At 43.6% G+C, this 144179-nt stretch overlaps 2 protein-coding genes across 3 annotated transcripts; both read left to right on the top strand.

The window, feature by feature from the left end:
* The first annotated feature begins 31509 nt into the window (after positions 1-31509).
* On the top strand, positions 31510-34051 carry LOC311112152 (ATP synthase F(0) complex subunit C3, mitochondrial-like). Of its 2 annotated transcripts, none has more exons than XM_084155128.1 (5): positions 31510-31543; positions 31754-31850; positions 32695-32772; positions 33049-33239; positions 33499-34051. In XM_084155128.1, the coding sequence occupies exons 2-5, from the start codon at positions 31812-31814 to the stop codon at positions 33611-33613; spliced, it is 423 nt and encodes a 140-aa protein (XP_084011254.1). In that variant the 5' UTR covers positions 31510-31543; positions 31754-31811; the 3' UTR covers positions 33614-34051. The 2 variants fall into 2 exon arrangements, with proteins under 2 accessions (XP_084011254.1, XP_084011253.1); XM_084155127.1 differs by having other exon boundaries at positions 31530-31646.
* Positions 34052-35093: 1042 nt separating this feature from the next.
* Positions 35094-88594, top strand: LOC311112038 (N-chimaerin). The gene is made up of 14 exons (XM_084155008.1): positions 35094-35144; positions 35487-35560; positions 37329-37367; positions 37452-37507; positions 45375-45406; positions 45513-45626; positions 50806-51094; positions 70542-70619; positions 71776-71860; positions 81920-82093; positions 82317-82394; positions 82785-82922; positions 83040-83145; positions 86344-88594. The coding sequence occupies exons 2-14, from the start codon at positions 35542-35544 to the stop codon at positions 86513-86515; spliced, it is 1380 nt and encodes a 459-aa protein (XP_084011134.1). The 5' UTR covers positions 35094-35144; positions 35487-35541; the 3' UTR covers positions 86516-88594.
* The last annotated feature ends 55585 nt before the right edge of the window (positions 88595-144179 follow it).

Here is a 144179-nt window from a genome sequence, read left to right as displayed (position 1 = left end):
AGCTAAAGGGTGTGAATGTCAAAAGCCAGACTACATTCAAAACCATGTCTGAAGATTTATAAATTTTCCAAACAACACTTGACAAGCACTCTTCCAAAGGAGACTACCTCGAAAACCATTCGAGGCGCAATAACATTTTAATCGATGGTATTGAAGACGTAAAAACTGAATCTTGGCATAACACAGAAGTCAAGGCAAGAAACTCCTGGCAGATCAACTCAAACTGGACACTAAACTCCTCGAGATGGAGAGGGCGCACAGGAATGGCACTTTGTTCCCCGATGGACGGCCCAGATCTATAGTGGTGAAACTGCTCAGGTTCAAAGACAAGGAGGAGATTCTCAGGAGAGCCAAGTGCCTGAAGGCAACCAAAATCTTCATCAATGAAGACTTCTCCAAAAAGGTATGCCTCAAAAGAAAGGAACTGCTGCCATGACTAAGTAAATAATGAAAGAAAGGCAACATCGCATAAATGTCATAACCCGCTGAAGTCTTCAGTGGTGTTATGTGGACAGTGTCAGTGTGCATTCCATAGGAAGTGCACCCCTATTGATAAAACTAACACACATGTATGGTTGTATTGGACATGTGAGGCATGCACTTCTGTGTTTCCGTTCCATTCTCTGGATGATTACGACTGCGTATCTCTTTTAGTTGGGCAGGATATCAACCCTGATAACATGGTCTTTAACCCATTAGATATTAATGAAGCGAACAATAAATATGACTGTTGATTCAAATTTCCTGAGATTTACAAGAGATGAGTCTACCACTTGTGATTACTATAATGTTAAGCCATTTAACAACCTGTATAGCAGCTCATTTTCAACATTTCATTTGAACGTTTGCAGTGTTCCTAAAAATCATGACCACCTTGTTCATTATCTGTCTTCTCTCAATCATGAATTTTCCATTGTTTCCCTTTCAGAAACATGGTTGACTGAAGAGACAACCATGCTTCATGACATGTCTCCTTATAACGCTATTCACCACTGTAGAACCTCAAGAGTGGGAGGATGAGTGTCCATTTTTGTTCATAAACATGTTCAATTCTTTGTAAGAGAGGATTTTTTTTGTTCATTTTTTTTATTGGTAAAAAAGTGGTAATTGGATGCATCTATCGGCCATTGATATCCTTGTATCAACCTTGGATTTGATTAATAATGAATATAAAATGTGTTTTCTATTGGGTGATTACAACAAACTTATATAAAGTGAGAACCATTCACTGACATCAGACTTTTTGAATACTTTATACTCCAGCTATCTGTATCCCCTCATCTTTAAGCCCACAAGAGTGACCAGTTCATCTGCCACCCTTATTGATAATATTTGTACAAATTCTTTGAATAATGTGGCTAATACAGGTATACTGACATTTCTGACCACTTTCCAATTTTCCACTTCTCTTTGGCAGCTGGAAATGAACAGATGGGAATGATTAGTAGCAAAGTCATTGTGAGCGCTTTAAAATGTTGATTGATGATATTTAATGGGAAAATTTAGATAATCAGGCCGATGTGGAGTCTGCTGTCCAGAAAGCAGTGGTGAATTCTGTATTTCACCACTGCTTTCCCTTAGTTAAACCACATAAGAGAGCAGCAGATGGCTTCTGGAAACCTTGGTTTACAACCAGTCTACAAAAATTCTCAGTTTAAAAAAGAAAAGTTGTATAAAAAGTTTCTCACAAATCCCTCTCCCCTGAATTCTGCAAATTACAAAAAGTACAAGAAACTATTTACTCACCTACTTCGAATATCTCAAAATAGATTTTACTAACAAATTCCAAGAATCCTTAAATAATATAAAGTCAACTTGGAAAATGATCAGTCAACTGTTGAAAAATACGGCACTAATGGCACTACTATGGTACTTTCACTTATACCATGGTATAGTCTGAATCATGGTATAAGTGAAAGTACCATAGTAGTGCCATGGTATGAATGAAAGTACCATAGTAGTACCATGGTACATTTTTGTAAGGGTAGATCATTATCCACTAGTTAGCGGAATGCTAACTTTAGCTAGTTACTAGCTGAACCATATACACTGAGTGTACAAAACATTACATAGACTGACCAGGTGAATCCAGGTGAAAGCTATGATCCCGTATTGATGTCACTTGTTAAATCCACTTCAATCAGTGTAGATGAAGGGGAGGAGACAGGTTAAATAATTATTTTTAAGCCTTGAGACAGTTGAGACATGGATTGTGTCTGTGTGCCATTCAGGGGGTGAATGGGCAAGACAAAAGTTTGAAGTGCCTTTGAACGGATTATGGTATGGTAGTAGGTGCCAGGCGCATCAGTTTGTGTCATGAACTGCAATGTTGCTGTGTTTTTCACGCTCAACAGTTTCCAGTGTGGTCCTCTGTAGCTCAGCTGGTAGAGCACGGCGCTTGTAACGCCAGGGTAGTGGGTTCGATCCCCGGGACCACCCATACACAAAAAATGTATGCACGCATGACTGTAAGTCGCTTTGGATAAAAGCGTCTGCAAAGTGGCATTTTTTTAACGTATGGGTGGTCCTGGGGATCGAACCCACTACCCTGGCGTTACAAGCGCCGTGCTCTACCAATTGAGCTACAGAGGACCACACCTACAGTAATACTTTACTGTAGGTGTCCTTATGCATGCATTCATAATGCCTTTGTAATAGCTATATAACACTATCACATTTGGTATAAGTTGTCATGACTTAGTAACCCCATACAATGTTATAAAACTAGTTATAATTGGTCTTCTAGATGACTGTTCATACTGTTGTCATATGCTCTAATGTCAGCTGTTAATAACAACTGCTATTACAAAGTCTGCATGAGTACTTTTGTAATGTTATTACATGCTACATAAGTCTACATGCAAGATGTTATAACAGGGTATTATTTAATTTACCAAACTTGCACATTATTACATTGAATGGGATGATGGGCGTTATAACCATGTCATATGCCCTTCTAGTGTGCACAGACGCCTTAAATAAAGTGACATTCATTTTAGATGTTATAAAACAGTTATGAATGTGCTTATATCACAGGATGAGTTGATAGTATCACAACACTTAACCATTCAAAGGATCTCCAAGAAACATGGGCAAAGGGGATGTACAGTACTAATGATTTTTATTTATTTTGGCAGCAAGATAAACTGCTCTGAGTTGTACAAATTGGACCATGTCCAGATATAAAGAATATACGTTATAATAATAACAACAAAAAAACACACATTTTCAAACTAAATGGAAGCAAATAGAATTTAACAATCTATGTTTCTGGGACAAAACAGGATTAGTGACAGCTGTGAAAAAAAGGAAGATGTGCTGGCTACAGTACTAATGACAGCTACATAAAAAAGTGAGTTAGTCAGGTCACTACATAGTTGATGTTGCAATTGTAACATTGTGTCGATTCCCAGTGTTGAGCTCTTTGGTGAGGAGAATACTTCCCGCCGGGTTGATGGAATGTGGCAGCACTAGAAACATGAAGAGAACTCAGGTAAGTGTAAAATGGGTACCGGGGTTAATGCCACACAGACATGGAGGTGTGGTCATCAATCTGTATCCCTAAAAAGAGTGTACTGCTAACACACACACACACATTATGTCAGATAAGTTCCAATTCATTCCATTCCCCTTAACCATTTCATGACAGCAGATCTGAAAGCTGTAAACGAAATGTTGGATGCTCAACATTAATTCCCAACATAGTTTATCAAGAATACAGTTAAGTATATACATATATGTATGATGGAGTAGGTATGGCTCAGGTGGAGTTTCCACCACATTCCATCAAGTCCATAATTCAGGGAAAATATTGAGAGTTTGTGCCACGGTGCTTAGATGTGAAATATACAAGAATGGATATTGAAATGAAGCGTCTCCAATCATTGCATTAATGAACAATGGATTACTCAAAATCACACAAACACAGCACATTGACATTATACTTGCTGTCTTTGATTCCACAGAGAAGAGGATATCCATTGTAGGATGGACAGAGGATCATATGTGGCTGTCGCCAACACCACGGTCATTCCTGTGAGAGAGGACATCACACAGCCAAGGCAGCAGCAACTCTTCCTGGGGTCCAGCAAAATTAAGGCAGATCTTTTATTTTTACTGGAAACAATAGAATGCTATAAAAAATCTGGGAAACCAGGCCTGCTATTCATAGCAGACTTTGAAAAGGCATTTGATAAAGTATGACTGGAGTTGATATATAAATGCCTGGAGCATTTCAATTTTGGAGAATCTCTTATAAAATGGGTTAAAATCATGTATAGTAACCCTAGGTTTAAAATAGTAAATAATGGTTATTTCTTAAGTTTTAAACTGTCGAGAAGTAAAACAAGGTTGTCCACAATCTGTCAGGGGTGCTGAAGGTGGGTGTGGTGCAGGAATCAAGCGCAGGACGCAGAAACTACGTCCAAAAGACTTTAGTGAAATATTCACGTAGTACACGAGCAAACAAGCCCGGAGGCGAGAATAAAGGCGCACACAGGCGTCAAACAATAGGCGCACTAACATGTACGAAAACCTCTCCAAAACAACGGAGGGAAACACGTAGCTCAGAACACCAAGCAGAAGAGCAATCACACACAACACCTGACACACACAACGAGAACTAAATAGGACACTAATAAGGACTAACTAGACACAGGTGTACAACATCAAGACAAAACCAAACGAACATGAAACATAGATCGGTGGCAGCTAGTACTCCGGGGACGACGACCGCCGAAACCTGCCCAAACAAGGAGGAGGAGCAGCCTCGGCCCGAAACCGTGACACTATCGGCATATCTATTTATTATGGCCATCAAAATGTTAGCTATTAAAATCAGATCCAACAATAATATCAAGGGATTAGAAATCCAGGGCTTAAAAACAAAGGTGTCATTGTACGATGTTTTCTTTTAAATCCACAACTTGAATCCCTCCACAGCCTCATAGAGGATCTAGATACATTTTCTAACCTCTCTGGATTACAACCAAATTATGATAAATGTACTATATTACATATTGGATCACTTTATAATAATATATAATAATATGCCATTTAGCAGACGCTTTTATCCAAAGCGATTTACAGTCATTTGCGCATACATTTTTACGTATTGGTGGTCCCGGGGATCGAACCCACTACACTGGCGTTACAAGCGCCATGCTCTACCAATTGAGGTACAGAGGACCACTTTAAAATGGAATTGGATATACTCGGAATACATATCCCAAATGAAATAAATGATCTCACTCCAATACATTTTAATAGAAAGTTAGCTAAAATAGATAAGATCTTGCTACTATGGAAAGGTACCTGTATTTGTGGAAAAATCACCCTGATTAACACTTTAGTATTATCCCAGTTTACCTATTGGCTTATGGTCTTGCCTAGAGAACAGTTTTTAAATTATATGAGAAAGAAATATTCAATTTTATTTGGAATGGCAAGCCAGACAAAATTAAACGGTCCTATTTATATAATGAATATGAATTCGGAGGACAGAAATGATTAAATATTAAAGCATTTCACCTATCACTAAAAACTTCAGTCATACAAAAGTTCTACTTAAATCCGAACTGTTTCTCTAGCAAATTAGTAAGATTGTCTCACCCCATGTTCAAGAATGGCCTTTTTCCCTTTATTCAGATTACCACCTCTCACTTTCAGGTATATAAAAAGGAAATAATCTCCCAAATATCACTAATTCTAAAACAAGCCATAGAAAGTTGGTTGCAATTTCCAATTTAATCCTCCAGAAACAACAGAATAAATAATGCAACTAATATTGTGGTTAAACCCAAATATACTAATTGATAAAGGAAACCATTATTTTTTTGATTAAAAAAAAGGTATAATCTTCGTAAATTATATCATAGGTAGGACTGGTGGAGTTATGTCGCACATGCAGCTAACAAAAACATATGGAAATGTCAGCTCTACCCAATATTACAACCAAATAATTGCAGCATTACTGCAAAAATGGAAGAGGAAAGTGGAAGGGGGTAAAAGTAAGGAACTTGTCTGTCGGCCCTGCATTAAAGAACATAATTGGTTAAAGAAAATTGTGATAAATAAAAAAGTATACCAGTTTCATTTAAGGACCAAAGAATTGACAGCCGTCCCATATAGATTGCAAAATAGTTGGGAAGAGATTTTTGACGTACCGATTCCATGGCATAGTGTTTATGAACTGATACGCAAAACGATGCCGCATTCAAAACTTATAATTTTTCAATTTCAATTATTATACAGAATTCTTGCTACCAATAGAATGTTATTTAATCACATAAAATCAACTCAAATTTTATTGGCCACATGCGCTGAATACAACAGGTGCAGACATTACAGTGAAATGCTTACTTACAGCCCTTAACCAACAGTGCATTTATTTTTAATAAAAAAAAGTAAAATAAAACAACAACAAAGAAGTGTTGAGAAAAAAAAGAGCAGAAGTAAAATAAAATAATAGTAGGGATGCTATATATACAGGGGGGTACCGGTGCAGAGTCAATGTGCCGGGGCACCGGCTAGTTGAGGTAGTTGAAGTAATATGTACATGTGGGTAGAGTTAAAGTGACTATGCATTAATAATTAACAGAGTAGCAGCAGCGTAAAAAGATGGGGTGGGGGTGGGGGGCAGTGCAAATAGTCTGGGTAGCCATGATTAGCTGTTCAGGAGTCTTATGGCTTGGGGGTAGAAGCTGTTGAGAAGTCTTTTGGACCTAGACTTGGCACTCCGGTACCACTTGCCGTGCGGTAGCAGAGAGAACAGTCTATGACGAGGGTGGCTGGAGTCTTTGACAATTTTTAGGGCCTTCCTCTAACACAGCCTGGTATAGAGGTCCTGGATGGCAGGAAGCGTGGCCCCAGTGATGTACTGGGCCCGTACGCGCTACCCTCTGTAGTGTCATGTGGTCGGAGGCCGAGCAGTTGCCATTCCAGGCGGTGATGCAACCAGTCAGGACGCTCTCGATGGTGCAGCTGTAGAACTTTTTGAGGATCTGGGGACCCATGCCAAATCTTTTCGGTCTCCTGAGGGGTAATAGGCTTTGTCGTGCCCTCTTCACAACTGTTTTGGTGAGTTTGTTGGTGATTTTCCCTCCTCTTATGAATAAAGTTCTCAACAAACTATCATTGTGTTATCATATTAATATATGTTGTTTTGGACAATAATGTCCTCCAGGCTATATGGACATCATATTGTACAATTTGCGTCTTCCCTTTTCATGGTCACAGATCCAGCTTTTGTAATTAACGTCATATTGACATTTTGTAGCAGATTAGGAGAATTTAAACAGCAGGTTAGGATAATTAGGTTAAGGTTAGGAAAAGGGTAAGTATCAGCTAAAATGCAAGAAAATAACGTTTTATATTAATTTGATAAAAGCTGGATCCCTTTTAGCCAGGACCCCTTTTCATAGGCCTAGATTACATGGTTGCATTCAAGACAAGGTTGTTTTTTTATTGATTTGTTGTCAGTGTCAGTAGGGTAGGCCTAGGCTACCATCGTATTAAAGAAGATTCTGCTAATGTCTCCAGTCATATAAAATGTAGTATAATTGCATTAAATGTTTATCAAAGGCCACATTTTTCCAGTGCTAAGGAAAGAAACGTATCTGATATAGCCTATAAATCTATGCCACTACGCACTTATTAATAGCCTAAATTATCACTATCCAATCTACTTGTTGGCTGCATTTCCTTCACTCTGCAGTCCGACTCATCCCAAAACATCTCAATTTGGTTGAGGTCGGGGGATTGTGGAGGCCAAGTCATCTGATGCAGCACTCCATCACTCTCTTTCTTGGTAAAATAGCCCTTACGCAGCCTGGAGGTGTGTTGGGTCATTGATAGTCCCACTAAGCCCAAACCAGATGGGATGGCATATCACTGCAGAATACTGTGATAGCCATGCTGGTTAAGTGTGCCTTGAATTCTAAATAAATCAGACAGTGTCACCAGCAAAGCACCCCACACCATAACACCTCCTCCTCCATGCTTTACGGTGGGAAATACACATGCGTACAGTGGGGGAAAAAAGTATTTAGTCAGCCACCAATTGTGCAAGTTCTCCCACTTAAAAAGATGAGAGAGGCCTGTAATTTTCATCATAGGTACACATCAACTATGACAGACAAATTGAGAAATTTTTTCTCCAGAAAATCACATTGTAGGATTTTTAATGAATTTATTTGCAAATTATGGTGGAAAATAAGTATTTGGTCACCTACAAACATGCAAGATTTCTGGCTCTCACAGACCTGTAACTTCTTCTTTAAGAGGCTCCTCTGTCCTCCACTCATTACCTGTATTAATGGCACCTGTTTGAACTTGTTATCAGTATAAAAGACACCTGTCCTGTCATGGGCCTCTCACTCCACCGGGTTACCACCTTAATTTTCTTCCACTCTGCTCACCACTCTCTCTACTCAGCCTAACTAGCTCCACCTGTCCCTGCTCTGCAAAGCTCACACCCGGAACCTGTTTGCTCGCGCTTCTGGCTCACCCTGGTTTTGTGACCCCGGACCTGCCTGTTTTTTGGATACTCTTCTGCCTCAGGAGATCCAGACCTGCTTCTGCCATTACGACTCCTGACTACTCTTCAATCCCGGTAACTCTGACCAGCCTTCTGCCTTGCTACTACGTATTTTGGATTTCCCATGAACTGCCTTCCACTCTTGATGAAGCCATCGCACTGACTGTCAGGATCGACAGAAGGATACAGACCCGTCGTCGTGAGAGGGGGCGCCAAGGTCCACCTACTACCGGCATTCGGAGAGATCCGACTGGGCTCCTGTCATCTACTGCCACTCACCCAGGTCAGCTTGATCAGTCTGAGCCTATGGAGATTGGGCGAGCCTCCCTCACTCCTGCAGAGCGCCAGCGCCGCTTCACCTCAAACCTCTGCCTCTATTGTGGAGGTGATGGACATCGTGTGGTAACCTGCCCTTTAAAGGGCCGAAGCTCACCGGGCATAGGGGGAGTCCGGTTGAGTTCAATGACCATCCAGTCCTCCGACCGCAAACCCCTGCTGCAAGTTCACCTCCGCCTCTCTGACTCAACTCACACCCTGGCTGCTCTGGTGGATTCTGGCGCCGAAGCCAACATAATGGACATCAAGCTGGCACGCCAACTGGGACTGGAGAACCTCCGTTTGACACCTCCTATTCCTGCCCGGGCACTGGACGGACACTTACTCGGATCGGTCACTCATGTCACGGCCCCGGTCTCGATGGGTCTGTCCGGAAACCATCAAGAAACTATCCAGTTTCACCTGCTCCCCTCTCCAGGCCAACCCCTCATCCTGGGTTACCCATGGCTCCGCCGGCACAACCCTCAGCTCGACTGGGTGACCGGGGTGATCAGGGAGTGGGGAGAGGACTGCCACCGAACCTGCCTGCTTGCTGCCGCACTACCCCCTCGGCCAGTACCTACTAACTCCGCTCCTGACCTCTCCAATGTCCCAGAATGCTACCATGGTCTCAGAGAGGTGTTTAACAAAGCAAGAGCCACATCTCTGCCCCCTCACCGACCGTACGACTGTGCCATCGACCTCCTCCCTGGAACAGCTCCTCCAAAGGGTCGTCTTTATTCGTTGTCTGCTCCTGAAAGAAAGTCCATGGAGGACTACATCAATGGCTCTCTGTCCGCAGGATTAATCCGTTCATCTTCATCTCCTGCTGGTGCTGGCTTCTTCTTTGTGGGGAAGAAGGACGGATCTCTTCGCCCCTGCATCGACTACAGGGGACTCAACGACATCACAGTGAAGAACCGTTACCCTCTGCCTCTGCTCACCTCTGCTTTTGAGTTGCTCCAGGGAGCCACTATTTTTACCAAGTTGGATCTCAGAAACGCTTACCACCTAGTGCGGATCCGGGAGGGAGATGAATGGAAAACCGCATTCAATACACCAACAGGCCACTACGAGTATCTGGTTATGCCTTTTGGCCTCACCAATGCTCCTGCTGTGTTCCAGGCTCTAGTGAATGATGTACTGCGGGACATGTTAAACAAGTTTGTCTTCGTTTACCTGGATGACATCTTAATCTACTCCAGAAACCTGTCTGAACACACCCGCCATGTCCAGCAAGTCCTTCATCGTCTTCTGGAGAATTCCCTCTACGCCAAGGCAGAGAAATGTGAGTTTCACGTCAAGACAGTGGCCTTCCTGGGGTACATAGTGGCAGAGGGAAGTATCCAAATGGATCCTGCCAAAGTATCAGCAGTCACTTCATGGCCAGTTCCGGAGAACAGAAAGAAGCTGCAACAGTTTCTGGGGTTTGCTAACTTCTATAGGAAGTTTATCCGGAACTACAGTACCGTTGCTGCCCCTCTCACTGCTCTAACCAGCACCAAGCAACCCTTCACCTGGACCCCAGCAGCCGACAAGGCCTTCAGTACCCTCAAGGTGAGGTTCACCTCCGCTCCCATCCTCCAGATGCCTGATGTGGACCGGCAATTCATTGTGGAGGTGGACGCCTCGGATGTGGGAGTTGGTGCTGTGATTTCTCAGTGGGCTGCGGAGGATAGGAAGCTCCATCCCTGTGCCTTTTTCTCACGTCGGTTGTCCCCCTCTGAGTGCAATTACGACATAGGGAACCGTGAGCTGCTGGCTGTGAAGCTTGCCTTGGAGGAGTGGCGTCACTGGCTGGAGGGGTCCACCATTCCATTTCTCGTTTGGACCGATCATAAGAACTTGGAGTACATCCGCACGGCCAAACGGTTGAACTCCAGGCAGTCCCGCTGGGCCCTGTTCTTCACCAGGTTTAATTTCACTCTGTCATACCGGCCTGGATCACGCAACACCAAGCCAGACGCCCTCTCCCGTCAATTCCAGAAGGATGACACCCCCTCCAAGGACCCTGTGTCGATTCTGCCAAGTCCCTGCATCGTTGCAGCTCTGACCTGGGCTGTTGAGGAACAGGTGCTGGAGGCTCTCCGTAACCAGCCAGGTCCCAGCACTTGCCCAGCTGACCGCCTTTTTGTCCCCGAAGACCTGAGGTCCCAGGTCGTTCAGTGGGGACATGACTCCCGCCTAGCTTGTCACCCTGGCTCCACCCGCACTTACAACCTGCTCGCCCAGAGGTTCTGGTGGCCCTCTCTGAGGAAGGATGTACGGGAATTCGTCCAAGCCTGCCCCATCTGCAACCAACACAAGTCGTCCTGCCAGCCCCCAGCCGGATTGCTGCAGCCCCTGCCTGTGCCCAGACGTCCCTGGTCTCACATCGCCCTTGACTTTGTCACGGGGCTGCCCCCTTCAAGTGGCATGACCGTCATTCTCACCATCGTTGACCGTTTCAGCAAGATGGCACACTTCATTCCCCTCCCCAAGCTCCCAACCGCCAAGGAGACCGCCCAGGTGGTCCTGGAACACGTCTTCCGGATCCACGGACTGCCAAAGGATGTAGTTTCTGACCGTGGTCCACAATTCTCCTCCGCTTTTTGGAAGGAGTTCTGTCACCTGCTGGGAGCCACAGTCAGTCTGACTTCCGGATTCCATCCCCAATCCAATGGGCAGTCAGAGCGGGCTAATCAGGAGCTCGAGAAGGCACTGCGATGCATGACTTCACGCAACCCCCACTCCTGGTCGCAGCAATTGACATGGGTGGAGTACGCACACAATTCTCTGACCTGCTCTGCCATCGGTATGTCCCCTTTCCAATGTGTTTATGGATACCAGCCTCCTCTATTTGCCAGCCAGGAAGAGGAGGTTACTTGCCCATCTGCACTTGCTTTTGCCCGTCGATGTCGCCGCACCTGGTCACAAGCCCGAGCCACACTCCTCAGATCCGTTGCCAGCTACACTACCGGGGCCAACCGTCGGAGAATTCCTGCTCCCACCTACCATGTTGGTCAGAGGGTGTGGTTGTCATCGAAGAACCTGCCACTCAGGGTGGAGTCGCAGAAGCTGGCACCTCGGTTCATTGGCCCATTCCCTATCATAAGAGTGATTAGCCCAACTGCTGTCCGGCTCCAACTGCCTAATTCCCTGAGGGTGCACCCCACTTTCCATGTGTCTAAGATTAAGCCCATCCATGAGAGTCCGCTGGTCCCTGCTGCGCCTGGTCCTCCTCCTCCACGGCTCGTCGATGGTGGTCTGGTTTACACCGTCCGCCGCCTGCTTCGGTCCAGACGGAGGGGTAGGGGTCTCCAGTACCTCATTGACTGGGAGGGCTATGGACCTGAGGAGAGGACCTGGGTGCCAGCTAGTCGGATTGTGGATAGGACTCTCATCACCGCTTTCCACCAACGGCATCCTGATCAACCTGCAATCCGTAGGGGCCGCCCTAGAGGGGTCCCTAACCGTCCGGCCCGCTCGGCTTCCTGTCCTGTGCCTGATCCTGTCTCGGGACCTGTCCCATCTCCCGACCACGGCCCTCCGGCTTCCTCCGAGGATGAGGACGTTCACTCGGACCGTTCGGAGGAGTTCTAGCCCTCCTCCGGCTCCCCTCCTCCCGCCCGGCGTGGTGTTGCTCTTGGGACTTCTGGGGCCGTCCCTTGGGGGGGGGGGTTCTGTCATGGGCCTCTCACTCCACCGGGTTACCACCTTAATTTTCTTCCACTCTGCTCACCACTCTCTCTACTCAGCCTAACTAGCTCCACCTGTCCCTGCTCTGCAAAGCTCACACCCGGAACCTGTTTGCTCGCGCTTCTGGCTCACCCTGGTTTTGTGACCCCGGACCTGCCTGTTTTTTGGATACTCTTCTGCCTCAGGAGATCCAGACCTGCTTCTGCCATTACGACTCCTGACTACTCTTCAATCCCGGTAACTCTGACCAGCCTTCTGCCTTGCTACTACGTATTTTGGATTTCCCTTGAACTGTACTGCTGCCTGGTTTCATTCCGCCCTGTTGTGTCTGTGTCTCCCCCCCCCAGGACTTCTGGACCACCCACCACCGGCTTCATAGGACGCATCGCTGCCACTGGGGGGGGCACAGACCCAGCGCATTGGACGGGATCCCTGTTACCCCTGGAGCCTTCATTCACTCCCTACTTCCCTTTTCCCTTAAGTTTAATAAACTTTCTGGTGTGACGCAATTGTGGTCCTCTGGTCGTCTGTCTGAACCGTGACATGTCCACAACCTCAAACAGTCACACTCCAAACTCCACTATGGCCAAGACCAAAGAGCTGTCAAAGGACACCAGAAACAAAATTGTAGACCTGCACCAGGCTGGGAAGACTGAATCTGCAATAGGTAAGCAGCTTGGTTTGAAGAAATCAACTGTGGGAGCAATTATTAGGAAATGGAAGACATACAAGACCACTGATAATCTCCCTCGATCTGGGGCTCCACGCAAGATCTCACCCCGTGGGGTCAAAATGATCAAAAGAACGGTGAGCAAAAATCCCAGAACCACACGGGGGGACCTAGTGAATGACCTGCAGAGAGCTGGGACCAAAGTAACAAAGCCTACCATCAGTAACACACTACGCCGCCAGGGACTCAAATCCTGCAGTGCCAGACGTGTCCCCCTGCTTAAGCCAGTACATGTCCAGGCCTGTCTGAAGTTTGCTAGAGTGCATTTGGATGATCCAGAAGAGGATTGGGAGAATGTCATATGGTCAGATGAAACCAAAATATAACTTTTTGGTAAAAACTCAACTCGTCGTGTTTGGAGGACAAAGAATGCTGAGTTGCATCCAAAGAACACCATACCTACTGTGAAGCATGGGGGTGGAGACATCATGCTTTGGGGCTGTTTTTCTGCAAAGGGACCAGGATGACTGATCCGTGTAAAGGAAAGAATGAATGGGGCCATGTATCGTGAGATTTTGAGTGAAAACCTCCTTCCATCAGCAAGGGCATTGAAGATGAAACGTGGCTGGGTCTTTCAGCATGACAATGATCCCAAACACACCGCCAGGGCAACGAAGGAGTGGCTTCATAAGAAGCATTTCAAGTTCCTGGAGTGGCCTAGCCAGTCTCCAGATCTCAACCCCATAGAAAATCTTTGGAGGGAGTTGAAAGTCCGTGTTGCCCAGCGACAGCCCCAAAACATCACTGCTCTAGAGGAGATCTGCATGGAGGAATGGGCCAAAATACCAGCAACAGTGTGTGAAAACCTTGTGAAGACTTACAGAAAACGTTTGACCTGTGTCATTGCCAACAAAGGGTATATAACAAAGTATTGAGAAACTTTTGTTATTGACCAAATACTTATTTTCCACCATAATTTGCAAATAAATTCATTAAAAATCCTACAATGTGATTTTCTGGATTTTTTTTTCTCATTTTGTCTATCATAGTTGACGTGTACCTATGATGAAAATTACAGGCCTCTCTCATCTTTTTAAGTGGGAGAACCTGCACAATTGGTGGCTGACTAAATACTTGTTTTCCCCCACTGTATAATACAGGTGTCAAAACCATGCAACCTCATTTCCATTAATGTACAAAATGAAATTAGTGATTTATCAAAACCTAAAATCATCATAGTGTCAAATGTGCAGCGGTAGGACAGAGTCAGGCGCAGGACACAGAACTGAGTACACAACGTACTTTACTCTGAAAAAACAAACACTAATTTCCACGCAGGGAAAACACACCAGCTCACAAAAGCGTATGACACAACACAACGAACAAACACGCACAAAACCATGTGGGAACCAGAGGGTTAAATAAGGAAATAATCATCATACAATGGGAACCAGGTGTGTACAAACAAGACAAAACAAATGGAAAACAGAAACGTAGATCGGTGGCAGCGAGAAAGCCGGTGACGACGACCGCCGATAGCCGCCCGCTCAAGGAGAGGCACCAACTTCGGCGGAAGTCGTGACATAGAGTATGATGAAAGTCCTATATCCTCCCATTTACAGTTTATCTCCAAACAGACGTTGGCACCTTCCCATCTGTCTGTTTATGAAATATGTATATTGTGCACATTTGTGAATTTCCAAGCATGTGTTTATATATATAAATGTCATATTGATGTGAAGAAAAGGTCAAGCACAATACATTAATGATACAGTGGCTTGCGGAAGTATTCACCTCCCTTAGCATTTTTCCTATTTTGTTGCCTTACAACCTGGAATTACAATGGGTTTTTGGGGGGTTTGTATAATTTGATTTACACAACATGCCTACCACTTTGAAGATGCAACAGAAAACTTGAGCGTGCATAACTATTCACCCCCCCCCCCCCCCCCCCCTGCTGGGGATGATTAGAAGGCCATAATGGTATGAGGGCCAGATTGGGAATTTAGCCAGGCTACATCTACATGTCCTTGAAGACAAAGGCAGAGACCCTGTCTATGAACCAATCATTGCATGTCCGTCCGCCCCTGTCATTCCCTCACATACCCAAATACAGGCATGGACCCAGACACACACAAAGACAGACACCGCTTTAGAGCTGCCGATCATGTTGAGGACAAATCTTTGAGGGAGGTAGAGCATGAAAATAGTAGTTTATAATTATTTCGCTCTCATCTCTCAAAGCCCATTCATTTCATGGACAAGGAATGTCGAGCCAACTATTATTTTAAGCTGGCCATATGTTTGTGTGTGTGTGTGTGTGTGTGTGTGTGTGTGTGTGTGTGTGTGTGTGTGTGTGCACGTGTGCACCTACTTAATACACAGTGGCCCAATCTCAATTTTAATCATAAGACCCTACAGCCTTCAAACTCAACTCTGGACCTCAAAGCCAGTTCGACTGCATTTTTCCATTGTTCCCCTGTGCAGTTTGGAGGTCTGAAAGGACATGGCATAGGTATGGTAATAGCTCCACCTAGGCTTGAGATAGGCTGGTTAGATTTAATGCCATATTGCTAACACCTGTCAAACCTTCTCAGATCTCTGAAGTGCACAGGGCGTTAGGGTTGAGGGTTAACATTGGGATTGGGTCAGTATAGCAGGAATGATAGCTTGCGTAGCTGTCACTACATAACATAGGCCTACACAACAGCCCCCTCTGCTGGACATGGATCATGTTACAACTGAGCTGCTACAAATAGTGCAAACCAAACTACGAATGAATCTTATGGTTTTATAAATTTTTGTTACATTGTAATAGACAAGAGAAAATTTGAAAAAGATGGCACTGGCCATATATGAATACAACAAAAGGCTAAAGAGCAGGAAAACTAGAATTCAAAATGATTATTGGGTTAAAACAAATATGTGGGGTAAAACTGATTCATACATTCCCAGAGAATTAGAAAATAGCAGTTCAACATCATTGGTGAGTTTGCCCTACTATCACCTTGAGTTTGAGTTTATGTATTTTTGTATGTATTTATTTTACTTTTATTTTACTAGTAGGCAAGTCAGTTAAGAACAAATTTGTATTTACAATAAACGGCCTACCAAAAGGCAAAAGGCCTCCTGCGGGGACGTGGGCTGGGATTAAAAATAAAAATGTAGGACAAAACACACATCAGGACAAGAGAGACACCACAACACTACATAAAGAGAGACCTATAATGAGGGAAAAAAGTATTTGATCCCCTGCTGATTTATGAGGGAAAAAAGTATTTGATCCCCTGCTGATTTTGTACGTTTGCCCACTGACAAAGACATGATCAGTCTATAATTTTAATGGTAGGTTTATTTGAACAGTGAGAGACAGAATAACAACAAAAATAATCCAGAAAAACGCATGTCAAAAATGTAATAAATTGATTTGCATTTTAATGAGGGAAATAAGTATTTGACCCCTCTGCAAAACATGACTTAGTACTTGGTGGCAAAACCCTTGTTGGCAATCACAGAGGTCAGACGTTTCTTGTAGTTGGCCACCAGGTTTGCACACATCTCAGGAGGGATTGTGTCCTACTCATGGGCGGTGTGTTCAATAGGGCGATATGGGCGACGCACTGCCAAACGGGAAAAGGAAGGGATTTTTTTTCTAATCAATTATATCACGGCAACAGTAGTTATCAGTGTTCACGTCTGATCTGCCAGCCACTAAATATCAAATCAGGCTAAAGTCGTGCTTCAAATGGCCCCGCCCGTTTTTGGGGCGATTTCAGTCAAGTTGAAAATCGCCCAGAAGTCTCTCATAGCCTGTCATGTAAAATCTATTTTTTTCAAATTTCAAAGCTTTCAATACATTCTCTATGGGTGTCTGTGGGCATGCACTTACGCGCTTTCGTCATACGTGACGTAACCATGAACGTAACTAAGACAATGGCGGCTAGCAGCGTCTCTGTTGTGACCTGGGGCCTGTTGCACAAAACTAGGATAAGGGATTAAGCCAGGATATCTTGGTGATCCTGGCTCAATTGATCCGTAATCCGGTTGCACTAAAGATGGATAGGGGGCAGGAGGATATGTTATGGTATAAATTACCATGGAGATTTATTCTGTGGAGCTAGCCTGCTCCAGACCAGGCTAAATTCCAGGATCTATTTAATCTCATCCCTAATGTCAGTCAGCAGTCACCACAAATGGAAACCAATAGTTATTTCACTGCTCACTATACATTGTTATCACATAACTAGACCCACTGTCATTATTTAAACGTTTGTGATCATTAATTTCAATGATTTTGGATAAAAAATGATTTTTAGATGATGTTGCTATCATTAGATAATTTACAGTTTCCCATAGACTATAAGGCTATATATAAAATGATAGAATATTAGGGCCACAGAGGGGAAAAAAACACAAGTCATAATATTGTAACCAGTTGTTTTAAAGGAGGACAGTTGTTAAAATGACAGATGTGGGGCATTTCGTGAAATTGTACTTCAGTATGGTTTCATAAACAAAGACATGCTGATGTGCCAGAATATTAAGTATCACATTGTCATAAGTATCAAAACTGTAAAAACAATATGTAGCTTTTCTGCAGAAAGAACCAGCCTCATAAATTTATGACTTTATCCTTTTTCTTCAGTGTGGCCCTAGTACTCTGTCATATAAACAAATACACATTCCATATGAATATAAAAACACAATGTGTAACATTATGTTCCTTTATTGAATAAGGACAAAACAAAGCAGGTAAACCATCAGCTCCTTTCGAAACTGAAGTCACAGTGACTCTACATGATGGAAAGCACAGAATCCAAGCATATTATACAAAATGATACATACACATTCAAAGGTCTGTATATAACACACCCTGCATGTCTGCACACTAAAATAAATGCAGGACAAATCCATACACATCAACTGAACAGACAAATGAATGGATGCAGTAGCCTCCCTGCAGCCTTGTATTACACACAGTATACCGCACAAACATCATAAGAGGCCAAATTCGTAAAAAAACGAACCCAAAAAAACCCAAATTCCTCTGCCACCGCAGGACATATTTAACCAAAATTGAAAGCACACATACTAACTAAAATAATTCAACACATATTGGTCCCTCAGCAGCCGACCACTGTCGTCATCAGGGAAGATTGCCGGATTGTCCCAGTCCATGGCTGGTGGCACTCTGGGGGCCCTCTCCTTCCTCAGGCAGGCCACATTGTGGAGGACAGCACAAGCCACAGTAATATCACATGCCCTAACAGGGCTGACCCTTAATTTGTGAAGGCAGTGAAAGCGTGCCTTCAGGAGGCCAAAGGTCATTTCAACTCTGGCCCTGGTCCTGGCATGGGCATGGTTGTAGGCCTGCTGTGCTTCCTGGGGGTCTGTGAAAGGTGTCAGGAGAAAAGGCTGGCAGCCATACCCCCTGTCTCCCAGCAACACACCAGAGAATTCACCTGTCAACACAAAATCTCATCATTACTACCTCATAAACACAGTGATATTCTTGACACAGCCATGATGGTTATAAATAGGGGTTGTGTGGCTTACCTTGTGATAGGCACTGATAGATTTCAGAGGCCCGAAAGATTCTGGAGTCATGGACTGAGCCAGGCCATTTTGCCACAACATTGCTGATCACACAGTCAGCATTGCAGACCATCTGAAATCATAAGATGAGGAATATTACACCAATCAATGCACATCACTGGCAATGCAGAGTGTTCATCAATGGACAATATCAAAAAGTTATGTTCACCTGAACATTAATGCTGTGAAAGGATTTCCTATTCACAAAATCGGCCTCATGGGCACCTGAGGGGGCTTTTATCCTTATGTGTGTGCAGTCCACTGCACCAATGACATTGGGGAAACCTGTCACACAAAGTAATGAGTATCCTACTATGTGTTAACAGTTGTCCTGTAATTTGTAGATCCTCTTACCTGCAATCCTATAGAACTCCTCTTTGATGTCACAGAGTCTTCTGTGGCCAGGGAAGGAGATGAAGACATCTGCTAATGCTTTGATAGCCAGACACACACTCCTTATTGTGCGGCAAATTGTGGCCTTGTTCAGCTGTTCTGCATCCCCCACTGAGTACAGGAAGGCTCCACTAGCAAAAAAGCGCAAGGCCACACAAACCATTTGCTCCACACTCAGTGCATGGCTCCGTGCAGTGCGGTGCTTAATCCTGGGACCCAGTAGTCTGCATAGATACCTGACCATCTGCAGAAAACCTGTATCTTTCATATAGATGGTCATCAGGGAAGGCCAGTGGGTCCAACCGGTCCCTGAAGACCCTTTCTCGCCTGAAGGCTCTCCTCAGCACAAGTGCTTCTTCATCCACCACATCTCGCACGAATGGGCATGCCATTGTCAGAGCAGAAAGGAACACACAATTTTGGGCCTTCATATAGGCTAGTGGCCACACCTGGTGCTGGGGGGGTGGGCAAAAGAGGGCGATGCCTTATAACGATGACTTGGTTGTACTGATTGCTGGGAAAATAAAAAAAACCTTAGAAAGATGCCACCGTCCTGTGTGCTCACAATAAGAGCTCATATGTCATGGCTCACTTGACTTTACGAGAATATACCTAATTTTTATTTTGAGCTGTGTCATCTTCTTGGAGCTGGGGGAGGAAAGAAAAATAATGATTAATACATTTGTGTTACAGTTAGCATACAGTGTACATTGAAGGCATATCTCACCTCCCTCTCAAGTTTTTTTATTTCAAGGTCCAGTTTCCTAATTGTCCTCTTTTTTATTTCGGACTCCAGTGCAAGATTTTCCATCTTTTTCTTCTTGTACTGAATGTCTATGTCTGCCAGTTCTATTTGGCGCCGGAGGTGGTTGCCATACAACTTTCTGATAGCTTGTGAGCTCTGTGAACACAATACAATTAGCGCAGCTGGAATTTGGCAGGATGTGGTGTCCTTTTATTAATACGCACTATGTTGCCAGGCTGGTTTTCCCACTGTATAGCATCTGGGTCCTGTAAAAGAAATTAGATTTTTTGATTTTGATGAGGACTCCTCACCATTGTAGAGTAAATAGTACTTTCACAGTCTTAACATGATACCTCATGCCTTCTGGAATCCAGAGAGATGGTCTCCTCCTCATCATCGTCTCCATCATGTGCTGTTGCTGCTGCACTGGGGCCTTCACCCTATCACATTTAATCGGATTCATATTGAAGCTAGTAGACAAGACATGCCAGGCCTACAGTATGCCTTTGATGGAGTACTCACTGGATCAGCATCGTCTGGTGCTTGTGCTGGTGGCTCTAACAGGAACACAGTGCTGCCAGACACTGCAAGGCAATAGGTAAACCAAAGTCAGACAGTCCAAATTGATTCAATATGAATGTGGTTGTATCCCATGTAGAGATGGAAGGACATACCTTGAATGAAGCGGGTGGCATCTTGGGAGGAACCTATGCTCGTCTCTTTCCCCCCAGGGATCCCCTCTAAGACGGGCCTGCCTTTATTTAGCTCCAAGGCCATGTCCTCTGCTGGGGTAAGGTCAGCCTTTGGTGACCCACCACCCGTGCCTTGTCTGTGGGTATTCTTTTTCACTGCTAAAACAGTACAGACAATGTGTGAGCAGGCACCTTCTGGGTACAATATATGCTTGTGCTTTGTTAAATATTAGTCAGGGACCATACCATTCTGCAGAATGTTCTTGTATTTGATTTTGACCTGCTGCCATGTCCGTTTTGGCCCGTTCATGTTTAATCTACACACACACACACACACACACACACACACACACACACACACACATTTAATGGAGTCACACTGCAAAAAATTACTTGGTATTTTTGTCTTGTTTTCAGTAAAAATATCAAAAAATGTATCATAGCTTTATACAGTGTGATGGAGTTACTTTACACAATTTCACTCATATCTGCAGTGCATTTCAATTAAAAATTTAACCGTTTCATAATTACAGTACAACTGCATTTTTGGAGATGTGAATTAAATATTTGAATTGTAATTGTGATGTTTCAGCGGAGCGGTGAGTGTGTAATTGTGCACTACTTACGCATTCAGGCGGTCTGCAATACTTTGCCACGCTTTTTCTCTTTGCTTTATCACTGTGGCGGTGTTGCCTTTCTTCTTAATTATATATTTTACCTCCTCGTATGCCTCCATGAGGATTTGTGCTTCCGACGGGGAAAAGTACGCGGCTCTAGTTGCCATGGTAAATCAGTTAATCTGTGATCTGTGGCGGGGTCTATTTGAGTGAGCCGTGAGCGCGCACCTATCCAGGATTGGTTTCACCTGGCTTAATGAATCCGTGTCTGCTCATCCTGGCTTGGTCTTTGTGCAACCAATTAAGCCTGGACGCACATGTTTTGGCTTCATTGAGCTCAGCTGAGTCATTTATCCCGGATGTCTTAATTCTACTTTTGTGCAACAGGCCCCTGCAGTGTGGCGTTATTTTATGTTTTTAATTTGTAGACTTAGTTTACAAACATTCTGCAAACATTCTGCTTTGAACTGATCTTTCGGTTTTGGACTGATCTTGTTGATCGTGTACATACCCGCTACGAACGGACTAAATAATGAAAACGCTGCAGGCAGCTGTAATCCCAATACAGCTGGGAGACTTGGCTGGATGACAGAGTCCCGGACAGAGAAGTGGAGCCGGCCACCTTCACCCTGGTCAGAGCGGACCGCGATCCTGGTAAGAGAGCGACTCTGTACCCCGACATTGAACTGCTTTCTGTGTCATTGCGACCTTACTATCAATTCAATTCAATTTAAGGGCTTTATTGGCATGGGAAACGTGTGTTAACATTGCCAAAGCAAGGGAAGTAGATAGTAAACAAAAGTGAAATAAACAATAAATATTAACAGTAAACATTACACTCAGAAGTTTCAAAAGAATAAAGACATTTCAAATGTCATATTATGTATATATACAGTGTTGTTACAATGTGCAAATAGTTAAAGTACAAATGGGAAAATAAATAAACATAAATATGGGTTGTATTTACAATGGTGTTTGTTCTTCACTGGTTGCCCTTTTCTTGTGGCAACAGGTCACAAATCTTGCAGCTGTGATGGCACACTGTGGTTTTTCACCCAGTAGATAAGGGAGTTTATCAAAATTGGGTTTGTTTTCGAATTCTTTGTGGATCGCTGTAATCTGAGGGAAATATGTGTCTCTAATATGGTCATACATTTGGCAGGAGGTTAGGAAGTGCAGCTCAGTTTCCACCTCATTTTGTGGGCAGTGTGCACATAGCCTGTCTTCTCTTGAGAGCCAGGTCTGCCTACGGCGGCCTTTCTCAATAGCAAGGCTATGGTCACTGAGTCTGTACATAGTCAAAGCTTATCTTAAGTTTGGGTCAGTCACAGTGGTCAGGTATTCTGCCACTGTGTACTCTCTGTTTAGGGCCAAATAGCATTCTAGTTTGCTCTGTTTTTTTGTTTGTTCTTTCCAATGTGTCAAGTAATTCTCTTTTTGTTTTCTCATGATTTGGTTGGGTCTAATTGTGTTGTTGTTGTTGTTGTTGTTGTCCTGGGGCTGTGTGGGGTCTGTTTGTGTTTGTGAACAGAGGCCCAGGACAAGCTTACTTAGGGGACTCTTCTCCAAGTTCATCTCTCTGTAGGTGATGGCTTTGTTATGGAAGGTTTGGGAATCGCTTCCTTTTAAGTGGTTACTATCTGCCCCGTGAGTTCCCCCAATTGTTTGTTACCGTTGTGTACTGTTGATAATCACAAGTTTACTGGAGAACTGAGACCAAGTAGAGACTTTGGACAGGGTGGATATGGTATAATAAAGGCAGTTTATTCAGAGGTAAAGATATCTGGAATCGCGTGCACGGACTCGTTCGTGCACGCGAGTAAAGTAAAAGTGTCCTGTCTTAGGTCAGCTAGGATCACCACTCCTTGGCCACCTGCTGACAAGGCTGACAAGATAGGACTCTTTTGTCCATTGTTATAGGATAGGAACAGAAACAAACGCCCAACACAAAATGGGTCATGCACAAGATTTTAGTCAGACCAAGCTATAACATTATATATTTACTACGACAGTACATTCAACCAAAAGCTAATATAACAAAGGCATCAGAGATTATTTATAATCTGTCACAGAAACTGGAATCCATCTCCCCAGATCAGTCAATAAATGCTTCTGGTATTGACTTATATGCTGCCCCTGTCTTCATGTTGTTGCTGGACATATCTTTTTTAAAATGTGTGTAGGTCACCTAAATCATCAGAAAAATTGCCCCTCCTGAGAATTTTTTCAGGAGCCGCCACTGGTCCTACTCCTCTTTGCAGATCTTCTCCAAGTCATTAAGGTTTCGAGCCTGACGTTTGGCAACTCGAACATTCAGCTCCCTCCACATATTTTCTATGGGATTAAGGTCTGGAGACTGGCTAGGCCACTCCAGGACCTTAATGTGCTTCTTCTTGAGCCACTCCTTTGTTGGCTTGGCCGTGTGTTTTGGGTCATTGTCATGCTGGAATCCCCATCCACGACCCATTTTCAATGCCCTGGCTGAGGGAAGGAGGTTCTCACCCAAGATTTGACGGTACATGGCCCCGTCCATCGTCCCTTTGATGCGGTGAAGTTGTCCTGTCCCCTTAGCAGAAAAACACACCCAAAGCATAATGTTTCCACCTCCATGTTTGACAGTGGGGATGGTGTTCTTGGGGTCATAGGCAGCATTCCTCCTCCTCCAAACACGGCGAGTTGAGTTGATGCCAAAGAGCTCCATTTTGGTCTCATCTGACCACAACACTTTCACCCAGTTCTCCTCTGAATCATTCAGATGTTCATTGGCAAACTTCAGACGGGCCTGTATATGTGCTTTCTTGAGCAGTGGGACCTTGCGGGTGCTGCAGGATTTCAGTCTTTCACGGTGTAGTGTGTTACCAATTGTTTTCTTGGTGACTATGGTCCCAGCTGCCTTGAGATCATTGACAAGATCCTCCCGTGTAGTTCTGGGCTGATTCCTCACCATTCTCATGATCATTGCAACTCCACGACTAGAGATCTTGCGTGGAGCCCCAGGCCGAGGGAGATTGACAGTTATTTTGTGTTTCTTCCATTTGCGAATAATCACACCAACTGTTGTCACCTTCTCACCAAACTGCTTGGCGATGGTCTTGTAGCCCATTCCAGCCTTGTGTAGGTCTACAATCTTGTCCCTGACATCCTTGGAGAGCTCTTTGGTCTTGACCATGGTGGAGAGTTTGGAATCTGATTGATTGATTGCTTCTGTGGACAGGTGTCTTTTATACAGGTAACAAGCTGAGATTAGGAGCACTCCCTTTAAGAGTGTGCTCCTAATATCAGCTCATTACCTGTATAAAAGACACCTGTCTAGCAATGGCTAGCTAGTATGCTAACTATTCTAGCTAACTAACTTGCTGAATAAGTTGACGACGGACTCGCTCAAACTGTCGGGTCTAACCCACAACGTTAGACACGGACACGAACGATCTGCTTGGCGTGTTGACACACTGGTGGTTTGTTGTGGCCGAGTATTGGTGCTAAACCGTGTTGTTGGAGTCCGGCATGCTAGCTGGCTGTGGCGTCTTATGACTAGGTGCCCTGGATGATTTTCACGGAAGAATACTGTAAAAAGTTAGCTAGCTGAATAAACTAAGTTAGTCTATTCCTAGAAAACCGCTGTAGTTTACAACAATTATAGTTTCTGAGGTGGAAGTTGGGAGAGTTATATTTGGGTGTTGTGGTGAGGGAGGCCCCACTCTCTCCTTTCCCAGATGTTTAGTTCATTTCATTCCGATCTCCTTTGCATTATTGTAGCCATTTTCTGTAGCCTGTCAACTCTGCCTCTGTCTATCCCTGTTCTCTCCTCTCCGCACAGGCTATACAAACGCCTCACACCGCGTGGCTGCTGCCTCTCTAACCTGGTGGTCCCTGCACGCACCACCCACGTGGAGTTCCAGGTCTCAGGCAGCCTCTGGAGCTGCCGTTCTGCTGCCAACAAGGCAGAGTTCATCTCAGTCTATGCTACCCTCCAGTCCCTCGACTTCTTGGTGCTGACGGAAACATGGATTACCACTGAAAACACTGATACTCCTACTGCTCTCTCCTCGTCTGACCATGTGTTCTCGCATACCCCGATAGCATCTGGTCAGCGGGGTGGTGGCACAGGAATCCTCATCTCTCCCAAGTGGACATTCTCTATTTTTCCCCTGACCCATCTGTCTATCTCCTCATTTGAATTCCATGCTGTCACAGTCACTAGCCCATTAAGCTTAACATCCTTGTCATTTATCGCCCTCCAGGTTCCCTTGGAGAGTTCATCAATGAGCTTGACGCCTTGATAAGTTCCTTTCCTGAGGATGGCTCACCCCTCACAGTTCTGGGGGACTTCAACCTCCCTACGTCTACCTTTGACTAATTTCTCTCTGCCTCCTTCTTTCCACTCCTCTCCTCTTTTGACCTCACCCTCTCACTGTCCCCCCCTACTCACAAGGCAGGCAATACGCTTGACCTCATCTTTACTAGATGCTGTTCTTCTACTAATCTCACTGCAACTCCCCTCCATGTCTCCGACCACTACTTTGTATCCTTTTCTCTCTCGCTCTCCTCCAACACTACTCACTCTGCCCCTACTCAGATGGTAATGCGCCGTCGCAACCTTCGCTCTCTCTCTCCCGCTACTCTCTCCTCTTCCATCCTATCATCTCTTCCCTCTGCTCAATCCTTCTCCCTCCAATCTCCTGATTCTGCCTCCTCAACCCTCCTCTCCTCCCTTTCTGTATCCTTTGACTCTCTATGTCCCCTATCCTCCCGGCTGGCTCGGTCCTCCCCTCCAGCTCCGTGGCTTGATGACTCATTGCGACCTCACAGAACAGGGCTCCGGGCAGCCGAGCGGAAATGGAGGAAAACTAGACTCCCTGCGGACCTGGCATCTTTTCACTCCCTCCTCTCTACATTTTATTAATCTGTTTCTGCTGCTAAGGCCACTTTCTACCACTCTAAATTCCAAGCATCTGCCTCTAACCCTAGGAAGCTCTTTGCCACCTTCTCCTACCTGCTGAATCCTCCCCCCCCCCCCCCCCCCTCCCTCTCTGTGGATGACTTCGTCAACCATTTTGAAAAGAAGGTTGACGACATCCGATCCTCGTTTGTTAAGTCAAATGATACTGCTGGTCCTGCTCACACTGCCCTACCCTATGCTTTGACTTCTTTCTCCCCTCTCTCTCCAGATAAAATCTTGCGACTTGTGACGGCCGGCCGCCCAACAACCTGCCCGCTTGACCCTATTCCCTCCTCTCTTCTCCAGACCATCTCCGGTAACCTTCTTCCTTACCTCACCTCGCTGATCAACTCATCCTTGACCACTGGCTATGTCCCTTCCGTCTTCAAGAGAGCGAGAGTTGCACCCCTTCTCAAAAAACCAACACTCGATCCTTTTGATGTCAACAACTACAGACCAGTATCCCTTCTTTCTTTTCTCTCCAAAACTCTTGAGCGTGCCGTCTTTAGCCAACTCTCTTGCTATCTCTCTCAGAATGACCTTCTTGATCCAAACCAGTCAGGTTTCAAGACTGGTCATTCAACTGAGACTGCTCTTCTCTGTGTCACGGAGGCTCTCCGCACTGCTAAAGCTAACTCTCTCTCCTCTGCTCTTGTCCTTCTAGACCTGTCTGCTGCCTTTGATACTGTGAACCATCAGATCCTCCTCTCCACCCTCTCCGAGCTGGGCATCTCCGGCGCGGCTCACTCTTGTATTGCGTCCTACCTGACCGGTCGCTCCTACAAAGTGGCGTGGCGAGAAGCTGTCTCCGCACCACGTGCTCTCACCACTGGTGTCCCCCAGGGCTCAGTTCTAGGCCCTCTCCTATTCTCGCTATACACCAAGTCACTTGGCTCTGTCATATCCTCACATGGCCTCTCCTATCATTGCTACGCAGACGACACACAACTAATCTTCTCCTTTCCCCCTTCTGATAACCAGGTGGCGAATCGCATCTCTGCATGTCTGGCCGACATATCAGTATGGATGACGGATCACCACCTCAAGCTGAACCTTGGCAAGACGGAGCTGCTCTTCCTCCCGGGGAAGGACTGCCCGTTCCATGATCTCGCCATCACGGTTGACAACTCCGTTGTGTCCTCCTCCCAGAGTGCGAAGAGCCTTGGCGTGACCCTGGACAACACCCTGTCCTTCTCCGCTAACATCAAGGCGGTGACCCGATCCTGTAGGTTCATGCTCTACAACATTCGGAGAGTACGACCCTGCCTTACACAGGAAGCGGCACAGGTCCTAATCCAGGCACTTGTCATCTCCCGTCTGGATTACTGCAACTCGCTGTTGGCTGGGCTCCCTGCCTGTGCCATTAAACCCCTACAACTCATCCAGAATGCTGCAGCCCGTCTGGTGTTCAACTTTCCCAAGTTCTCTCACGTCACCCCGCTCCTCCGCACACTCCACTGGCTTCCAGTTGAAGCTCGCATCTGCTACAAGACCATGGTGCTTGCCTACGGAGCTGTGAGGGGAACGGCACCTCCGTACCTTCAGGCTCTGATCAGTCCCTACACCCAAACGAGGGCATTGCGTTCATCCACCTCTGGCCTGCTGGCTCCCCTACCTCTGCGGAAGCACAGTTCCCGCTCAACCCAGTCAAAACTGTTCGCTGCTCTGGCACCCCAATGGTGGAACAAGCTCCCTCACGACGCCAGGACAGCGGAGTCACTCACCACCTTCCGGAGACATTTGAAACCCCACCTCTTTAAGGAATACCTGGGATAGGATAAAGTAATCCTTCTATCCCCCCCTTACCCCACCCCACCCCCCCCCCAAAAAAAAAAAAAAAAAAAAAAAACATTGTAAAGTGGTCATCCCACTGGCTATAAGGTGAATGCACCAATGTGTAAGTCGCTCTGGATAAGAGCGTCTGCTAAATGACGTAAATGTAAATGTATAAAAGACACCTGGGAGCCAGAAATCTTTCTGATTGAGAGGGGGTCAAATACTTATTTCCCTCATTAAAATGCAAATCAATTTATAACATTTTTGACATGCGTTTTTCTGGATTTTTTTGTTGTTATTCTGTCTCTCACTGTTCAAATAAACCTAACATAAAAATTATAGACGGATCATTTCTTTGTCAGTGGGCAAACGTACAAAATCAGCAGGCGATCAAATACTTTTTTCCCTCACTGTAAGACAACAACATAGCATGGCAGCAACACATGACAACAAAGCATGGTAGCAACACCACATGACAACAACATTGTTGCAACACAACATGGCAGCAGCACAACATGGTAGCAGCACAAAACATGGTACAAACATTATTGGGCACAGGCAATGGCACAAAGGCAAGAAGGTAGAGACAACAATACATCACGAGAAGCAGCCACAACTGTCAGTAAGAGTGTCTTTGAATTAAGAGATGGAGAAAAAACTGTCCAGTTTGAGTGTTTTTTGCAGCTCGTTCCAGTCGATAGCTGCAGCGAACAGAAAAGAGAAGCGGCCCAGGGATGTGTGTGCTTTGGGGACCTTTAACATAATGTGACTGGCAGAACGGGTGTTGTATGTGGAGGATGAGGGCTGCAGTAGGTATCTCAGATAGGGGGGAGTGAGGCCTAAGAGGGTTTTATAAATAAGCATCAAGCAGTGGGTCTTGCGACGGGTATACAGAGATGACCAGGTAACAGAGGAGTATAGAGTGCAGTGATATGTCCTATAAGGAGCATTGGTGGCAAATCCGATGACCGAATGGTAAAGAACATCTAGCCCCTCGAGAGCACCCTTACCTGCCGATCTATAAATTACGTCTCCGTAATCTAGCATGGGTAGGATGGTCCTCTGAATCAGGGTTAGTTTGGCTGCTGGGGTGAAAGAGGCCTAGATTTAACCTTAGCCTGCAGCTTTGATATGTGCTGAGAGAAGGACAGTGTACTGTCTGGCCATACTCCAAAGTACTTGTATGAGGCGACTACCTCAAGCTCTAAACCCTCAGAGGTAGTAATCACACCGGTATGGAGAGGGGCATTCTTCTTACCAAACCACATGACCTTTGTTTTGGAGGTGTTCAGAACAAGGTTAAGGGCAGAGAAAGCTTGTTGGACACTAAGAAAGCTTTGTTGTAGAGCGTTTAACACAAAATCCGGGGAGGTGCCAGCTGAGCATAAGACTATCATCTGCATATAAATGGATGAGAGAGCTTCCTACTACCTGAGCTATGTTGTTGATGTAAATTGAGAAAAGGGTGGGGCATAGGATCTGACTTTATACACTGCACTCTTTGAGAGAGGTGGTTAGCAAACCAGGCCAAAGAACCCTCAGAGATACCAATACTCCTTAGCCAGGCCCACAAGAATGGAATGGTCAATAGAAATAGCAGCACACCATTGCTTAGAATCAAGGGCAATGGTGACATCATTTAGGACCTTTTAAGGTTGCAGTGACACATCCATAACCTGAGCGGAAACCAGATTGCATACCAGAGAGAATACTATAGACATCAAGAAAGCCAGTCAGTTGATTATTGACAAGTTTTTCCAACACTTTTGATAAACACGGCAAAATAGAAATTGGCCTATAACAGTTAGGATCAGCTTGATCTCTCCCTTTAAATAAAGGATGCACCATGGCTGCCTTCCAAGCAATGGGAACCTCCCCAGAGAGGAGACACAGGTTAAAAAGGTCAGAGATAGACTTGGCGATGATAGGTGCTGCAACCTTGAAGAAGAAAGGATCTAAACCATCTGACCCTGGGGGTCAAGTTTAAGGAGCTCCTTTATCACCTCAGACTCAGTGATTGCCTGCAGGGAGAAACTTTATAGCGGGGCAGGGGGCGAAAGGGGAGGAGAATCGGGGCTAGTCGCATTAGAAGGGGTGGGAGATGAGGAAATGTTGGACGGGCAATGATGCATGGCGGAGTTAAATAGGAATCCTGACTTAATGAAGTGGTGATTAAAGAGCTCAGCCATGTGCTCCTTGTCAGTAACAACCACATCATCAACATTAAGGGACATGGGCAGCTGTGAGGAGGAGGATTTATTCTCCAGGTCTTTAACCGTTTTCCAGAACTTCTTGGGGTTAGACCCACAGAGAGAGAACTGCTCCTTAAAGTAACTAACTTTGGACTTCCGGATAGCCTGAGTGCACTTATTTCTCATTTGCCTGAATGAGAGCCAGTCAGCCTGAGTATGCATGTTTTACTTTTTATTTTTTACTTTAGTTTATTTAGTAAATATTTTCTTAACTCTATTTCTTGAACTGCATTGTTGGTTAAGGGCTTGTAAGTAAGCATTTCACGGTAAGGTACCTGTTGTATTCCGCGCATGTGACAATTATTTTTATTTTTATCTTTATTTTAACAGGGGAAAAACAGACTGAGACCTGGATCTCTTTTACGGCTGTGCCCTGTGTAAACATGTTGACATGTACAGTTTTAGACATACAGACAAAAACATTTTAAACATACAAAACAAAAACACAATTCAACAGAAACAATCACAAACAACATCATATTGATCCTCCAGAATATTTTTTAAATGGGCAAGGGACACCAGAGCGTCTAACTTAAGTTGGATCTGCAGTTTGTTCCATAAATAAGGTGCAAAGGAACTGAAGGCAGTCCTACCCAACTCTGTGGAGACCACAGGAGTCTCTAATGTAATCCATATCTGTGATCTGGTTTTAAAATTAGTATATCTAGTGGAAATTAATGATGATATATATGGAGGTAGTTTTAAAATAAGTGCTTTATAAATAAACAAGAGAGCATGTTGCTCTCGCCTCACAGATAGAGAGGCCCAACCCACATGTTGATATAGGATACAGTGATGAGTTTTGTAACTATCACCCGTGATAAACCTGAGTGCACAATGGTAAATAGCATCCAGTGGTTTTAATGTGTTTGCTGATGCATGCATATAGATAATATCACCATAATCTAAAACGGACATAAAAGTAGCCTGCACAATTTGTTTTCTATTTACGGAGGACAGACAAGCCCTGTTTCTGTTTCTATCTTGAATTTGAGTTTTTTTCCCAATTCAGTAACATGTTTTTTAAAAGAAAGCCTATCATCTAACCATAACATTTGATTTGATTTTACTTGCTATTATCACTAGTAGCATGAGTAAAACATGTCACATTTTAATTGAAACGAATACAATCGATTTTTTTATTGATATATAGAAACATAGATGGTTGATAGAAACAACATTGAAAACGCTGTGATTGTACATTTTCCCCCCATTGTTCCAATAAAGGTGCTAACGAATGACGTCTGATGTCGTAAATCCCAGCATCCGGGAATCTTATTAAATACGGCTTCGGGCATGCGCAGTTGTTCCTCAGCGGTTCGACCTCTGCAGCTGGTAAGTGAAGGGGAGGCAAATGGAGGTCTGCGCTGAAACATTTTCACAATCGATTTTCATCTTCTATCTAAAGTCGTTTTGATTCCACACCGACACAAATTATGTAAAGACAGTTGTTTTGCTCATATAATATTTTTGTATGGATTCGCTGTTTCTTTGAATTTGTAGTGAAATTCTCATTGACCTTAGCTGCTGTTCTCTCTTTTTTAGAGAGAAAACCAGGTGACTCGTCTTTAGTTGATTGTATCAGTCAACACATTAAACCAGTATGTACGCCTGTGCGAAATTCGTCTCTACACCTGCACTGGTGAGTTGTGAAAGTAAAGATACATTTAAGTTGTCATAGCATAATGTTAACTAGGTAAGTTAGATGGGCCTGCTGAACTTGTACTGATTTGTGACTTAGGAACTGCTCTAACGTTTCAGTGCATGCAATTGTGCACACTGAATTGCAAGTAAATTGGTTTGAAATGTATTAATTGAAATCAACATAGCTAACTAACGTTTTTATTTTTTTATTTTAAACCTGCTCTTGGAAAATACCTATTTTCACCTAAGTTAGGTAGCTAGTTTTAGCTATGCTTACGTTAGGTTGCTAACCATTGCTCGTTAGCTAGCTAATGAGCCAGTGAGTCTTCTTTGTAATTTCAAGGTCATGCAGAAATGAAGCACCAAAGACTGCATTCTGAAATACGAAGGGCTTCATTTGGCTATGTGCATTTGCTGCTAATGTCAATCCTAGTTGTGCACTTTGCCAGATTGGCGTTTGTGTATTTTGGGCCCTGGCACTCCATCTTGATCCAGTAATGCCCTCTGAGTTGACCATCTAGGACATCTGAAAGGACTTGATGGTTCAGTTGAGGCAGATATTTGGAACTGAACATTGCTGTGCTTCCATGCATTTGTCATGTTTAACAGCACATTCTCCTCTGGGGGATCTCTGTAGCTTGCTAGCAGTTTTGAGCAAGGTAGTTATGTATCATGTGGTACTGCCCACACCTGACCATTGGTCAGTGGTGATGTATGACTGATTGTCCATGTGTCCCCCTGCGACTCAGTTTTCAAATGTATATTTTTTGGGGTGTGTGTTTGTAATCAAATTGATGTTATGGAAGTTACATCACTTAACATTACTGTTTTTCCGTGTACAGGTCCGTGCTGGATCCAGGGCCTTATACAGACCTCTCTCTGCGTCTGTGCTTTCACGGCCGGATGTTAGAACAGGAGAGGTGAGTGTCTACCTGCCCCTTTACCCTTTAGTCCCCTTACCCCAGGAACAACATTAACTTCTATCGGCAACTGATGCTACTTTTCAGTCTAGATTTCTTCCCTAGGTAAAATGTTGCATAAGAAAAAAATAACTCTGCTTTCTTCCAAATGATAATGGGGTCCCTCTGCAATGATCTGAATGTTGTCTTAATCTTAAATGTTTGTAATATTTATCTTCAAGCTGTTTTTATGGTGAATTGGTTCATTTTAGTGACTTTTTTTTGTATTTCTCCCAGGCTAGCACTGCCCTTGTGCCACAGAGTGCCTTTTCCCAGGTAGCACTGAGGGGTTTCCAGACTAGCGCTGTGAGCAGAGACATTGACACAGCAGCCAAGTTCATTGGCGCTGGAGCTGCCACAGTTGGAGTAGCTGGTTCTGGTGCCGGAATCGGGACTGTGTTCGGCAGCCTTATTATCGGATACGCAAGGTAAATATTGCCATTAGTAGATATGGTGCCCTACTTTATTACATTTACATTTTAGTCATTTAGCAGACGCTCTTATCCAGAGCGATTTACAGTTAGTGAGTGCATACATTTATGCCCTCAATTATGTGACTCTTTGTTGATTTTCTGATGTTTTTTTGACACTGTTTGCAAAAATGTTAAACAATTGCTATGGCTGCAAGTCTCTCCCACAGCTTTGGTTCATGGCACTAACAATTATTTTTATTTGTTTCCTCCCTAGGAACCCCTCCCTAAAGCAGCAGCTTTTCTCCTATGCTATCCTGGGATTTGCCCTGTCTGAAGCCATGGGTCTGTTCTGCTTGATGGTTGCTTTCCTGATCCTGTTTGCCATGTAAATATGTCCACTGCAGATGGTGATCATGATTTTGAAACTACAGCTGGGACTACCTATTTTACTTGAGCAATCAAAATTGTTCTGTGTTGGTCATGAAATTGTACATTTTCCAAGTTTTTGTTGAAGGCTGACAAAAGAAAAGGCATGTATTGCAAAAATGTAAGCACTTACAGAATTAAAATGCATGTATTTCACTATTTAAAATGTATGAATTATTTTGTGTATAGCCCCATTTCCCTGCAAAACACTTTCAAAGAAGCACCAGATTATGGATTAACAGATGTATTTCTCTATAGTGTGTGCCCTTGAGTTCAAAACAAAGCATATAGTTATGTTAACTGCAGGTTGGTTGCAATCAAGTGGGTTTAAGTAAATTACACTGTACTTTTGGTTATCAAATGCTTTTCTTAATTGCAATAAATCCTGTAGTAATCTTTTACTAGTGTAATACAATGTCCTCTTGCTGTTCCATGAAGATAAATTGTAAAAAAAAAAATTGGGGGAATATTAATGCAACTGGTTGTATGTGAGTGGATGGGGAGGTGTGCTGCTAAATGGCTCTGGACCTGTCTGATCCTGACCCGTGATGTCACTCTTCATCCCTGTGACTGATGCTGCCTTCCACTGCTCAGCCCATTGACACTACCAAAAAAAAAAAACTGCTTCTGCTCCCATCCTGATTTTTAACTGGTCCTCTGTAGTTCAATTGGTAGAGCATGGCGCTTGTAATGCCAGGGTAGTGGGTTCGATCCCCGGGACCACCCATACGTAAAAATTTATGCACACGTGACTAAGTCGCTTTGGATAAAAGCATCTGCTAAATGGCATATTATATTAACTGTTTTTGTTTGTGCTATGTATGTAATTCAGCGCTTAGCTGCCAAGTACAGCCTACATGTGTAATACAACTACTACTATTATTATGATGCCTGGCACAAGGCCTGGGCTTTATCTGGCTATCCTGCTTCTCATGACTTTGCTCTACAAGATCGAGTTGGTAGCACACACACCTTCCATGATAGAATTGGTAGATCGGTGGCACAGGAACTAGTGCGCTTGCCTCTGCACTGCAGGCTCTATGAATCGATAGCTCAAACATTGCCTACTTGCAGAGCCGAATTTGCTGTTAGATTTCCATTTTGGATGTCCCACTAAAATGAGAATGAAATTACAAGGACGTCTCAATGGTATATTAATCTAATCAGATGTATGGATTCTCTCATCTTCCGCACATGGTGGAATTAAATGAAATTGAGTGGATCTGCCTGGATTGCTGCTGCCCCGGTCCATGCTTTCCGGGATCGTTGGGACTTCCCAACTCTGATGTTACTCCATTGAATTTGAAATGTAAAATGGTACGGGTAGGGTTTTGGGTATGGACATCCCAAGGATTCCGGATAGCACTAACCCTACCCCATCCTTTTCTGAGCAGCATCACATGGTAACCATGGTAATACAACGGCCTAGAATTGAGGCTGATGGTCACGTGATATCACAAGATGGCGAGTTCGTTATGAATACGGCGATGTGGTGTGAGTACAATGTGTTGGGCTCAACTATATTAGCTATGAGCATGCATATGCAACCGGATATATTACATCTTGACTTTATCCTCATTGTAGATAAATGCATGTTTGCATCTACGCCTGTTCCCATTTGGATTTGTTTATTTTTGTCATGAAGTCGACGGCACTACTAGTTGTGACTCACAGTGAGCAAACGCGTTAACGTTATGTGGCTAACGCTAGCAAGCGAGCAAGCCTGGACTGACTGTTATTGTACTAGAAGCGTTTTGATACAGTTTTGAACATGTTTCCTAGTTGCTGAATATTTTCTCGCTAACTAATATTTGTTCACTATATGTCCCTTATCAGCTTTCTAACGGCGGTGGAAGTTGTCAGCTATTTCGCATCAGTTAACGCACCAAGAATGGCTCTAAATGTATTTGGTAAGTTAACTAGCTAGCTAGCTAACTGTTCGCCTCTGCCAGTTTGATACCTCGCTAGTTCCAATACGACCTCAAACGTCAGCTTCCCAGTAATGCATGTGACAGATATGCAGATGTTATGCTATAGAACTGTTGTCAGTGTTTGGCCATCTAGCTACCTTTTTTGGCCTTGTCGGGAGGCCTGTAGAGTTCTTTCGCGTTGGATGAAAACACCGTATTTTGTGTCATAGCAGATTTGTAGATACAATGTTGGCTAACTAACAGTTTAGTCATTATCAACGTTCACGAATTATAGCCTTTTAGGCCATGTTTAAACCCCTTGATCACCAGAGGGCATCACAAGATGGTGAATGACAAACTTTGTCAGCTTGTCTGTGATGATTGGCAAAGTTGCCTTTTCAAGAGGTGTAATAGTAGAAACAAAAAACATTGGCAATTTAGCAACAATGATAGGGGGGATGGTATACAGTTTAGGGTTAGGCATCGACATGTCTGTCACTTTTGGTCCATCTAGGAGAGGGAGAGAAAATACGTAACAGTTAGGGGGCAGGAAATGTGGTGCTTTTCAAGTTTAAGATAGAGCTGATATCCAGGCTGTGGGGGATGAGACGGGAAGCTCTGTGCTTCTGACAGATATCCAGTGTATTCTGTCAGAACACACATGCCATAGTCCTTTCAGGATGTGGGGTGTGGTTGAAAGCAGTCTGTAGTGCAGTAGCTATTTGAAGGTCAGAACATCCTTGTAGTAGCCTAATTGAAATATTTGTAAGTAGTAGCTCTCTTAAAAGGTATCCTACTAACCATTTACACACAATGGTGTCGACCCAAACTGCATGTGCTACAGTAGTGGTACGGTTCAGTATAGAACAGTGGTCATTTGTTGTAAGGATATGTTGCTATGAGCGGAGACAGAGCGACCATACTAACGATGGCGGACGTGTTAGAAGAGTTTAGTGTTCTGCCTCCTTTTTATGTTTATGCTTCCTACACTGCTACGTGGCTGAAGCATGAAAGGAGATCATAACTGTCTCTTGAACTCTGCTCTACGAGTGAAATGACTTAAAAATAATAATAAATGGTACATTACTGCCGGTCCACCACCAACATGGATGGATGTGCGAACTCCCTGGCCCAGATACCACATCTTGGGGCCAGCTGCACCTCTTGTTTTAGCGAGCTGAGCTGCGTAATGTGAAAAGTAAATTCCAAGCCCCCATAAAACAGTTTGGCTTGGCACCATAATGTATACATTTTTAATGTATGCATGCACTTACTTCTCAAGTACAATAAGCCTAAGCTTATCTTGGCCAGGTCGCAGTTGTAAATGAGAACTTGTTCTCAACTGGCTTACCTGGTTAAATAAAGGTAAAAAAAGAAGCTAATATCAATGTTAGATTTATTGTGAATTTGCATAAAATGCTAATAGCCTACTGCATTAGTTTGGTATTGTTGATTAGGCTAGTCTCATAGTAACTTGCGTCTAGCCTAAAATGAGTAGCCTATATTATTCTCGAAGGCAATTCAGATGTGTTGACGGCCCGCTAGTGTAATACATTTTTTTGTCAAAATATCTTGTCTGTTACTGAATCTGTTTACTTGCTGTAGATGTAGCAAATCAAATTATGCAGGGTGGCTTAATCAACACACTTTAAGTGTAGTGTGATACAATGACCACCTGGTTTCACTGTAAATCAGGAAACAAAGATTTTTGGTAGTCTGTCAATGTTGAGGTTTATTAAGACTTGATATTATGTTCTTCTTTCCTCAGACCATGATGAATACAGGCCGCCAGTGTGGAAATCTTACCGTGAGTATAAATGTATTCTAATGATGAAAATATTGTATCATGTAATCATGATGTTTTACTGACTGTGTTCTGTTTTCGCACCAGTGTATCAGCTCCAGCAGGAGGCACCACATCCACGGCGACTGACCTGCACCTGTGAGGTAAGCAAACAGACACAGAATAGAGACAACTTGGCCACTTAAAAGAATGTCTGCAGATATTCATAACATATTCTCAACCTTACTATAATAGATTATTAAACAAAATGTGTCTGATATGACCATTTTATATCAACTGAAAACAATTTACTGCAACACTTGATGAACTGTGACAATATAGGTCTACGCAGGACACATTTCTTCATTGTGCTCGTGCAGCTTTTTATACCGCACCCACCACTTCCTCCTGTTTTTTTGTCTGACTCCCGCCTGCTCCTGCAAGAACTGGTCCCACCCAACAACAGCACTCCCAAAATGTTATTGGGAGCCCTGGTTCCATCAATTTTGCCACCCTAAGCAATATCAAAATGCACAAAAACAGCCAGAAAAATAGGTTAAATTATCAGATATTCTCACATGGCCCGTTTTTTATATTAGACTATCGCTAGGCTATTATTCGGCTACATATAAGCAAATAGGCTAGAGGTAATTTGAAAGAGATCCAAAGTTAGAGCGAAATAGAATATAGTGGGTATTTGACTTGAGATACGTTTTGCATAATTTTTAGGAGCGGGATGATTTTTCCGGCAGAGACAGATAAATGTGTTATTTTCAGTCAATGTAGTAAACTACACTCACCGGCCAGTTTACCAGGTACATCCACCTAGTACTGGGTCAGATCCCCGCCCCTTTGCCTCCAGAACAGCCTGAATTCTTCGGAGCATTCTACTAGTTGTCGGAAACATTTCACAGAGATGTTGGTCCATGCTGACGCGATGGCATCACGCAGTTGCTGCAGATTGGACGCCAGTACATTCATGCTGCGAACAACCTGTTCCATCTCAAAGATGCTGTATTGGGTTGAGGTCTGGAGACTGCTCAGGCCACTCAAGTAAACTGAACTTGCTGTCATGTTCCAGGCAATGTTTTTCCACTCCTCAATTGTCCAGTGTTGGTGATCGCGTGCCCACTGGAGCTGCTTCTTCTTGTTTTTAGCTGATAGGTGTGGAACCTGGTATAGTCGTCTGCTGCAATAGCCCATCCATTCTCCACACCATTGTTGTACTGCGCCATTATTTGTCTGTTTGTGGCCCGCCTGTTAGCTTGCGTGATTGTTGCCATTCTCTCATCAACAAGCTGTTTTCGCCCACAGGACTGCCACTGACTGGATGTTTTTTGTTTGTCGCACCGTTCTCAGTAAACCCTAGATCAGGGGTACTCAAGTACTATTTGAGAAGGTCCGGTCACACACATTTCCTAGGTTGCAAAGGTCCGGATGGATAATGTGATCTATCGGCGTAGGAACAAACCCCCATTTTACAACCCACGCCACCCCAAACTGTTCACACCACTCTTGCCCCTCTTGTTGACAGAGATAAAATGTAGCAATTTTAAAGCTAGTTTCCCGCAATTCTACACGGGGCAGAGATTTTTTTGTGCTGTTTTTAAAGCTAATTTCCTGCAATTCTACCATATCTTGTGTGTGTTTATATGATACCAGGGGTCGAAGCCCGGTCCGTATTGACCCCGTTCTGGGTCCGGGTCCGCAGTTGAGTATGGAGGCCCTAGATAGACACTGTCATGCTTGAAAAGCCCAGGAGGGCAGCAGTTTCTGAGATACTGGATGCCTGTCTGCCTGCTTTATATAGCAAGCCACGGCCACATGACTCACTGTCTGTAGGAGCAATCCATTTTCGTGAACGGGGTGGTGTACCTAATAAACTGGCTGGTGAGTGTATTTACATTTGTCATTTAGCATTTACATTTTTGTCATTTAGCAGACGCTCTTATCCAGAGCGACTTACAGTTAGTGAATACATATTTTTTTTTTTATACTGGCCCCCCGTGGGAATCGAACCCACAACCCTGGCGTTGCAAACACCATGCTCTATCAACTGAGCTACATCCCTGCCAGCCATTCCCTCCCCTACCCTGGATGACGCTGGGCCAATTGTGCGCCGCCCATGAGTCTCCCGGTCGCGGCCGGCTGCGACAGAGCCTGGATTCGAACCAGGATCTCTAGTGGCACAGTTAGCACTGCGATGTAGTGCCTTAGACCACTGCGCCACTCAGGAGACCTCTCTTATCCAGAGCGACTTACAGTTTATAGCTCATATTTATGACGTTTCGGAATCCCAGAACTAAAATCTTACATAATTGCAGCAGATGCTCTGAAATTTTCTAGGAGGAGATTAGGGCTGGGCGTATTTTAAGTTATATCGGTATGGATTCGCATACCAGTATAGATTTTTACAATACCGTCTATAATTGTATTTTAAAGGTGCAATATGCAGAAATCTCTCCACCATTTGCTGGTTGCTAAAATTCTAATAGTTTGCCTATTTTCAATATGTGTGACAAAACAAGCGGTCATTGTGTAGACAATCATTGTACCATCTAAACCGCTGTGAAATACAGTATATTTTCCACAAACAAAAATATTGTGTTTTGAAGCTGGTGTACAAAACTGAAAGTAAAAGACACAAAAATGAAACTTAAGAACGGAAGCATAGAAATAGTGCACATTAAACAGATCTACCGCTTCTTAGACTTGCTTTCAATGATAATGATAGATCTATAACTCACATTTCTTTGTGAATTTGTTTGGGTCGCCCAAAAAGTTACATTGTAGCTTTTAAGTGCTAAATAAATGAAAAGTTCTACAAATGATCTTACATCACTGTCAGTTTTGTCCTAGTTTGGTTCAGTATAAAACAATAAAAATGGAGAAAGCCCATTAAAACCACTTTATTTGTTGCCATCCTACAGTCATGCACTACTCAAAACAATTTTAGAACTTTTATTATTCAGTCCACAAGAGATTAGGAAGTTAAAGAGAATTGACCTGTGCTTCTCCACCCATACCTATAGTCTATTTAATTGAGACCATACACAGAGGCACACTTCATCTCACACACCCAATGTTGAGAGGAACTTGAAACAGCAAGAAGGATGAGTGTGTGAATAGTGCGACAGAAGCGCTTTTAATTCAATAGATTGTTTTAAAATAATCTGCAGGACTAAACAATATTTAATCCTGATCTTGTCTTGACCACCGGCTCCCGCCCGCAGCATTAAATATGCAGACCGCGCCACAATGACCTCTATGCAGCTCTTTACTGTACAACAGATGTAGTACAAAACCCTAACTTCACATTGCATTTGGGACTTTTGAATTTCAACCACAACACAAGCTGTTCCGCAGCAGTGACACTGTTCCGCAGGTGGTTCCCTGCCACCCTCTAGCATAGAGAGCTCTGTAGGCTCCATTAGACAGAGCACATCAGCTCATTCTGTCTCATTTGCAGCACACCATGCCTGCCCATTTATCATCTGACCCCTACCACTCTCTACCTTCAGGGCTGACTGCTGAAAAGTGTCTGTTTCCTCTAAAACAGTGGTCACCAACCGGTCGAGCACGATCCACTGGTCGATCTCCAAGGCATTCCTAGTCGATCACCAAACATTTCTGTAAAAAACCCAACGATCAGGTCTTGCATTCCAGTTTTTTATTTATTTGTTTTGCGCTGTTTGCGGTAGGTGCAATTGATTCAGTAGCCCTAGTGCCGGAATGGCAAAGTGTTCCATTTTTAACCATTTCATGTGTCTGAAAGTAGAACTCTGCCTACCTGACAGGCCCAGAGAGCAAATCAAGTGCACCTATAGGCCTACCGCTGGCCAATCTGATAGCTCAGATGACCCTGTCAAGCCAGACTATTAAAAGAAGCCTCAATGCACAGCGAAGTTGATGCTTTGAGATTTAAAAACGTTTAAAACCATGACTGGAGAGAGACTCAAAGAATACAGCGACGAGCTCATGTATAAGTTGTTGCCAGATCCAGTAAAAAAAATAAGCAAATTATTATGCTCACTTAGCTGTGGCTCACAAGTAGTACAACACATGATTTATTACTGTGGTCTGAGAATAACAACATTGGCAGGGCAATTCAAGCATAGCCAATATGCCGTGATAATGTATTGGGCCTATAGCCTACTGCACAAACCGCATTGCTACCGAACTGTTTTTAATTGGTTAATGTTAAAAAAAAGAATCTGAGCGGTAGATCTCGGCTTGCATTTTGACTCAAAGTCATCTTGACTCAGAAAAGGTGTGTGACCACTGCTCTTCAAAGATGGGACAAAACCACAGAGGTGCTCTCATTGTCTGTGCTTGTGAAGTGCTGAATAAGTAACAGTAGCTGAGGTCTGTCTTTTGTGTCAGAAGCGGTGATAAGCAGAATTGGTTTCCTCTCTTAACCCACAGGGAAGTAAAGTTTTGTTGAATACCTGCTTACGCTAGCTGTTGTACACAGAGATGGAATTACTCTCTTGATGAGCCTACATCTCTGTTCTTGTCACTTGGGTATTGTCATAGTTTTGAAGGATTTCCATACTTAGTGTGTTTCTCAAGGTAAAAATGTGCCCTTCAATTCACTATTCAAATAAGAAAATGGCTTGTTAAAAATAAAATAATGCGGTACAGAGCTCAATTTGGCTCTAGCTCCGCATTTTCTCAGGATCAAGCATAAATTGGCTTTAAGTTCCACTTACACTAACACACACCGTTGTTTTCAGCTCTGTTTGTCTTGAAGACTTTGGCCTTTACTATTATTAGAAAAGGGAGCACAGATGGGATGATTCTGAATAATTCATTGCATGTGTATTATTTGGAATTGAAGGGGCTAAGTCACAAGCCAGTCTCTCAGTTACAGAATTGTGCCATGACCCTCTGTTGACAGTCTGAGGAGATGGGGAGGCCATTTGCATGAATTGTATCTCAGAAGGCAGTTTTCTGGTGTTTGGAGTGGGGGTTAATCATAAATAATTCAGTCTGAACAGTAGCTTTAGAATATAAAGCTGAGAGAGCGTTGATTTTAGGGGTTGCCATTTTATGTTTAGTCCACAAATCTTTAGGCTATTCCGTGGAGATGATGCCTTCTGCTGTCTGCTTTTTAACCTTAATAAACCAAAAATTCATCATATTGGATAAGGTTACATAAGGAGAAAGCAGGCAATTAATAAGTAGAGCTTGGACAATAAACCGAAAATGATTGACATCAACCATACTGATCACTTATCACAGGCATTTTGTTTATTACGATAAGTAGCCTATACTAGAGCAATGTAAAGTTCGAAATTAAATACGTTTGCGAATATGGGTGATTGTTAATGGGACAATTTATGGTTACAAATGGTAATGTATGTATGTATGTATGTAATATATATACAGTGGGGAAAAAAGGATTTAGTCAGCCACCAATTGTGCAAGTTTTCCCACTTAAAAAGATGAGAGAGGCCTGTAATTTTTATCATAGGTACACGTCAACTATGACAGACAAAATGAGGAAAAAAAATCCAGAAAATGACATTGTAGGATTTTTAATGAATTTATTTGCAAATTATGGTGGAAAATAAGAATTTGGTCAATAACAAAAGTTTCTCAATACTTTGTTATATACCCTTTGTTGGCAATGACACAGGTCAAACATTTTCTGTAAGTCTTCACAAGGTTTTCACACACTGTTGCTGGTATTTTGGCCCATTCCTCCATGCAGATCTCCTCTAGAGCAGTGATGTTTTGGGGCTGTCGCTGGGCAACACAGACTTTCAACTCCCTCCAAAGATTTTCTATGGGGTTGAGATCTGGAGACTGGCTAGGCCACTCCAGGACCTTGAAATGCTTCTTACGAAGCCACTCCTTCGTTGCCCGGGCGGTGTGTTTGGGATCATTGTCATGCTGAAAGACCCAGACACGTTTCATCTTCAATGCCCTTGCTGATGGAAGGAGGTTTTCACTGAAAATCTCACGATACATGGCCCAATTCATTCTTTCCTTTACACGGATCAGTCGTCCTGGTCCCTTTGCAGAAAAACAGCCCCAAAGCATGATGTTTCCACCCCCATGCTTCACAGTAGGTATGGTGTTCTTTGAATGCAACTCAGCATTCTTTGTCCTCCAAACACGATGAGTTGAGTTTTTACCAAAAAGTGATATTTTGGTTTCATCTGACCATATGACATTCTCCCAATCCACTTCTGGATCATCCAAATGCACTCTAGCAAACTTCAGACGGGCCTGGACATGTACTGGCTTAAGCAGGGGGACACGACTGGCACTGCAGGATTTGAGTCCCTGGCGGCGTAGTGTGTTACTGATGGTAGGCTTTGTTACTTTGGTCCCAGCTCTCTGCAGGTCATTCACTAGGTCCCCCTGTGTGGTTCTAGGACTTTTGCTCACCGTTCTTGTGATCATTTTGATCCCACAGGGTGAGATCTTGCGTGGAGTCCTAGATCGAGGGAGATTATCAGTGGTCTTGTGTGTCTTCCATTTCCTAATAATTGCTCCCACAGTTGATTTCTTCAAACCAAGCTGCTTACCTATTGCAGATTCAGTCTTCCCAGCCTGGTGCAGGTCTACAATGTTGTTTCTGGTGTCCTTTGACAGCTCTTTGGTCTTGGCCATAGTGGAGTTTGGAGTGTGACTGTTTGAGGTTGTGGACAGGTGTCTTTTATACTGATAACAAGTTCAAACAGGTGCCATTAATACAGGTAACGAGTGGAGGACAGAGGAGCCTCTTAAAGAAGAAGTTACAGGTCTGTGAGAGCCAGACATCTTGCTTGTTTGTAGGTGACCAAATACTTATTTTCCACCATAAATTCATAAAAAATCCTACAATGTGATTTTCTGGATATTTTTTTCTCAATTTGTCTGTCATAGTTGACGTGTACCTATGATGAAAATTACAGGCCTCTCTCATCTTTTTAAGTGGGAGAACTTGCACAATTGGTGGCTGACTAAATACTTTTTTTCCCCACTGTGTGTGTGTATATATATATATATTACATACACACACACACACACACACACACGCAGTACCATTTGTAGCCATAAATTGTCCCATGTCACCATATTAGCAAACTTATTTAATATAGTACCAGTCAAAAGTTTGGACACACCTACTCATTCAAGGGTTTTTCTTTATTTTTACTACTTTCTACATTGTCAAGTAATAGTGAAGACATCAGAACTATGAAAAAACACATGGAATCATGTAATAACCAAAAAAAGTGTTAAACAAATCAAATATATATTTTATATTTGAGATTCTTCAAAGTAGCCACCGTTTGCCTTGATGACAGCTTTGCACACTCTTGGCATTTTCTCAACCAGCTTCATGAGGTAGGAGTTCCCACCTATGCTGAGCACTTGTTGGCTGCTTTTCCTTCACTCTGCGGTCCAACTAATCCCAAACCAGTAGGTGTGTCCACATTTCCAGTAGATATTTCTTGTAGGGTAGGCCTAGACAACTGCAATGGATTTTCTGTGAAGTTGACCACGATGTTAGTGTTTGCAAGATGTGTGTCCTGTCACATTCCCATAGAAACGGTTGAAACCCCTCAAACAGATATTTTTTTCACTTCATAGCCAATGGAATATCTAAAAGCAAAGGCTTGCACAAGTGTGATAAGGGATGCAAAATGTGTTCTGTTCTAGCTGAAACACTGAGTATTACATTCCAGTTTGGCCAGATGGACACCTGTGCCTGCTAGCATTGTCTCTGACCATGGTGCTTATCCAGTGACCTTCCTCTGAAACACTAGATGTTGGCATTTTATCCTATTTAAGTTTGCTGTACACCTTCACAGTAATATAGTCGCGTAGCATACGGTGGGTAATTCTTTACTTTATCCTCCATGATGTTGAATAGTGCCCTACGGAATGCATCCCAGTGTTCTAGCTGATGCAAGTAAAGTACTATTGGAGTGACTTAGTTCTCCTCTGGTTGGCTAACCTTGACAATCCGAAAAACTAGATGTCTATCTATTTTTATTGTTTTGCTTATCAATGGAATATTCTATTTGCTTTCAGGTGGATAACCGGCCCAAATACTATGGGAGAGAGTAAGTTTAGCTTATTTCAATTTAGAATTTATATACAAAACTAGTCATTGCTGTAGTTGTTTATCCAGTCAGTATCAGTATTTTCAATGTTCTGTCTTCTCCCCAGGTACCATGGGATGATCTCCAGAGAGGAGGCTGACCAACTGCTGAGTGTGGCAGAGGGGAGTTACCTCATCAGGGAGAGCCAGAGGCAGCCTGGGACCTACACACTGGCCCTACGGTTAGACACACACAAACACACCTTTTCCACAGATAGACTTTCCAAACAGTGTGATGCGTTACATCTTTTGGTTAGTTTCAATTATTTTTAACACATTTTTATAGCTTTGTTATTTAACCTCAAAAAGTCTAAGCCGTTTGGTGGGGGGGTTCTACTAAGCTAACATATGGAATTGTTTTAAGATAATCATACCATGGAGCATTTAGCTATTTGATTTGGAATTGTTGGACCCCTTTAGGTACACTATATATACAAATGTATGTGGACACCCCTTCAAATTAGTGTATTCGGCTATTTCAGCCACACCTATTGTTGACGGGTGTATAAAATCTAACACACAGCCATGCAATCTCCTTAGACAAACATTGGCAGTAGAATGGCCTTACTGAAGAGCTCAGTGACTTTTAATGTGGCACCGTCATAGGATTCCACCGTTCCAACGAGTCAGTTCGCCAAATTTCTGCCCTGCTAGAGCTGCCCCGGTAATCTGTAAGTGCTGTTATTGTGAAGTGGAAACGTCTAGGAGCAACAACGGCTCAGCCACGAAGTGGTAGGCCACACACGCTCACAGAATGGGACCGGTGAGTGCTGAAGCGCGTAGCGCTTAAAAACCATCTTTCTTCAGTTGCAACACTCACTACCGAGTTCCAAACTGCCTCTGGAAGCAACGTCAGCACAAGAACTGTTCGTCGGGAGCTTCATGAAATGGGCTTCCATGGCCGAGCAACCCCACACAAGCCTAGGATCACCATGTGCAATGCCAAGCGTAGGCTGGAGTGCTGTAAAGCTTGCCGCCATTGGACTTTGGAGCAGTGGAAACACATTCTCTGGAGTGATGAATCACGCTTCGACATCTGGCAGTCTGATGGACGAATCTGTGTTTGGTGGATGCCAGGAGAATGCTACCCGAATTCATAGTGTCAACTGTATAGTTTGGTGGTGGAGGAATAATGGTCTGGGGCTGTTTTTCATGGTTTGGGCTAGGCCCCTTAGTTCCATTGAAGGGAAATCTTAACGCTACAGCATACAATGACATTCTAGACGATTCTGTGCTTCCAACTTTGTGAAAACATTTTGGGGAAGGCCCTTTCCTGTTGCAACATGACAATGCCCCCGTGCACGAACCGAGGTCCATACAGAAATGGTTTGTCGAGATCGGTGTGGAAGAACTTGACTGGCCTGCACAGAGCCCTGACCTCAATCCCATCGAACACCTTTGGGATGAATTGGAACTCCAGCTGCTAGCCAGGCCTAATCGCCCAAAATCAGTGTCCGACCTCACTAATGCTGTTGTGGCTGAATGGAAGCAAGCTCCCGCAGCAATGTTCCAACATCTAGTGGAAAGCATTCCCAGAAGAGTGGAGGCTGTTATAGCAGCAAAGGGGGGACCAACTCCATATTAATACCCATGATTTTGGAATGAGATGTTCAACAGGCATGTCCACATACTTCTGGCCATGTAGTGTATTAAAAAAAATATTTAAAACAATTATTTGATAAAATATTGAATAGCCCATAGAAATGAATTCAATTTCGCATTCAGTGACAATGGCAAAAAAGACTGCTCAGACTGTTACTGGGCTCATGTGAGTCTTGCACACATACTCGTGCTCTGTCTCGCTCTTTCTCACACACCACCTACATTTACAACCCATAAACAGGAAATTAAAACAACATCAAACTCCATAGATGACTTTAAAGCGCTCCCACACATTAACGTAATGTTCTTAATTTGGTCATCATTTTGGGAGGAAGAATCTTTCAGTTTCTGTCCTTCACTGATGTTATGAATCACCAGGAAAATAAACATTGAATGATGATATAGTGGAGTTTTCTAGTACAGAATGCTCTAAAAAGTGTGTTCTTCTTCATCATGAAAGTTCAAATGTAATTCCAATGAAGGAACATGGGTTGTATGAATAGCATGGATAAGCTTCTCTCTGCTGTCAAGTGCTGTATTGCTTATGCATTGAGGTCTGACTAAATTGAATTATTTATCCAGATCACTTTCCTTCAAGCTGCTGTGACGAGAATTTCGATTTCTTGTATTTGAGGTCAGCCAAGTTGTGCTTCAAGTGTCAATCTGCCACTCTGCGCATTGCTCCTCTTATGTGTTTGCCTCTATACCATTTCTGCTCCGACTGTTCAGGTTCAGATGAAGGAGTTTCAGCCACAAAAAACTTAGCCTATATTGTGCAAGTCAAACCTGGAAAAACCTGACATGTTTCAGGCTGTCATTGCTAACCTTTGTCTAGAATGAATGTTAGAGAAATTGAGATGAGTATACAGTGGGGAAAAAAAGTATTTAGTCAGCCACCAATTGTGCAAGTTCTCCCACTTAAAAAGATGAGAGAGGCCTGTAATTTTCATCATAGGTACACGTCAACTATGACAGACAAACTGAGAAAAAAAAATCCAGAAAATCACATTGTATGATTTGTTATGAATTTATTTGCAAATTATGGTGGAAAATAAGTATTTGGTCACCTACAAACAAGCAAGATTTCTGGCTCTCACAGACCTGTAACTTCTTCTTTAAGAGGCTCCTCTGTCCTCCACTCGTTACCTGTATTAATGGCACCTGTTTGAACTTGTTATCAGTATAAAAAACACCTGTCCACAACCTCAAACAGTCACACTCCAAACTCCACTATGGCCAAGACCAAAGAGCTGTCAAAGGACACCAGAAACAAAATTGTAGACCTGCACCAGGCTGGGAAGACTGAATCTGCAATAGGTAAGCAGCTTGGTTTGAAGAAATCAACTGTGGGAGCAATTATTAGGAAATGGAAGACATACAAGACCACTGATAATCTCCCTCGATCTGGGGCTCTACGCAAGATCTCACCCCGTGGGGTCAAAATGATCACAAGAACGGTGAGCAAAAATCGCAGAACCACACGGGGGGACCTAGTGAATGACCTGCAGAGAGCTGGGACCAAAGTAACAAAGCCTACCATCAGTAACACACTATACCGCCAGGGACTCAAATCCTGCAGTGAAAGACGTGTCCCCCTGCTTAAGCCAGTACATGTCCAGGCCCGTCTGAAGTTTGCTAGAGTGCATTTGGATGATCCAGAAGAGGATTGGGAGAATGTCATATGGTCAGATGAAACCAAAATATAACTTTTTTGGTAAAAACTCAACTCGTCGTGTTTGGAGGACAAAGAATGCTGAGTTGCATCCAAAGAACACCATACCTACTGTGAAGCATGGGGGTGGAAACATCATGCTTTGGGGCTGTTTTTCTGCAAAGGGACCAGGACGACTGATCCGTGTAAAGGAAAGAATGAATGGGGCCATGTATCGTGAGATTTTGAGTGAAAACCTCCTTCCATCAGCAAGGGCATTGAAGATGAAACGTGGCTGGGTCTTTCAGCATGACAATGATCCCAAACACACCGCCCGGGCAACGAAGGAGTGGCTTCGTAAGAAGCATTTCAAGGTCCTGGAGTGGCCTAGCCAGTCTCCAGAACTCAACCCCATAGAAAATCTTTGGAGGGAGTTGAAAGTCTGTGTTGCCCAGCGACAGCCCCAAAACATCACTGCTCTAGAGGAGATCTGCATGGAGGAATGGGCCAAAATAACAGCAACAGTGTGTGAAAACCTTGTGAAGACTTACAGAAAACGTTTGACCTGTGTCATTGCCAACAAAGGGTATATAACAAAGTATTGAGAAACTTTTGTTATTGACCAAATACTTATTTTCCACCATAATTTGCAAATAAATTCATTAAAAATCCTACAATGTGATTTTCTGGATATTGTTTTTTCTAATTTTGTCTGTCGTAGTTGACGTGTACCTATGATGAAAATTACAGGCCTCTCTCATCTTTTTAAGTGGGAGAACTTGCACAATTGGTGGCTGACTAAATACTTTTTTTCCCCACTGTACCTTCCTCTGTCGCAGATGTTAGCTTGGTAAATATAATGCACAGTGTATTCTCAGGTCTGGTCTCTGTCCTTGAAGCCAGTGAGAGTGCTGCCAAGTATTTTTTGTTTTTTTCATAATCCCCCAGTCTGAGGCTTCTCCTCTGGGATGACTGAGATTCGGAGATGGGGTAGTAGACCACGAGAGAGATTGGGAAAGGTACGCCCCTCTCTGAAAATACCTTTCTGTCCCATATCTCCTTTGGTCACGCTAAAGCAGATCAGCAGAGGTGATGAGTGTTTTCGGCTCTGATTTTGTGTTTTTACAAACTAGGGCAGCGTTTTAAATTCTCCTCACGTGAACATGCATTGTTTTCCAAACAAGCAATGAGGTTTTGAAATGCAAATAAACCGCATTGCTTCCCACTGGATATCTGCTTAAGTGTCTCACCCTCGCTGATTCTCTGCTATAATTGCTTTCCATAAATATAATCACCTTCTGTGAAAGGGTGGATGGTAAATGGTGTCCCACAATGGGCTGCCTTGGTTCTGAATTTGGAAAGGTTGTACTTTGGGTTAGGTAATGAACTTTGGGTCTGGTTAGTGTTGGAGTAAGGATTCTTAGCTAGTTAGTTTAGAATGTCTCCTGAGTTCTTTGTGCCGGTTTGTGTTTTTATTTTTACCCTGGAGCACTTTCTTCTCTTCGCCAAGCATCTCCCTTTATTTCCCATTGATAGATGAGGTTGAAATATTGGTCTCTGGCATCTACCCAATGATGAAGAATTCCTTGCATTGTTCTGGCTCATGTTGTGCACAGTGATGAGATTTGGTGTCCGTACACAGTGTATTTGTTGGCTCTTGCAGCCTGCACATCTGAGGCCTCTTTCCTGTTAGATGAGGATGTAAGAGTTTTAGCATTCACTTGCTGTATTGATCAGCTCTAATAAAGGTCTCCATTATTTATAACCACTAAGTGCGGCAAAGAAATTATTTGATCTAGCAGTCATTACTGGATATATAAACCTCTTAACGCTTTTGCAGGAATTATTTCATTTGGTTTTCTACTGATGTAGGGTACGAGGAAGCAGAGGCAGGCAAATGGTATTTTATTCCTTTAGGGTCGGCTCTTCTCTGATAGATGTGTGTATAATCATCCTAGGATTTTCCTTTTTTCACCTAGCTGTACGGCCTCGTCTCCTTATTCTCCCCGCCTGAGACAGGGTGTAAAAACACTCTCCTAACCATAGAAACTGATTCTCACTGATTTTGTTCCCCTTTTCCTCTTTCCCCCCCTCTATACTGGACGCAGCTTTGGAAATCAAACCAGGAACTTCCGCCTCTACCATGATGGGAAACACTTTGTCGGGGAGAAGCGCTTTGAATCCATCCACGACCTTGTGACAGATGGGCTGATCACGCTCTACATCGAGACCAAGGCAGCAGAGTACATCGCTAAGATGACCATCAACCCAATCTATGAGCACATTGGCTACACAACACTCAACAAGGAGCCCACGCTGAAGAAACACTTGCCCGTGTGCCAGGAGGTTCCCGATGGGCCTGCGCCACAGGGAGAGCGGGGTGACAAGGAGGAAGGGGTAAGGAACACTCTCACACTGTCCTGAAAATGTCAGCCTTTTACTGTACTAGAAAAGGAAACAAATGGAGCAGGTGCTGAAATAAATGCAATGTGAAAACCAGGCAGAAGTTAATGTTTTCCATGTCAAGTAATTTCAGCTCAACTATTCTAAAGTGCAGAAAGTTGGTAGCACTCATCTTGTTTCTCACCAAAAGAAAGTAGACAGAAAAATTGTTAGATGCATCCTGAGATCCGTTTTTAACACACTTCATACCATTGAACTGATCTTTGTCGTTTTGTTATTCATGGAACCTGGATTTGCTGGCATGTGGTTATGTGTTTTTATATGCGTGTGTGTATGTACAGTGCATTCGGAAAGTATTCAGACCCCTTGACTTCCACATTTTGTTACGTTACAGCCTAATTCTAAAATGGATTTTTTTTTAAACCATCCTCAATCTACACACGATACCCCATAATGACAAAGCAAAAACTGGTTTTTAGAAATACCTTATTTACGTAAGTATTGAGACCCTTTGCTATGAGACTCGAAATTGAGCTCAGGTTCACCCTGTTTCCATCGATCATCCTTGATATTTCTACAACTTGATTGGAGTCCACCTGTGGTAAATTCAATTGATTGGACATGATTTGGAAAGGCTGTCTATATAAGGTCCCACAGTTGACAGTGCATGTCAGAGCAAAAACCCAGAGACAGGATTGTGTCGAGGCACAGATCTGGGGAAGGGTACCAAAACATTTCTGCAGCATTGAAGGTCCCCAGGAACCTGCTCCAGAGCGCTCAGGACCTCAGACTGGGGCGACGTTTTACCTTCCAACAGGACAACAAACCTAAGCACGCAGCCAAGACAACGCAGGAGTGGCTTCGGGACAAGTCTCTGAATGTCTTTGAGTGGCCCAGCCAGAGCCTGGACTTGAACCCGATCGAATATCTCTGGAGAGACCTGAAAATAGCAGTGTAGCGACGCTCCCCATCCAACCTGGCAGAGCTTGAGAGGATCTGCAGAGAAGAATGGGAGAAACTCCCCAAATACAGGTGTGCCAAGCTTGTAGTGTCATACCCAAGAAGGCTCGAGGCTGTAATCGATGCCAAAGGTGCTTCAACATAGTAATTCACGAATGTCATGGATATATTTGAACTAGTGGATATATGGAGGCTTATATATCCTGACCTGGTGGTCGGACCATCAAATAATTGACATATATTACTCTTATAGAATTTCCACATAGGCGAGGATATTGGACATTTAATCAAAGCATATTGGATGATAACTTGTTTTTAACTAGGACAGAAGAATTTACAACTGACTCTGTGATTGCCAACAAGGGTTTTGCCACCAAGTACTAAGTCATGTTTTGCAGAGGGGTCAAATACTTATTTCCCTCATTAAAATGCAAATCAATTTATAACATTTTTAACATGCGTTTTTCTGGATTTTTTTGTTGTTATTCTGTCTCTCACTGTTCAATTCAACCTACCATTAAAATTATAGACTGATCATGTCTTTGTCAGTGGGCAAACGTACAAAATCAGCAGGGGATCAAATACTTTTTTCCCTCACTGTAGGTACAGCAGATCCCCTTATTGTATGGGACACTTTTAAATGTGCCTTTAGAGGCCATGCAATTCAGTACTCATCTCTGAAACAAAAATAATTTAGGTCAAAAGACTCCATATTAACAAAGGAAATGTAAGGACTAACAGTACAGATGGATATCAATAAAAACTTTACCATAGAGGTGCAGAATAAGTTAGAGGAAAACCCAAAAAGAAATGGAGTAACTTATTCAAGAAAGATCAATTTGAAATACATTATAAAAAAATTAAGCAAACTGGATGGAATATGGGGAAAAATGCACCAAATTATTTTTTACATCTTGAACATAGAAATGCTACCAAAAATAATTTACTGAAACTTGTTACAAAGGATGAAGTCACCCATGATTCACCAAACAATATTTTGAAAGAGGAAGTAAAGTACTTTTTTGCATATGTTTTCGTTTCAGTCTCCTCCATCTCCACTAACTGAAGCTAATTGTATGGATTTTTTTCTATTAATATGGTACAATTAAAGACTTGTGAAGGCCAAATTACAGAGGAAAAACTTATTGATGCAATTAAAGCCTTTAAGTCCGGGAAAACTCCAGGGCTGGATGGCATACCAGTGGAGGTATACCAAACCTTTTGTGATATACTCAGAGGACCGTTATTAGCATGTTTTAACCACTCTTATATAAATGGTAGATTATCAGACACTCAACAAGGTCTGATTTCATGATTACTGAAACAGGATCCAAGTCGTAAATATGAAGATCCAGTCCATTCAAAAAATTGGAGGCCTCTTACACTTCAGTGTTGTGATGCAAAAATTCACATAGAATTGAAAAGGTATTGTCGGATATTATTAATCCTAATCAGACAGGTTTTTTACATGGACGATACATTGGAGATAATATAAGACAAGTACTGGAAACAACTATGAAAAATCTGGGAAACCAGGCCTGGTATTCATAGCTGACTTTGAAAAGGCATTTGGTAAAGTACGACTAGAGTTTATATATAAATGCCTGGAATATTTCAATTTTGGAGAATATTCAAGTTATGTATAGTAACCCTAGGTGTAAAACAGTAAATAGTGGCTACTTCTCAAAAAGTTTTAAACTGTCGAGGAGTAAAACAAGGTTCTCCACAGTCGGCATATCTATTTATTATTGCCATCGAAATGTTAGCTGTTAAAATCAGATCCAACAATAATACCAAGAGGTTAAAAATCCATGGCTTAAAAACAAAGGTGTCATTGTACACGGATTATTCATGTTTTCTTTTAAATCCACAATTTGGATCCCTCCACAGCCTCATGGAGGATCTAGATACATTTTCTAACCTCTCTGGATTACAACCACATTATGATAAATGTACTATATTACCTATTGGATCACTAAAAAACTACAACTTTTACATTACCGTGTAGTTTACCAATAAAATGTTCTGACGGTGATGTGGACATACCCGGTATACATATCCCGAAATAAAGAAATTATCTCACTCAATACATTTTTATAGAAAGTTAGCAAAAATAGATACGATCTTGCTACCATGGGAAGGAAAATAGCAGTCTATTTGTGGAAAGATCACCCTGACTAACACTCTAGTCATATCCCAGTTTACCTATTTGCTTATGGTCTTGCCTACACCTAGCGACCTGTTTTATAAAATATATCTGCAAAAAAATATTCCATTTTATTTGGTATGGCAAGCCAGACAATATGCATTCGGAGGGCAGAAATTATTAAATATTAAACCATTAGACCTCTCACTAAAGGCGTCAGTCATACAAAAGTTATACTTAAATCCGAACTGGTTCTCTATCAAATTAGTAAGAATGTCTCACCCCATGTTCAAGAATGGCTTTTTTCCGTTTATTCAGATCATCTCCAAAATTTCGCTATTTTTAAAACAAGCCATAGAAAGTTGGTTGCAATTTCAGTTTAATTCACCAGAAAAGACAGAACAAATAATACAACAAATATTGTGGTTTAAACTAAAATATACAAATTAATTAAAGAAACTATACTTTTTGATAATGTTTTTAAATGGTATTTTTGTAAATGGTATCATAAATAGGACTGGTGGATTTATGTCACACATGCAGCTAATAAAAATATATGGAAATGTCTACTCTACCCAAAGTTACAACCAACTAATAGCAGCATTACCACAAAAATGGAAGAGGCAAGTGGAAGGGGGAAAAAGTAAGGAACTTTTCTGTCGGCCCTGCGTTAAAGACTAAAATTGGTTAAAGGAAATTGTGATGAATAAAAAAGGTATACCAGTTTCGTTTAAGGACCAACAAATGTACAGCTGTGCCATATAGATTGCAAAATAGTTGAAGAGATTTTCAATATACCGATTCCATGGCACATGGTTTATGAACTGATACATAAAACGACGCCGGATTCAAAACTTTTATTATACAAAATTCTTGCAACCAGTAGAATTATATACACTACCAGTCAAAAGTTTAGACACACCACCTCGTTTTTACTTTGTAGAATAATAGTGAAGACATCAAAACTATAACATAACACATATGGAATCATGTAGTAACCACAAAAGTGTTAAACAAATCAAAATAGTCACCCTTTGCCTTGATGACAGCTTTGCACACTCTTGGCATTCTCTCAACCAGCTTCATGAGGTAGTCACCTGGAATGCATTTCAATTAACACGTGTGCCTTAATAAAAGTTAATTTGTGGAATTTATTTCCTTAATGCATTTGAGCCAATCAGTTGTGTTGTGACAAGGTAGGAGTGGTTTACAGAAGATGGCCCTATTTGGTAAAAGACCAAGTCCATATTATGGCAAGAAAACGATAGTCCATCATTACTTTAAGACATGAAGGTCAGTCAATACGGAAGATTTCAAGAACTTTGAAAGTTTCTTCAAGTGCAGTTGCAACAACCATCAAGCGCTATGATGAAACTGGCGGACCACCACAGGAATGGAAGACCCAGAGTTACCTCTGCTGCAGAGGATAAGTTGCAGAGGATATTAGAGTTACCAGCCTTAGAAATTGCAGCCCAAATAAATGCTTCAGAGTTCAAGTCACAGACACATCTCAACATCAACTGTTCAGAGGGGACTGTGTGAATCAGGCCTTCATGGTCGAATTGCTGCAAAGAAACCACTACTAAAGGACACCAATAAGAAGAAGAGACCTGCTTGGGCCAAGAAACACGAGCAATGGACATTAGACCGTTGGAAGTTTGTCCTTTGGTCTGGAGTCCAAATTTGAGATTTTTGGTTCCAACCGCCATGTCTTCGTGAGACGCAATGTGGGTGAACGGATGAACATGGAGGAGGAGATGTGATGGTGTGGGGGTGCTTTGTTGGTGACACTGTCTGTGATTTATTTAGAATTCAAGGCACACTTAACCAGCATGGCTACCACAGCATTCTGCAGCGATACGTCATCCCATCTTGTTTGGGCTTAGTGGGACTATCATTTGTTTTTCAACCGGACATTGAGCCCTCCAGGCTGTGTAAGGGCTATTTTACCAAGAAGGAGAGTGATGGACTTCTGTAGCTCAGTTGGTAGAGCATGGCGCTTGCAACGCCAGGGTTGTGGGTTCAATTCCCACGGGAGGCCAGTATGAAAAATGTATGCACTCACTAACTGTAAGTCTGATAAATTACTAAAATGTAAAATGTAATGGAGTGCTGCATCAGATGACCTGGCCTCCACAATCACCCGACCTCAACCCAGTTGAGATGGTTTGGGATGATCGGACCGCAGAGTGAAGGAAAAGCAGCCAACAAGTGCTCAGCATAGGTGGGAACTCCTTCAAGACTGTTGGAAAAGCATTCCAGGTGAAGCTGGTTGAGAGAATGCCAAGAGTTTGCAAGGCTGTCATCAAGGCACCGGGTGGCTATTTGAAGAATCTCAAATATAAAATATATTTTGATTTGTTTAACACCTTTTTTGGTTACTACATGATTCCATATGTGTTATTTCACTGTTTTGATGTCTTCACTATTATTCTACAATGTAGAAAATAGTAAAAATAAAGAAAAACCCTTGAATGAGGTGTGTCCAAACTTTTGACTGGTAGTATACATACATACTGTAATGTTTGTGTAAATATATATTTATACTAATGTTAGTTGTATTTTAGTTACACTGTTTATACACAACGCATATTTATTTATTTACTGGATTCTTGACGTAGCTTACTCTATATCTACTGCTGTACATATACAGTTGAAGTCGGAAGTTTACATACACTTAGGTCATTAAAACTAGTTTTTCAACCACTCCACACATTTCTTGTTAACAAACTATAGTTTTGGCAGGTCGGTTAGGACATCTACTTTGTGCATGACACAAGTAATTTTTCCAACAATTGTTTACAGACAGATTTATTTCACTTATAATTCACTGTGGGCGGCAGATAGCTTAGTGGTTAAGAGCGTTGTGCCAGTAACCGAAAGGTCGCTGGTTCTAATCCCTGAGCCAACTAGGTGAAAAATCTGTCGGTGTGCCCTTGAGCAAGGCACTTAACCCTAATTGCTCCTCTGGATAAGAGCGTCTGCTAAATAACAAAAAAAAAAAAAAAAAAAAAAAACTATCACAATTCCAATGGGTCAGAAGTTTACATACACTAAGTTGACTGTGCCTTTAAACAGCTTGGAAAATTCCAGAAAATGATGTATTTCAAGGCCTACCTTCAAACTCAGTGCCTCTTTGCTTGACATCATGGGAAAATCTAAAGAAATCAGCAAAGACCTCAAATTTTTTTGTAGACCTCCACAAGACCTCCACAGCCTCCCGAGTGGCGCAGTGGTCTAAGGCACTGCATCGCAGGGCTAGCTGTGCCACTAGAGATCCTGGTTCGAATCCAGGCTCTGTCGTAGCCGGCCGCGACCGGGAGACCCATGGGGCGGCACACAATTGGCCCAGTGTCGTCCAGGGTAGGGGAGGGAATGGTCGGCAGGGATGTAGCTCAGTTGGTAGAGCATGGCATTTGCAACGCCAGGGTTGTGGGTTCGATTCCAGTATAACAAATAAAAAATATGTATGCACTCTAACTGTAAGTCGCTCTGGATAAGAGCGTCTGCTAAATGACTAAAATGTAAATGTAAATGTAAGTCTGGTTCATCCTTGGGAGCAATTTCCAAATGCCTGAAGGTACCACATTCATCTGTACAAACAATAGTATGCAAGTATAAACACAGTTGGACCACGCAGCCGTCATACCGCTCAGGAAGGAGACTTATTCTGTCTCCTAGAGATGAACGTACTTTGGTGCGAAAAGTGCAAATCAATCCCAGAACAACAGCAAAGGACCTTGTGAAGATGGTGGAGGAAACGGGTACAAAAGTATCTATATCCACAGTAAAACGAGTCCTATATCGACATAACCTGAAAGGCCGCTCAGCAAGGAAGAAGCCACTGCTCCAAAACCACCATATAAAAGCCAGACTATGGTTTGCAACTGCACATGGGGACAAAGATCGTAATTTTTTGAGAAATGTCCTCTGGTCTGATGAAAAAAAAAATAGAACTGTTCGGCCATAATGACCATCGTTATGTTTGGAGGAAAAAGGGGGAATTTGCAAGCCGAAAAACATCCCAACCGTGAAGCACGGGGGTGGCAGCATAATGCTGTGGGGGTGCTTTGCTGCAGGAGGGACTGGTGCACTTCACAAAATAGATGGCATCATGAGGAAAGAAAATTATGTGGCTGAAAGGCTACCTGAAACGTTTGATCCAAGTTAAACAATTTAAAGGCAATGCTACCAAATACTAATTGAGTGTATGCAAACTTCTGACCTACTGGGAATGTGATGAAAGAAATAAAAGCTGAAATAAATAATTCTCTCTACTATTATTCTGACATTTCACATTCTTAAAATAAAGTGGTGATCCTAACTGACCTAAAACAGGGAATTTTTACTAGGATTAAATGTCAGGAATTGTGAAAAACTGAGTATAAATGTATTTGGCTAAGGTGTATGTAAACCTCCAACTTCAACTGTAATTCTTAGTTTACTTGTGTAAATTCCCCTGGTGTACATACACTCTACAATACAAAAGTATGTGGACACCCCTTCAAATTAGTGGATTCGGCTCTTTCAGCCACACCCGTTGCTGACAGGTGTATAAAATCGACCATACCGCCATGCAATCTCCATAGACAAACATTGGCAGAAGAATGTTTTTCATGGTTCGGGCTAGGCCTCTTAGTTCCAGTTAAGGGAAATCTTAAAGTTACAGTATAAAATTACATTTTGCAACTTGGTGACAGTTTGGTGAAGGCCCTTTCCTGTTTCAGCATGACAATGCCCCGGTGCACAAAGCGAGGTCCGTACAGAAATGGATGGTCAAGATCGGTGTGAAAGAACTTGACTGGCCTGCACAGAGCCCTGACCTCAACCCCATCGAACACCTTTGGGATTAATTGGAAGGCTGACTGCGAGCCAGGCCTAATCACCCAACGTCATTGCCCAACCTCACCAATGCTCTTGTGGCTGAATGGAAGCAAGTCCCCGCAGCAATGTTCCATCATCTAGTGGAAAGCCTTCCCAGAAGAGTGGAGGCTGTTATAGCAACAAAGGGGGGACCAACTCCATATTAATGCCGTTGATTTTGGAATGAGATGTTCGACGAACAGGTGTCCACATACTTTTGATTTCTAAGGCATTCTAAAGTTTGTATCATTCACAACTAAAGTTGCCAAATAACTAATCTAGTTTATAGGACCCGTTTCAAATGAACACTTTTATTCTCAACAGCCACTTCATATGCGCACTCTCGCTCCAGAATGGGGGAAATATCCTCTCTATTTTATTCAGCTAAATTCAATTATATTCTTCTTACTATAAAATCATATAATATAAAATAATGGCACGGGACTTATAAGCATATCTTGTCTGCTAATTGAACAAGCCTATGGCATGGCGCATAGCCAGAACATACAGTAGGCCAAGTCATATTTTGTTCTTCTGAAATACATTTTCTTCATATCATGTTTCTTTAGACTTGCCTAAAATAAATAATGGATTTATTGTGATGGTGTATGTACAATTGATTTATTATAGTTTTTTTAAATGTAGTTGTTCCAAAGGCGCGCATCAGCGACTTGTATGGCCCAGAGATGCTAAATGTGTTTATGTTAATTAATGGTCAATTACCTTGAGACCGGAAGTTTTTTGCTTGACAAAATGTAATGACCGCCACAGCCCTACTCATGACAGCTGCTGCGGTTTCGATGGAGCCTGGGACTGTCCACTGTGTTGGTCCTTCAAGGAGGAGTATAGCTGCTATGAAGGGGAGTTACATAGCCACCATGGTGCTGTAATGCTAATGAGCCAGGGTGCTGATGGTGCGCAGTGGCCCATCCAAGTTTCTCTCAACGCAAGGGCATTTTGCTGGCTCTGAGAGCCTCGCATTAACTCCATCACTTCTGACTCCCAGGCTAAGCCATTCCATCTCATTTAGAATTCTCCTGCAGTAGGAAGGAAGGCACCCAGCCCATTTGGAGCCGGCACAGATACAACTGTAATGGAACAGCGGGGGCAGCTGCAGTCGGCGCAGGAGGAGAACGGCTTGTTCTCTAAGTGTGGTCAGGAGACTGTCTTTGTATAATGTATTTGTTTTCACGTTTATTCAATGGTGAGGAAGGGTAACTTGACTAACTCTCATTTGCTATTTATTTTGAGAATTCATACCAGTTTCAAACACAATCATCAATTTCAATGATGAGGAAATTCATCCCACATTTTAATCATTTAAATTTGGATTTGTGGTTCCATTGTACCTCACGTTAACCATTTGTGGACATGGGACTTAGGGGTTCATGTTATTGGTTGTTGTTGGTGGTGTGCAAAGTGTGTGTACGAGCATCATGCAAGGTGTCCTCCTTTGTGATTATGACTATTGACAGTATGTGCTTTGAGAGCACCTCCTGTATCACTGTCAAGACGGGGTGGACGGGGTGGACGGGGTGGAGGAGCCCCTGGCCATTTATTCTTTACCACTTATGTGGGGGTGATGGGGTTTGCAGACTAAGCGAAAATGCTGTCACTTTAAGGAGCGAGGTGCTTTGTTGTGTCACCGCAGTTCTGGACTCCTATAGCTATAATCTGAGTATATATTGAGGAGAAACTAACACAGCTTTCCCCTCACGCTTTGGTGATGAATTTCAACTGGATCACGAGCGGAGTGGTTTTCAAACAAATGACTAGCAACATCTAAAATCATCATGGCGTAAGTCTCCTTTTTGGTTTAAATGCAGCATGCTGTGGTTTTGGAGGGAAGGCTGCCCTAGTGCTTACTGTTGGACTGTCGTGGTCTGCATTAAGATGCCTCATCTCCATGATTCAGCCTCAAATGGATTTATGCTATATGTAATTTATTTACCACTGAAGAAGTTATCTAATTGTCCATCACTCTCTGACATCCCAACCTTTTTCTCCCTTCTCCCACAGTTCTTTCTTTTTGAAGAACGTGGACATAATCAACACGGCTAACCTCACTACAGACTGATATAGCAATCTCATTTATGAGAGCTACTGTATGACAGGTCTGTTTTGAGCCTTGCTGTGCTGTTGACCTGGCTAATGAGGGCCATTAAAGTTAAGGACCACCGTCTGGGGGAGGCACCCTGTTGTGTTCTTTCTGAGCTCTCACTCACTCCAAGCACATCCATCACATTTTGACATTTTAGTCCTAGGAGTAGTTTTCTATTTGATCAGAGCAGGTTTGGAAAGTATTGAAACACATATCCTAATTTGTGTTGACTGATGGGATGTGATGTTGAAATGAAGTACTCTAGTGCCTCTTGAATTAAAGGTGATTTTATTGAGAAAAATACAACACTAAACTCACTCCTTTAGTTGCTATGATGTGTACTAGTGGCCTCTTTTCTGAGACACGATCGGTCTTGGCAGTCTTTTTCTGTCTGTCCCATGGTAGCTTTAACAGGCTATGTATTCAGAGGACACTATCAAGATCACTCAATTTCCTTTCTGCCTTTTCCCTTCAGGGAAGAGAATCTAATCATGATTGTTTTATAGAATCCGTAACCTGGAAGGCTTGGGCTATTAATGCTTTCTGTAGAGTGAGGTCCAAAATTATTTAGACAGGGATTTATTTTGGGGGGGTGGGGTGGGGGGTTTGGCCCTGTACTCCAGCACTTTGGATTTTTTAAAAGATACAATGACTGAGGTTAAAGTGCAGACTGTCAACTTGAATTTTATGGTATTTTCATCCATCTCATATTTTCATCCACTTTTTGTACATGATCCCCCCATTTTAGGGAATCAAAAGTATTTGGACAAATTAACTTGTGTATTCAAAAGTTTTAGTATTTGGTCCCATATTCCTAGCACGCAATGACTATCAAGCTTGGGACTCTAGAATCTTGTTGGATGCATTTGCCGTTTTTGATTTGGTTGTTTCAGATTTTGTGCCCAATAGAAAATAATGGTAAATAATGTATTGTTATTTTGGAGTCACTTTTATATTGTAAATAAGAATATAATGTTTCTGAACACTTCTACTTTAATGTAGATGCTACTATGATTACAGATAATCCTGAATGAATCGTGAATAAAGATGAGTGAGCAAGTTGGAGGCATAAATATCATACCGCCAAGAAATTCTGACCTCCCCTGTTATTGGTAATGGTGAGAGGTTAGCATGTCTTGGGGGTATGATCTTTGTGCCTCTAACTTTCTCACTCGTCATTATTCACGATTCATTAAGAATTATCCGTAATCATGGTAGCATCCACATTAATGCAGAAGTGTTCAGAAACCTATTATATTCTTATTTACAGTAAGTGATTCCAAAAATGACACAATACATTATTTACCATTCATTTCTATTTCACAACCAAAACAAACTATAAATGCATCCAACAAGTTTGTATAGTCACAAGCTTGATGTGGTCATTGCATGCTAGGAATTATGGGACCAAATGCTAAACTTTTGACAACTCATAAAAGTGAATTTGTCCAAATACTTTTGGTTCCCTAAAATGGACTATGTACCAAAAGTGCTGTAATTTCTAAACTGTTCACCCGATATGGATGAAAATTCCCTCAAATTAAAGTCTTCACCTTAATCTCATAGTCCTTGTATCATTTAAAATCCAAAGTGCTGGAGTACAGAGCCAAAATAACTAAAAATGTCACTGTCCAAATACTTTTAGACCTCACCATCAGGAGTGTGCTACACACACAGAGAAGAAGAGAAAGATGGTGGTGGGGAGAGGGAGTTGCAGAGAGTGTGAGGGGGAAGAGATGGAATCGGGCAAATTTAGGAGTAAGGATAAGAGGTGAGCGGGAGAGGGAGACATCTTTCCAGTTCTCAGAGCCTCTGTGAACCTCAGGCACAGATGTTTAAGTGAGATAGCTGCTGTTATCTATCCCTGTACTGTACAGATTCTTAACAGTCTTGACCTGCAGGCAGAGACCAGCTTCCCCAATCATGACCTGTACTCTACTTCCTGCTGCTTAGATCTATCCACAATCATGCGTCATTCCAGTTTACAGTGCATTTGGAAAGTGTTCAGACCCCTTGACTTTTTCCACATTACAGCCTTATTCTAAAATGGATTAAATTAATGTTTTTTTCTCATCAATCTACACGCAATACACTGTAATGACAAAGCGAAAGCAGGTTTTTAGACATTTTACCAAAAACATTTTGCTATGAGACTCGAAATTGAGCTCCGGTGCATCCTGTTTCCATTCATTATCCTAGAGATGTTTATAGAACTTGATCTGTGGTAAATTCAATTGATTGGACATGATTTGGAAAGGCACACACCTGTCTATATAAGGTCCCACAGTTGACCGTGCATGTCAGAGCAAAAATCAAGCCATGAGGTCGAAGGAATTGTCCGTAGAGCTCCGAGAAAGGATTGTGTCGAGGCACAGATCTGGAGAAGGGTACCAAAACATTTCTGCTGCATTGAATGTCCCCAAGAACACAGTGGCTTCCATTATTCTTAAGTGGAAGAAGTTTGGATCCACAAAGACTTCCCAGGCCCCGTGTAGCTCAGTTGGTAGAGCATGGCGCTTGCAACGCCAGGGTTGTGGGTTCGTTTCCCACGGGGGGCCAGTATGAAATTTTTTTATGCACTCACTAACTGTAAGTCGCTCTGATAAGAGCGTCTGCTAAATGACTAAAAATAAAAAATGAAATAGAGCTAGCCACCCGGCCAAACTGAGCAATCGAGGGGAGGTGACCAAGAACCCAATGGTCACTGACAGAGCAAATGGGAGAACCTTCCAGAAGGACAACCATCTCTGCAGCACTCCACCAATCAAGCCTTTATAGGAGAGTGGCCAGATGGAAGCCACTCCTCAGTAAAAGTCACATGACAGCCTGCTTGGAGTTTGCCAAAAGGCACCTAAAGGACTCTGACCATGAGAAACAAGATTCTCTGGTCTGATGAAACCTAGATTGAACTCTTTGGCCTGAATGCCAAGCATCACGTCTGGAGGAAACCTGGCACCATCCCTACAGTGAAGCATGGTGGTGGCAGCATCATGCTGTTGGGATGTTTTTCAGCGGCAGGGACTGGGAGACTAGTCAGGATCGAGGCAAAGATGAATGGAGCAAAGTACAGAGAGATCCTTAATGAAAACCTGCTCCAGAGCGCTCAGGACCTCAGACTGGGGTGAAGGTTCACCTTCCAACAGGACAATGACCCTAAGCACACAGCCAAGACAACGCGGGAGTGCCTTCGGGACAAGTCTCTGAATGTCCTTAAGTGGCCCAGCCAGAGCCTGAACTTGAACCCGATCGAACATCTCTGGAGAGAACTGAAAAGAGCTGTGCAGCGACGCTCCCCATCCTACCTGACAGAACTTGAGAGGATCTGCAGAGAAGAATGGGAGAAACTCCCCAAATACAGGTGTGCCAAGCTTGTAGGCTGTAATCGCTGCCAAAGGTCCTTCAACAAAGTACTGAGTAAAGGGTCTGAATACTTATGTAAATGTGATATTTCATTTTTTTAATACATTTGCTAAAATGTCTAAACCTGTTTTTGCTTTGTCATTATGGGGTATTGTGTGTTGATTGATGAGGAAAAACAATTTCATACATTTCAGAATAAGGCTGTAATGTGGTAAAAGTCAAGGGGTCTGAATACTTAATGAATGCACTGTATATAACAAGTAATGTGTCTTGTATTCCTCCGCAGCAGAAGAGAAAAGTGCTGTCCCCTAGCTCGAACATAGAAACAGTTTTGTTTTGTTTATTTTTTACTTATATATTGGATCATTGTGTATTCATAGCAACCCACCTTCTAAATGCTTCTGTGGGAACTGCGAGTTTCCCACGTTGTACTGGATGCAACAATCCAGTCTAGCACTCAACTTACTCATGATGACCTTATATTCCCATTGAGATGAATGCTGTTCTGCCACATTGGACTGGAGTGGATGTTCAGTAGAGCAACACTCTCTGATTTGAGTGGCATTTTGAATGGATGGCTGCTCACTCATTGGTGCATTTTAATTAAACTGCACTGCTTTGCATTATAGCCCAAGATCAACTGTGTAATAATAAGTATTGGGTGCTTATATAGTCCTGTTTCACTTATGTACAAATGGGTAACCTGTACAGGTGTGAAATGAAAATGTTTTTCCATTTCACACCTCACGGCGACCCTGGAGCAATTAGGGTTAATTGCCTTGCTCAAGGGCAGAACAACATATTTTACCTTGTCGTCGCGGATTTGATCCAGCAACCTTTTCGCTTACTGGGCCAATGCTCCTAACTGCCAGGCTACCTGCCGGCCCACTGTCACTGACAATGAGGTACCGTCACCCCTCACTCACTGGGTGAAATGTGTGTGTGTGTGTATGTGTATGTTTATGTTTATGCAGTGAGGGGAAAAAAGTATTTGATCCCCTGCTGATTTTGTACGTTTGCCCACTGACAAAGACATGATCAGTCTATAATTTTAATGGTAGGTTTATTTGAACAGTGAGAGACAGAATAACAACAACAAAAATCCAGAAAAACGCATGTCAAAAATGTTATGAATTGATTTGCATTTTAATGAGGGAAATAAGTATTTGACTCCTCTGCAAAACATGACTTAGTACTTGGTTGCAAAACCCTTGTTGGCAATCAGAGGTCAGATGTTTCTTGTAGTTGGCCACCAGGTTTGCACACATCTCAGGAGGGATTTTGTCCCACTCCTCTTTGCAGATCTTCTCCAAGTCATTAAGGTTTCGAGCCTGACGTTTGGCAACTCGAACATTCAGCTCCCTCCACAGATTTTCTATGGGATTAAGGTCTGGAGACTGGCTAGGCCACTCCAGGACCTTAATGTGCTTCTTCTTGAGCCACTCCATTGTTGCCTTGGCCGTGTGTTTTGGCTCATTGTCATGCTGGAATACCCATCCACGATCCATTTTCAATGCCCTGGCTGAGGGAAGGAGGTTCTCAACCAAGATTTGACGGTACATGGCCCCGTCCATTGTCCCTTTGATGCGGTGAAGTTGTCCTGTCCCCTTAGCAGAAAAACACCCCCAAAGCATAATGTTTCCACCTCCATGTTTGACGGTGGGGATGGTGTTCTTGGGGTCATAGGCAGCATTCCTCCTCCTCCAAACACGGCGAGTTGAGTTGATGCCAAAGAGCTCGATTTTGGTCTCATCTGACCACAACACTTTCACCCAGTTCTCCTCTGAATCATTCAGATGTTCATTGGCAAACTTCAGACGGGCCTGTATATGTGCTTTCTTGAGCAGGGGGACCTTGCGGGCGCTGCAGGATTTCAGTCCTTCACGGCGTAGTGTGTTACCAATTGTTTTCCTGGTGACTATGGTCCCAGCTGCCTTGAGATCATTGACAAGATCCTCCCGTGTAGTTCTGGGCTGATTCCTCACCGTTCTCATGATCATTGGAACTCCACGAGGTGAGATCTTGCATGGAGCCCCAGGCCGAGGGAGATTGACAGTTATTTTGTGTTTCTTCTATTTGCGAATAATCACACCAACTGTTGTCACCTTCTCACCAAGCTGCTTGGCAATGGTCTTGTAGCCCATTCCAGCCTTGTATAGGTCTACAATCTTGTCCTTGACATCCTTGGAGAGCTCTTTGGTCTTGGCCATGGTGGAGAGTTTGGAATCTGATTGATTGATTGCTGGTGTGGACAGGTGTCTTTTATACAGGTAACAAACTGAGATTAGGAGCACTCCCTTTGAGTGTGCTCCTAATCTCAGCTCGTTACCTGTATAAAAGACACCTGGGAGCCAGAAATCTTTCTGATTGAGAGGGGGTCAAATACTTATTTCCCTCATTAAAATGCAAATCAATTTATAACATTTTTGACATGTGTTTTTCTGGATTATTTTGTTGTTATTCTGTCTCTCACTGTTTAAATAAACCTACCATTAAAATTATGGACTGATAATTTCTTTGTCAGTGGGCAAACGTACAAAATCAGCAGGGGATCAAATACTTTTTTCCCTCACTGTATGTTAGTTTACCTGCTATTGGACTAGGTTGACATACTACCGTACTACTAACATACAAAACAAATAGCAATATTGATTCATCAAATGGCTCCAGACCACTGTGGTGTTTTGGAACTGGTCATGATGTGGTCCTCTGTAGCTCAGCTGGTAGAGCACGGCGCTTGTAACGCCAAGGTAGTGGGTTCGATCCCCGGGACCACCATACACAAAAATGTATGCACGCATGACTGTAAGTCGCGTTGGATAAAAGCGTCTGCTAAATGGCATATTATTATTATTATTATTATGATTTACACAATGGCTTATTTGTGTTTGAATAACAAACAGCAGGGATTAACAAACAGCAGGGAAGGAGGATCTGACAAATGGAAATCCCCAGTCATTGGCTGTTATTTTCAAATATTTGTGTAGGCTATGTTCAAGAGAAACCTAATATTCTTACAAACGTGGAGAACACAAACAGTTTGTTTTATTTTGATTGAAATGATATTCAGGGAAAGCATGGTGTTCTTTAACTAATGTGTGGGTCACTCTAATAGAAAGGAAGCTCTTTTACATAGCCTTATCCCCCACTTTTGTTGGCCTGTTGTCCCCTGAACCTAAAACACTTGTGATGCATACTATAAAGTGACATGACAATAATTTTTTTGTAAATAGCTGTTTTGAAGAAAAAAAATACATTTAGTATACGCTCTTATCCAGAGCAACTTACAGTTAGTGAGTGCATACATTATTTTTAAAAAATTTCATACTGGCCCCCCGTGGGAATCGAACCCACAACCCTGGCGTTGCAAACGCCATGCTCTACCAACCGAGCTACATCCCTGCCGGCCATTCCCTCCCCTACCCTGGACCAATTGTGGGTCTCCCGGTCGCGGCCGGCTATGACAGAGCCTGGATTCGAACCAGGATCTCTAGTGGCACAGCTACTAGTGGCACAGACCCCTGCGCCACTCGGGAGACGAGTTTTTACTCTGAAGGTTACAACCATGTAGGACTAAGTTCTCTGAAAGTTCAATCAAATGCACCATATCCAAACATTTTGGGAATTGTAATGATTTTTAAATGTTTTCAACTATTTGTAATTTTTTCTGTATTTGGTAGATGTGTTTTTGTAGCATTCAGATTGTTAATGCTCGGTCTCTCAACCATGGAGCTACAGTGGCAGCGTCAAGTGACATTGAGCTGTATTGTAGGATTGAGCTCTCATTCAGTCCCCTCATCTCTCACTCATTCTGCCTGTGGGGTAATAGGAATATACTATAGCACTGGTGATGAAGCCCAGCCTGTTCTTTTCTCTGATTGGCTTATTCTCAAAGTGACATATACAGTGGGGAGAACAAGTATTTGATACACTGCTGATTTTGCAGGTTTTCCTACTTACAAAGCATGTAGAGGTCTGTAATTTTTTATTATAGGTACACTTCAACTGTGAGAGACGGAATCTAAAACAAAAATCCAGAAAATCACATTATATGATTTTTAAGTAATTCATTTGCATTTTATTGCATGACATAAGTATTTGATCACCTACCAACCAGTAAGAATTCCGGCTCTCACAGACCTGTTAGTTTTTCTTTAAGAAGCCCTCCTGTTCTCCACTCATTACCTGTATTAACTGCACCTGTTTGAACTCGTTACCTGTATAAAAGACACCTGTCCACACACTCAATCAAACAGACTCCAACCTCTCCACAATGGCCAAGACCAGAGAGCTGTGTAAGGACATCAGGGATACAATTGTAGACCTGCACAAGGCTGGGATGTGCTACAGGACAATAGGCAAGCAGCTTGGTGAGAAGGCAACAACTGTTGGCGCAATTATTAGAAAATGGAAGAAGTTCAATCACCCTCGGTCTGGGGCTCCATGCAAGATCTCACCTCGTGGGTGTTTGCCAATGACCATCTGGATGATCCAGAGGAGGAATGGGAGAAGGTCATGTGGTCTGATGAGACAAAAATAGAGCTTTTTGGTCTAAACTCCACTCGCCGTGTTTGGAGGAAGAAGAAGGATGAGTACAACCCCAAGAACACTATCCCAACCGTGAAGCATGGAGGTGGAAACATCATTCTTTGGGGATGCTTTTCTGCAAATGGGACAGGACGACTGCACCGTATTGAGGGGAGGATGGATGGGGCCATGTATCGCGAGATCTTGGCCAACAACCTCCTTCCCTCAGTAAGAGCATTGAAGATGGGTCGTGGCTGGGTCTTCCAGCATGACAACGACCCGAAACACACAGCCAGGGCAACTAAGGAGTGGCTCCGTAAGAACCATCTCAAGGTCCTGGAGTGGCCTAGCCAGTCTCCAGACCTGAACCCAATAGAAAATCTTTGGAGGGAGCTGAAAGTCCTTATTGCCCAGCGACAGCCCCGAAACCTGAAGGATCTGGAGAAGGTCTGTATGGAGGAGTGGGCCAAAATCCCTGCTGCAGTGTGTGCAAACCTGGTCAAGACCTACAGGAAACGTATGATCTCTGTAATTGCAAACAAAGGTTTCTGTACCAAATATTAAGTTCTGCTTTTCTGATGTATCGAATACTTATGTCATGCAATAAAATGCAAATTAATAACTTAAAAATCATAAAATGTGATTTTCTGGATTTTTGTTTTAGATTCCGTCTCTCACAGTTGAAGTGTACCTATGATAATAATTACAGACCTCTACATGCTTTGTAAGTAGGAAAACCTGCAAAATCGGCAGTGTATCAAATACTTGTTCTCCCCACTGTAAATCCAGCAGTGATTACACAATGCTCCACCCACTTTCGCTCGCTCTCTCTTTCTCTCCCCCCATGGCTGTATTCACTCTGGGTTTTGTCTGTGCACCAGTGACAGTATCAGTGCGACATAGGGAGGAGAGGAGTAACTCAGCCACACATCTCACCTGCATAAATGCACACAGTCAAGCCAGATCTTCGAGGAAGAATCTCGTTTAGACATGATCAGCACAGTATTAAGGACAAAATTCTGTGGCACTGTAATTGAAAGGAATGCTCAACTACTTTTTGTTCAATTTTTTCCTTTCAGATCTTTGCATTCTTAGTGGATTCTACCTGCTGCTTTTGTTGGCTTGTTTTGTTTTACATGCGGCTTTGATTTTTAACGATGCAAGCAGCAGTGCTGAGTACAGGCTAGCTCTGAGCTGCTCCGAGTTGACCTCTGTGCGCTTGCTCTGTCAGTCCTCCACGTAGGCATCACATCAGCTGTTCTCTGAGAAAACGGGGGGAATTTCCCTTTTATTACCCACCCACCATGCCATCCAGGGAGTTGTACATAGTCAGGGAGGGGAAGAAGTCTCTGGTACACAAGGCTAAGAAGGAGGGGGCGCAGCATGACATTCTGGCCACAGCACTGGGTTTGAGAATGGTGTCAGGGACCCAGAAGCCCCCTGCCACCTTCTGGCAACCTCTCAAACTGTTTGCCTATTCACAGCTCACCTCGCTGGTCCGTCGAGCCACCCTGAAGGAGAACGACCACGCGACCAAGTATGAGAAAGTCCACAATTTCAAGGTAAGACCTGACTCTGCCTGCTCAGCGCTTCTTACTTTTCCTTATCTGCTGTCCCCTTTTCACTGCCTTTATGATGGTTATGTAACATTTGAAGTTGTTTGATTGGCGTAATTTACGTTTTTGGAATGTGCAGAGGGGGAGAAAATTGGCTGTTTGTAAAAAAAAAAAAAAGAATCTCTGATGGGCTTCCGACTAGTGAGCAGCATTTTGAGTAGTCATATGATGGAGAAGGGGGGATTGCAGTAGTCCTCAGCAACTGATAGTGTAGTCTGACTGGCTACCGGACCTGTCGTGGGTAGCTCATATAAACGGGGAGAGGGCGAGGTAGCAAAGCTACCTGACAACACAACACAGCCCTTATGCCCATTCTGCCCAGCCAGACGCTTGGGGACTCAGCCTCATCTTGCTAACCACGCCTCTTACCAGTCAAACACAACCACCATCTTCTCCTAAAATACTCTCAGCCAACAGCCAGTTATTATTTCACTAGAGCATGAGACATAAAGTGAAAATCTGAAATATTGCGTATCCGTTGTTTCATAAATGCAATGAATATAATGGATTCATATGTTCTATTCATAAAAGCACAAAAAAGTGTCATTTAAAAAGGTATAGCCATTTAACAATCATTATTTTTGTTTTGTAAGATATTTATTTTTAAACCAAGACGGCAATAACACCAGTCATTAGGTTCTCTCATTTGTTGTTTGTCTTGGGCTTACATAGTCTCTGTCATTTGCACAAGATGCCTATCCTCCACTTTCCCATTCCCAAAATAATCTAAAACAACAAGGGGTCTGATTTATTTTTTTGGGTAATCATATATCTCCTCGAAATCTTATGAGTCCACAATGCTTTTCACTGGAGATAAATGTTGACCATTTCTGATGTGGTCCCTTTTAGATATCAGTGATAATCCTGGCATTGTGTCAACCATGGTACACACACACACAAACAAACAAACAAACACACACACCACCTCTACTCTCCAACCCCAATTAAGGCCTGCCAGTCTGCTTTCTAGCGCTGGTTATCTCTCTCACAGGGATAATTCCCCAATTGGCTCCTTCAGAGCCAGGGGAAAGTCTGTCCATCTATCCTTCCATCCAGTAAAAAGGTGACCATGTTGTCCATCCTCTCTTCCTCTCACCTGCAGGTGCACACCTTCCGGGGACCCCACTGGTGTGAATATTGTGCCAACTTCATGTGGGGCCTCATCGCTCAGGGAGTTAAATGTGCAGGTAAAGGGAGGGTGGGAAGCAAACTGTGATCTCTGCTTTGTGTTTTGTCTTTTTACACACAGCTAGTTTGAACCCGGTTTCGAGGAGACATCATATCCAGCACCATACCAGTGTCTACAGGGCGTGCGTAAATTCACTCTGGTAATCTACCAAGAGTTCAGAGCACTCTGGTTTGAGCGTGTCCGAGCGTAGAATAATTGATGAATTTATGAATTCTTGTTGATATGACAGGTGCCAGTAAACATTGGCTAAAAAAACGAATTGAAATGTTGCCAGTAAGTTACAATCACTAACCCTCTTGATAACATGAAAATAATCTAACCAGCTCTGCAAAAGTGAATAAAATGGTCAGTGAACTGTTCTCACATTTAATTTGTCTTTAAAGTAGCTAGCAAGCTAGTCAATGTTAGCTTGGGTGCTTGACTGCCTAAACCCAAACGGCACCAGAACATCAAAATGAAATGTATTTTGAATTTAGTTCTAGCAATACGGTGCATTAAAACAAAAAAGCAGATTTACCTAGCTCGGTGGAGACCCTAGGAACCTTGAGTTAACCAATCCTGTGAACGGGTTAGGCAACTCAGGTGTCAATACTTAAACAGCAAAATTAGATAAGACGGAAGTTTATGAATTAGGGCCTTGTAAACAAAAAGGGAGTAATGGGGAGATTTACGGGTCTTTAGCGAAGTCCAGCCAACCTTTTGATACAGGATGCAGTGATGAGTATCAAAACTAAGGGCACTATGGTAGATGGCATCCAAAGGTTTAAGAGTAGTAGCAGCTGCACTTTGATAAATAATATCACCATAATCAAGAACAGATTAAAAGGTTGACTGAATAATCTGCTTCCTACTTCTTAGAGAAAGGCAAGATCTGCTTGTCGAAAAAGCCAACTTTTTAAATCGTAGCTTCTTAACCAGCTCATCTATATGTTTAAAAAAAACGTCAAATCCATATCAATCCAAATGCTTAAGTATTTATATGCAGGAACATGTTCAATTGGAGAACCATATTTTACCTATATTAAGCACAGGTTTTAAATCGGCAAGGGATTCCTGCATAGCTATAAAATCTCACTGTAGTTTTTAACACAGCCAGATCAACAGTTGGGGCAATAGCATACATAGGATCATCCGCATATAGATGAAGTTTACAATTTTTAACAGATTAACCAATGGTGTTTATATATAAATTGTGTAGAGAACAGGTCCCAAAATCGACCCCTGTGGTACACCTTTATATACTTCAAGAAATGCACTTAACCCTATCAATCACGATGGCCTGAGTTCTGTCACTAAGATAATCATGAAACCATGAACAGAGCTCAGGCCTATTGAGGACAACTTATTCAAAAGCTTTGACAGGTCCACAAACAAAGCAGCACATTTCATTTTAGTGTGTAACGTATTGACAAGATAATTAACAACTATAGTGGTTGCTGTAATAGTGTTATGCCCAGGCCTAAACCCTGATTGGTTTACATTCAAAATTAATTTATCAGATAAAAAAGAGCAAAGTTGTACTTTTACCAATGATTCAAGAATCTTAGCTAGACAAGGAAGCCTTGAAATAGGGTGATAATTATTAAGATCACTACTATCCCTGCCCTTATGGAGAGGCAGCACAATAACTGATTTCCATACTTTTGGAATATTTCCTGATAACAATGTTAAATAAAAAATGTGTGTTATTGAGCCAACAATGATGGGCGCTGCACACTTAAGCAGACCAGGATCCAATTGGTCGGCCCATGTGGATTTCTTGTCTATTGCTTGCAAAGCATCCAGGACTTATTTTTCTGTAAATACCCTAAAAGAAAAGCTTTGACTATCATTTCTCTGATCATTCAGCAAGTGTCCTCTATCAGCATCCAGCCCAATGTCATTGTGAATAGGTTTTGAGGTCAGAACAATCGGATCACTCCTCTGCCAGAGTGTCCAGTGTGCATTCTGAATGCTGCGAATGCAAAACGCTCTGAATTTACAAACAGATAATCTGACAACGCCCTGTATTTACTAACGGCCCAGAGCGCACACTGACACTCCAGAGTGAATTGACAAATGCACCCTACATATGGGAAAACGGTGCGTTTCTGTGATCTCTGGTTATAAAGATAAGAAGAAATGTCCTAAAAGTAAAGAAAAGTGATTTTTAAAACCTGCAACGAGTTTCCAGCCATAGGGAGGGTATTTTCTTGCTCCCAACGTCACCGCAAATCTGTGTGAGAAAATCACTGTTTTTACTTTTGATGTGATCGGGTAAAACATTTAAAACTTTATATATTTTAATACAAAACGTAGAAATGTGCCATTTTCACATAGACACTGGTATGGTTCTGGAGATAATGAATGAGGTTGAAAAGTGGTGAAATTGACCTTTAAATGCAGTAATAGCCTGTTGAATTCTTAAAGGGGAACTGCACCCGCTGATTTGGCCTCATTTTTTGGCTTGCTCCTCAAGAAATTCTGGCGGCCATGACAGAAGCCAAACGTGTGTTGGCTTAGGGGTGTGGTTTGATGTGGGTGTTTCTTGGGTGTGTCCTTGCCACCACCAAGACACACCCATCTGTCAGAACCTTGCCCGCAGCTGGGAAAATAAACCCTTTGAAATGTTATGCACATGCTTGTGAATTGTTGTATTGTTGAAGGGTATAGAACAAGCTGGCCCGCACACTGTTAAAGCTCCCAATTCACCGCTTTATAGACAACATTTCGATCCGAAACGGATCTTCGTCAAGTCAAACAAACAAACTGAGTGCTCACATCCCAAAATATACACATTTCACCTCACATGACCATTGCGGACATGACGCGTGGTGGGTGCAAAAACAATTGTTGTATCTATAATAATTGAATAACAATGAGGGTAGTAGTTCCAGAAAATAGTGACATATTCATGTAAGAAATGGTCTGATATCAAACTCTTGGTTCAGACCTCTAGGATACAAGGTACACAAATGGTGAATCCAATACAATTCTCTTCTCAATAATAGATTATCATTATTGAAGGGTTTCATGGCTTAGATGAGAAGCTGCTCGCATAGCATTCTAGCTTCCGAACTACTGTGATATTTAAGGTACTTTGGAGGTGTGTGGCGAGAATGTAGCATCGCCAAATCCAAATTAAGTGTAGCTAATGTAAACAGAAAAGTAGAATATCGGGAGATGAGCCTAAGGGACTGATCTGGCTTCAGATTCCCAAACCACTTCCATAGGTAGCTGGGGACACTTCTACACCACACCCCTCTCTGAGGGGAATTGTGTAAAGAGTGTCTCTCTGAAGCCTTGCAATAAATGCCATAATACCAGTTGACAGCATTTTGTTGTACACTTGTGAATGCATTATTCAAGTGTGCAATAGTTTAGATGAGAAACATTGACTAACTAGCCTACTTTTGTTTGTCTATATATGCTGAATGAAAATATAAAGGCAACAATTTCAAAGATTTTACGGAGTTACAGTTCATATAAGGAAATCAATCAATTGAAATAAATTCATTAGGTCCTAATCTATGGATTTCACATGATTGGGAATAAAGATATGCATATGTTGGTCACAGATACCTTAAAGAAAGTAGGGGCGTGGATCGGAAAACCAGTCAGTATCTGTTGTGACCACCATTTTGCCTCATGCAGCGCGACACATCTCCTTCACCTAGAGTTGATCAGGCTGTTGATTGTGACCTGTGGAATGTTGTCCCACTCCTCTTCAATGGCTGTGCGAAGTTGCTAGATATTGGCGGGAACTGGAACACGCTGTCGTGCTCGTCGATCCAGAGCATCCCAAACATGCTCAATGGGTGACATGTCTGGTGAGAATGCAGGACATGGAAGAACTGGGACATTTTCAGCTTCCAGGAATTGTGTACAGATCCTTGCGACATGGGGCCGTGCATTATCATGCTGAAACATGAGGTGATGGCGGCGGATGAATGGCACGACAATGGGCCTCAGGATCTCGTCACTGTATCTCTGTGAATTCAAATTGCCATCGATGAAATGCAATTGTGTTCGTTGTCCGTAGCTTATGCCTGCCCATACCATAATCCCACCGCCACCATGGGGCACTCTGTTCACAACATTGACATCAGCAAACCGCTCGCCCACACAACGCCATACACGGTGTCTGCAATCTGCCCAGTACAATTGAAACCGGGATTCATCTGTGTAAAGTACACTTCTCCAGCGTGCCAGTGGCCATCGAAGGTGAGCATTTGCCCACAGAAGTCGGTTACGACGCCGAACTGCAGTCAGGTTAAGACCCTGGTGAGGACGACGAACACGCAAATGAGCTTCCCTGAGATGCTTTCTGACAGTTTGTGCAGAAATTATTTGGTTGTGCAAACCCACAGTTTCATCAGCTGTCCGGGTGGCTGGTCTCTGACGAGTGAATGTTAGTGATGGAGTGATGAATCACGCTTCACCATCTGACAGTCCGACGGACGAATCTGGGTTTGGCGGATGCCAGGAGAACACTACCTGCCCCAATGCATAGTGTCAACTATAACGTTTGGTGGAGGAGGAATAATGGTCTGGGGCTGTTTTTCATGGTTCGGGCTAGGCCCCTTAGTTCCAGTGAAGGGAAATCTTAACGCTACAGCATACAATTACGTTCTAGACGATTCTGTGCTTCCAACTTTTGGTAACTGTTTGGGGAAGTGCCTTTCCTGTTTTAGCATGACAATGCCCCCGTGCACAAAGCAAGGTCCATACAGAAATGGTTTGTCAATCTGTGTGGAAGAACTTGACTGGCCTGCACAGAGCCCTGACCTCAACCCCATTGAACAACTTTTGGGATGAATTGAAACGCGTGCCAGGTCTAATCGCCCAACATCAACAGTAAACAACAGTAATTGTGTGATGGCGGGGATGCAGGGCTGTGTTCCAAACAAATAACAACAAGTGTTCATGCTTCAGTTCCTCAATTGTCAACGCTAGAGAAAATAAAATAACACCTTATAGTTAAACTCTTTCCTTTTAGTAATAAAAGTGCATTGAATTTAATTAGAAAGTGTACACAGTTTTGAGACACCAGTTAGACCTCTCACTCAAACCCTTGTAATCATTTTTTATCTTCCACCTACTCCAAAATGTCAATGAATATTATTATGTTACTAAATGTATCTAGTATTTTTTCAGATTTCGTTATAGACGAATGCTGTGAAAAGAACAGTAAATGTAAAATGCACATAAAATCAAGTGTAGTGTTTGGATTCTTGAATCAGGTGAACTGTAGTGTCATCACCTTTTCGGTCTGATAATTTTCCCATAATCACCAGTGTTCTCTTTCCAGTGCTACAATGGTCATGCATATGCTTTTTATAGTTCTTCTGTTAGAAACATATTTATTTGGCCCTATCCATATAGGCCAATTTCCACAAGTGTAAGTTAAGTTGTAGTTAAAAAATGTATTGGGCTGTAGGCTAGGGTTATCTGACAAATGGGCAACCTATTTGAAAACAATAGCCTACCTGTGTTGATTTTAAATCATAGGCATATACTGTAGAGCACTAGGTCTGGGTAGGATGTCTGTCTTCTCTTGGACATCCCCCCCAAAAAAAAATCATAGGGAGGGTCCTCTTCAGACAGACAACTCTCCCAACAAATCACCAGTTTGGTTAGGCGGGGCTTAAAATGCAAGCAGGAATTGTGCTCATGTTTAGCTAGGGTAACAAGCGGCTACGGCAGTGACATCACCGGTGAAGCCCATCTAATTTCTGACTCCGGAACTTCTACAGACGTGTAAGCTGGAGCATTGGCACATTGTGGGAGGCAACCCGTCTGTCTAGAGACACTCATTTCAAGGGGTAATAGGAACAACACCAAAGCTTGTGTCAAATTAAATGAAAAAAGTTTGTCATATAAACATGTGTGCCATTTTAGGGTCTCAAGGTCAAATGGTGGTCATTAGTTATTTGCCTACTAGCCTTTTCACCCTTGCCCTTAAGATGCCAAATCATATCAGAGCATCATTTTACCACTAACCTTGCACCGAGAAAGAAGCTGACATCACAGGATTTCAGACTGGCGTCTGTGGGAGCATGTGTTTCCTGTGTTCTTTATCGGCCAACACAAATACAACTCCGATTATAGTCATTTATCTCAAAGTTGGCAGGATGTGAAGTGCATTCACTAATGCCAGTACATTGGCACTGGCATAAGTGGCTGTAACAACCTAAGCATTATGAAACTTAAATTATATCAAATAGGCCTAACGTAGCAAGTTGGCAATAAATGTTTATGTTCGACACTCTCCCATTGCCCTCCATACAACAACAAAAAACGACCACTGCTTAACTCTTTATTTTCGCTAGGACATAATCAGGGGCGGAGGCAGATCTCACTTTTTCTATTGCTCTCTTAAGAGTGCTCAAGCTGACACCAGCGGCCTTGGCAGCCCAACAGGAATTGACATCATGCTGTAGTTTTCAATGCCACTTTAAGGGAAAAATGATCAGAGATCATCACAGCAGACCTTAAGAAATGATGTGCATGAATGAGTGGATTCTTACTCTTGTACTTTTTCTTGATTTGAAGTATTTGTCTCTAACTAATGTGTAATTGCTTGCTGCTCTTGTAATACAGGGCTCCCTTGCAAAAGAGGCTGGTCTCAATGGGGGACCCCCTGCCTAAATAAAGGTTAAATAAAAAATATACAATTCATCTCCAATTGGAAAAGCAATCAGATTGGCATAACATTGAGGACAGTCTGTAGGCATTGTAACAGAAGAAGAGTTTTTAGTTCTGCTCCGCTAAAAAAACTGTAACGGTGCCGGAGAAGATGGCTGCAGTTTTACAGCCCTCTAACCAATTGTACTATTATGTGTGTTTTTCTGCGTTATTTGTAATTTATTCTGTACATAATGTTTCTGCCATCGTCTCTTATAACCAAAAAGAGCTTCTGGATATCAGGAAGGATATCCTACAGACACCCGACAAGGCCCAAATCCCCGTCATTCGCATGAGAAAGAGACGGAGATATCGTGGACGTAGGTCGGGGTGCCTTGTAAGGATCCGACGGCGAGCGAGTAAACTGCCTCTTCCATCAATCCTATTAGCCAATGTTCAATCATTTGAAAATAAATTTGATGACCTAAGATTACGGTTATCCTACCAACGGGACATTAAAAACTGTAATATATTATGTTTCACCGAGTCGTGGCTGAACGACGACATGGACAACATACAGCTAGCGGGCTATACGATACATCGGCAGGATAGAACGGCTGACTCCGGTAAGACAAGGGGTGGCGGTGTATATTTGTAAACAACCGCTGGTGCACCAAATTAAATACTAAGGAAGTCTTGAGGTTTTGCTCGCCTGAGGTAGAGTATAGTAGACCACACTATTTACCAAGAGAGTTTTCATCTATATCTTTAACAGCTGTCTATTTACCACCACAAACCAATGCTGGCATTAAGACTGCACTGAATGAGCTGTATAAAGCCATAAGTGAACAGGAAAACGCTCTTCCAGAGGCAGTACTCCAAGTGGCCGGGGACTTTAATGCAGGGAAACTTAAATCAGTTCTACCTAATTTCTACCAGCATGTTAAATGTGCAACCAGAGGAAAAAAAATTCTAGACCACCTTTACTCCACACACAGAGACGCATACAAAGCTCTCCCTCACCCTCCATTTGGCAAATCTGACCATAACTCTATCCTCCTGATTCCTGCTTATAAGCAAAAACTAAAGCAGGAAGCACCAGTGACTCGGTTAATAAAAAAGTGGTCAGATGACGCAGATGCTAAGCTACAGGACTGTTTTGCTAGCACAGACTGGAACATGTTCCGGGATTCTTCAGATAGCATTGAGGAGTACACCACATCAGTCACTGGCTTCATCAATAAGTGCATTGATGACGTTGTCCCCACAGTGACCGTACTTACATACCCCAACCAGAAGCCATGGATTACAGGCAATATCCGCACTGAGCTAAAGGGTAGAGCTGCCGCTTTCAAGGAGCGGGATTCTAACCCGGACACTTATAAGAAATCCTGTTATGCCCTCCGACGAACCATCAAACAGGCAAAGAGTCAGGACAAGACTAAGATTGAATCGTACTACACCGGCTCTGACGCTCGTCGGATGTGGCAGGGCTTGAAAACTATTATAAAGAACTACAAACTGACTACAAAGAGAAGCACAGTCGCGAGCTGCCCAGTGACAAGACTTCCAGACGAGCTAAACCACTTCTATGCTCGCTTCGAGGCACCAGCTGTTCCGGATGACTATGTGATCACACTCTCCGTAGCAAATGTGAGTAAGACTTTTAAGCAGGTCAACATTCACAAGACAGATTACCAGGACGTGTACTCCGAGCATGTGCTGACCAACTGGCAAGTCTCTTCACTGACATTTTCAACATGTCCCTGGCTGAGTCTGTAATACCAACATGTTTCAAGCAGACCACCATAGTCCCCGTGCCCAAGGACACTAAGATAACCTGCCTAAATGACTACCGACCCGTAGCACTGACGTCTGTAGCCATGAAGTGCTTTGAAAGTCTGGTCATGGCTCACATCAACACCATTATCCCAGAAACCCTAGACCCACTCCAATTTGCATACCGCCCCAACAGATCCACAGATGATGCAATCTCTATTGCACTCCACACTGCCCTTTCCCACCTGGACAAGAGGAACACCTACGTGAGAATGCTATTCATTGACTACAGCTCAGCATTCAACACCATAGTGCCCTCAAAGCTCATCACTAAGCTAAGGATCCTGGGACTAAACACCTCCCTCTGCAACTGGATCCTGGACTTCCTGACGGGCCGCCCCCCGGGTGGTAACTGTAGGTAACAACACATCTGCCACACTGATCCTCAACACGGGGGCCCCTCAGGGGTGCGTGCTCAGTCCCCTCCTGTACACTATGACTGCATGGCCAGGCACGATTCCAACACCATCATTAAGTTTGCTGACGATACAACAGTGGTAGGCCTGATCACCGACAACGATGAGACAGCCTATAGGGAGGAGGTCAAAGACCTGGCCGTGTGGTGCCAGGATAACAACCTCTCTCTCAACGTGACAAAGGAGATGATTGTGGACTACAGGAAAAAAAGAGGACTGAGCACGCCCCCATTCTCATCGACGGGGCTGTAGTGGAACAGTTCGAGAGCTTCAAGTTCCTTGGTGTCCACATCACCAACAAACTATCATGGTCCAAACACACCAAGACAGTTGTGAAGAGGGCACGACAAAGCCTATTCCCCCTCAGGAGACTGAAAAGATTTGGCATGGGTCCTCAGATCCTCAAAAAATTATACAGCTGCACCATCAAGAGCATCCTGACTGGTTGCATCACCGCCTGGTATGGCAACTGCTCGGCCTCCGACCGCAAGGCACTACAGAGGGTAGTGCGTACAGCCCAGTACATCACTGGGGCCAAGCTTCCTGCCATCCAGGACCTCTATACCAGGCGGTGTCAGAGGAAGGCCCTCAAAATTGTCAAAGACTCCAGCCACCCTAGTCATAGACTGTTCTCTCTGCTACCACACGGCCAGCAATACCGGAGTGCCAGGTCTAGGTCCAAAAGACTTCTCAACAGCTTCTACCCCCAAACCATAAGACTCCTGAACAGCTAATCATGGCTACCTGAACTATTTGCACTGCCCCCCCCCACCCCCACCCCCACCCCATCTTTTTACGCTGCTGCTACTCTATTAATTATTTATGCATAGTCACTTTAACTCTACCCACATGTACATATTACCTCAACTACCTCAACTAGCCCCTGCACATTGACTCTGCACCGGTACCCCCCTGTATATATAGCCTCCCTACTGTTATTTTATTTTACTTCTGCTCTTTTTTTTCTCAACACTTTTTTGTTGTTGTTATATTTTACTTTTTTTATGAAGAAATAAATGCATTGTTGGTTAAAGGCTGTAAGTAAGTATTTCACTGTAATGTCTATACCTGTTGTATTATATAAAATTTGATTTGATTTGATACTGCCTGCCATTTAATTGTGATAATGAGACCTAAATAAAGGTTAAATTAAATTATACAGCATTTTTGCTAGTCCCATCTCTTTTTCTCCCCAGATTGCGGTTTGAATGTCCACAAGCAGTGTTCCAAAATGGTGCCAAACGACTGCAAGCCTGACCTCAAGCATGTCAAGAAAGTATACAGTTGTGACCTCACGACCCTGGTGAAAGCCCACAATTCCAAGCGACCCATGGTGGTGGACATGTGCATACAAGAGATTGAGTCTAGAGGTGAGCAGTAGAAACCGACCCACTTGTGATGTTTTTTTTGCTATAGGGTTGTTATGGTTTCAGACATCCTCCAGTAACAACGTTCATGTTACTTTGTTCGAATTTCCTGAGCACCTGACAAGTAATGGAGAGGTATGAATTTGCACTGGTGTTAGTTTGATGAAAATGTAAAGCCGTTTAATTTGTCATTGTCTTTCTCTCCACTATCCTTCTCTTTCTGTAGGTGTTCAGTCTGAGGGCCTGTACAGAATCTCAGGCTTCAGTGATCTGATTGAAGATGTGAAGCTGGCTTTTGACAGAGGCAAGGCCTTTTTTCCTTTGCCACTGTATCTCATTCAGTTACCTGCTTTCTGGGTGGGGCAGTCAGTGGGTATCAATTGGACTTAGTCCTTGAAAAATGCTGTCCATGGCCTATTGTTGATATTGCTGCAAGATTGCGGAGAACTAGGTTGGACAAAAACTGATTTCATTGTTCATTAATTACATTTGTTTAATTGTTAATGGCAGTTATCAAGTAAGGCCAATCAAGTGCCAACTGAGTTTACCATCTCTAGACCGGCTGCACAGCTACAAAACTATGTAATTCTAAGACCTCCTTTTTTCCATATGGATGCTTGCAACCTTTGTGGCATCTTATAATTGACTGCCCCATCTATAGGCAAGTTAAATTCCTCCCTCTGTCTCCCAATAGATGGTGAAAAGGCAGACATTTCTGTGAATGTGTATGAAGACATCAACATAATCACTGGCGCACTGAAACTGTACTTCAGGGATCTACCTATTCCTCTTATCACATACGACGCCTACCCAAGGTTCATGGAGGCAGCAAGTTAGTCCTAAACTTAGCACGATTATGGATATTTCTGTTTGATTTTTGTTATTGGGTGTGTGTATTATGGTTCCTGTCCTACAGACGCTGACTGTGTGTGCGTTTGTCGGGTTCTAGAGATCACAGATCCAGACAAGCGGTTGGAGGCCCATCATGAAGCTCTGAAGCTGCTGCCACCTGCACACTGTGAAACACTGTGTTATCTCATGGCCCACTTAAAGAGGTGAGACTAGATATCGGAGTATATTATGGTAAAACAGTGCCTAGTCATTGAGAAGAGACAATGATTAGATTAACAGTCTATTAACAATTTTTTTTTAAATCTGGAGATGTCTTGATTGCATAGATATTTGCGCCCCTAAAGCAATACTTGGTGGACAGCCATTAGGTTGTTAAAAAAAGTTTTTGGGCCACAATTAAAAAGAGCTAATATTTGTATTTCTCACACCACTTTGCAATGAGCTGGAGGCAGTATGCGTTTTTAAAACATATACTGTAGCTACTTAATTGTTTGAAACCTGAGCATTTTACTACATATTATGAGGCATGTTTGACCTTGCTTCGAAGTAGCCTTGGCAAAATCTCACCAAATCAGTGGAGGCAATTATTTTATACAGATTTGAAACCAGTAGACTATTTCTCATGTTCTATTGGTTTTCAACTTTCTTTCATTGTCCGGGAGCCAAATGCACATTTGCGCGTAGCCTACTGCCTTGTGCGCATTGCTGCGCTAGTAATGTTAAGAAATAATAGTAATAATAGCTAAATGTTCTGATCTGTTACCTCAAATTCATTACTTTTTAACGTTTTTTTATGTCACCTAGGCCTACTGGTTGTATGAATTTGGGCTCTATCGTCCTACAACTGTCCCAGAGTCTGTTTGGGCTATTTCTTTGTCGACAGGCTGACCAATAGAATAGGTCAACTTTTCTACTATGGGGTAGATTTGCTAAATTACTAAATTTATATAGCCTATATTAGCCTACTCCTGTCTATACAGAAATAAATAAAATCATTCAAAATAGACTACTAAATCATGATTTGGCCACAGGATCATTAGCTTCCCCTAACCTTAAAAATAAAACAAATTGTGGATTGTTTTAAATCACATTGCCTACAGTCAGAAGGAAAGGCAGCGAGCGCTGCAAATACCAAATAGATTATTGTTGAGTTCCGACTGTCAGTGAAAGTAGAGGCCCAGCCAGGCATATTAAAATATTTCTAAATTCAATAGCAGGAAAACATAGGTTGGAAAGCAAATGGCTATTGCTGTAAAGAGAAGACAATGAAAATACTAATCTGTCTAAAATGTTCAACTTAATTGAGCGAACAACAGTAAGCCTATCTTATTGGCACCAGCGGAGAGCATCGGCCGCAGCGGAGAGCATCCGCCATAAGAAAATGCGCACTGCGCATATTCACACTCATTGTTGGGTCAGTCCCACATAAAAGTTTGTTTTTGGACAATAATTTCCTCCTCCAGTTTAGATGGACGTCATATTCTATTTGTGTCTCCCCTTATCGTAGGCCTGTTATATGGACAATGCCATTTTTATTGATTCTTTGTCAGTTTCAGCAGAGTTGGCTACCCTGTAATTTGTCCTATTAAAACATATTCTGCTGATGTCTCCAGTCATATAAAGTGTAGTAGAATTGCATGAAATGTGTTTTTCCCGTGCAAAGAAAGAAGAAATGTGTCTGATATAGCCCAGGCCTCTACACTATACTCGCTCAGCCATGCATTGATTGGTCTTTTTTTTGCAAACAGTGATTGAGTAATGATGAGTAGATTGGATAGTCAATCATATTACAAATAGTAGGCTATCTTACAAAAGTCTGCAAATGTGATGATGCATGGAATGCTTTATTATAAAGGTGCATTTTTATGGTGAAAACTTTAAACTCACGCTTTGCCTATGCATAGGCTAGTGATTTTGCTGTTCTTACTCGTCTTGTTGGCTGAGGAAAAGTAAATGTGGACAGTTATTCTAACATCTTCAAAGTGCGCGGTAAGGACACACGTCGTTGCATCCTCGACTTGCATGTTTTGTTAATATTAATTACCATAATCGAAATGTGATTTATTTCATTCTGAGCATTAAATTAAAATGCTGCTGGTCAAATGTCCGGCGCCACATTTTCCTAACGGAATCCCTGGCATGCACGTATTTTGCCGCTCTGTTCCGGTGAAATCTAACAGCATCTTTATCTCACGTTGAAAGATTGATTCCTGCCATGTCAAATGATTCTGTTATGGTATTTTATAATAATATAATGCAATATAATACAATAAAATAGAATTTTTTTCCATATAAATAACTAGAGTAAGATGTTCCAAATTCTAATGCATCTCCAATGCAGTCTGCGCATCCATTCACTTTGTTTATCTTGCCATTGTGAACTAAATTCAATCACCCCCTTCACCATCGTCATTAGCATTATTCACATAATTCAAATTCAATCATGAATTGAGGAAAAAAAATGTTAGCTTGTGGGTAGCAACGCCGTTTGTCTTGGCAATTAGTCTCTGCTCTACTCGTTCAGCTGCCCAGAGAACAGGCTACTCTGGCGAATTATGCTTGTTTAATAATGTTAGATCAAGGCTGAATCAATGTCTGCAAGATCACATATTGATAGTATTCTATATAACAGAACCGAATATAATAGCATAGTATAACGTACTGACGAGAAAACCACCTCAATTATGAGATTTTAGGATGATTGTGTGAATGGTCTCATTTTTCTCATGTGGCCAAAACTCAACAGCGTGTGCCAATAGACAAAATATGTGCATTTATTGAAACAAAACACAGGTATGCTACAGTTAACATCTGCTCTAAAATTAGCTCACTGTGCAGAATTCAAAGCAACACTGTAGGCCTACATAACTCAAGAAGATCTAAATGCATATTCCCATGGAACTGATAGAGATCAAATGGTTGGCATGCAGATGCTGCATGGATGTTTCACCGGTAAAACTTGAAGAATTATCATTCACAATTGACAGTGAGAAATGTGAACAGAGGGTGACCACAAAAATTTAGACCTAAAGAATCGCATGCACAACGTGATTCGGATCTTCAGTTCTGGGGAAAAGGTATCCAAGGGGGGCAGGATGGGGTGGTTACCTCCGCATCCACAGCCTTTGCCTTATTTTAAATACAAAATCAAGTTGTTGTGTGACTTGTTAAGGAAGTTCTTAGCACAAATACTTATGCAATCAAGACAAATGCCTTTTTTAATTATTATTAATTTTAGAGTTAATATTTTTTACTAGGCGTGATACGTTAACAGTAGGCAATAATTGTTTTATGGTAGAAAACGCATTGGTCTTGAATGAGCATGTCAATGGCCCCCAAACTGGTTATTTTTTAGCAGTTTCTCTCTCTTTGCCCTGACCCTTTCCTGCTCCTCTCCAAAGGGTAACCCAAAATGAGAAAGACAACCTGATGAATGCAGAAAACCTTGGAATTGTTTTTGGGCCCACCCTCATGCGTGCCCCAGACCTGGATGCCATGACGGCGCTCAATGACATCCGCTACCAGAGACAGGTGGTGGAGACGCTCATAAAGAACGAAGACATTCTGTTTTGAAAGGGGATGACAAACAATGAAGGAATCTTAAATCATGAGTAAGCGATTTACTCATCATTTAGAAAGGAGGAAGTGACAATTTTGTTTTGTATATTTTTCCCTTTGTAAAACCAAGACTTGAAGAATAATGAAGGAGTATTTGCGCCATTGTACATTATCTCCCACTCCCAGTGAACCCTGTCTAAAGAGATGTCTGATGGGTTTGGATCACGTACCTTAGACTTGTCTTTTGCATGTTCACCCCCCCCCCCCCCCATTTCTGTCGGGGGTAATTGATGGACCACACATTCCTTTGGATAGCTAGTATGTGTTTTGTTTTCAGATATTGGGTCACACCAAAGAGATAGATTAGAGAGAGGACTCAACTTTATCTCTGACATTTATAGCGTCTGTGACAGCATGGGCAGTGCCATTGAAGCTACAACCCATAGGAATCTCTACCCAGTTGGCTACTTTTACTACTTTAAAATGGTGGAAGCATGGTGGAAGCCCTCAATGGCAATGTCCATGCCAAAACGGGTTATATCCATGATGAGTCCTCTATCTATCTCAATGGGTCACACTTACTCATTAACTGCTCTCTTCGATCTTGTAGATGTGGCTCATTGTTTCATGATGGGTTTATTCTTTATGTGAATCACTAATGTACCTGGATGTAACAGAATACCATCGGTTAAAAACCTTTTTTATTTTGTTTAACATTGTTGTTTGTATGTTCTTTTACATTCAAACAACAACTTTTTGAGGTGACTTTTTGAAAGAGATGCAGTGGGATATTTATATAATTTCAGCCAGTAGTTCTAAAAGTAGCCTAGCAGTCACAAGCCATAATGGGTGCCTGAAATGTACTATGTCATATTAGCGTTGTGTCCCATGTACATCTGCACTGCATTTACATTCTAATGACGTACCACACAATTGGCACTCACTGCCCCTACTGTTAAAGAGCAGCCAATGTGAACAAGTGATCCAGCCTCCCACTTTTACCTTGCAGTGTCATTGTACATGATTGTGCCTTTCTACCTTCCTATCAACATTGTCCATCCGTTTTGGTTGTTCGAAGTGTCCCTTTATTCCCTGGTCAGACTATGGCAAAAGGTAACTAGAAACTGTGCATTTCCTGAAGAAAATGTGTGTGCTTTCTTCAGCTGTCTAAAAGTAGTAGCAGTAATGGTATTGCTTGTATTCATATCAATGGTATTAGTGACTGTGGTAAAAGTAGTGTTTTAATTTCAACATTCTGAAAGTTTATCGTTATTTCAACAGTGGGAAGTTAATGTTGAGGTAAATCTGCCTATCACCATTAACGTGAATTGGACATTTTGGGGGCACAAAACTGTTGTAGTTTAAAAAGTATTTATGTTACCAAATAGCTCAATGGATGCAAAGTTGAGTCAGTCTGGTTTGGTGCGAATCCAAATTTGACCATTATGCGATTTACGCTCCAGTCCAATTTTTTATTAGGGTAAGCCTGATCTGCTAATATAACATTTACATTTAAAAAATGGGTTAACTTGGATCAGATGACGAAGTGTTATTTATAATTAGTGATGGGCACCGATATGGAAAATTGATATCAGTTGCATTTTTTGATTCGATATATCTGTTTGTATAAAATACTTTGCAACTGCGTGAATGTTTGCTTTTCTGTTCACTTCCACGACTCTGTGAAGTCAAACAACTGCGTACGGATTGCCCATAGGGCCAAGTGTGAATGTTCAGGTAGCATAAACCTACCTAACCAGTTTGATTACAATGGGAAGCCCATCCACAGTGGATGGCCCATCAGGCAATTAAGTATGCTTAGCCTGTGGCAAGGTCTGTGAGAGGGTTTTGTGCAAGCAGGATCAGTCATGTATGCTTTTTTGCATAACGGTGTAAGTTAATAGGAAGAATAAATCGATATCACGACATGCCTTGCTCATATCGCTATCAAAATATTAGATTCATATCGAATGATCAATATTGGTGCCCACCACCAATAATTTGATAATGTAGGGCCCTATAAAATCTTATTTTGTCTGATTCAGTTCTTTCCCAAATTTGTGTTTTCAGGTTTCAGTTTTCGTTTTTTTTTTGTTTTCGCGCTCAAAATCTTTATAGAAAGACAACCAAATTGGATGTTCTAAGTCCACACCAATGCTTAATCCACATCAGGAGACTACTTTGGAGGTCTGGAAGAAATTTAGATTTTGGGGTGTAATACAAGCGCACTCCAGCAAGACACCATGTTTGGTTAGCATAGGTTTCTGTAGCACTCGTGATTGCAGAGTTTGCTTAACAAATGGCCACTGGATTGATGCAAATAATCATATAATTCTGCCAGGTAGGCATACTGTAGGCTACTTTGTAGTCTACCCCCCCCCAAAAAAAAATGTGTAAAGTGGTTATCCCACTGGCTATAGGGTGAACGCACCAATTGGTGAGTAGCTCTGGATAAGAGCGTCTGCTAAATGACGTAAATGTGCCCTTGAGCAAGGCACTTAACCCTAATTGCTCCTGTAAGTCGCTCTGGATAAGAGCGTCTGCTAAATGACTAAAATGTAAATGTAACATTTAATTGAGAAGGTTTTTGGGAAAGCCTTCCCATCTCTACCAGAAGACCGTTATCATTAGCATCATCGCTAAAGGCTACACAAAGTGTAGACATACGCGCACACAATGGGGGCATTCCTGTGCCGTTTCAGAAAGTTGTAGGAAAATACGAATCACTGATGCATTTTGTTCATGACTTGGGCAAATGACTAACTTTTATACTAAGTCCAATACATTTTTGAACATTGTTGAATTCTGTTTTAATGTCTGTATTCCGTGATTCATTCCACGTTCTCCGGAAGGCAAAACTGCCTTCCTCGAGCGAGCGGGCGGGACTTGTGGATTCTATGTTGTGGATTACCTTTCATAGGGACTGGCCTGTGTTGCAGGTTTATCAAGACAACATGGAATTATTGATTTAGATGGTAGCATTACAAAAAAGGTAGCCCTGTATTTTCTCAGCAAGCTAAATGTTTTATATTCCTTGAGCAAAAGGTATTTCTCATCCAGCTGTACGCAGTGAGTAATGAAAAGTAGCCAATACAACAATGTTTTCCATACAAAGTACCCAAATAATTAAGGAATCGTATTTAGGCCTAATAGCCTAATTAAAATGTTTAACCTCTTAAGGATCTGACCCTTTTTTTCAATTTCCCCTAAAATGACATACCCAAATCTAACTGCCTGTATCTCAGGACCTGAAGCAAGGATATGCATATACTTGATACCATTTGAAAGAAAACACTTTGAAGTTTGTGGAAATGTGAAATTAATGTAGGAGAATATAACACAGATCTCGTAAAAGATAATACAAACAAAAAAATATGTTTTCTATTAATTTTTTCAGCATCTTTGAAATGCAAGTGAAAGTCCACAATATATTGCAGTTTAGGTGCAATTTAGATTTTGGCCACTAGATGGCAGCTGTGTGTGTGCAAAGTTTCAGGTTGATCCAGTGAAGCATTTCAATACTGGGCTATTTTGTATCAAGTCTGCCCAAATGTGCCGAATTGGTCAATTGATACATTTTCAAAGACATAACTATAGAGAACATACATTTTGTATTACCATATCATTTTTGTAAGTTTACACACTCCCAGGAATGTCATACATGATGGATCATTAGTGTATAAGCTAACTTTCACACATCTAGATGGCCGGGCGGGTGGGTGTGGAGCCAGAGACAGCAGGGGTTCAAACTGTAGCTATGAGCTTGGCGACCAGGGCTCAACGTCCCACGTTTATGCGATAAATCGGAGGAGGGATGGTCTTGCTAGCTAGCTTTAACACCGTGCTGGACAGGATAATCGCAAATGTGACATTGTGCAAAGGAAGATCTAGGTGATTCCTAGTCCTACTACTTTGTAGCTATTGGTATAACTAGGTCTTAAAGGGCCAATCTGCAGTTGCTACATACATTTATAGACTTTTTAAGGGTATGATATACTCATTGTCTAAGGCTCTGCATCTCAGTGCTAGAGGTGTCACTACAGACCCTGGTTCGACTCCAGGCTGTATCACACCCCGGCCGTGATTGGGAGTCCCATAGGGCGGCACACAATTGGCCCAGCGTCATCCGGGTTTGGCCGGGGTAGGCCGTCATTGTAAATATGAATTTGTTCTTAACTGACTTGCCTAGTTCAATAATATATATATATTTTTTATGATTCTTGAAGAATATAAATTGTAGATGCCTCATGAACCTAGTTCAACTGTTGTACCCCATCAGAACCCCAAATATAAGCTTGTTTTACTCTTTTGTTAGTAAACAATGTAAATGTAAAACACTGTATAGCCTCAAAATATGATTAAAACTACAATTGTTGATATCATGGATGGTCAGTCCTTGTATCCATGTCTCTTTCCATTAGTTTGAGAGTGGTAACATTTCTCCAGCCCCATCCATCAGCTTTTTACCGCTTTGTTCGAACTGCAGATTGCCCCTTTAATGGCCCAGTTGTAGAAGGCCCTACTAGCGATCTACTGGTGATCAGTAATTTCCAATGGGGGGAGGAAACAGAGACCTTCAGCCACTTAGCGGTCAGTTACTAGTATGGGTACATGCACACAGCAAGCTGAAAACCCAGCAAAACCACTTCCACTAGATAACATTGTTTCTGATCAGATTGAATCAAATCAAATTGTATTTGTCACATACACGTGTTTAGCAGGTGTAGTGAAATGCTTGTGCTTCTAGCTCCGATAGTGCAGTAATATCTAACAATTTCACAACATATACCCAATACACACAAAAAAAAATAAGGAATGGGATTTAAGAATATATACATATATGGACAAGCAATGACAGAGCGGCATGGACAAAGATACAGAATAATATTATAGAATAGAATGCAGTATAAACACATGAGATGAGTAGTGCAAGATATGTAAACATTATTAAAGTGACTAGTGTTCCATTTCTTAAAGTGGCCAGTGATTTCAATAGGCAGCAAGCAGCCTCTAATGTGCTAGTGATGGCTATTTAACAGTCTGATGGCCTTGAGATAGAAGCTGTTTTTCATTCTCTCAGTCCCAGCTTTGATGCACCTGTACTGACCTCGCCTTCTGGATGATAGCGGGGTGAACAGGCAGTGGCTCGGGTGGTTGATGTCCTTGATCTTTTTGGCCTTCCTGTGACATCGGGTGCTGTAGGTGTCTTGGAGGGCGGGTAGTTTGAACCCGGTAATGCGTTCAGCAGACCGCACCACTCTCTGAAGAGCCCTGCGGTTGTGGGCGGTGCAGTTGCCGTACCAGGCGGTGATACAGCCCGACAGGATGCTCTCAATTGTGCATCTGTAAAAGTTTTCCTGGCACCACACTCCCAGAGCCCTCACCTCCTTCATGTAGGCAGGCTCGTCATAGTTGGTAATCAAGCCTACTACTGTTGTGTCGTCTGCAAACTTGATGATTGAGTTGGAGGCGTGCTTGGCCACGCAGTCATGGGTGAACAGGGAGTACAGGAGGGGGCTGAGCACGCACCCTTGTGGGGCCCCAGTGTTGAGGATCAGCGAAGTGGGGATGTTGTTTCCTACCTTCACCAGCCAGGGGCGGCCCGTCAGGAAGTCGAGGACCCAGTTGCACAGGGTGGGGTTCAGACCCACGGCCTCGAGCTTAATGATGAGCTTGGAGAGTACTATGGTGTTGAATGCTGAGCTGTGCAAGGTGTTGTATTTGTGGCTGAAATCCCATTTGGCTACATGAAACTGTGCAGGGAGAATGCAGATTTCCAGAGAAATGCATGGTAAGAGAATTGAAACTGTTAATGAGGTCAATGGTTCTAACTTATGATGCATTCATTTAATCGTTATATAAGAGGGTGAATTGGCAAGACAAAATATTTAAGTGCCTTTTGAACAGGGTATGGTAGTAGGTGCCATGCCACCAGTTTGAGTGTGTCAAGAACTGCAAAGCTGCTGGGTTTTTCACGCTCAACAGTTTCCCACGTGTACCAAGAATGTTCAACCACCCAAAGGACATCTAGCCAACTTGACACAACTGGGAAACATTGGAGCCAGCATGCCTGTGGAACGCTTTCAACACCTTGTACAGTTCATGCCCTGAGGTATTGAGTCTTTTCTAGGGACAAAGGGGGTGCAACTCAATATTTGTAAGGTGTTCCTAATGTTTTGTATACCCATTGATTCTTGAATATAACCTATAAATGCCTCATGAGTTTAGTTGAACTGTAATACCCCATCAGAACCCAAAATATAAGCTTGTTTACTCCAATGTTTGTAAACAATATATGTAAAAAACACTATAGCTTCAACATGGTTAAAACTATAATTTCGACATCATGGAGTGTCAGTCTTTGCATCCATACCTCTATGAATTTAAAGACATGCTCTGGAACTTTGGCGACTACTAAGTATTTTTTAAATCTCTGCTTTGCGCTGGATGTGTCAGTGGCTTCTTCCTTGCTGAGCGGCCTTTCAGGTTATGTCGATATAGGACTCGTTTTACTGCGGATATAGATATTTTTGTACCTGTTTCCTCCAGCATCTTCACAAGGTCCTTTTGCTGCTGTTCTGGGATTGATTTGCACTTTTCACACCAAAGTACGTTCATCTTCAGGAAACAGAATGTGTCTCCTTCCTGGGCGGTATGACGTCTGCGTCGTCCCATGGTGTTTATACTTGCGTACTATTGTTTGTACAGATGAACGGGGTACTTTCAGGCGTTTGATTTTCCAATGATGTCAAGCAAATAGGCACGGAGTTTGAAGGTAGGCCTTGAAATACATCCACAGGTACACCTCCAATTGACTCAAATTATGTCAATTAGCCTATCAGAAGCTTCTAAAGCCATGACATAATTTTCTGGAATTTTCCAAGTTATTTAAAGGCACAGTCATCTGGTTTGTGCTTAATGGGACTATCATTTGTTTTTCAACAGGACAATGACCCAACACACCTCCAGGCTGTGTAAGGGCTATTTTACCAAGAAGGAGAGTGATGGAGTGCTGCATCAGATGACCTGGCCTCCACAATCCCCCGACCTCAACCCAATTGAGATAGTTTTGGATGAGTCGCACGGCAGAGTGAAGGAAAAGCAGCCAACAAGTGCTCAGCATATGTGTCTGTGACTTGAACTCTGTGAAGCATTTATTTGGGCTGCAATTTCTGAGGCTGGTAACTCTAATGAACTTATCCTCTGCAGCAGAGGTAACTCTGGGTCTTCCATTCCTGTGACGGTCCTCGTGAGAGCCAGTTTCATCATAGCGCTTGATAGTTCTTGCGACGGCACTTGAAGAAATGTTCAAAGCTCTTTAAATGTTCTGTATTAACTGACTTTTATGTCTTAAAGTAATGATGGACTGTCGTTTCTCTTTGCTTATTTGAGCTGTTCTTGGACTTGGTATTTTACCAAATAGGGCTATCTTCTGTAATGCATTCCAGATGACTACCTCATGAAGCTGGTTGAGAGAATGCCAAGAGTGTGCAAAGCTGTCATCAAGTCAAAGGGTGGCTATTTGAAGAATCTCAAATATAGATTTGTTTAACACTTTTTTGGTTACTACATGATTGCTTATGTTATTTAATAGTTTTGATGTCTTCACTATTATTAAACAATGTAAAAAATAAACACTTGAATGAGTAGGTGTGTCCAAACCTTTGACTGGTAGTGTACATACAGTGAGGGAAAAAAGTATTTGATCCCTTGCTGATTTTGTACGTTTGCCCACTGACGAAGAAATGATCAGTCTATAATTTTAATGGTAGGTTTATTTGAACAGTGAGAGACAGAATAACAAAACAAAATAATCCAGAAAAACACATGTCAAACATGTTATAAATTGATTTGCATTTTAATGAGGGAAATAAGTATTTGACCTCCTCTCAATCAGAGAGATTTCTGGCTCCCATGTGTCTTTTATACAGATAACAAACTGAGATTAGGAGCACACTCTTAAAGGGAGTGCTCCTAATCTCCATTTGTTACCTGTATAAAAGACACCTGTCCATAGAAGCAATCAATCAATCAGATTCCAAACTCTCCACCATGGCCAATACCAAAGAGCTCTCCAAGGATGTCAGGGACAAGGTTGTAGACCTACACAAGGCTGGAATGGGCTACAAGACCATCGCCAAGCAGCTTGGTGAGAAGGTGACAACAGTTGGTGCGATTATTCGCAATTGGAAGAAACACAAAATAACTGTCAATCTCCCTAGGCCTGGGGCTCCATGCAAGATCTCACCTCGTGGAGTTGCAATTATCATGAGAACAGTGAGGAATTAGCCCAGAACTACACGGGAGGATCTTGTCAATGATCTCAAGGCAGCTGGGACCATAGTCACCAAGAAAACAATTGGTAACACACTACGCCGTGAAGGACTGAAATCCTGCAGCGTCCGCAAGGTCCCCCTGCTCAAGAAAGCACATATACAGGCCCGTCTGAAGTTTGCCAATAAACATCTGAATGATTCAGAGGAGAACTGGGTGAAAGTGCTGTGGGAAGATTAGACCAAAATGGAACTCTTTGGCATCAACTCAATTCGCCATGTTTGGAGGAGGAGGAATGCTGCATATGACCCCAAGAACACCATCTCCACCGTCAAACATGGAGGTGGAAACATTATGCTTTGGGGGTGTTTTTCTGCTAAGGGGACAGGACAACTTCACCACATCAAAGGGATGATGGATGGGGCCATGTACCGTCAAATCTTGGGTGAGAACCATCTTCCCTCAGCCAGAGCATTGAAAATGGGTCGTGGATGAGTATTCCAGCATGACAATGACCCAAAATACACAGCCAAGGCAACAAAGGAGTGACTCAAGAAGAAGCACATTAAGGTCCTGGAGTGGCCTAGCCAGTCTCCAGACCTTAATCCCATAGAAAATCTGTGGAGGGAGCTGAAGGTTAAAAAAAAAAAAAAGAAAAGGTTCGAGTTGCCAAACGTCAGGCTCGAAACCTTAATGACTTGGAGAAGATCTGTAAAGAGGAGTGGGACAAAATACCTCCTGAGATGTGTGCAAACCTAGTGGCCAACTACAAGAAACGTCTGACCTCTGTGATTGCCAACAAGGGTTTTGCCACCAAGTATTAAGTTATGTTTTGAAAAGGGGTCAAATACTTATTTCCCTCATTAAAATGCCAATCAAATCATAACATTTTTGACATGCGTTTTTCTGGATTTTGTTGTTGTTATTCTGTCTCTCACTGTTCAAATAAACCTACCATTAAAATTATAGACTGATCGTGTCTTTGTCAGTGGGCAAACGTACAAAATCAGCAGGGGATCAAATACTTTTTTCCCTCACTGTACATACATACATACAGTGCCTTCAGAAAGTCAGGCCTTTATGGTAGAGTGGCCAGACGGAAGCCACTCCTCAGTAAAAGGCACATGACAGCCCACTTGGAGTTTGCCAGAAGGCACCTAAAGATTCTCAGACCATGAGAAACAAGATTCTCTGGTCTAATGAAACCAAGTTTGAACTCTTTGGCCTGAATGCCAAGTGTTCACGTCTGGAGGAAACCTGGCACCATCCCTACGGTGAAGCGTGGTGGCAGCATCATGCTGTGGGGATGTTTTTCAGTCGGAGGGACTGGGAGACTAGTCAGGATCGAGGCAAATATGAATGGAGCAAAGTACAGAGAGATCCTTGATGAAAACCTGCTCCAGAGCGCTCAGGACCTCAGACTGGGGCGAAGGTTCACCTTCCAACTGGACAACGACCCTAAGCACACAGCCAAGACAACGCAGGAGTGGCTTCGGGACAAGTCTCTGAATGTCATTGAATGGCCCAGCCAGCGCCCGGACTTGAACCCGATCTAACATCTCTGCAGAGACCTGTAAATAGCTGTGCAGCAATGCTCCCCATCCAACCTGACAGAGCTTGAGAGGATCTGCAGAGAAGAATGGGAGAAACTCCCCAAATACAGGTGTGCCAAGCTTGTAGCGTCATACCCAAGATGGCTCGATGCTGTAATCGCTGCCAAAGGTGCTTCAACAAAGTACTGAATAAAAAAGGGTCTGAATGCTTATGTAAATGTGATATTTCTGTTTTTATTTGTAATACATTTGCTAAAATGTCTCAACCTGTTTTTGCTTCGTGTAGATTGATGAGGGGGGAAAAACAATGTAATACATTGTAGAATAAGGCTGTAACGTAAGAAAATATGGAAAAGTCAAGGTGCCTGAATTCTTTCCTAAGGCGCTGGATAGAAAGGTGTTTTACCAGATAGTCTTACATTTAAAATGGTCAATATACAGTGGGGAAAAAAAGTATTTAGTCAGCCACCAATTGTGCAAGTTCTCCCACTTAAAAAGATGAGAGAGGCCTGTAATTTTCATCATAGGTACACGTCAACTATGACAGACAAAATGAGAAAAAAAATCCAGAAAATCACATTGTAGGATTTTTTATGAATTTATTTGCAAATTATGGTGGAAAATAAGTATTTGGTCAATAACAAAAGTTTCTCAATACTTTGTTATATACCCTTTGTTGGCAATGACACAGGTCAAACGTTTTCTGTAAGTCTTCACAAGGTTTTCACACACTGTTGCTGGTATTTTGGCCCATTCCTCCATGCAGATCTCCTCTAGAGCAGTGATGTTTTGGGGCTGTCGCTGGGCAACACAGACTTTCAACTCCCTCCAAAGATTTTCTATGGGGTTGAGATCTGGAGACTGGCAAGGCCACTCCAGGACCTTGAAATGCTTCTTATGAAGCCACTCCTTCGTTGCCCGGGCGGTGTGTTTGGGATCATTGTCATGCTGAAAGACCCAGCCACGTTTCATCTTCAATGCCCTTGCTGATGGAAGGAGGTTTTCACTCAAAATCTCACGATACATGGCCCCATTCATTCTTTCCTTTACACGGATCAGTCGTCCTGGTCCCTTTGCAGAAAAACAGCCCCAAAGCATGATGTTTCCACCCCCATGCTTCACAGTAGGTATGGTGTTCTTTGGATGCAACTCAGCATTCTTTGTCCTCCAAACACGACGAGTTGAGTTTTTACCAAAAAGTTATATTTTGGTTTCATCTGACCATATGACATTCTCCCAATTCTCTTCTGGATCATCCAAATGCACTCTAGCAAACTTCAGACGGGCCTGGACATGTACTGGCTTAAGCAGGGGGACACATCTGGCACTGCAGGATTTGAGTCTCTGGCGGCGTAGTGTGTTACTGATGGTAGGCTTTATTACTTTGGTCCCAGCTCTCTGATGGTCATTCACTAGGTCCCCCCGTGTGGTTCTGGGATTTTTGCTCACCGTTCATGTCATCATTTTGACCCCACGGGGTGAGATCTTGCGTGGAGCCCCAGATCGAGGGAGATTATCAGTGGTCTTGTATGTCTTCCGTTTCCTAATAATTGCTCCCACTGTTGATTTCTTCAAACCAAGCTGCTTACCTATTGCAGATTCAGTCTTCCCAGCCTGGTGGTGGTCTACAATTTTGTTTCTGGTGTCCTTTGACAGCTCTTTGGTCTTGGCCATAGTGTAGTTTAGAGTGTGACTGTTTGAGGTTGTGGACAGGTGTCTTTTATACTGATAACAAGTTCAAACAGGTGCCATTAATACAGGTAACGAGTGGAGGACAGAGGAGCCTCTTAAAGAAGAAGTGACAGGTCTGTGAGAGGCAGAAATCTTGCTTGTTTGTAGGTGACCAAATACTTATTTTCCACCATAATTTGCAAATAAATTCATTAAAAATCCTACAATGTAATTTTCTGGAATTTTTTTTCTCAATTTGTCTGTCATAGTTGACGTGTACCTATGATGAAAATTACAGGCCTCTCTCATCTTTTTAAGTGGGAGAACTTGCACCATTGGTGGCTGACTAAATACTTTTTTTCCCCACTGTAAGAGTCTCTAGTTCTGTTATTGTACTGCTGAACGTCTCTAATAAAAGTAAAATAGTTGGGGGCTAATTAATACAACCCTTCTCTCTACAGATAGCCAGCGTAGCTGATTTAAAATGTTCGACCACCAGTACATGAGGGAAGTTTAATTGGCTGGTCTGTAGCTTATTCTTTAGATGTTTGGGGCTGCTGGTGAACCATGGTGTGCACGCATAATCAAAGTGACACTGAATTAGCTCACTTGCCAGAGGGTGTCACTATCAAGCCATTTTGAGGTCTGAGCTAGGAATGTAATGTTTTGGTTGATCTTTGTTAAAACCTTCAGGGCCATATCTTACCAGTCAGGTACCTATCCAATTCACACCCAAGGTAGCTGACTGATGTACTTGGTGTAACTTCTGAGTTGCTAACTTTGACACTAAAACCAAGAGACCTTGCAAGCTTTGCTCTGGAACCAAATAAGATTGATTCTGTTTTTCCAAGATGCAGAGAAAGATTTATCGGAAATCCATTTGCTGATATCGGATAACTCTGCACTGAGGCTTTGTTCTTATGGGACACCAGTAGAGCAAAGTAATCTGCATACAAAAACAATTGACAAGAGCAGGCTGATTTAGGTTAATAAATACATTTAGGGTTGGGGAGACCGAAGGAAGGCATGGGTGTTGTTGTATGTCTCAGTCTTGGGCTGTGGACAAGAAAGCAGGTGGGTACTACAGGTGGATCTGCCAGTCACAGGCAGTTAGCCAGTCTTGTAAGGGGACCTTAAAGAGGAAAAGGTCCAGGCACAGTTTTTCTCTTTGCTCATGGAGTGAGGGCAGTGATAATGAATTTAGTGCATCCTTGTATCTGAGATATGCTGTGCCAAGGATGATTCACCAAGCCTGCTTTTGGTTGCACTCAAGCTGGTCAGAGAGTGCCTGAGTTTAGGAGCTGGTGCAGCATCCTTGAGGCAGGGGCAAATGTAGCCGGTAGATTGGTCAATACGCAAGTCCGAGGATGATAAGGTTTCCTCTTTACGGGGGAAATGGCAAGATTAAATATCTATTTCTTCTCTTGGGGAAGTGCAAACTATTATTCTCAAATTCCAATAGCTTATACATTGAACACTGATAGAACATTAATACATTAATTTAAAAAGGTGCTACTTAGAACCACAAAGGGTTCTTCGGCTTGTCCCTGTAGGAGAAACAGTTCTAAAAATGGCCTTACAACACATCCTGAGAAATATGTTAATGAGCCCCCTGACAACATCAGATATATATATATATATATATATATATATTTTTTTTTAATGTTGCCTCTGAGTGCAGAGAAAAACAATGTAAGGCTGTGTTGAGACAGGCAGCTGAATTCTGATCTTTTTGTTCACTAATTGGTCTTTTGACCAATCAGATCAGCTCTGAAAAAGATCTGATGTGAAAAGATCTGATGTGATTGGTCCAATTAGTGGGGGAAAAAGATCAGAATTGGGCTGCCTTTGTGAATGCAGCCTTGGTGTTTCAGAGTACTAAAATGGTGTAAATCACATTTAAGCTGTGTTTACACAGGCAGCCCAATTCAGATATTTTTCTACTAATTTGTCTTTCGACCAATCAGATCAGTTCTGCTGTCAATAATTGGGCAAAAGATCAGGATTGGACTGCCTGTGTAAACACAGCCGTTTGGTGCTTTTCCATTGAGACATATGCCGCGTTCAAAACAACTGGGAACCCGGAAATCTCAGACTTCCGGCTTCAGTGCGTTCAAGACAACTGGAAACTCTGAAAAAAAACAATGTCAGACTGGGAAAAATTGTTTTGAACGGTCATCCAACTCAGAATTCCAACTCGGGAACTAGGGCCGAGTTTCCGACCTGAAGATCACTGACGTCATGATTTGACCTCGTATTTTTCAGAGTTCCCAGTTGTCTTGAACGCACTATTACCCCCACACCAGTTTGTCGCCAGGGTTTTATGTTAATGTAAGCTCTAGTGTTATTGTGTTTCCATCAGGAGTGTGACACTAAAGACTTGTGGCGAGCAGAATCAACAACCTCTGCATCATTGAGTTTACATTAAATCATCCTGCAAACACCACATCTCAGCTTAGGTGCACTACATTATGGTTTCAAAATAATATTTTGTTTTGAATCACTTCCTTCAAACAGTGTAGTTCTGAAAACCGATGGAATGAAAATCCACCCCCCCTCCCAAAAAGGGTTCTACAGATGAAAAGGGTTCCATGTACCTTACACCTCCACAAAAAACACTTTGAGAACCCTTTTTGTGTGTACAAATTACTGAGATCTGTCAGTAGCAGTGAACCTGAAAAGGCCAGAAAATCACCTATGTGGCACTGATGTTTAGAATACACAACTGCCCCTTCTGGTAAATTCGAGGAAAATAAATAATTCAACTGTGCCATCATGCAGATATCACTGAAGTAAATGTCTCTGCTATGAAATGGTGTCATACCAATGTCATTGTGATACCTGGCTGAGCTTTGTCCACAGTAGTTATGAGAGATGGCATCTACAGTGGGGGAAAAAAGTATTTAGTCAGCCACCAATTGTGCAAGTTCTCCCACTTAAAAAGATGAGAGGCCTGTAATTTTCATCATAGATACACGTCAACTATGACAGACAAATTGAGATTTTTTTTTCTCCAGAAAATCACATTGTAGGATTTTTTATGAATTTATTTGCAAATTATGGTGGAAAATAAGTATTTGGTCACCTACAAACAAGCAAGATTTCTGGCTCTCACAGACCTGTAACTTCTTCTTTAAGAGGCTCCTCTGTCCTCCACTCGTTACCTGTATTAATGGCACCTGTTTGAACTTGTTATCAGTATAAAAGACACCTGTCCACAACCTCAAACAGTCACACTCCAAACTCCACTATGGCCAAGACCAAAGAGCTGTCAAAGGACACCAGAAACAAAATTGTAGACCTGCACCAGGCTGGAAAGACTGAATCTGCAATAGGTAAGCAGCTTGGTTTGAAGAAATCAACTGTGGGAGCAATTATTAGGAAATGGAAGACATACAAGACCACTGATAATCTCCCTCGATCTGGGGCTCCCCGCAAGATCTCACCCCGTGGGGTCAAAATGATCACAAGAACGGTGAGCAAAAATCCCAGAACCACACGGGGGGACCTAGTGAATGACCTGCAGAGAGCTGGGACCAAAGTAACAAAGCCTACCATCAGTAACACACTACGCCGCCAGGGACTCAAATCCTGCAGTGCCAGATGTGTCCCCCTGCTTAAGTCAGTGCATGTCCAGGCCCGTCTGAAGTTTGCTAGAGTGCATTTGGATGATCCAGAAGATTGGGAGAATGTCATATGGTCAGATGAAACCAAAATATAACTTTTTGGTAAAAACTCAACTCGTCGTGTTTGGAGGACAACGAATGCTGAGTTGCATCCAAAGAACACCATACCTACTGTGAAGCATGGGGGTGGAAACATCATGCTTTGGGGCTGTTTTTCTGCAAAGGGACCAGGACGACTGTTCCGTGTAAAGGAAAGAATGAATGGGGCCATGTATCGTGAGATTTTGAGTGAAAACCTCCTTCCATCAGCAAGGGCATTGAAGATGAAACGTGGCTGGGTCTTTCAGCATGACAATGATCCCAAACACACCGCCCGGGCAACGAAGGAGTGGCTTCGTAAGAAGCATTTCAAGGTCCTGGAGTGGCCTAGCCAGTCTCCAGATCTCAACCCCATAGAAAATCTTTGGAGGGAGTTGAAAGTCCGTGTTGCCCAGCGACAGCCCCAAAACATCACTGCTCTAGAGGAGATCTGCATGGAGGAATGGGACAAAATACCAGCAACAGTGTATGAAAACCTTGTGAAGACTTACAGAAAACATTTGACCTGTGTCATTGCCAACAAAGGGTATATAACAAAGTATTGAGAAACTTTTTATTGACCAAATACTTATTTTCCACCATAATTTGCAAATAAATTCATTAAAAATCATACAATGTGATTTTCTGGAATTATTTTCCTCATTTTGTCTGTCATAGTTGACGTGCACCTATGATGAAAATTACAGGCCTCTCTCATCTTTTTAAGTGGGAGAACTTGCACAATTGGTGGCTGACTAAATACTTTTTTCCCCACTGTATGTCGTAATGATATTGTCAGCAAAGGAAAGAAGTGGCTAGTGCCAGATGCAAGGTAAAGTAGAAAGTGCCCATATATTTCATTGCTGTGATTGTTCCTACAGGTGAGCTGATTTGGTTATAAGTAAAATAAAGCATTATGCTGCTCTTTGCGACTGTGGGAATGAGGGTGGATGGTGCGTAAAGGGACTTGCCAAGTGTACTATCCTAACAAGGAAGTTGTATGTTACCTACATTATTAAACATCAGAACAGATTAAAGGATTTCCCACATCTCTTAGCAAAGTGTTTACGTCAGCGATAGGACTATATTGTGAGCGTCACCTGGGCCCTGGTGCACAACAGGGCTCAGTTTTTCAAAAGTTATCTGATCGGATTTCGGCAATCAGATAGGATTAAATGCATTTGCCATGCTGTCAATCCAGCATGACTTCTGCCACGCTCAAAACAACTGGGAACTCAGAACTCGGAACTGGGAAGTCTCCGACTTCCGACTTCAGTGTGTTCAAGACAACTTGAGAAAAAAAACGAACTTCGACTGGGGAAATACGTTTTGAATGGTCATCCAACTCGGAATTCCAAGTTGGGAAATCGGCCCTCTTTGTAGTGAGGTGAGTCCAAAAATGTATTGTATGCTGCTGCATAAATGATGTAATATGCCAGGTAGATACAGTCGTATAAAAAAGTTTGGGCACCCCTGACAATTTCCATGATTTCAATTTATAAATAATTGGGTGTTTGGATCAGCAATTTCATTTTGATCTATCAAATAACTGATGGACACAGTAATTTTTCAGTAGTGAAATGAGGTTTATTGTATTAACAGAAAATGTGCAATATGCATCAAAACGAAATTAGACAGGTGCATAAATTTGGGCACCCCAACAGAAAAATCACATCAATATTTAGTAGAGCCTCCTTTTGCTAAAATAACAGCCTCTAGACGCTTTCTATAGCCTCCAATGAGTGTCTGGATTCTGGATGAAGGTATTTTGGACCGTTCCTCCACTTCAGTTAGGTTTGATGGTTGCCGAGAATGAACAGCCCGCTTCAAATCATCCCACAGATTCTCAATGATATTCAGGTCTGGGGACTGGGATGGCTATTCCAGAACATTGTACTTGTTCCTCTGCATAAATGCCCGGGTAGATTTTGAGCAGTGTTTTGGGTCTTGTTGAAATATCCAGCCCTGGCGTAACTTCAACTTTGTGACTGATTCTTCAACATTATTCCCAAGAATCTGCTGATATTGAGTAGAATCCATGCGACCCTCAACTTTAACAACATTCCCAGTACCGGCACTGGCCACGCAGCCCCACAGCATGATGGAACCCCCACCAAATTTTACTGTGGGTAGCAAGTGTTTTTCTTGGAACGCTGTGTTATTTTGCCGCCATGCATAACGCCCCTTGTTATGACCAAATAACTCAATCTTTGTTTCATCAGTCCACAGCACCTTATTCCAAAATGAAGCTGGCTTGTCCAAATGTGCGTTTGCATACCTCAAGCGACTCTGTTTGTGGCGTGTGTGCAGAAAAGGCTTCTTCCGCATCACTCTCCCATACAGCTTCTCCTTGTGCAAAGTGCGCTGAATTGTTGAACGATGCACAGTGACACCATCTGCAGCAAGATGATGTTGTAGGTCTTTGGAGGTGGTCTGTGGGCTGTTTTTGACTGTTCTCACCATCCTTCGCCTTTGCCTCTCCAATATTTTACTTGGCCTGACACTTCTGGCCTTAACAAGAACTGTGCCTGTGGTCTTCCATTTCCTCACTATGTTCCTCACAGTGGACACTGACAGCTTACATCTCTGCGATAGCTTTTTGTAGCCTTCCCCTAAACCATAATGTTGAACAATCTTTGTTTTCAGGTCATTTGAGAGTTGTTTTGAGGCCCCCATGTTGCCACTCTTCAGAGGAGAGTCAAAGAGAACAACAACTTGCAATTGGCCACCTTAAATACCTTTTCTCATGATTGGATGCACTTGTCTATGAAGTTCAAGGCTTAATGAGCTCACCAAACCAATTTTGTGTTCCAATTAATCAGTGCTAAGTAGTTACAGGTATTCAAATCAACAGAATGACAAGGGTGCCAAATTTTTTCAAGCCTATTTTTCACATCTGATTTAATTTCATACAACTTAATATTGCTACACTAAAAATATTTGTCTGGACAATACCCCAGTACTCAACTTTTATTAGAAAATGAATGGCATGCCACTATGATCATTTTCTGTGACGACAGAGTAAATTATTATGCAGCCTCAGAGGGGTGCCCAAACGTTTTCATACGACTGTATGTATACTGTAGCTAAGAAAGTAATACTAAGTGTATATTGTGTAGTAAGCTGTGAGTAGCCCATGTGTCTCACCCTAAGAATGTGATCCCTCTCCCCCTCAGAATTTAGCCTACTGTTCTGACTTGGTGGTGCACATGTAGCCTATAGCCTGTTTTAGAGAAATGTCAACATTGAATATACAGTAAGCTTTCAGTCTCTGCTTATATGCCCCCGTTCTTTATCCTATGGTTCTGACTTGGTGTACAGGGAGAATACTGTAAGAACGGCCCATGTTCTGAATTCTGTCGCCTTCCATTTCAGAAGTGCTGAAAAAATAGGCAAATCAACTACGTCCAGTTTAGCTCGCTCATTAATGTCTTAATCGAGATAAAGGCTTGCCTCTTACCCACTCAACATTCCCTTATGCCATAGTTTGTACATCTCAATTGTTATATTGCTTATATTGTGTATTATAATTAGCTCATGTGCTTTTTCTCCATGAGGAGGGGATACTATATAATGTTGTTGAGTCTGTAACAATGTTTGCCAGTGAAAGTTCAGTAATAGGCCCATGTAATTCCAGTTGATATTGCGAGGGTTGTTTTGTTTTTGCATTTTTGTTTCTCTCCCTCTCTGTGTGTGGTGACTTAAAGTGCCTTAAAGAAGAGTAAAGTTAAGGCCTCAACATCTTGCAGAATTTATCTGAACTAACGTCTATGTGAATTTCTGTCGTTGTCCATTTTTAAATTGGTGAACGAAGGCCTACCTCGTCGCAGCTCGTTTGCTTGCACTTGCTTATACTTAGAGCTAAGTGTTAATGATATAAGAACAAACATTATGAATTTACTGAACATAAATGTCGGTATTGGTTATTATTGAAGAATACGGTTCTTATCGAGTTACACAAATCCACAAGGAGTCAGTAGAAACCATATTTATTTAAGTAAGTCAGCCATATCAGCTATGTTTTTTTTTAAAGGCAGTAAATGAGACTGAATTAACTGTTTTGCTGCCAGATGAGGCTCTGCTGATAGCCAGGTGTAGTGGTGGTAAGGATTCACTCCATGGTGCTGAAAGGAATGCTCAGCTGTCAGGACAACTTTATGTAACAGTTTGTGGGCACCGTTTGTTGCCGTTATAGTGCACTTAATGTGTTGTTTAGTGTTGTGTTGTGTAGTGGCTGTGCAGTCATGCATAAAAAATAAATAAAAAGTGTTTGCCCCACCAAGATTTACATGCTAAAATTGCCACTGCCTGGTTGGTTTAGGAATTTATTTGAACCAACAATACTAGGGCATTTTCACACAGTTTGAATGCTGTAGTTCTGATCAGAGTTTTGTTACACAGTATTTTTTTCATTTGGTCCAGTTGATTTCACATTGCCAGATGTCAAATGGACTAAGGTCTAGATTCAATCCGTAGCGCTGAAGATCCACACAATAGCGCGATTAGCGCGAATAGCTATACTAGCATAATACATACTTAAACTGCATACTATTTACTCATCGTCAAATACTATTTAGCATGTACCGTTTAGTAAAAAGTATACAGTATGCCACGGCCACAACGCAGTAGCGGCTCCTGATTGGCTGAGTTGGTAGGGCAGGGCCGAGTGCGGGTAGATTTTTCCAAATTCAAATTTGACGGACTGACTTGTTGTTTCATCTGTCTTGTGCTTGTCTCCACCCACCTTGCAGGTGTAGCCCATTTTCGCCCATTATCCCCTGTGCATTTATACCTGTGTTTTCTGTTTGTCTGTTGCCAGTTCGTCTTGTCTCGTCAAGCCTACCAGCGTGTTTTTCTAGTACTCCTATTTCTCCCTAGCCCCTGTTTTTCTTGTTTTTCCGGTTTTGACCACTCTGCCTGCCCTGACCCTGAGCGTAACTGCCGTCCTGTACCTGTCTGACACTGCCCTGGATTACTGACCTCTGCCCGCCCTGACCTTGAGCCTGCCTGCCGTTCGGTACCTTACGGACTCTGCCCTGGATTACCGGCCTCTGCCTGCCCTTGACCTGTCGTCTGCCTGCCCCCTGTTTTGTTAATAAACATCTTTAATTCGAACTGTCTGCATCTGGGTCTTATCCTGAGTTCTGATAGTACGAACTGGCCATGACTGACCCAGCAGACTCGGACCAGCTCCGCAACGCTGTCTCCTCTGAAGGAGCCACTATTGGGAGGCACAAGGAGTTACTTCGAGGTCTTATGGAAGGATTCCAGACCTTGGCGGAACGCCTTGACCGTGCCTTGAATACATTGCTGGAGCAATTCTGCAGATTATCTTCTAGGCAACCGGCCAAGACATTAACCTCCTAGCCCCTCAGTAACCCAGCTGTCTGGACTGCGTCTCTCCATTCCACCCCGGCTTCCCGAGAACCCCGCTTACCTCCTCCTGAACGCTTTGCTGGAGAGTTTATAACCTGTCGGGCGTTTCTCTCCCAGTGTTCCCTCATCTTCGAGCTGCAGCCCTCGTCCTTCCCCTCGGACTGCTCGAAGATAGCATACCTCATAACGCTGATGTCCGGGAGGGCTCTCGCCTGGGCTACGGCGGTGTGGGAACAACAATCTGCTGTGTGCTTCAGTCTGGAGGAGATCGTGACTGAGGTGAAAAAGGTTTTCGATTCTCCGATTGTGTAGTGGCTGCCCGGAAGTTACTCCAGCTTTGTCAAGACTCCCGCAGTGTGGCGGACTAGGCAGTTGATTTCCACACATTGACTGCTGAGAGTACCTGGAACCCAGAATCCATGTTCAACACATTATTTCATGGATTATCGGAGGAGGTTAAAGACAAGCTCACAACCCGGGAGCTGCCTACGGTTCTCGACTCGCTCATCGCCTTGACCATCCAGATCGATAGGCAGCTATGGGAACGTAGGAGGGAGAGGAGATCTGATTCCGGTCCCACTCGCTGCTGTTTGTGGCGTGTGTGCAGAAAAGGCTTCTTCCGCATCACTCTCCCGTACAGCTTCTCCTTGTGCAAAGTGCGCTGAATTGTTGAACGATGCACAGTGACACCATCTGCAGCAAGATGATGTTGTAGGTCTTTGGAGGTGGTCTGTGGGCTGTTTTTGACTGTTCTCACCATCCTTCGCCTTTGCCTCTCCAATATTTTACTTGGCCTGCCACTTCTGGCCTTAACAAGAACTGTGCCTGTGGTCTTCCATTTCCTCACTATGTTCCTCACAGTGGACACTGACAGCTTACATCTCTGCGATAGCTTTTTGTAGCCTTCCCCTAAACCATAATGTTGAACAATCTTTGTTTTCAGGTCATTTGAGAGTTGTTTTGAGGCCCCCATGTTGCCACTCTTCAGAGGAGAGTCAAAGAGAACAACAACTTGCAATTGGCCACCTTAAATACCTTTTCTCATAATTGGATGCACTTGTCTATGAAGTTCAAGGCTTAATGAGCTCACCAAACCAATTGTGTGTTCCAATTAATCAGTGCTAAGTAGTTACAGGTATTCAAATCAACAGAATGACAAGGGTGCCACATTTTTGCAAGCCTATTTTTCACATCTGATTTAATTTCATACAACTTAATATTGCTACACTAAAAATATTTGTCTGGACAATACCCCAGTACTCAACTTTTATTAGAAAATGAATGGCATGCCACTATGATCATTTTCTGTGACGACAGAGTAAATTATTATGCAGCCTCAGAGGGGTGCCCAAACGTTTTCATACGACTGTATGTATACTGTAGCTAAGAAAGTAATACTAAGTGTATATTGTGTAGTAAGCTGTGAGTAGCCCATGTGTCTCACCCTAAGAATTTGATCCCTCTCCCCCTCAGAACTTAGCCTACTGTTCTGACTTGGTGGTGCACATGTAGCCTATAGCCTGTTTTAGAGAAATGTGAACATCGAATACACAGTAAGCTTTGATTCTCTGCTTATATGCCCCCGTTCTTTATCCTATGGTTCTGACTTGGTGTACAGGGAGAATACTGTAAGAACGGCCCATGTTCTGAATTCTGTCGCCTTCCATTTCAGAAGTGCTGAAAAAATAGGCAAATCAACTACGTCCAGTTTAGCTCGCTCATTAATGTCTTAATCGAGATAAAGGCTTGCCTCTTACCCACTCAACATTCTCTTATGCCATAGTTTGTACATCTCAATTGTTATATTGCTTATATTGTGTATTATAATTAGCTCATGTGCTTTTTCTCCATGAGGAGGGGATACTATATAATGTTGTTGAGTCTGTAACAATGTTTGCCAGTGAAAGTTCAGTAATAGGCCCATGTAATTCCAGTTGATATTGCGAGGGTTGTTTTGTTTTTGCATTTTTGTTTCTCTCCCTCTCTGTGTGTGGTGACTTAAAGTGCCTTAAAGAAGAGTAAAGTTAAGGCCTCAACATCTTGCAGAATTTATCTGAACTAACATCTATGTGAATTTCTGTCGTTGTCCATTTTTAAATTGGTGAACGAAGGCCTACCTCGTCGCAGCTCGTTTGCTTGCACTTGCTTATACTTAGAGCTAAGTGTTAATGATATAAGAACAAACATTATGAATTTACTGAGCATAAATGTCGGTATTGGTTATTATTGAAGAATACGGTTCTTATCGAGTTACACAAATCCACAAGGAGTCAGTAGAAACCATATTTATTTAAGTAAGTCAGCCATATCAGCTATGTTTTTTTTTTAAAGGCAGTAAATGAGACTGAATTAACTGTTTTGCTGCCAGATGAGGCTCTGCTGATAGCCAGGTGTAGTGGTGGTAAGGATTCACTCCATGGTGCTGAAAGGAATGCTCAGCTGTCAGGACAACTTTATGTAACAGTTTGTGGGCACCGTTTGTTGCCGTTATAGTGCACTTAATGTGTTGTTTAGTGTTGTGTTGTGTAGTGGCTGTGCAGTCATGCATAAAAAATAAATAAAAAGTGTTTGCCCCACCAAGATTTACATGCTAAAATTGCCACTGCCTGGTTGGTTTAGGAATTTATTTGAACCAACAATACTAGGGCATTTTCACACAGTTTGAATGCTGTAGTTCTGATCAGAGTTTTGTTACACAGTATTTTTTTCATTTGGTCCAGTTGATTTCACATTGCCAGATGTCAAATGGACTAAGGTCTAGATTCAATCCGTAGCGCTGAAGATCCACACAATAGCGCGATTAGCGCGAATAGCTATACTAGCATAATACATACTTAAACTGCATACTATTTACTCATCGTCAAATACTATTTAGCATGTACCGTTTAGTAAAAAGTATACAGTATGCCACGGCCACAACGCAGTAGCGGCTCCTGATTGGCTGAGTTGGTAGGGCAGGGCCGAGTGCGGGTAGATTTTTCCAAATTCAAATTTGACGGACTGACTTGTTGTTTCATCTGTCTTGTGCTTGTCTCCACCCACCTTGCAGGTGTAGCCCATTTTCGCCCATTATCCCCTGTGCATTTATACCTGTGTTTTCTGTTTGTCTGTTGCCAGTTCGTCTTGTCTCGTCAAGCCTACCAGCGTGTTTTTCTAGTACTCCTATTTCTCCCTAGCCCCTGTTTTTCTTGTTTTTCCGGTTTTGACCACTCTACCTGCCCTGACCCTGAGCGTGCCTGCCGTCCTGTACCTGTCTGACACTGCCCTGGATTACTGACCTCTGCCCGCCCTGACCTTGAGCCTGCCTGCCGTTCGGTACCATACGGACTCTGCCCTGGATTACCGGCCTCTGCCTGCCCTTGACCTGTCGTCTGCCTGCCCCCTGTTTTGTTAATAAACATCTTTAATTCGAACTGTCTGCATCTGGGACTTATCCTGAGTTCTGATAGTACGAACTGGCCATGACTGACCCAGCAGACTCGGACCAGCTCCGCAGCGCTGTCTCCTCTGAAGGAGCCACTATTGGGAGGCACAAGGAGTTACTTCGAGGTCTTATGGAAGGATTCCAGACCTTGGCGGAACGCCTTGACCGTGCCTTGAATACATTGCTGGAGCAATTCTGCAGATTATCTGCTAGGCAACCGGCCAAGACATTAACCTCCTAGCCCCTCAGTAACCCAGCTGTCTGCACTGCGTCTCTCCAGGCCACCCCGGCTTCCCGAGAACCCCGCTTACCTCCTCCTGAACGCTTTGCTGGAGAGTTTATAACCTGTCGGGCGTTTCTCTCCCAGTGTTCCCTCATCTTCGAGCTGCAGCCCTCGTCCTTCCCCTCGGACTGCTCGAAGATAGCATACCTCATAACGCTGATGTCCGGGAGGGCTCTCGCCTGGGCTACGGTGGTGTGGGAACAACAATCTGCTGTGTGCTTCAGTCTGGAGGAGATCGTAACTGAGGTGAAAAAGGTTTTCGATTCTCCGATGTCTGGGAGAGAGGCTGCCCGGAAGTTACTCCAGCTTTGTCAAGACTCCCGCAGTGTGGCAGACTAGGCAGTTGATTTCCACACATTGACTGCTGAGAGTGCCTGGAACCCAGAATCCATGTCAACACGTTCTTTCATGGATTATCGGAAGAGGTTAAAGACAAGCTCGCAACCCCGGAGCTGCCTACGGTTCTCGACTCGCTCATCGCCTTGACCATCCAGATCGATAGGCAGCTATGGGAACGTAGGAGGGAGAGGAGATCTGATTCCGGTCCCACTCGCTCGCCCAAGGATCCCACCTCGCCTCCGAGGAGTCCTGGAAGTCCCCGGCGTCTACATTCCCGAGAGAATCCGAGGTTACCCGAGTTCCGCTGAGAGTCTCCGAGGTCTGCCGACTCGCCTCTTCCGGAGCCGATGCAACTCGGCAGAGTTAGGCTGTCTCCGGCTGAACGTTTACGCAGACTTAACACCAAGAGTTGTCTGTATTGCGAGATTACTGGTCATTACGTGTCTACCTGTCCATTAAAAGACCAGGCTCATTAGTAGGTACGAGTACTCTGGTGGGCCATACGGAGAATTTTCCTTCTCCCCTTCCTCACACCCCTCTCCATGCCATCCTGCTGTGGGGCGACCAGTCGAAATCTCTCCGGGTTCTCATTGACCCTGGGGCCGATGAGAGTTTCATGGACATTCCCATGGACGTTAGAGCGCTGGATGGGTGCTCTATAGGCAGAGTCACCCACAATACCACTCCTATCAACCTGCAAGTGTCAGGGAACCACAGTGAGTCAATGCAGTTCATGCTCATCAAGTCTCCTCAGGTTCCCGTGGTATTGGGGTTTTCTTGGCTCCAGCGACACAATCCCCTTATCAACTGGACTGCTGGTGCTATCATGTGCTGGAGCCCGTTCTGACACGCCCGTTGCCTGCCCCGGGACGTCTTCCTGTGGGCTTGGAAGAAGCCTCGTACCTCTTCGCCGTTCCCGCGGAGTACCGGGACCTCCGGGAGGTTTTCAGCAAAGTCCAGGCCAATTCGCTTCCTCCGCATAAGGCAATGGAGACGTACATCGAGGACTCCCTGCCTGGCGGATGTATCCGTCCTTCTGCCTCCCCTGCCGGCAAAACCCTGCACCCGTGCACGACTACCAGGGCCTCAATGACATCACGGTTAAGAATCGCTACCCGCTACCACTCATCGCCTCGGCTTTTGAGCCGCTCCAGGGAGCCACCATTTTCTCTAAGTTGAACCTGCGGAACGCCTACCATCTGGTTTGGGTACAGGAAGGTGACGAGTGGAAGACAGCCTTCAACTCTGCTAGCGAACACTACGAATACCTGGTGATGCCATTCGGTCTGACCAACGCTCCTGCTGTGTTCCAGGCCCTGGTTAATGACGTTCTCCGCGACATGTTGAACCGGTTCGTGTCCGTCTACCTCGACGACATCCCCGTCTTTTCCCGCTCAGCTCAAGAACACGTTCTCCATGTCCCACAGGTCCTCCAGCGTCTCTTGGAGAACCAGCTTTTTGTCAAAGCTGAAAAATGCGAATTCCATTGATCCACCATCTCCTTCATTGGATACATCATCGCTGCTGGTAATGTGCAGATGGATCCTGGAAAGGAGAGAGCGGTGGTGGATTGGCCCCAACCCCCATCCAGAGTGCAGCTGCAACGCTTCTTAGGATTTGCCAGTTCAGTAATAGGCCCATGTAATTCCAGTTGATATTGCGAGGGTTGTTTTGTTTTTGTTTCTCTCTCTCTCTGTGTGTGGTGACTTAAAGTGCCTTAAAGAAGAGTAAAGTTAACGCCTCAACATCTTGCAGAATTTATCTGAACTAACGTCTATGTGAATTTCTGTCGTTGTCCATTTTTAAATTGGTGAACGAAGGCCTACCTCGTCGCAGCTCGTTTGCTTGCACTTGCTTATACTTAGAGCTAAGTGTTAATGATATAAGAACAAACATTATGAATTTACTGAACATAAATGTCGGTATTGGTTATTATTGAAGAATACGGTTCTTATCGAGTTACACAAATCCACAAGGAGTCAGTAGAAACCATATTTATTTAAGTAAGTCAGCCATATCAGCTATGTTTTTTTTTAAAGGCAGTAAATGAGACTGAATTAACTGTTTTGCTGCCAGATGAGGCTCTGCTGATAGCCAGGTGTAGTGGTGGTAAGGATTCACTCCATGGTGCTGAAAGGGAAGCTCAGCTGTCAGGACAGCTTTATGTAACAGTTTGTGGGCACCGTTTGTTGCCGTTATAGTGCACTTAATGTGTTGTTTAGTGATGTGTTGTGTAGTGGCTGTGCAGTCATGCATAAAAAATAAATAAAAAGTGTTTGCCCCACCAAGATTTACATGCTAAAATTGCCACTGCCTGGTTGGTTTAGGAATTTATTTGAACCAACAATACTAGGGCATTTTCACACAGTTTGAATGCTGTAGTTCTAATCAGAGTTTTGTTACACAGTATTTTTTTCATTTGGTCCGGTTGATTTCACATTGCCAGATGTCAAATGGACTAAGGTCTAGATTCAATCCGTAAGGCTGAAGATCCACACAATAGCGCAATTAGCGCGAATAGCTATACTAGCATAATACATACTTAAACTGCATACTATTTACTCATCGTCACATACTATTTAGCACGTACCGTTTAGTAAAAAGTATACAGTATGCCACGGCCACAACGCAGTAGCGGCTCCTGATTGGCTGAGTTGGTAGGGCAGGGCCGAGTGCGGGTAGATTTTTCCAAATTCAAATTTGACGGACTGACTTGTTGTTTCATCTGTCTTGTGCTTGTCTCCACCCACCTTGCAGGTGTAGCCCATTTTCGCCCATTACCCCCTGTGCATTTATACCTGTGTTTTCTGTTTGTCTGTTGCCAGTTCGTCTTGTCTCGTCAAGCCTACCAGCGTGTTTTTCTAGTACTCCTATTTCCCCCTAGCCCCTGTTTTTCTTGTTTTTCCGGTTTTGACCACTCTGCCTGCCCTGACCCTGAGCGTGCCTGCCGTCCTGTACCTGTCTGACACTGCCCTGGATTACTGACCTCTGCCCGCCCTGACCTTTTTAGGATTTGCCAATTTATATCGCTGCTTTATCTGAGGTTACAGCACCCTTTCAGCACTCACCTCTCCCAAGGTCCCATTCTCGTGGTCCCCAGCTGCTGACTGGGCGTTCCTGGACCTTAAGCACCACCTTCACCACAGCTCCCATATTAATCCATCTGGACCCGTCCCGTCAGTTCGTGGTGGAGGTTGACGCTTCGGATGTCGGAGTGGGGTCCATCCTGTCCCAGCGTTCTACCTTGGACCTTAAGCTGCATCCCTGCGCTTTCTTCTCCCATTGTCTTAACGCCACAGAGAGGAATTATGATGTGGGGAATCGAGAACTACTCGCGGTGAAGATGGCATTGGAGGAGTGGAGGCACTGGTTAGAGGGGGCGGAACATCCATTCATTGTGTGGACGGATCACAAGAACCTGGAATATCTCAGCACTGCCAAGCGTCCTAACTCCAGGCAAGCGCGATGGGCCCTACTGTTCTCCCGGTTCAACTTTACCATCTCCTACCGCCCGGGGTCAAAGAATGATAAGCGGGATGCGCTTCCACGCCGCTATAGCCCCGCTGCTACACCCTCGGACCATCCTTCCTACCTTGTATCTGGCGGCTACACTCATCCGGGGAATAGAGAACCAGGTCCGTGAGGCGGGGGGGGGGGGTCTGGATAACCGGATGTTTGTCCCAGACGCTGCCCGCTCCCCGGTCTTGGAATGGGCTCATTCCTCCAGGCTTACCTGCCACCCTGGCTCCCGTTGGACCCTGGCCTTTGTGCGACAACGCTTTTGGTGGCCCACCATGGTCTCTGATGTCTCCGCGTTCATCGCTGCCTGCACTGTCTGTGCTCAGAATAAGACTCCTTGCAAAGCTCTGGCTGGCCTCCTTCAACCTCTTCCTGTCCCTCACCGTCCCTGGTCACATATATCCCTGGACTTCGTTACTGGTCTCCCTCCGTCTGATAGCAACACCCCTATCCTCATGGTGGTGGACAGGTTTTCCATTTCAATCCCCTTCCCAAGCTACCCTCTGCCAAGGAAACGACCCAGCTCATGGTGCAACACCTCTTCCGGATCCATGGACTTTCGATGGACATGGTCTCCGACCGTGGTCCTCAGTTCTCGTCCCGGTTCTGAAAGGCGTTCTGCACACACATTGGGTCGTCGGCCAGCCTGTCCTCCGGGTTTCACCCCCAGTCTAACGGCCAGTCGGAGCGAGCCAATCAGGACCTGGAGACGACTCTTTGTTGCCTCGTCTCCACCAACCCCACCACCTGGAGCCAGCAACTCCCCTGTTCAGCCGCTCGATAGTTTATCAGCCCCTGCTCTTCCCTGAGCAAGAGGAAGAGGTCAACATACCCTCGGCCCAGATGTTTGTCCGCCGCTGTCACCGTACCTGGAAGAGAGCCCGGTATGCTCTTCTCAAGACCACCTCCAGGTATCAACGACAGGCAGACCGCCACCGGACCCCGGCTCCCCGCTATCGTCTCGGGCAGAGGGTATGACTGTCCACTCGGGATCTGCCCCTCCGGGTGGAGTCACGCAAACTTTCCCCCTGTTTTATTGGCCCTTTCCCCATCTCTAAGATCCTTAGCCCCTCTGCTGTTTGTCTTCTGTTGCCCCGCACCCTCCGTATACATCCCAGTTTTCATGTATCAAGGATTAAACCTATGTCTCACAGCCCTCTGTCTCCTGTTTCTCTAGTTCTTCTGGTTTTGACCACCCTGCCTGCCCTGACCCTGAGCCTGCCTGCCGTTCTGTACCTGTCTGACACTGCCCTGGATTACTGACCTCTGCCTGCCCTGACCCTGAGCCTGCCTGCCATTCGGTACCTTACTGACTCTGCCCTGGATTTCCGACCTCTGCCTGCCCTTGACCTGTCATCTGCATGCCCCCTGTTTTGTTAATAAACATCTGTGATTCGAACTGTCTGCATCTGGGTCTTATCCTGAGTTCTGATAGGAAAGGTGGCATCCTATGACGGTGCTACGTTGAAAGTCACTGAGCTCTTCAGTAAGGCCATTCTACTGCCAATGTTTGTCTATGAAGATTGCATGGCTGTGTGCCAGCAACTGTCAGCAACAGGTGTGGCTGAAATGGCCGAATCCACTAATTTGAAGGGGTGTCCACAGACCTTTGTATTTACACTGCTCAAAAAAATAAAGGAAACACTAAAATAACACATCCTAGATCTGAATGAATGAAATAATCTTATTAAATACTTTTTTTTTTACATAGTTGAATGTGCTGACAACAAAATCACACAAAAATTATCAATGGAAATCAAATTTATCAACCCATGGAGGTCTGGATTTGGAGTCGCCCTCAAAATTAAAGTGGAAAACCACACTACAGGCTGATCCAACTTTGATGTAATGTCCTTAAAACAAGTCAAAATGAGGCTCAGTAGTGTGTGTGGCCTCCACGTGCCTGTATGACCTCCCTACAACGCCTGGGCATGCTCCTGATGAGGTGGCGGATGGTCTCCTGAGGGATCTCCTCCCAGACCTGGACTAAAGCATCCGCCAACTCCTGGACAGTCTGTGGTGCAACGTGGCGTTGGTGGATGGAGCGAGACATGATGTCCCAGATGTGCTCAATTGGATTCAGGTCTGGGGAACGGGCAGGCCAGTCCATAGCATCAATGCCTTCCTCTTGCAGGAACTGCTGACACACTCCAGCCACATGAGGTCTAGCATTGTCTTGCATTAGGAGGAACCCAGGGCCAACCGCACCACCATATGGTCTCACAAGGGGTCTGAGGATCTCATCTCGGTACCTAATGGCAGTCAGGCTACCTCTGGCGAGCACATGGAGGGCTGTGCGGTCCCCCAAAGAAATGCCACCCCACACCATGACTGACCCACCGCCAAACCGGTCATGCTGGAGGATGTTGCAGGCAGCAGAACGTTCTCCACGGCGTCTCCAGACTCTGTCACGTCTGTCACGTGCTCAGTGTGAACCTGCTTTCATCTGTGAAGAGCACAGGGCGCCAGTGGCGAATTTGCCAATCTTGGTGTTCTCTGGCAAATGCCAAACGTCCTGCACGGTATTGGGCTGTAAGCACAACCCCCACCTGTGGACGTCGGGCCCTCATACCACCCTCATGGAGTCTGTTTCTGACCGTTTGAGCAGACACATGCACATTTGTGGCCTGCTGGAGGTCATTTTGCAGGGCTCTGGCAGTGCTCATCCTGCTCCTCCTTGCACAAAGGCGGAGGTAGCAGTCCTGCTGCTGGGTTGTTGCCCTCCTACGGCCTCCTCCACGTCTCCTGATGTACTGGCCTGTCTCCTGGTAGTGCCTCCATGCTCTGGACACTACGCTGACAGACACAGCAAACCTACTTGCCACAGCTCGCATTGATGTGCCATCCTGGATGAGCTGCACTACCTGAGCCACTTGTGTGGGTTGTAGACTCCGTCTCATGCTACCACTAGAGTGAAAGCACCGCCAGCATTCAAAAGTGACCAAAACATCAGCCAGGAAGCATAGGAACTGAGAAGTGGTCTGTGGTCACCACCTGCAAAACCAGTCCTTTATTGGGGGTGTCTTGCTAATTGCCTATAGTTTCCACCTGTTGTCTATTCCATTTGCACAACAGCATGTGACATTTATTGTCAATCAGTGTTGCTTCCTAAGTGGACAGTTTGATTTCACAGAAGTGTGATTGACTTGGAGTTACATTGTGTTGTTTAAGTGTTCCCTTTATTTTTTTGAGCAGTGTATGTATACTGAACAAAAACGCAACATGCAACAATTTCAACGGTTTTACTGAGTTACAGTTAATTTAAGGAAATCAGTCAATTGAAATAAATTCATTAGGCCCTAATCTATGGATTTCACATGACTGGGCAGGGGTGCTCCCAAATGGGTGGACCTATGCCACTGGGGAGCCAGGCCCAGCCAATCAGAATACGTTTTTCCCCAGAGAAGAGCTTTATTACAGACAGAAATACTCCTCCGTTTCATCATCTGTCCGGGTGGCTGGTCTCAGATGATCCCGCAGGTGAAGAAGACGGATGTGGAGGTCCTGGGCTGGCGTGGTTACACATGGTCTGCAGTTGTGAGGCCGGTTGGACATACTGCCAAATTCTCTAAAACGACGTTAGAGGCGGCTTATGGTAGAGAAATGAACATTAAATTCTCTGGCAACAGCTCTGGTCGACATTCCTGCAGTCAGCAAGCCAATTGCATGCTCCTTCAAAATGAAATATCTGATATCTGTGGCATTGTGTTGTGTGACAAAATTGCATATTTTAGAGTGGCCTTTCATTGTCCCCAGTACAAGGTGCACCTGTGTAATGATCTTGCTGTTTAATCAGCTTCTTGATATGCCACACCTGTCAGGTGGATGGATTATCTTGACAAAGGAGAAATGCTCACTAACATGGACATAATTTGAGAGAAATAAGCTTTTGTGCAAATGGAACATTTCTGGGATCTTTTATTTCAACTCATGAAATGTGGAACCAACACTTTATATGTTGTGTTTATCTTTTTGTTCAGTATATTTGCACAGATTAAAGTATTTTTGGGGTTTTGTCCTCAGATGGAAGTATGAAATAGTATAAATATACTTATCAAAATAGCTGCAGAATGCATCACAGGCATATGTAAATTAACTGAAAGTGCAGCTTTTGTGATTGGACTGTGAAAATGATATGCGTTGTTCTTGACCCCGTTTTACATGGGTTATTTTGGCACCGTGTTTCTGGGGATAGTGAAAAAACTCAATGCTAACCATGCTCCAGAGCAGGACCAGCCAGCCCTGGGCTAAGGTTGGTGCTAGCCCACTTTAGAATGTGTAAGTGTGAACACTCGCTTAGCCCCAGCCTAAAATCTCCCTTAGCTCAGGGCTAAGCAGGCTCTTAGCCCTGGACTAAGGCGTCAACGTGCCTTTGGAGTGACAGTTCATCGACCACACCCACAGTCTGTGAACTTAGACTTCGAACAAACCTACCCACTGATGCTGGCTAGCTGACAGCTGTCATGTAAAAAAGATCACAGCGTGAAATAGCTCACAATCTATGATTATGATTGACTGTGCGCTTTTTCACACTAATATCACTTGCCATAAATATCCTCACAGCATGAAAATGATCACCGGTCAATTGCTTGCGCTTCTGCTTCAATTTTGCTTCCGGTTACCTAGGTGGATATATTCAGTGCCTGATTGAAATTGACACTGTAAACGTGAATAAATAAGTAATGATCCATTTTAAAATATATTATTGATTGTTTTGAGCTTCTGTCGGAGCTGGCTAACTAGTGTTGGGTAACTTTAGCAATTGGGTGGAATGGCGAGAATTAGCTGTTTATGTGTTAACATAGCAATTGCTGCATTACCCGCAAGCCTGTTAGCTAGTTGTGAACACTCCTGTGCTCGTGCGGATGTCTCTCGTCTCACCCTGCCTCACCCTTGAATTAGCTAGCTAGCATAATAAGCTGTCAGCTGGTCGAGATGGCTTGTTATCAGAGGTGTGCAGTTTTAGCTTGCTTGTATAGCTAAATTAACTAATGTAAAAGCTCATTTTTAGACAAAGTATAAAGAACTCTTACCCCTAGCTTTCTAGCTAGCTAGTTGGCTAACAAATGCTTATTTCATTAATGCAAAGTTAGCTAAGCTAATAGAATGATCCCAGCTAGTTAGCCAGCTACATTTGTCAGTGGGAGATTTGTTTGCAAAAATGGAACATTCGTGCTTATAGCCTACTGCCATGTGTGCATTGCTGCGCTTATAATGTGAAGAAATAGCCTAATAGTTTATCAACATTTTAAGCTAAACGTTCTGATCTGTTGCATCAGCCTCATTGCTTAAAAAAAAAAATATTATGTGAATGGTTGTATTATTTTGTGATCTATTGCATCCCACAACTGTCCCAGACTATGTTTGGAATATATATTTCTCGCACAGAAGGACAAGTTCACCAATAGAATAGGTCAACTTTTGTACTATGGGCGATAGTAGACATAGGCTAGTGGTTTTGCTGTTCGTTAGGCCTACTCATCTTGTTGGCTGATGAAAAGTAAATGTGGACAGTTCTTCTAACATCTTCAATATGCGCCTCGGAATTTGATAAGAAGGATGCCCGCAGTTGCGTTCTCGATATGTCTGTCTTCACTTGTAGCCTACTTTAAAGCTGAGATATATGCCTGTGAGAAAATCCTGATCACGTGACGGGCATTGGCTCATAATAATTTAGATATCTGAGAGAGCCATGTGAGTCAGAGGTGCTTTGGAACAAGCAGCCGGGAGAAGGGAATTATAATGATTATATTCAGCCCAAGGCCACAACGGCCACTGGCCGCAAAAGGCATGGATTTTTTTATGGGGTATTACAGCCACACTAGAGGGATGCCACCGGGAAATTCGAGGCATTATCAAATGCTTGTCAAATTGTGAATGAGAGACTGATGGAGTGTGGGCAGCCTGTGCAAGAAACAAAGCAGAGCTCGTGCCTTTCATGTGACTTTTTTCAAATCATCATTAGAGTTGCATCAGGCAGCCTTAGAATGTATTACAAATCAAAGCATACTGTATAGCCCAACGTTTGTATCACAACTAAAGTTGCATAAATAACTCTAAATTAAGCATTTCTTAAGCGTTTCTTTGTTAACTGCCCAACACAGAATAGCTGCATGTGCCTAACCCTCAGAAATATTTTGGGAAACATTATAAAATAATGTCACAGAATTCCAAGCAAATCTTGTCTGCTAAATGAACTAGTGTAGACCGCAGCCATATGGCATAGCCAGATTAGGATTTAACATAAGGACAACTCAGAGTATGCTATTCTATTCTTCTGAAATAGACTACATTTTCATCATATCATGTTTCTTTAGACCTGTCTAAAATAAAGAATGGATTTATTGTGATGGTGTATTAAATGGATTTACTAGACTTTTTAAAAAGTAGATGTTCCAAAGGTCTACATCAGTGGCCTAGGCTATGAGTGGATGCCAGGAAATGCTAAATGTGTTAATTAACCGTTAGACCAGCAGTTATTTGCTTGACAATCACCAGCTGACAAAATGTAATGACTGGCGCAGCCCTATCCAGGAACAGGTTTAGTATGCTCTGCGAGCCGGCAACACGACACCAGGGCACAGTGTCCTTCGCTCCCGCTTGCCGAGCACTGCTGTCCCGCAGTACGGTGAGGGAAGTAGCTAGGTAGTGGGTTGACAGTGTTGATGATTTGTTCTGTGGGTGTGGTCATTGAACTGTCACTCCAAATGTATTGACCAATACTAACCGGATTAGTTCAGCACCTTCTAAACCCCACCCCCACCCTCATGTGAACATTGGTTGAAAAATTAAAGCGTATAGATGTATTTTTTTAAACATACAAATCTGATATGAACGGAAGACCTGAGAACACTTCATAAAATGGCTTGTTTCCGTGTGTACATGTAAGTCAGAATATTTTTAATGATATGAAGTAGAATCTCAGTATTGAGAAGTCATGATAAAAACAGAGCTTGACCAGTCATGATTAGTTGGCTCTGGAAGGTCATGGATCCTTACACATGCTAATAGCCCCTCAGACCTTGTCTATTGTCCTCATATGTTAGGTCAACACCATCTTAGTTAGTTTAAGTCACAATCTTTTGTTTGGGTTAAGAGTGCAGTGTGCACTCCAACCAGTGGTGGCAGCAATACACTAAGTAAGGGTTTTGTCACGAGGAGGACACTTCAAGACATGGAAATTGTTACAGAAATGGTACCGCAACACTCTGCATCTAGGTATCATTGGCTAGCTAGCTAGTTTGTTTTTGCTAAAAACGTTGCTAGGGCTAACGTTAACGTTAGATAGCTAGTCTAGCAGTAGCTACAATAACTGTTATTTATTTTTTGTATTAACTAGCTATACTAATATTCAAATAATGTTATTGTGCTAATGACCCTGCTGAAAAAAACAGCATAGACCATCATAGGCTGGTGACCAGCCTTCGTTGTGTTTTCGCTGGTGACCAGCCTTCATTGTGTTTTCCCTGGTGACCAGCCTTCGATCTGTTATCGCTGGTGACCAGCCTTCGCTGTGTTTTTGCAGCATAAACTGATCACCAGCGTACCAGCATATGCTGGTCACCCGCAAAACGAGAATCAAGTCACATTATGCTGGCTTGCAAAATGATATCCAATTCCTATTGGAATCCAGCCTAAGTGGGGATATCCAATAATTGGGAATTTTATTCACCCACAATCTGCATTCAGAATGACTGCCAGGATTAGAAAGATGAATGAATGAGACTACCTAAATCATCTAATCTGGAACAACCATTTCAGTAACAGATGCAATAAATCCAACAGATTGGATTAGGTTAGAACAATTTATGTTATGTATTTTTGTGTAGCATAAGATAATTTAGTTGATTAATTAATCAATCAATGTACATGCAAAAACATAGATATTGAATAAAACATTTTTTTTTTATTAATCTAACTGCAATTGTCATGAGCCTCTCACTCCACCGGGTTACCACCTTAATTTTCTTCCACTCTGCTCACCACTCTCTCTACTCAGCCTAACTAGCTCCACCTGTCCCTGCTCTGCTCTGCTCTAATTACTCTGCCAGCTGCGCTGCATTACCCACTACCTCTCCCAGTATTTAAGGCCCTGTCTTTCAGCTCTCCGGTGTCAGATCGTCTGCAAAGCTCACACCCGGAACCTGTTTGCTCGCGCTTCTGGCTCACCCTGGTTTTGTGACCCCGGACCTGCCTGATTTTTGGATACTCTTCTGCCCCAGGAGATCCAGACCTGCTTCTGCCATTACGACTCCTGACTACTCTTCAATCCCGGTAACTCTGACCAGCCTTCTGCCTTGCTACTACGTATTTTGGATTTCCCTTGAACTGTACTGCTGCCTTGTTTCATTCCGCCCTGTTGTGTCTGTGTCTCCCCCCCCCAGGACTTCTGGACCACCCACCACCGGCTTCATCGGACGCATCGCTGCCACTGGGGGGGGCACAGACCCAGCACATTGGACGGGATCCCTGTTACCCCTGGAGCCTTCATTCACTCCCTACTTCCCTTTTCCCTTAAGTTTTAATAAACTTTCTGGTGTGACGCAATTGTGGTCCTCTGGTCGTCTGTCTGAACCGTGACAGTACGATCTGACCATTATGGACTCAGCGCACACTTTCCCCGACATGGAAACCGATGAGCATGAGCAGCAGTTCCAGCAGCAGCAACAACAACTCGCCATGATCATTCAACTCCTCACCAACCTTACCCCAGCCAGTCTGCCCACCAGCCCTGCCCCCGAGTTACCTGCCCCGGTCATTGCAGCCGCTGCTCCGGAACCCAAGATTGGAAACCCCGAGCGGTTCAACGGCGATTCAACCCAGGTCCGGCCATTCCTGACTAGCTGCCGACTTCAGTTCTCCTTGCAGCCAAGGACCTTCGCCACGGAGGGGGCTAAAGTTGGGTATGCCATCACTCACCTGACGGGCCGAGCTCGACTCTGGGGAACAGCAGAGTTCGAACGTCAAACCCCCGCATGTGCAACCTTCGACCTGTTTGCTGAGGAGATGCTGAAGGTGTTTGACCTGGATTCACCAACCGCAGAGGCGTCTCGTGAACTGTTCAGTATTCGACAAGGCAGACGTACAGTCGCAGACCATTCCATCGACTTCCGAACCCTGGCTAGACGAAGTTCTTGGAACACACCATCGTTGGTGGACGCGTTCTTCCATAGTTTGGCTGACTATATCAAGGACGAGTTGGTCTCCCATGAACTGCCTTCCACTCTTGATGAAGCCATCGCACTGACTGTCAGGATCGACAGAAGGATACAGACCCGTCGTCGTGAGAGGGGGCGCCAAGGTCCACCTACTACCGGCATTCGGAGAGATCCGACTGGGCTCCTGTCATCTACTGCCACTCACCCAGGTCAGCTTGATCAGTCTGAGCCTATGGAGATTGGGCGAGCCTCTCTCACTCCTGCAGAGCGCCAGCGCCGCTTCACCTCAAACCTCTGCCTCTATTGTGGAGGTGATGGACATCGTGTGGTAACCTGCCCTTTAAAGGGCCGAAGCTCACCGGGCATAGGGGGAGTCCGGTTGAGTTCAATGACCATCCAGTCCTCCGACCGCAAACCCCTGCTGCAAGTTCACCTCCGCCTCTCTGACTCAACTCACACCCTGGCTGCTCTGGTGGATTCTGGCGCCGAAGCCAACATAATGGACATCAAGCTGGCACGCCAACTGGGACTGGAGAACCTCCGTTTGACACCTCCTATTCCTGCCCGGGCACTGGACGGACACTTACTCGGATCGGTCACTCATGTCACGGCCCCGGTCTCGATGGGTCTGTCCGGAAACCATCAAGAAACTATCCAGTTTCACCTGCTCCCCTCTCCAGGCCAACCCCTCATCCTGGGTTACCCATGGCTCCGCCGGCACAACCCTCAGCTCGACTGGGTGACCGGGGTGATCAGGGAGTGGGGAGAGGACTGCCACCGAACCTGCCTGCTTGCTGCCGCACTACCCCCTCGGCCAGTACCTACTAACTCCGCTCCTGACCTCTCCAATGTCCCAGAATGCTACCATGGTCTCAGAGAGGTGTTTAACAAAGCAAGAGCCACATCTCTGCCCCCTCACCGACCGTACGACTGTGCCATCGACCTCCTCCCTGGAACAGCCCCTCCAAAGGGTCGTCTTTATTCGTTGTCTGCTCCTGAAAGAAAGTCCATGGAGGACTACATCAATGGCTCTCTGTCCGCAGGATTAATCCGTTCATCTTCATCTCCTGCTGGTGCTGGCTTCTTCTTTGTGGGGAAGAAGGACGGATCTCTTCGCCCCTGCATCGACTACAGGGGACTCAACGACATCACAGTGAAAAACCGTTACCCTCTGCCTCTGCTCACCTCTGCTTTTGAGTTGCTCCAGGGAGCCACTGTTTTTACCAAGTTGGATCTCAGAAACGCTTACCACCTAGTGCGGATCCGGGAGGGAGATGAATGGAAAACCGCATTCAATACACCAACAGGCCACTACGAGTATCTGGTTATGCCTTTTGGCCTCACCAATGCTCCTGCTGTGTTCCAGGCTCTAGTGAATGATGTACTGCGGGACATGTTAAACAAGTGTGTCTTCGTTTACCTGGATGACATCTTAATCTACTCCAGAAACCTGTCTGAACACACCCGCCATGTCCAGCAAGTCCTTCATCGTCTTCTGGAGAATTCCCTCTACGCCAAGGCAGAGAAATGTGAGTTTCACGTCAAGACAGTGGCCTTCCTGGGGTACATAGTGGCAGAGGGAAGTATCCAAATGGATCCTGCCAAAGTATCAGCAGTCACTTCATGGCCAGTTCCGGAGAACAGAAAGAAGCTGCAACAGTTTCTGGGGTTTGCTAACTTCTATAGAAAGTTTATCCGGAACTACAGTACCGTTGCTGCCCCTCTCACTGCTCTAACCAGCACCAAGCAACCCTTCACCTGGACCCCAGCAGCCGACAAAGCCTTCAGTACCCTCAAGGTGAGGTTCACCTCCGCTCCCATCCTCCAGATGCCTGATGTGGACCGGCAATTCATTGTGGAGGTGGACGCCTCGGATGTGGGAGTTGGTGCTGTGATTTCTCAGTGGGCTGCGGAGGATAGGAAGCTCCATCCCTGTGCCTTTTTCTCACGTCGGTTGTCCCCCTCTGAGTGCAATTACGACATAGGGAACCGTGAGCTGCTGGCTGTGAAGCTTGCCTTGGAGGAGTGGCGTCACTGGCTGGAGGGGTCCACCATTCCATTTCTCGTTTGGACCGATCATAAGAACTTGGAGTACATCCGCACGGCCAAACGGTTGAACTCCAGGCAGTCCCGCTGGGCCCTGTTCTTCACCAGGTTTAATTTCACTCTGTCATACCGGCCTGGATCACGCAACACCAAGCCAGACGCCCTCTCCCGTCAATTCCAGAAGGATGACACCCCCTCCAAGGACCCTGTGTCGATTCTGCCAAGTCCCTGCATCGTTGCAGCTCTGACCTGGGCTGTTGAGGAACAGGTGCTGGAGGCTCTCCGTAACCAGCCAGGTCCCAGCACTTGCCCAGCTGACCGCCTTTTTGTCCCCGAAGACCTGAGGTCCCAGGTCGTTCAGTGGGGACATGACTCCCGCCTAGCTTGTCACCCTGGCTCCACCCGCACTTACAACCTGCTCGCCCAGAGGTTCTGGTGGCCCTCTCTGAGGAAGGATGTACGGGAATTCGTCCAAGCCTGCCCCATCTGCAACCAACACAAGTCGTCCTGCCAGCCCCCAGCCGGATTGCTGCAGCCCCTGCCTGTGCCCAGACGTCCCTGGTCTCACATCGCCCTTGACTTTGTCACGGGGCTGCCCCCTTCAAGTGGCATGACCGTCATTCTCACCATAGTTGACCGTTTCAGCAAGATGGCACACTTCATTCCCCTCCCCAAGCTCCCAACCGCCAAGGAGACCGCCCAGGTGGTCCTGGAACACGTCTTCCGGATCCACGGACTGCCAAAGGATGTAGTTTCTGACCGTGGTCCACAATTCTCCTCCGCTTTTTGGAAGGAGTTCTGTCACCTGCTGGGAGCCACAGTCAGTCTGACTTCCGGATTCCATCCCCAATCCAATGGGCAGTCAGAGCGGGCTAATCAGGAGCTCGAGAAGGCACTGCGATGCATGACTTCACGCAACCCCCACTCCTGGTCGCAGCAATTGACATGGGTGGAGTACGCACACAATTCTCTGACCTGCTCTGCCATCGGTATGTCCCCTTTCCAATGTGTTTATGGATACCAGCCTCCTCTATTTGCCAGCCAGGAAGAGGAGGTTACTTGCCCATCTGCACTTGCTTTTGCCCGTCGATGTCGCCGCACCTGGTCACAAGCCCGAGCCACACTCCTCAGATCCGTTGCCAGCTACACTACCGGGGCCAACCGTCGGAGAATTCCTGCTCCCACCTACCATGTTGGTCAAAGGGTGTGGTTGTCATCGAAGAACCTGCCACTCAGGGTGGAGTCGCAGAAGCTGGCACCTCGGTTCATTGGCCCATTCCCTATCATAAGAGTGATTAGCCCAACTGCTGTCCGGCTCCAACTGCCTAATTCCCTGAGGGTGCACCCCACTTTCCATGTGTCTAAGATTAAGCCCATCCATGAGAGTCCGCTGGTCCCTGCTGCGCCTTGTCCTCCTCCTCCACGGCTCGTCGATGGTGGTCTGGTTTACACCGTCCGCCGCCTGCTTCGGTCCAGACGGAGGGGTAGGGGTCTCCAGTACCTCATTGACTGGGAGGGCTATGGACCTGAGGAAAGGACCTGGGTGCCAGCTAGTCGGATTGTGGATAGGACTCTCATCACCGCTTTCCACCAACGGCATCCTGATCAACCTGCAATCTGTAGGGGCCGCCCCAGAGGGGTCCCTAACCGTCCTGCCCGCTCGGCTTCCTGTCCTGTGCCTGATCCTGTCTCGGGACCTGTCCCATCTCCCGACCACGGCCCTCCGGCTTCCTCCGAGGATGAGGACGTTCACTCGGACCGTTCGGAGGAGTTCTAGCCCTCCTCCGGCTCCCCTCCTCCCGCCCGGCGTGGTGTTGCTCTTGGGACTTCTGGGGCCGTCCCTTGGGGGGGGGGTTCTGTCATGAGCCTCTCACTCCACCGGGTTACCACCTTAATTTTCTTCCACTCTGCTCACCACTCTCTCTACTCAGCCTAACTAGCTCCACCTGTCCCTGCTCTGCTCTGCTCTAATTACTCTGCCAGCTGCGCTGCATTACCCACTACCTCTCCCAGTATTTAAGGCCCTGTCTTTCAGCTCTCCGGTGTCAGATCGTCTGCAAAGCTCACACCCGGAACCTGTTTGCTCGCGCTTCTGGCTCACCCTGGTTTTGTGACCCCGGACCTGCCTGATTTTTGGATACTCTTCTGCCCCAGGAGATCCAGACCTGCTTCTGCCATTACGACTCCTGACTACTCTTCAATCCCGGTAACTCTGACCAGCCTTCTGCCTTGCTACTACGTATTTTGGATTTCCCTTGAACTGTACTGCTGCCTTGTTTCATTCCGCCCTGTTGTGTCTGTGTCTCCCCCCCCCAGGACTTCTGGACCACCCACCACCGGCTTCATCGGACGCATCGCTGCCACTGGGGGGGGCACAGACCCAGCACATTGGACGGGATCCCTGTTACCCCTGGAGCCTTCATTCACTCCCTACTTCCCTTTTCCCTTAAGTTTTAATAAACTTTCTGGTGTGACGCAATTGTGGTCCTCTGGTCGTCTGTCTGAACCGTGACAGCAATGGCGCATGTTGGGAAAGAGTGTGCAAAGCTGTCATCAAGGCAAAGGGTGGCTACTTTGTAGAATCTAAAATCTAAAATACATTTTGATTTATTCAACACTTTTTTGGTTACTACATGATTCCATATGTGTTATTTCACAGTTTTGATGTCTTCACTATTATTCTACAATGTAGAAAATAGTAAAAATAAAGAAAATCCCTTGAATGAGTAGGTGTGTCCAAACTTTTGACTGGTACTGTATATAAAGTGTAATATTGGGATGCAAACTCAAAATGGAATGCATTTCAACTCTATATCTAACATGGTACAGGTGTCTTATTTTTTTAATGCACATAACCATGTGTGTGAGGTGTATACTTTTGTTTCAAAGTAGATTTGTTTAAGACCAATAATCACTCTGTGTGTCCCTAATTTAGCCCACAAAGGTTAAACACTTACTTGCCCTTTCTGTCAACTTCAAACCAACACCACCAAATGCAACACCATATGAAGCAACCAGTACAAAACAAATCTAATTGTCCACACCCTAACTCCACACCCAATTGGTACAACATATATGTAATTTCCTTCACAACAATATTACAGCCAACATAACACTTTCATGCCATATAGCCATGACTTTGGACCACTAAAACCCTACTGTACTATCACATACTGGAAAGACTGTAGCACACAAATAGTGACCATCACATTCATAACAAAAGAGCCAGATAATACATTTCTTGGGTCTGACATGTCATTTGTATCAATCTGCAGGGAGTGGTGTACTCACAAAATCTGACCCACTCCAATGTTTACTACCAGTGGCAGCTGTCCAACTACAACCTGTGTATCCAGGAACTTGGAACAGAAGATCCTGCATACATATGTCTGGCATGAGGGCATTGCACACATGAGGGTTCATGAGTTGGCAAGCTGCAAACTGAAGTGGGTGCAGACGAAGTTCACTCCACTTACCAAACCAGAGGTGTGCAAGCTGATCATCTTCAGTGACAAATGTTGTTGGCAAAATAACAACTGGTGGATGCTCAACCTGATATCGATGCTCATTTCCATGGGTTACTTTTCACACAAGTTGAGCAGAAGTGTATGGTCTCACCATTATTTTCTCCCCTGTGATTGATATTTTGCTACCTACGAGAAAAGGTGCACGTTGTCAGTTCTTTATACTCCCAATATCAAACCAGTTGGAGAATGTTACTAGAACATTACCAACATTTTAATTAAATCTAACCATGTTTGAACTTTTAGGAAACGTTCTGTTAAAGTAACAAAATAATAATGTTTTTTTTTGTCCAGTTCCTTAAATGTGCTGAGAATGTACTAAGAATGTTCCAAACCCAAGCAACTATATTCTAAAGAGCGTACATCAACTCGGGAGGTTCAGCTCTACAGAAGTCTATAGCTTGGGTCTCCATATTTCATCCACGCAAATTATAAGGGCACACATTTAAAATTCTGAATAACGACACAGCTATTTATAGCCTACTTCGCTGTGGAAAAGGGGCCACACTACCTCATATTCATAGGATTTTTAGTTAGCTTCCATATGACTGGTTTCACATTCGTTTCCAGGGATCATAAGGAAAAATCATCTAAAACAATTGCTATGTATATTTACAATCCACTTCTCCAAACGGATTACTCATTTACCTAGCTCTTATCAATTTATAAATTACAGTGCATGGAGAATGCGCTTATTTCTATCTGAAAAAATAAAGTAGATGCTTTTTCCACTTGGAACCGGCAGGTTCGCTCGACCTTATTCATGGTTTCCTCAAGCGTAAAGATGGTAAAATTATGAGGGAATTAAGTCAAGGTCAGAATACATACAATACGTATCTGTGGACACACCTCTGCCACACCTTCATTTCTTAGATCTCCACCCGAACAAATATTGGGTGAATAGCATGCTATTCTCATGGATAAGTTAATGGTCAGAATACGGCGTATCTGTAGACACACCTCCTCCACACCTTCATTACTTAGATCTCCACCTTGAATAAATAGCGAGTGAATAGCATGCTATTCTCATGCTTAAATTCAAGGTCAGAATATGCATAGAGAGAAAAGTGCATACAAAGGGAATTACGTTCCATTTACACATGCTTAATCCGGGTCTGAATTGGTCCCTAAGTACAAGTGGGTCCACAGGACACAAGTGTATTACGGAATGTACATCAATCCTAGATGATAGTGCAGATCTAGTGCCCACTATCGGCTGCCTAGGCTACATACTTGCCACCTCCTATTGCTACTGTGGACAAAACTATCACAATGGCATTAGTATGGCACCATTTCACAGCAGAGACTTTTATTTTACTTCATTGATATCTTTGTGACATAAATGACGGCACAGTTGAATTACCTTGGTACTGGTAAACAAGTTACAACTTTCAACAACTCTTATCTTCCTCTGGTATACCAGAAGGTGGCAGTAGTGTATTCTAAACATCAGTGCCAAATAGTACATTTTCTGGCTCACTACTACTGACTGATCTCGGTCATTTGTACACACAAAACAGGTTCTCAAAGTGTTCTTGGTGGAGGAGTAAGTATGGTACATGGAACCTTTTTAATCCAGAGAACCCTTTTGGGAGATATGGTGTTTGCAGGATTATTGAATGTAAACCCAATGTAAGTTTTATGATACACTAATATCACATTTTCAATTAGGGTTTACCAGAAAGGCTCAAACTTATCTGTTTCCATCAACGTGGGCTGGCATCCGTGTTTCACTGGGCCATGGCTCCGACTTTGAGCCAAGGCAAGGCAAGGCCCTGGGTACTTTCGTCTTGCATTTACATAACAATGACTAACTGTGAACACCTCACAAAGCAACAGTCTTGAATTATGCATTTTAGCAGACACTCTTATCAAGAATGACTTACAGTAACAATTAGGGTTAAGTGCCTTGCTCAAGGGCACATCAACAGAGTCTTCACTTAGTTGGCTTGGAGATTCAAACCAGCAACCTTTCAATTACTGAACCAACACGCTTAACCACTAGGCTACCTGCTGCCTGCTGATGTTGCTAATTCTGCACGCCACAAGTCTTTAATGTCACACTCCTGATGGAAACACAATAACACTAGAGCTTACATTAACTTAAAACCCTGGCTCAATGTAAAAGCACCAAATTGGCAAAATAACTAATCTGATTGGTCAAAAGACAAATGAGTGGAAGAAATATCAGAATTGGGCTGCCTGTGTTAACACAGCCTAAATGTGATTTAAAACAAAATCTATGTACTCTGAAATACCATAAGGCTGCGTTTACAGAGGGAGCCCAAATCAGATATTTTTTCCACTAATTGTTCTTTTGGCCAATCACATCAGATATTTTCACATCAAATCTTTTTCAGAGCGGATCTGATTGGTCAAAATATAAATTAGTGATAAAAAAGTTGAACATTAGGCAGGATTCCAGTGGCCCTCGTTGACCTATAAATAAATAAACCCTTGTTGACCTTGAATTAGTATGAATGCAGGTAAACATAAGTGTATGTTGTTTTCGAGAGCGTACAATAATGACAACTGATTTAAGCCTCTGTACCTTGGATATTGCCTACATTGATCTTGTCCCTGCTTATAAATATCTGGGCATTTGGATAGACGATAAGTTGTGTCATATACTGAACAAAAATATAAACGCAACATGTAAAGTGTTGGTCCCATGTTTCATGAGCTGAAATAAAAGATCTCCGAAATTCTCCATCTGCACAAAAAGCTTATTTCTCTCAAATGTTGAGCACAAATTTGATTACATCCCTGTTAGCGAGCATTTCTCCTTTGCCAAGATAATCCATTCACCTGACAGGTGTGACATATCAAGAATCTGATTAAACAGCATGATCATTACACAGGTGCACCTTGTGCTGGGGACAATAAACAGCCACTCTAAAATGTGCAGTTTTGTCACACAACACAATGCCACAGATGTCTGAAGTTTTGAGGGAGCATGCAATTGGCATGCTGACTGCAGGAATGTCCACCAGAGCTGTTGCCAGAGAATGTAATATTAATTTCTCTACCATAAGCCGTCTCCAACGTCATTTTAGAGAATCCAACCAGCCTCACAACCGCAGACCACATGTAACCACGCCACCCCTGGACCAACACATCCGGCTTCTTAATCTTTGGGATCATCTGAGACCAGCCACCCGGACAGCTGATAAAACTGAGGAGTATTTCTGTCTTCAATAATGCCCTTTTGTGGGGAAAATTCATTCTGATATGCTCTCCCAGGCCCACCTATGGCTGCACCCCTGCGTAGTCATGTGAAATTGATAGATTGAACTGTAACTCAGTAAAATCGTTTAAATTGTTGCATGTTGCATGTTGCCTTTATATTTTTGCCTTTTCCACATTTTGTTATGTTACAGCTTTATTTTAAAATTGATTAAATTGTTTTCCCTCCTCATCAATCTACACACAATACCCCATTATGACAAAGCAAAAATAGGATTTTCATTTTTTTTGCAAATTTATAAAAAAATAAAAACTGAAATATCACATTTACAGAAGTATTCAAACCCTTTACTCAGTACTATGTCAAAGCACCTTTGGCAGCGATTATGGCCTCAAGTCTTCTTGGGTATGACGCTACAAGCTTGGCACACCTGTATTTGGGGAGTTTCTCACATTCTTCTCTGCAGATCCTCTCAAGCTCTGTCAGGTTAGCTGCACAGCTATTTTCAGGTCTCTCCAGATATGTTCGATCGATTTCAAGTCTGGGCTCTGGCTGGAACACTCAATGACATTCAGAGACTTGTCCCGAAGCCACTCCTGCGTTGTCTTGGCTGTGTGCTTAGGGTCGTTGTCCTGTTGGAAGGTGAACCTTTGCCCCAGTCTAAGGTCCAGAGCACTCTGGAGTAGGTTTTCATCAAGGATCTCTCTGTACTTTGCTCCATTCATCTTTCCCTCGATCCTGACTAGTCTCCCAGTCCCTGCCACTGAAAAACATCTCCACAGCATGATGCTGCCACCACCATGCTTCACCGTAGGGATGGTGCCAGGTTTCCTCCAGATGTGACGCCTGACATTCAGGCCAAATAGTTCAATCTTGGTTTCATCAGACCAGAGAATCTTGTTTCTCATGGTCTGAGAGTCCTTTAGGTACCTTTTGGCAAACTCAAAGTGGTCTGTCATGTGCCTTTTACTGAGGAGTGGCTTCTGTCTGGGCACTCTACCATAAAGGCCTGATTGGTGGAGTGCTGCAGAGATGGTTGTCCTTCTGGAATGTTCTCCCATCTCCACAGAGGAACTCTGGAGCTCTGTCAGAGTGACCATCGGGTTCTTGGTCACCTCCCTGACCAAGGCCCTTGTCCCCTGATTGCTCAGTTTGGCCGGGCGGCCAGCTCTAGGAAGAGTCTTGGTGGTTCCGAACTTCTTCCATTTAAGAATGATGGAGGCCACTGTGTTCTTGCTGACCTTCAATGTTGCAGACATTTTTTGGTACCCTTTCCCAGATCTGTGCCTCGACACAATACTGTCTTGGCACTCCACTGACAATTTCTTCGATCTCATGGCTTGGTTTTTTCTCTGATATGCACTGTCAACTGTGGGACCTTTTATAACCCTTTACATATCTTGTCCAATTTATTGAATTTACCACAGGTGGACTCCAATCAAGTTGTAGAAACATATCAGGGATGATCAGTGGAAACAGGATGCACCTGAGCTCAATTTGGAGTCATAGCAATTTCAGTTTTTTATTTTTAGAAATGTGTAAAGATTTTAAAAAAACGTTTTTGCTTTCTCATTATGAGGATTTTTATTTATTTAATCCATTTTAAAATAAGGCTGTAACGTAACAAAAAGTTGAAAAAGTCAAGAGATCTGAATACTTTCCGAATGTACTGTATATCCCATTCCTGCACAACATTTTAAGCTTTCTCTCACAACCCCTGCTTGCAGACACACATGGGCTCTGGTATTTGCAACCCTTTTCCTTTTTCAGTCACTTAATTCCACACTTTTCCAAACACAATAACACACACCCCACCGTCCATCACAATACACCCGCACATACCCACATACTGTGCCTTTTATGTCCTCTGTTTGCTGTGTTTTTATCCCTACCATGTTGATTCTGAGTACTTTTGTGTTCCAGTTCCTTATATTTCGCTATTTATCATTTATTCTAATGCTGTCTTATCTATTTATAAAGTACTATTGATAGAAAGTTGAATACTAATTATTTTACAACATTCACTATCTTGAATGGTATAATGTAGTTGTAGTTTATTTCTTTATCAATTGTTGTATTTCATTGTTTTCCTATATATTTTTTTTTATTACAATCCCCGCCATGGAGAGTATTGGGTGTTCCATTATTCGACTCCTTTGTAATATTTAGAATAGCCATGGAGTAGTCTTGGTGTCTCTGAACGTTATTTTATCTTTAAAGAATGCCAGTTTGGCAACGATTGGGCACTCATATCTCTGTCCTCTCTGTCCAAAACGGTGTACAGGTTCGAGTTGGATTTTGTCGACAACATCGCCTGGGATCTGTAGCGCTGTAAGAAATAATTATTTAACCTCGCTTTCAGGATTTTCGGCTTCTTTTCTTTGATACCAGTAAGTACCAGATTATCTAATAGACCTAGTCTGTATGTCAAGTAAGGCTTCTCTCAGAAACATGTTCTCCTTTTTAAGTTCATTAATGTCCGTTTCTATCTTATTGAATGTACCTTTTAGCTTGTTTGTTTCTTTCTCCATTGTCGCAGCTTTTTCGTCACTCATCTCGAGGCTTGCCTTCAACTCTTTTATATCTTTACTGACTAATTCAAGTATGCCCAGTTGATCATTTATCGACTTTAACAGATCAGTTTCCACCCTTACCATTCCGGGTGGTGAAAAGCATAAATCGTCTGTGTCCGTCGAGGAGTCTTTTGAGGATTGGTCCTCCATGTTTACTCTCCGTCATGTTTGGGTGTTGATTGTTTTGGTAATATTGGTCGATACATTTCTCTAGCCTTATAGTTTTTTTGGGGGGGTTGTTTTCCAGATTGAAGGTTATTAACCACGAGCATGTGGAGTAAAGTGCTAATATTTAGTCAAACGTACAGATATTGACTATTACGTTTTTATCTTGAGGCGATCTGCGCATAGTCTTTAAAAAAAAATTTAGTAGGCTTTTTTACATTATCTTTATTTTAGTAACCTTGATTGTATTTCAGCTATCCCTGAACTTGATTTAGCTTAAAACGTTTTCCAGATGTCTTCAATGCTGTTGTGGATAATCATGCTCCCTTCAAAAAATGAAGGGTTAAAGGTAGATCGAATGCCTGGTACATGGAATTATCAGAAGTCATTCATAAAAGAGATGACGCTTGGGTCAAGGCCAGGAACACAGGCTTAGGGCCGGACTGGCAAGCTTGTAAGCAACTGAGAAATAATTGTGTAAGACAAATCAGAAAGGCTAAATCTGATTATTATGTAACTGTTCTTTCGGCTTGTAATGGGAACCCGGCTAAATTCTGGAAAACTGTGAAATCCCTGAAGGGTTCTACTTCATCTTCTGGAAAACTGTGAAATCCCCGAAGGGTTCTACTTCTTCCTCTCTTCCGCAACAAATTAATTCAGACACTGGCCTCATTACGGGTAAAAATGCCACCATTGAAGCATTTAATCACCATTTTATTTCAGCGGGCTATATCTTTGAAATAACTTCCAAGCCTATTCACAATGATACTGGGTGTCACACCCTGGCCTTAGTTATCTTTGTTTTCATTCATATTTTAGTTAGGTCAGGGTGTGACATGGTGAAGTATGTGTTTTGGTTTGTCTAGGGGTTTGTAGGTTTAATGGGGTAATGTCTTGTCTAGGTGTTTGTATGTTGATGGCTGCCTGGATTGGTTCTCAATTGGAGACAGCTGTGGTTTATTGTCTCTAATTGGGAGCCATATTTAAGGCAGCCATGGGCATCATGTGTTTGTGGGTAATTGTCTATGTTGAACGTGTGTTGCTTGTCAGTGCACTTACGTTATTTAGCTTCACGGTCGTTTGTTGTTTTGTAAGTTTTGGATAGTGTTCGGTTTTGTGTTTTTCTCTCTTCCAAAATAAAGAGATGTATTTTGCACACGCTGCGCCTTGGTCCTCCTCTATGCTTGACGATCGTGACAGAATTACCCACCAATCTAGGACCAAGCGGCGTGTCAAGCGGCAACAGGACCCACCTACACAGGATTCATGGACATGGGAGGAGATACTGGATGGAAAGGGTCCTTGGGCACAACTGGGAGAAGTTCGCCGCCCTCGTGAAGAGCTGGAGGCAGCTAAAGCCGAGAGGAGGCGATATGAGGAGGCAGCACGGAGGCAAGGCTGGAAGCCCGTGAGCACTAGCCAAAAATTTCTTGGGGGGGGCCTTAAAGGGAGTGTGGCGAAGTCAGGTAGGAGACCTGCGCCTACTCCCTGTACTTACCGTGGAGAGCGAGAGTACGGGCAGACACCGTGTTACGCAGTAGAGCGCATGGTGTCTCCTGTACGCGTGCATAGCCCGGTTCGGTACATTCCAGCTCCACGTATCGGCCGGGCTAGATTGAGCGTTGAGCCGGATGTCATGAAGCCGGCCCAACGCATCTGGCCACCAGTGCGTCTCCTCGGGCCGGCTTACATGGCACCAGCCTTACGCATGGTGTCCCCGGTTCGCCTACATAGCCCGGTGCGGGTTATTCCACCTTCCCGTACTGGTCGGGCGACGGGGAGCATACAACCAGGTAAGGTTGGGCAGGCTCAGTGCTCAAGGGAGCCAGTAAGCCTGCACGGTCCGGTATTTCCGGCGCCACCTCCCCGCTCCAGCCCAGTACCACCAGTGCCTACACCACGCACTAGGCCTTATGTGCGTCCCCAGGGTCCAGCATGCCCTGTTCCTTCTCCCCGCACTAGACCTGAGATGCGTGTCCTCAGCCCGGTACCTCCAGTTCCGGCACCACGCACCAGGCCTATAGGGCGTCTCGGCCGGCCAGAGTCTGCCGTCTGCCTAATGGCGCCTGAACTGCCCGTCTGCCCAACGCCGTCTGAACTGTCCGTCTGCCAAGCGCTGCATGAACTGCCCGTCTGTACTGCGCCTGCTAAGCCGCCCGTCTGCCATGAGCCTTCAGAGCCGTCCGCCAGACCGGAGCCGCTAAAGCCTTCCGCCAGACAGGATCAGCCAGAGCCTTCCGCCAGACAGGATCAGCCAGAGCCTTCCGCCAGACAGGATCAGCCAGAGCCTTCCGCCAGACAGGATCAGCCAGAGCCTTCCGCCAGACAGGATCAGCCAGAGCCTTCCGCCAGACAGGATCAGCCAGAGCCTTCCGCCAGCCATGAGCAGCCAGATCCGTCAGCCAGCCATGAGCAGCCAGATCCGTCAGCCAGCCATGAGCAGCCAGATCCGTCAGCCAGCCATGAGCAGCCAGATCCGTCAGCCAGCCATGAGCCGTCCAGCCAGGATCCGCCAGAGCCGTCCAGCCAGGATCCGCCAGAGCCGTCCAGCCAGGATCCGCCAGAGCCGTCCAGCCAGGATCCGCTAGAGCCGTCCAGCCGGGATCCGCCAGAGCCGTCCAGCCAGGATCCGCCAGCCAGCCAGGATCCGCCAGAGCCAGCCAGCCAGGATCCGCCATTCAGTCCGGTGCTGCCCCTTAGCCCGGTGCTGCCCCTTAGTCCGGTGCTGCCCCTTAGTCCGGTGCTGCCCCTTATCCTGGTGCTGCTCCTTATCCTGGTGCTGCTCCTTATCCTGGTGCTGCCCCTTAGTCCGGTGCTGCCCCTTAATCCAGTGGGGTTAAGTTGGAGGGTGGTCATTGGGAGGAGGCTACGAAAGCGGGTAGTGACTATGGTGGGGTGGGGACCACGACCAGTGCCAGAGCCGCCACCGTGGACAGACGCCCACCCAGACCCTCCCCTAGACTTTATGCTGGTGCGCCCGGAGTTCGCACCTTAAGGGGGGGGTTATGTCACACCCTGGCCTTAGTTATCTTTGTTTTCATTCATATTTTAGTTAGGTCAGGGTGTGACATGGTGAAGTATGTGTTTTGGTTTGTCTAGGGGTTTGTAGGTTTAATGGGGTAATGTCTTGTCTAGGTGTTTGTATGTTGATGGCTGCCTGGATTGGTTCTCAATTGGAGACAGCTGTGGTTTATTGTCTCTAATTGGGAGCCATATTTAAGGCAGCCATGGGCATCATGTGTTTGTGGGTAATTGTCTATGTTGAACGTGTGTTGCTTGTCAGTGCACTTACGTTATTTAGCTTCACGGTCGTTTGTTGTTTTGTAAGTTTTGGATAGTGTTCGGTTTTGTGTTTTTCTCTCTTCCAAAATAAAGAGATGTATTTTGCACACGCTGCGCCTTGGTCCTCCTCTATGCTTGACGATCGTGACACTGGGCTGGATGCTGATAGGGGAAACTTGCTGAATGATCAAATAAATGATAGTCAAAGCTTTTCATTTAAGCTATTTATAGAAAAATAAGTTCTGGATGATTTGCTAGCAATAGACAACAAGAAATCCACAGTAGCCGATCAATTGCATCCTGGTCCGCTTAAGTGTGCAGTGCCCATCATTGTTGGCTCACTAACCCACATTTTTTATTTTACATTGTTTTCAGGAAATATTCTAAAAGTATGGAAATCAGATCTTGTGCTGCCACTCCATAAGGGCGAGAGATAGTAGTGATCTTCATAATTATCGCCCCATTTCAAGGCTTCCTTGTCTAGCTAAGATTCTTGAATCCTTTGCTCATGCTATTTTATTGAATAAGTTGTCCTCGAATGGCCTGAGCTTTGACGCCTGTTCATGGTTTCATGATGATCTTAGTGACAGAACTCAGGCCATCGTGATTGATGGGGTTAAGTACAATAGTCCCATGAAAATCATAATCGATCCTATGTGTAAAAATACTTATAAGGATGGTCACTAACAATGGTCTCCCACCAATATGTTGTGATGTGTATGCATTTCAGTCATGTCTTAACTTTTTATCTGTTAATTTACTGTACATGCTAGCTAGCTACTGTAATTTTTACTGTACACATCGTCATTGAGTTAGCATGGCTATTCATGCCCCCTTTCGTTGTTAATTTCTACTTTACAGAGGAGTTGGCATATAAGGGCAGCATGAACTTTACCCAGTACAGACCTGGTGCCAGAACAAATCAGTTGGATGGGCATTTGATTTCCATAGGGGGGCACGTGTTTTCACGGGACCTCCTATGTGTGGATGTAATAGTAAAGACTATAGGCAGCTCGTGAGTTTCAAGTTTGGAGAAGCTTACAATTTTTCCTACAATTTCTACCGACTTGCAGGCCAGTTATGATTATTTTATATGCATATTTTCATGGAACAGTTTCATTTCAATAATAACGTTTTCGCTTCTCAAAATCATTGTCAAGTGGTTAATCATAAAAATCTGATGTAAAATTATAAAAACGTAAAAGTTAAAAATCAACTATGGCGAGAGCACTAGCCTCATAGAACTCAGAGATGCAGCAGTAGGCCTATAACTTCCATCGTCAACAAAGTAAAATGCATTGGCCTAAAGCCGACAAATACAAACAGTAGAAAATATCCTCATGAATATTATGGTTCTTTAAATCACATTCATCTCTCTATTCCACCTGTCTGCCTCCCTTTCTATCTGTCTTGACTGGAGCTATTGCTAGTGAAGTGCAACATTGTATCAAATCATCACTCAGTCTGGCCAAAAGCTGTTGCTAGCGAACTTGCAACATTGTATCAACTAGCCAATTCCAGGCCCTCAGAGTTTCCTGCGCCAATGAGCTTGGGACAGAAATATGTTTTTTATGATGTTTCCACTGGATATATGGGATCATCAGATCATGATATTTTGCTCTTTCACATGGCTTGGTGATTATCGAGGCCGGGAGTGTTGGAAAGATTGTTCAAATACTGAGGAACTATCATTTGCAATGGATGTTAAAAAACCGACTTCGTTGACTTGTGTGAGGCGAATAAAACATGTGTGGTGTACATGGTGAGTTAAGACAATCAGAAATAAGACATTGCCAAATGGGCACTTTCCTACATATGCATGCATTCTGGAGAGAGGCGCACCATATCTTCGGCACCCCCCCCTCCCCTTCTTGATGCAACATTGAAAATTATACTCAAGACACATTATCTTCACACATATTTGAGACGCTTTTCACTGTCAACCACAACTCAATCAGATAGACTTATTGCCACGCGCACTACCCAAATCGCGGGCTTCCCAAACACACTTGTGATTTGAAACAATCCACAGGAAAAACAATTTAAATAAGCTAATGATCTTCTGTGGCTAAGTCATGCTCCTTTGTGAAGTATTTTGAATGATTTAATTTAGACATGTGTAATTATATAATGTTGGCGAAACATACAGTCGTGGTCAAAAGTTTTGAGAAAGACACAAATATTAATTTTCACAAAGTCTGCTGCCTCAGTTTTTATGATGGCAATTTGCATTTACTCCAGAATGTTATGAAGAGTGATCAGATGAATTGCAAATAATTGCAAAGTCCCTCTTTGCCATGAAAATGAACTTAATCCCCAAAAAACATTTCCACTGCATTTCAGCTCTGCCACAAAAGGACCAGCTGCCATCATGTCAGTGATTAACACAGGTGAGAGTGTTTGACGAGGACAAGGCTGGAGATCACTCTGTCATGCTGATTGAGTTAGAATAACAGACTTGAAGCTTTAAAAGGAGGGTGGTGCTTGAAATCATTGTTCTTCCTCTATTAACCATGGTTACCTGCAAGGAAACACGTGCCGTCATCATTGCTTTGCACAAAAAGGGCTTCACAGGCAAGGATATTGCTGCTAGTAAGATTGCACCTAAATCAACCATTTATCGGATCATCAAGAACTTCAAGGAGAGAGGTTCAATTGTTGTGAAGAAGGCTTCAGGGCACCAAAGAAAGTCCAGCAAGCGCCAGGACCGTCTCCTAAAGTTGATTCAGCTGCGGGATCGGGGCACCACCAGTGCAGAGCTTGCTCAGGAATGGCAGCAGGCAGGTGTGATTGCATCTGCACGCACAGTGAGGCAAATACTTTTGGAGGATGGCCTGGTGTCAAGAAGAGCAGCGAGGAAGCCACTTCTCTCCAGGAAAAACATCAGGGACAGACTGATATTCTGCAAAAGGTACAGGGATTGGACTGCTGAGGACTGGGGTAAAGTCATTTTCTCTGATGAATCCCCTTTCCCATTGTTTGGGGCATCCGGAAAAAAGCTTGTCCGGAGAAGACAAGGTGAGCGCTACCATCAGTCCTGTGTCATGCCAACAGTAAAGCATCCTGAGACCATTCATGTGTGGGGTTGCTTCTCAGCCAAGGGAGTGGGCTCACTCACAATTTTGCCTAAGAACACAGCCATGAATAAAGAATGGTACCAACACATCCTCCGAGAGCAACTTCTCCCAACCATCCAAGAACAGTTTGGTGACGAACAATGCCTTTTTCAGCATGATGGAGCACCTTGCCATAAGGCAAAAGTGATAACTAAGTGGCTCAGGGAACAAAACATCGACATTTTGGGTCCGTGGCCAGGAAACTCCCCAGACCTTAATCCCATTGAGAACTTGTGGTCAATCCTCAAGAGGCGGGTGGACAAACAAAAACCCACAAATTCGGACAAACTCCAAGCATTGATTATGCAAGAATGGGCTGCCATCAGTCAGGATGTGGCACAGAAATTAATTGACAGCATGCCAGGGCGGATTGCAGAGGTTTTGAAAAAGAAGGGTCAACACTGCAAATATTGACTCTTTGCATAAACTTAATGAAATTGTCAATAAAAGCCTTTGACACTTATGGAATGCTTGTAATTATACTTCAGTATACCATAGTAACATCTGACAAAAATATCTAAAAACACTGAAGCAGCAAACTTTGTGAAGAGCAATACTTGTGTCATTCTCAAAACTTTTGACCACGACTGTACATTAACTTTAGGGCAATCCAGCATCCTAACAGTGCACTGTGCACCCACCAACTTTATTTTCAGATTTGCAAGAGACTGAAACCAGAGATATGTATATAATGACGAGATGCTCATGTCTCCGCCCTAACAATGGGAGTCTTTGTCCCAAAAGCGGGAAGTCAGGCGACAATCTTAGGTCTGCATATTATTCCCATAGAGACGCATTTTGGCAAGAGTGAGCCCTCTTGCTTTGCCTCTTCCTCTCTGCTGAAACTCTCTCACTGGAGAAAGCATCTGAGCGAGCGAAACAGCGCCCCTCAATATGTAGCCCATGTATCTGATGCTGTCTGGCCAGAAATAGTATGACACGCCATACTCTTTTGGTCTAGACAGCATCAGATACATGGTCTACACATACTGAGACCGAGGGGTGCTGCTTTAACTGAGATTGATGCGTCTTTCTGTTGGCGCGTGTCTCGGTCAAATGATCAATATTTCAATATTTTATTTGGTAGGGCAAGGAGGTACGGTAGGGCGGGCCAAGCCCCCTAAGGCCCGCCCATAATGCCAGCCCTGACCCAGTACCAGGACATATTTGCCCAACACCTGGTTGCCTCTGCCAGGAAGCTGAAAGTTGGCAGCAAGTGGATATTCCAGCAAGACCATAACCCCAAGCACACATCACAATCCATAAAGAAATGGTTAATTGACCACAAAATCATTTTACATTTACATTTACGTCATTTAGCAGACGCTCTTATCCAGAGCGACTTGACTTACAGTTAGTATCATCATTTTGCAATGGCCATCTCAGTCTCCCAACTTGAACCCTACTGAAAACCTGTGGTTTGAATTGAAGAGGGCAGTCCATAAGCGCAGACTAAGGATATCAAGGATCTGGAAATATTCTGTATGGAGGAATGGTCTAAGATCCCTCCCAATGTGTGCTCCAATTAAATAAAACATTTTAGAAAAAGGCTCAGTGCCATTATCCTCACAACGGGAGGGTGCTGGAGTATTGAAAACAGGGATGCCAATAATTTTGACCCCTATCTTTTTGAGAGAAAAAAATTTTACTTGTAAAAAAAATATATATAACATTCTCAGAAAAAGTATATAATTTTCTAAAAAAAACTGAGCATACAATATAGCTCAGTATTTTTATTTTTTACTTTTTTATATTACCAGTGATGCCGAAACGTTGGTGTTTTACCCAAAAAAATACTGGGAGTTTATATATAGAGAGTGTGCAACTCTCTTTATTTTTATAGTATACAGTCTTTTTTGCTCATCTTTTTCAAGGGTGCCAATAATTTCGGTCATATGACTGTATAGAGCACTGCTTGCAATCAACAATGACATGGCTAGTCTGGTGTGGCACAGGGAGCTGGCAGAGATGAGGAAAGGGGTTAATTGAGACAACATGGACCTATGAATGGCAGCATCCTGACTTCTGAGGCTGCTATTGAATCTGATCAGCCTGGCAGGAATAGAGCTCACCCACTGGATCAGATATGCATCAGCCTATAAGGCACTTTGACTGCTAATATTCCTGCAAGGAGCTTTGCTCATGAAACAGACAAGGCAGTATCCTGACCTATCAGCCTCTGAGGCTTCTATTGAATCTGATCAAGCACTAAGGCTGAACGCTAATCTGATCAGCTTGTCAGGAATGGAGCTCTGTAAATTTAAATATCCGCAATACGCACGCACCTGTGTTCTGCTGGCCTCTCTCCTTAAAAAATGCTGCATAACTCTTGGAGTCCCATGCAGGAAAAGCTAGACTAGAATAGCTTGCTGGACATTTCTTATACCAATAGACTATTTGAAGAGGGATGCAAGCTCTTACATTTTTACAATTTTTTTTGCTGAATGTTAAATAAAGCAGCCAATAGAACTCATGGTTTGAAAGA

This window comes from Coregonus lavaretus, assembly GCF_964263955.1.
Source record: "Coregonus lavaretus genome assembly, chromosome: 38".
NCBI classification, from domain to species: Eukaryota; Metazoa; Chordata; class Actinopteri; order Salmoniformes; family Salmonidae; genus Coregonus; species Coregonus lavaretus.
Note: the sequence above shows the minus strand (reverse complement) of the source record. Positions and strands in the feature narration are given on the sequence as shown.

What these genes read in the sequence shown, in the direction of transcription:
- LOC311112152 (XM_084155128.1), top strand. Translation starts at nt 31,812, where the DNA reads ATGTACGCCTGTGCGAAATTCGTCTCTACACCTGCACTG. An exon ending in TCGTCTCTACACCTGCACTG is followed by an intron (nt 31,851 to 32,694) that starts GTGAGTTGTGAA and finishes TTCCGTGTACAG; the next exon opens with GTCCGTGCTGGATCCAGGGC. An exon ending in CGGATGTTAGAACAGGAGAG is followed by an intron (nt 32,773 to 33,048) that starts GTGAGTGTCTAC and finishes TATTTCTCCCAG; the next exon opens with GCTAGCACTGCCCTTGTGCC.
- LOC311112038 (XM_084155008.1), top strand. An exon ending in GACTGACCTGCACCTGTGAG is followed by an intron (nt 37,508 to 45,374) that starts GTAAGCAAACAG and finishes ATTTGCTTTCAG; the next exon opens with GTGGATAACCGGCCCAAATA. An exon ending in ACAAGAGATTGAGTCTAGAG is followed by an intron (nt 82,094 to 82,316) that starts GTGAGCAGTAGA and finishes CTCTTTCTGTAG; the next exon opens with GTGTTCAGTCTGAGGGCCTG.